Below are 113,377 nucleotides of genomic sequence, written 5' to 3'. Positions count from 1 at the left end.
GCGGGTATGTTTTGCCTCATCTGGAGTCTGTTCAACAACCCGTCCTATGGCGATGCTATTGGTAGGGTACTATAATAACCAGGCGCCAGCCACGCTACCCTCAGACACAGGATTCGGAAATTGAAATGCAATTTTCAAGCGTTACTGTATCTGGCACTTTCTTGCATTTCTGGACTTGTGTTTCGTACTCGCAACACGATGCGTGGCTTTGGGGCAGCCCTTGACGGTCTTGTAAGTGGCAACAGGTAGCTAGGAAGATAGGGTCGGGACCGATTCGGTCCCTCTTCTTAGACCCTGAGACGGAAAAATGTGCTCCGTTTTCTTCTTCACTGAAACGACATCATTTTAAAGAGAAATGTCATGGTTGTTTTCTGAACTGAGTTCCAATAAAGAGTTTTCAATAAACACACAACATAATAACCCCTTAAAACTAAACCACATTTGGTGAGCACGTTTTGAGAAAAAGAACAAAGAAAAAAAAAAAAAAAATCTGATTTTTCAGTATAAGTTTCGAAACAAGCACTTTGGTTTCAAACGCAATTTTTTCGACATTGAAAGTATTCGGCAAGATTTTTTAAACAGATATCAACTTTGTAAAGATTTTTTCAATTTACACTCATGTACCGTGGTCTTTTACAGAGTACTTACATAGCAATCAGTTTCATACTTTTTGCAATAATATATTATACTTTTAATAAAGTGCCTTAAATGTATCGTGATATCTTATTACTTAAACAGAAAGGTACAAACGCCATACGCATCGACAAAGAGGCCGCGGTGTGTGACGTCGAAGCCAGCCATTTTTTTTTGTAAGACGCAGTTCTGTTAGCCTAGACTCGTTACAATCCTACAGTATGTAAGTTACATTTTCAAAAGCAAACCTCAACCTGATGGCCGCAAAATGGCCGCGTTACGCAGAACCATGAAACCGGGATATACAAAAATTATATCAAAACTTTAACATAGTAAACATACTCTTAAACAAATACATTTCGTAAGTAATGTATTTTTACGACAAAAACCGTTGCCTAAATGGAAATTTAAATTAATTTATTTTAAGGTTAGTACAAATCGCTTAAAAAGTCAACAGGGCTTTTCCCGCGCAAAACCGTCGTATATATATAGCCCTAAACAGTCGCACCAATTCAATTGTACAATATACGACTCTAGACTATGTTAATTATGTAAATTCCAGTACAGTCATGGGATGAATGTCTAGCAAAAAGTACAACTTTCCAGTCTTTTTCTTGTTTAGACTTCCCACGCAAGCATGACAAAGACAAGGGAAATAAAGTACTTTCAGTGACATGCACTGCTTTATTTTTTCTCTCCACTAATGCAGCCAGCCAATTTGGCTCACGATCCATTGAATGACACGCACATTATTCTATTAGAATCGCCAGCACTGATCCATTATATTCCGTTCGTTGACGCGGATTGAACCACTATTGTCCCCCGGCATATTGAGCTGATCAACGGTATCTGAATCGCTGGGCTACGGAAGAGCGCTTTTCCGCGGCGAGCCGAGCTCCAAACTAAAAGAAAAGGTTTCCTGTTTAATGGAAGGATAGAGAGAATAAAAGGAGGGGATTATTACAAAATGATGGCGAGAGACGAGAAGAAATGAGGCATTTTAAGCTTATGGAGTATTGGTTCTCGTTGTCTCTTACAGGAAATTGAGGTTGGAGCAAATCAAAATATTGTCGCTGGATAAATAAATGGTTTTCAGGGGAGCGGCCGGCCGTTTCCTATTGAATAGTGGATATTGGGTTAATAATGAGCGTAACGAATGCATAATGACTGGTTTAAATTATGTTTAGTTTGTACAAAATCTGCTGGTTATTAACCCAGATTTGCTCTGAGTGCAATATATTTTAATTTAATCTCCATTGACTGGAATAAATACCCATTAAAAAACACCACATACTTATTTTAAAAAACGCTTGTGACGCGATGACTTAACCAACATGATTCCAGCAATGATACAGAGAATTGTAAAAAACGCTTGTGACGCGATGACTTAACCAACATGATTCCAGCAATGATACAGAGAATTGTAAAAAAACGCTTGTGACGCAATGACTTAACCAACATGATTCCAGCAATGATACAGAGAATTGTAATTCTTATGAAGTTCAATCATTGCTTCTTCGGACCCTGTACTTTTTTTTAAGCCAAGCTTTTCATTCGTTCTTCACTGAATCGAGTAACAGAGTCAAGCTATGGTGGTTCGAGCACTCTTCACCCTGCCCCTTGTTTTTGTCAACATTCAGTTGGTTTCTTCTCCTGCGTCTCTCTGAAATGCTTCCCGCTACTAAAGGGTAGAGAGACACGACCTGTACCCTTGGGTCCTTCAAAAACAAACCGGAATACACAAATTTGGGTTTGTTCTGCGCTGAAAAGCACTATAAACCTCTTGCAGAAAGCATCCGCTCCCACGGGAGGGTGGTAGAGAGCGAGCGGGTCTACAAGAGAAACTTAGGCCGTGTAAAGGTGAATCTTGTCCCCCTGTGACATCCCGTCTATTCCGCTAGTTGATCTGCCAACTTGATGGAGTCGTGTTTTGATTTTGATCAGGCCCAGAGGAAAACCCACACTGTAAAAACCGGAAAATAATGTTTAATCTGACGATTCTGTTTACTCGCAGTTAGAATCAATGCATAGACCTACAACGGAAACCACTTTTTCTCCACGTTAGAGTAGGGAGTGCCTGCTTAGTAAGCAAACAATTCTACAATTATTATTTATTCTGAGCAGTGCTTATCTTGATTCTTACTCAGACAATCGATAATCCCGGAGCCAATAGTACCATTTGGATTCCAGAAACAACAGAATATGAATATGAACACTGAACACACAAACACCATGACAAATCATTATTCTATACTTTAATATAAGAAACACGACGCTTCCCTAAAATGAAAATAACTATACGGGGGTTTGCATTCATAGAGGTGCTACAAAGCCAAATATCATGATAATGAATTGCACAAATCAATAAATTGTGATCCAGTAACCGGACAACAGTATTTATTCTAGTTATTGCGAACTCAGCGGTTTGCTGGGGGATTCGAACCCACAACCTTGTAATTGCAAGTCCTGCAGTCTAACCACTAGACTACTAACCACTAGACTACTCTGGTGTATTTGTTACAGTGGAAAGGACCCATGACTCGATCTCCGGCCTTGCCATGTCCCGCCCACCACCATCTCTTTCTAAACCACGCCCCTACTGCGCTGAGAGCAGTGCTTGCTCAGTATGGTCGAACCCACCTTGAACCCTGTGGGTAAATATTGGTACATACATCACAGTGTATCATTATTTGAAAAACCAACCATCAATTACAAATGAATAAAAAATTAACTTTTCCTTGTAAGCAATCAATTAATTAACCAGTCGATTAATTAAACAATACACCTTTTACATTACATCTGCTTCAATGCATGGCCGACTCAAAGAAGTCCTTCGATATATGAACGGAAGTAATGGGCGAGTCATGTTTTGAATTATGCAACACAGCTTGATGTGCGAAGATGCAACAAACAACTATGTCACGTAAAACTGACAAATTATTCATTCTGGGAGCTGCTGAATTAACGGTCAACTGTCGTCAAGGACCCGACAACTTCAAGCAGATCACTCTCAGCTACTGTATATACCGTCTTCCCATCACATACAGTGGTGCTGGTTTGTTAACAAGTCGAAAGCTCACCTCGGTGAGGGGGCGGAATTTCAGAAAAATACAGGGGGGTGGCACTTTCGAAGCTACGAGGGCACTTCGAAATCACGAGGCACTTTCGAAACTAAGGGGCACTTTTGAAAACTTAGGGTGGGCTAGCAATACTTTCGAAACCACGGGGCACTTCTGAAGTTACATGGGCATCTTTCGAAACCGCAGGGCACTTCTGAAGCTACATGGGCATCTTTCTAAACCACGGGGCACTTCTGAAGTTACATGGGCATCTTTCTAAACCACGGGGCACTTCTGAACTTACATGGGCATCTTTCGAAACCACGGGGCACTTCTGAAGCTACATGGGCATCTTTGGAAACCACGGGGCACTTCTGAAGTTACATGGGCATCTTTCAAAACCACGGGGCACTTCTGAAGTTACATGGGCATCTTTCGAAACCACGGGGCACTTCTGAAGTTACATGGGCATCTTTCTAAACCACGGGGCACTTCTGAAGTTACATGGGCATCTTTCTAAACCACGGGGCACTTCTGAAGTTACATGGGCATCTTTCTAAACCACGGGGCACTTCTGAAGTTACATGGGCATCTTTCGAAACCACGGGGCACTTCTGAAGTTACATGGGCATCTTTCTAAACCACGGGGCACTTTAAGTTACATGGGCATCTTTCTAAACCACGGGGCACTTCTGAAGTTACATGGGCATCTTTCGAAACCACGGGGCACTTCTGAAGTTACATGGGCATCTTTCGAAACCACGGGGCACTTCTGAAGTTACATGGGCATCTTTCGAAACCACGGGGCACTTCTGAAGTTACATGGGCATCTTTCGAAACCACGGGGCACTTCTGAAGTTACATGGGCATCTTTCTAAACCACGGGGCACTTCTGAAGTTACATGGGCATCTTTCTAAACCACGGGGCACTTCTGAAGTTACAAGGGCATCTTTCTAAACCACGGGGCACTTCTGAAGTTACATGGGCATCTTTCTAAACCACGGGGCACTTCTGAAGTTACATGGGCATCTTTCTAAACCACGGGGCACTTCTGAAGTTACATGGGCATCTTTCGAAACTAAGGGGCACCTTTTGACACCACGGGGCAATTAATGTCAAGTTTTACTTACTGAGCTTTTTGAACGAACACAAAGACACATGAAATGTCGGGGGTCATGAACATATTTATTTTGACCAATAAATTAACCAAGGCTTAAGTACAATTTCTGTTTAAATTTCAGCATTCGCATGCCCATGGGGAGGGGGGGGGTCTATTTAATTATTACAAGTGTCAAGTTTCTATCAAGAAATTTAAAGCAACGTGTAGATTTTTACAACCCGTCAATTTCCAGAAATTTTCATGGATACAGATATTTTAACAAATTTACATATAATTTGACCAAGTATCAAGTTTCATTACACATTACCACTTAGCGCTATCAATTTCAGAAAATAAAACCTGAGGTCGACGACTTTTTTTATTTTTATCATTGAGCGAAATCCCGTAATTTGTAACACGATTATTCCACGTTGCTCATAACAGGTCAGCGACCACAGCATCACAAACGATTTGCCGAAGATGGCATTTTGTTTTATAAAAAAAAATTGTTTTATGTTCGTGTGTGTGTAGAGACAATAACTCCTAAGTGAATTACACCTAAACGTTTGTAAATGAAGGAATAGTGATCTCATGTCGAGCTTCTTTTTGTTTTGTTTGAGGAGTTTAGAATCCGTTACCATGGTTACTAATAGTCGATAATGCACAGTGGATTTTGAGATGGTTGAACCTACCATGTTTAGTGATGAGTGAATTCACACGACAACCCGTAGGTGAGTTTCATCCAAAACATGTGTTTCGCATGCAGTACAGGAAATAGCCTAGTGTCATTTTGGGAAGGTTCCAGTGTAAAAGGGGAAATGTTGACCTGACAACTGAGTAGAACATATTATTTAATTCCTATAATACATGGAACACAAATTAGTTTTTTGGTCATGTTTAAAATGTCTATTTGTTTCATAGAATTCTATTTTATATAAACTTCTATGTTGATGTAAATACTATTAAATTTCCGATTAAATTAAAACAGAGAATCATAAGTTTGAAAGGAACTATGGGAATGAAATGTCAACGTGAGCGGTGCAAACTGTGTTGCACTGTGATGTAATTTGCTGGGCTTCGGGAAATAACAATAAAGAGAATTGTTTTATATGTGAATCAACTGTTGACCATCAAATGCTTCCAAACAAAATGTCGCCTATCGTACGTTTCTTTGTTTAATATTAAGCTGCATCACTTCTGAGACAACCTTGCCCAGTTAATGATTTGTACCAAAAAAGAATTGATGGCAAACCAACCAGTGTAAAAGACAACGAGTGCGGTAGTTAAGAGAAGAAAATCAAAACAAAATGTCTTGAGAATATGACGTACCTAATTTGGCCGTTAATGCTCAGTATCGTTTGGTTATGCATTTTGGCGGGAAACTGTCTCACTTTGCGATATTATTTCTATCGACAGAGTTCGGCAGAGATGAGTTGTTGACTCTGACAACAAAACAATTGCAAGCCACTGCACTTTTGCTGGCGTCAATAAAATGCTAAAATGTTGTTACTGGGTCGTATATATTTTTATCACCTTTTTGACGAGATTCTACTGCATATGGATGAATATTGTTATATCATTTTGAAAGTGGACAAAGGAATACACAATACGATACAGTGTAGTAATAATCACATGGTTGGAAAGTTCACAAGCAATTTCAGCATAACCTCTCCAACCTTCTACTGGTAAAGGAGTAGTAATTAAAAACCAATTAATAATTACTAGATCATCCATAAAACAAAAACTAATGTCAAATGGAAAGAGTTTTAATGATGCAAAAACTCGACTGTTGATGGGAACACTGCAGTCCAAAGAGTTTGAATGATGCAAAAACTCGACTGTTGATGGGAACACTGCAGTCCAAAGAGTTTGAATGATGCAAAAACTCGACTGTTGATGGGAACACTGCAGTCCAAAGAGTTTGAATGATGCAAAAACTCGACTGTTGATGGGAACACTGCAGTCCAAAGAGTTTTAATGATGCAAAAACTCGACTGTTGATGGGAACACTGCAGTCCAAAGAGTTTTAATGATGCAAAAACTCGACTGTTGATGGGAACACTGCAGTCCAAAGAGTTTGAATGATGCAAAAACTCGACTGTTGATGGGAACACTGCAGTCCAAAGAGTTTGAATGATGCAAAAACTCGACTGTTGATGGGAACACTGCAGTCCAAAGAGTTTTAATGATGCAAAAACTCGACTGTTGATGGGAACACTGCAGTCCACATTCTTACTAGACCAGTGTGGGGTTGAAATAGTTGACGTATTGTTCCAATAAAAAATCGTATTATAATGGTTAAGACGCGGCCGAAATTTTTAAGCAAAACAAATCTGGCAAGTCTTTATTGCAATTTCTCAGAACGTCCATACATTTTAGCCATTAATCGCATTCTATAGAGTCTCAAGTTACCATGGCATTAACTTCACGTTTGGAAGCTTATTTGACAGCCTTTGTTTTTAGAATAGTTATGACAAAATTAGCATCTGCTAAAGGGAGGGTACACCTAATGTACATTATAATTACCTACTCCAATAATTAATGACCATGACATTTTACTTGGTCAAGAGCACGAGAACAGTTGATAAAAACCACGCCCTTTGAAGTACTTTTCTTGTTTAGATAAAGGGGTCATTTTGGAAAAATTTCCGTATGATGCCACCACTTTTTCATTCGCTATGAAATAATATAGTATCTAATTTACCTCAATGAGATATCCCTTTTTCTTTAAATGCGTGAAAAAAGTGGTGGCACCATACGGAAAGTTATCCCACGTAATAATTACAGATAGTAACTTTTGTGTTAAATTTCTATATTTATTTTGTAATGGTGCCAAGCGTACGCAATAATAGCGATGATAAGTACGTACAACGGTATACACAAGCTCAGACAAAAATGTGCATAAATATTTGTTACGTTAATCCACGATTGTTACGCCGACAACTTAACTAGAAATAATTAAAAAAAACAGTGTAGAGTTTCAGGCAAACATAGTTTGTACAGCTATCAAAATGTAAAGTTGACCAGTTAACCTGCTACCAACAAATATACAGGAAGTACTTCCATCTTATTGAATGCGTTGACCGAACTGAGAGGGAAGCGTGTTAAAACCATTAGCCCAAATGGGTTGTTCTTCTCAACGCTTGACAAGTTCGAAGGAATGTCTTTGACGAGCTAGAATGTTGTATCCATCCCCTTAAGAACAAATGGATAACTTTCCGTATGGCGCCACCACTTTTTCACTCATTTTTACAAAAAGGGATATATCCATCAGGGGAAAAGTTTCCGTATGGCGCCACCACTTTTTCATTCGGTATGAAATAATATAGTATCTAATTTACCTCAATGATATATCCCTTTTTATAACAATGAGTGAAAAAGTGGTGGCGCCATACGGAAAGTTATCCCAATCGGGTAAATTAGATACTATATTATTTTATTTCGAATGAAAAAGTGGTGGCGCCATACGGAAACTTTTCCGAACAAATTGATGGCACAATATTATACAACAAAGGTTCACGGATCAAGAATTTCTCTAAAAATGTCTTACCTTTAATCTTCCAATGAAGTTTCAAGCATCGCTGTTGAGGTAAGCAAATCTAAGGGACGGTGTCAATAAGTTCACCCTGCACCACTCACACACTCATGGGAGGGTGGCTAGTCGCTCCACTGACCGGTCGCTCGAGGCACTATAGTCGCTCGCAACACAACTCTACGGCTCAGTTGTTGGACACGGCTAATCCTGATGCAATCGATTCGCAAATACTGTCTTTGCCCGGCGGTCAGGCCCTAGTTCAATTCCATGATCATCATTACTGCCACCATCAATTTCTACCTGACTGAAAGGCGAGCTGTGATCACTGCCGAAACCACCAGGAACACCGGTGAAACCTAGGGACGGGTGTAGTACGATGGGGGTGCCTACTGCGCGGTGTGTGTGGGGGTGTGTGTGTGTGTGAAGTAACGCACTGAGATCATTTTGTCACATGGGGATGTCATGTGGTGGGTGATCGACCGTCGTGACGTAGTGGTGACATCACTCATTTATACGCGGCTTCGCAGAGTGAGCTTGAGCGAAGCACGCGGGTTAAGTTGGTTGAACACAAACCATCTGATTTCTATAATACTCCGTTTACTAAATAAGTCACAACATTGTTTCCACGTGTAAGAATCCTCTTAATAAAAAAACTCTTTATTTTCGGTTGACGTTTGCTGCGAATCTGTTGAGATATCGAGTGGCCTATTTTAATAGACTTCGCGGCCCGTATAATAATTGCCTTGGTGACCGGTGAGTTGTGATTGATCGAAGGTTAAAGGGCGGGAACGAAAGAAGCAGTTAACTCTTGGGTTTCCAGACAACAAGGGAAACACATCCAGTTCATGAATGTGTGACAACATCATCTCTTTAAAACCGTCTATTGGTGATTTTTGTTTTAAATTGCACTGTATAATATTGGATACACGACTTCATTCATTCCCCCAGCCAATGCACAGCCTGATTGCATTTATAAGAGGATGCAATGTGCAAAAAGCGCCATTTCAAAGCAATTTCCCAATGTCTAACTCTCATAGCTAGATAGATCGATCAAACAGTACCATGTTTTCTTTACAGGTAAATAAAGCCTTCACATGGTGTTTTTCAACCAATAGCTACAAATTATACTCCATACCCCATAACAGTTGTTAACCAAGGAACGAGAACAGCACTGCGACCGATTCTCTGCCAATTTCCTTTAAATTTACGGACGGCAGAATATCTGGAGCACTGGCGATTTTAGAGAAAGGAGACATTGTAACTTGTTTTTCATCAAAAGTTGGAAGTAGACTTCAAGATGCGTATGACGTCATTAAAGAAGGGCGCCCTCGGTCAGAGATCAAAGTGAGGCAGCTCATTTGCCAATCATGTGCGCCGCGCGTACAGATGTGCGTTTTACAAATTTCTATGGTTTTACATTATTTTATCTGGCATTTTACCCATTATGATTGCGGCACAATATCCATTGGTGTCGACCATCGCGCAGCATCAATTACTCTTGTATCTAAGATCGAGGAAGGCTTCCTGGGAGGAAATTTAACGCCAACATCATTAATTGGGAACGAGGTTGGGTTCATTGAGTAGGGACAAAACAAATAACCATTTAACAGTAAAGTGTGTTTCTTCTCAGACAGACAACGGAGTCAATACACCATCATCGAAGGCCGTTCATATCAAATATTTACAGACAAATTTCCATCAACGCTTGCATGTTTTTTCGGTTACATGAAAGTCTCCATTTTGTTTGTTTTTGTCACAGCGTAGCAATCGATTATTACTGGCATGTTCAAAGTCACGTAAAAACACGAAGAAGGTCTGTTATCATTGAACTGCGAATAGAAGCTGAACGGTTGAACTAAAAAATCGATTTGGGGTTAGAGTCGGAAAGGAACGCGATGCTGGATTCAATTTGAATGTTGTAAACAAAATATTCACGGCTTTGGCTCAACGATATCACAAAGTCATCTGATAACACGGAAAGCTAGTCACTTCAAGTCGCAAATCATCGCATAACATCAAACACACAGGCAAAAAGGAACAATCTACTCGGGAATTCATTAACATTTTATATGTTTTGTTTTATTTTCAATAATAAAACAGTTTGTAAATAAAAAATTCCATCAACCAAACGTGAAAGAAAAAAAATAAATTACCTCAAAACACCTTTTTTTAAACCATTTTCTTTACAACGATCTATTGCGAAACATGCTTTTGTTAATAGCACTACTTTGCTCAACATAAAATACAGTATAGGAAGCTCGAACAGGAAGTTCGTTTTTCCCGCCATATTATTTGCAATTTCCCGCCACTTTGCTCAATATTAATTAAGTTCACCATGTAGTAGTAATACACCTCGGTGCAATATTTAGCCACATTAAGTGTCTTCAAGCCACACTTCCGTCTGAGATATTTATGTAAATTTGGCAATAGGAGACTTTCCAACGCTAGGTGGCAGCAGACATACCGGGTAAATTTCCATTGTTTACGTAGTTCTGAACATGCGCATAATTCTGAGAACAAGGAATTAACCCGGTAAGTCTGCTGCCCTCTATCGTCCCAGAAAGTCTCCCATTGTTCAATGACACCGCTGTGACATTTTAACATAGTGACATCTTTTGGTGATTTACAAAGTGTGTTGACCTTTAAGATCTGCGCCACTTCTAGCTAATCGGAGATACCAATGTTTAACAATTTGTTTACCCCAAAAATGGTTGAACGGTGAATAAGCACAATTTTGTTACAATGTAATGAAATTTCAAATTTTGCCCACTGTAAAGAAATTCGAAACTAGAATCAAGGTTGTAGCTTGAAGACCAAGTTCTAGTAGAACATTACAAATTAATTTATGTTCAAATGTCTTGGGGTGTGCGAGGCAAGACACATACATCATCATTGTTTGCTTACAGGAAGTCCAAACACATGATAATCATACAGCAATTAAGAGCATTACAGCAAATTAAAATTGACTTCTGATAAGTGGAAACTTTTTCCCTGAACCTTCCCCACCATAACATATTAACAATAATAATAATATTCTTCCTTCACTAAAACCTGCAGTGAATCACCGACTAATTTATTCAACTATTCCTGTTTTACGGATAAAAAATAGTTTTGGCAAATGCGTTGTTTTAGCTCACACACTAATTTAATAACTACATCAAATTTCCTGCAATTACCACAAAGTACATGCTGCGCGAATATTAGAGCAATTCCCTCCGTCTTAATGAATATCTTACAATTAAATATCATCATCCAGAGATCACCATCAAATAAAGAGACACCTTATTTACATAATGCTTACAAATTCCTGCATGGTACCCAGACTTCCCATATGATACAAACAAACAGTTACACCATAAAACAGACGCAGTTGGTGACCTTGCTCATAATTTAAAACTAAAGAATTATTAATAAGAAAAAGAAGAACAAAACACAAGTCTGAATTGCACACTACCTTACATCATCAACCACAAAATATAAAATTGTCTTTCTAAAATTGAATTAAAAATAATGACCACTTAAAAATTCCACCAACAGAATCGTACACCATATTTCTTGTCTACAGATCCGGATAATCCATCCGTCCAGTATCTGAATCTTAAGTAAGGGTTGTACAAATTACTTGTAAGCTTGTATTAAAATAATCTAAAATATAAGGCAATCTTAAAGATATAAGGCGTTTAAAAATATTAATTCCTATTTTGTTATGTTAGATGTGGCAAATTGTGACAGGCATGGGATTAAGAAACACATCCAATGTGGGCAATAAAAGGAACCAAACCGAAAAAGAAGAATCAAAAAGTTAATAAATTGATCGATATTTGATTTATATTATAAATTACATGATTTTGTTCTTTTCTCTGTTTAAATTCCTTCAAAGGATCCTTGCTGTGTGCGCTTAAAAACACAAACGTGGACTTTTAAATGTAAAGAAAAAACACCAAAGCAAAGGCCAACACACCTAAACAAATATAAAAACTGGGTAAAAAACAGCCATTCCTCAAAACAATTCCGCAAAACATCTCTTCCCGATTACCCAAAGAAAGAGAAAAACCCAATAAAAATATCAGCGCCTAATTACTTCTGTACGGCGTGGTTTGAGGTCATAAGCAATTTGTTCACACTTCAAGCAACCATTTACTCATGGTTAAGAAGCCTTTTACAAAACCGCGGGAAATAACGCTAACAATTTTGGCCTGGTAACCTACATCTAAGCTCGGAAAGAGCCAGTGGAGTGTGTTGATGATTACTTTGAGTAAATAAATGAACTTGCCGCGCAGTCAATTTCTATAGCAACACAAAACATTACGAAGGTGTTTTCGAAACCGCGTCGCTAGACAATCAGGGTTTTGTAAAGTTCGCAATTTTTGTTCGCCTCCATAGAAAGCCCAATTTCACAAACACAATCACAGTAAATGTGACAAAACAACTAAACGGTAAAACTCTCCGCCAACAAATTGATATTAAAGTTCACTGGAAAATACCCCGGCCATTCCGAAGGTACTTTCCTTTTAAAATTTCTATCAAGACCTGCTCAAGAGTAAAATAAATATTATGGCAGTAAATATTTCTCGCTTTGTAACCCTTTATCGCGTATTTTCTAGCGAGTACTGCATGCTGCCCACACCGCAGTAGCTTTAAAAAACACAAGAAAAATAGCCCCGGCTCTAAATCTAAAATAAATTTATCTAATTTCTATGGTTGGAGTTAACACCCACACAAATGTTTACCTAGGTTTTACGGAAATACCAAATGAATTAGATTAAGATGGCACGACAAGAAGGATTTGGGTTTTTGGATTGTCCAAATTTATGATATCTCCGAGAAGATTTCCCAAGTGAATGTTCAATAAATTTGATTTTCTCACGGGTTTCTGATTCTGGGTCAATTTACAGCCTTAACATGTTCCATATTTGCAACAAAAATAGCCCTAATACTAAATACACCAATTTAGGGGAATCTTTTGGTTAAAGGGCAAGTGTGGAAAATGTATGGACTTGTTCTTGGGGAGGGAAAACAGACGGGATGTTTTTATTCTTCTTTTAAAAGAAGATTTAAATAAGATCACAATAAGATCACAACTGAGGGTACTCAAGTCTTTTTGTTTACTCTGTGCCACGTGTCTTGATCCCTTATTAGAGGATACACTATAAAAGGGAATGTCAAAAGGGGACCAGTCTGCTTTTAGCAATAAACCTTGATGTATGTATAACCAAATCAAAATGGCTTCCCGAGGGGTGGGTTGGAATCCATTAGGTGCATTACGTATTTCACACCTAGTGCAACCCATTCTTAACTTGTAAATAAATCCCGAAATGGTGGTTAAAAATGATACTTTGTTCCAGCAATCTCAATTCGCCACACTTAATTAAAGTGAACAATTTCAGATTATGTACCAACCCTTTAACAACCATCCAATATGAACTGTGTACATTCGATCTATCCAATATTGCCGACAGTGAAAAAACATACATTTTGCAAACACATACATCAGTTGTCTGCTTGTATATAAGATGTCTGAATACGTTTAGGCGGGAAAACGATAGCCGTTGGGAAGGGGGGTGGGTGAGCAAAGCTATTGATTGGCCATCTCATCCCTCATCCCATACAGGTAGAATATAATACATCTGATACCTAACCCCACAGTATGAAACCTACAACCCATCGCTTAATAGAAGACCACACTCCATTGACGTCATCAAAACCAATGGGGTACAAAGAGATGTGGCATGCACCATTCAGTGGCGATGTAACTTCATCAGGGCGGTTTTGTTGGGTGTTTTTTTTTTGTCTGCCTATACTTTCTCTTTTCGTTCTTTGGAGGGTATGGTTAAAAGAAAAACCCCGGCGTGTAAACAGCTCCTTCAGAATTGGAAACATTGTTGTAGTTTATCTGCTTCTTTGTCAAGTTTAGATGGAAAGGGGTAAGCCTTAGAAACAGTACAGTCAATCAAACTGTGATATCATTGATTGAGGGGTAATTTGATAAAGCTGGGTCACTCTTTGATTCAGATTGCGTTTCCAAACGAAAGCTTTGGCCGATTTATGGATAGTCGTCGGGTTTCTTTAACTAAAAGGTTTCTAATAAAATAAATTCAGTGGATTCATGAAACATAGCGTTAGTAGATATTTGTGTGTTTACAAAGTATAGAACCCGGCTTTGCATTTCGATAAAATTTGGTTGAACGTGTGGCTTTGAAGAGTTTCTCTAAATATGAAAAAGAAGCAAATACTAGATCTTAGTAAATCACATAAATAACCCTCTATACAAACGAGTGCAAAGTACATGTGGGCCAAACAAAACTTTCCAACAATATTTAGTAATGATTACAAAACTAACCTCAAAACTGTACTTTTCTTGTAATTAAAATAGCATTCTGCAATAACCCATCATGACCTATAAATTGTAAACTACTTTTAAGTTTGTTTCCTTGGGGCCATAACATTTCTATGGCTATATTATACAGGCCTAGTCTATTGAAAAGATGAAGATTTATTAAGTACAAGGGCTGACCTACATGATTAGGCTTGTATACTTTTTTTCCAGAATTTGTAACAACATTAAAGGCTAACACTGAACCCTAAATCAGATTAAAGAAAGTTGAATATCATGCCTGCATTTGTGACCTTATTTTCATTGGAATAATTTAATGTAATACCAAGGAACAATGAAAGTAAAATTGGAGCTCTGGTCGAAATGGATTAAAATTATAACTATATTTAGCCGAGTTTAGCATAGTTTTGCCGAGTTTCAATGCAGACTTTTAGAAAATGTGTTAAGTCTTCAAGAACTTGACAGAACTGTCCAAGGAAAAAAAACTTGTCTAATACTCAAAGTAGAGATACATTTCCGATTACAGTGCATGCTGCCATGGCAACACATTTAAAAGCTGCACTCTTCTTAAGCTTGCCACTGGTGTATGTATTGTTTGTTATCTGTTTTTGAAAAGTCACTTGTGCATAATACTTTAAATAGTCAGAAAATTTTAACAAAATTAATTGTGAACTGCCCCTAGAATAAAATTTAAAAAAACAGAACTTTCGCCTTTTTTTTTCTGTGGATATTTCTAGATATATTTACAAGTATAAAAGTCTAAATTGTGAAAGATATGAACCGTTTGGTTTTCTGCAAATATCTTGGGATCCAAAACAGTACAGGGATTGGGTTTGTTGAATTGTTTATAGATAAATTAATGCTAATCTACATTAATCAAAATGGGCAAAATTACATTAAAACATCTTTAAAATTGATCGCAATTAGCCAGTAATCACACACTTAAAAAAAAATATTTGTAAAATCCTAAGCCTTTAAAATAACATTTGTAGAGGATGCCCCTAAACAGCAACATTTCAATACAGAACCATATTCCACAAGACATAAATACTATCAGCGTTAAAATCTATTTAAAAAATAGTTTGCACTTTTTGTTTGCGTTTTGGTGCTTTTATTCCTTTTTGCATATATCATTTAAAGGCACAAGCCTCAATCTAAAAATAATGATTTCATTCTGTATTTTCACTTTCAGTTTGATAGTCAGGCAACTTGTTAACAATTCTCTTCTCTCTGTGCATATTTTGTCAGGATACTAGACTTCTATATGGAGCAAACACACACAACCTTGAGGGCAGGCTTTACGAACCAGAAGACCGGATGGTTAAATAAGTTACAACTTTTAGAGTGGCATTTCAAATTGAGCAGTCCCTGCACCATGTATCACAACCACTCATAGGTTTTCCTGATCAGGAAACACTCATACCTTCATTGGGGAAAGTGGGTCCAATCGGAATAAAAGTAAACCCCAATCGAGAGAACAGTATACCCCAATCAAGAAAAGCAATACACCCCAATCAAGATGGTTTCTTGATGGCAATGAACCTGTTTTGCCCAAGTCAATCTGTCAATGTGTGTCTGAAGGGCAAGTTTTGTCCTCTTAGATGCAACTGCCCAAAGTGCCCATAGTGGCACCACTAAGCGGACCTCCCTTCAATGAAAACACACTGCATGAGTCACCGTCAACAGCACCCTAAGAGTCTCTCCTGGAATTCGTTTTCTCTATATCAAACCTGAACGCCGGTCTTGCATGCTGGATGGAGACCCAAAGCTCGACTCTCTGCTTCTGTAAGACCAGTGCCTCCCTTAAGGGTTCGCCGAACTGTAAACCAAATTAAAAGCAAGTTAAAACTGATATAAGGAGAACGAACCTTCAACAAAAATAAAAACTGTCTTTAAAACTTCAATGGGCTTGGAATATTCATCTACAAAACAATTTGATTTTTGATAATTTCTGGCATTCCACTTTTCCGTCAGCACACAATTAAAAAAAAACTCTCTGTTGTTTGTAAGCCAATAATGCTCTTTATTCAAAAATAAAAATCTTCAAACACAAACTCTATACATAAGGAATTTGCAATCAATCTTTGTCAACTAGTTCATGACATCGAAAGCAAAACCTTTCATTAATAAACTTTTCATTAATAGAAATTATCAAACACAAAGTCAACTAAGCAGAGACAAGATAATAATATTAATAATAATAATAATAATATTAATAGGTATTTGTAATGGCCAAATCAATTTACTAAACAGATGTTCAAGATCTCGCGAAGCAGAATTCTTATGTTACAGTCTGAATGACGAGTTATCCAACTTTTTTTTTTTTTTTTAGCACTGGGGTTGAACTAAAGATTTTGTGTAATTTTGTATAACTGAATATTTCCTGTAATTCGACCCTTAGTCACCGTGCAATTTTATTTAAAAAGAATAAACCACTAATGAATGAATGCAGCATGATACAAGGGATTGGCTCACGTGATTTGCGGTTTGTTCGTCCTCGTTTCCTTTCTCTAGGTGTGTTTCTTGTCTTTGTATTCTTAGCCGTATTGACAAGAATCTGAAGCATCTCATCTGTCTGTTCGTCTCCAACGTCCTCCATGTTGGCTGTAGTTGCACTGTGACCTGCAGATAGGAAAAGCATCGAAGATTATTAGAGAAATTTAAGATAGAAAAAGCACTTTGGTCTGACCTAGCGCAGGCATTATCAGGAGTTGACCTTAACACTTGCGTGGAGAAAAAGCTACACTTGAAAATGGTTGAAGACTTTCACTTGACCTTAGACTGAGGTAGTGTTACAATCAAAGTGAAAGCTTCCCACACAGGGGGCGATGCTTGTTTGGCTTGTTTACTTGGACACTGAAAAAAAATGTACAAAAGCCCTTTTCATGTATCAGAAAGCACATAATTCGATGCATTAAAGTGTTTTATTCTTGTGTTATTTTCACGCAACTTCAATAAGCCTTTTTGATATGTGGTGGACGCTATAGGAGTGCACTGTTTGCTTTGGGTGTATAAAGAAGAATTTACCATAACCTAATAGTGTCATAGTAGTGTGTTCACCATATCTCAAAAACGATTATGACAGTTGAGCTACACACAATGTTGTATGCACATGTTGGGATACACAAAGTGAGGATACTTTGACAATTATAAGAAGTATACCCTTCCTTTAAACTATCAACAATGTTTGAATGGGCCAGCAAGGGACCCATGGAAGGGATAATTGTGAGGCTACTTTGACAATTATAAGAAGTATACCCTTCCTTTAAACTATCAACAATGTTTGAATGGGCCAGCAAGGGACCCATGGAAGGGAAAACTGACTTAATTCCTGAAGGTGTAATTCTGAACATGTTAGGTGACGGAGGTTGAACACATAGTAATTATCCCATCATCACGCCAGCATTCTGATCACAACCAGGCTCCGGGGCTAACGTTTAATGACAAACATCGTACCATTAACGCTACATCTATCAAACTCAGAAATTATGCAGGGTTTTTTACATACGAGGACTGTGTTAGTAAGTAAACCTCAAACTTGAAGTCAAATCATTCTGATGAATGTTCGTGCAGTTTCTTAACAATATATCCATATATTTTATGAAGTTTACTTTATTGGTTCATACAAGATTCACGCTAACTGCTGTTTTGGGTGTCCTTTTTCCAACGGATACAAAAACAATCACCTAAGGCTGTATTCAAATTGGCCACTACAGCTATGGCTACGACTGTTACTAAGGGCGTTGCTAAGGATGCCCTATATGTCAATGCATGGTGACGCCAGACTCTAGCTGTAGCCCTAGCCAGAGCTGCAGCCGCCAATTCAGCCACAGCCAAACATTCTCAAAGGTTGATTTTTAAAGGCAGCACCGGGCAGCAAAACCAATTTGCCAACATGACTTGCACAAGAAAATCACTGGTTTCTCTTAATTTGCAATGCATTACTACTACAGCTTCATCCTATACATCAGCACAACATGAACCAGTCACTTTACTTTCCTTTGCAGACATGAAATAATAATTGGATAAAATAAGACACAAATTGGAGTTAAAATGGGTCATGATAAAAAGGACTTAGACAGTTCAAAAGCACAAAGCCTGACTGTAATGGACTTACACAGGACATTATTGAATGCAAAGTGTAATTTCTTTTAAAATTGAAAAGACGAGGAAACTATGTCATTTTAGTTGGGTCAGCAGGATTAGTGTGAATTAAATCTGCACATCTCAACATCACCTTCATCTTAAACACAACACAATGCGATTTCTTCATGAACTAGTTCAATGCACTGCAAATAAACCAGTGTCTTTTTTTATCGCTGAAACTGTGATTTCATGGGGATGTACTATACAACCAACCTTAGGGACCAACATGTAAACAAATGTTTATTAACCCAATTTTTGTTTACATACAAATCAAGAGAACTTGAGAATTTGATATTGATCAGATTATTGTGATAACATTCTTCCCTCATGTACACCAACTAGTTCAGTTTATTACATAACAGAAAAAGATCAGTTTAAACCACGCAGCATTGAGTATTAAAAATAAAAATAATAATAGTAATAAATAGTTATTTTATAGTGCATTTTACAATAACCATATCAATGGATTACATTAGTGCCCTGGTCATTGGGCCAATAACATTCCTTTAATCAATGGATTACATTAGTGCCCTGGTCATTGGGCCAATAACATTCCTTTAATCAATAGATTACATTAGTGCCCTGGTCATTGGGCCAATAACATTCCTTTAATAAATAGATTACATTAGTGCCCTGGTCATTGGGCCAATAACATTCCTTTAATCAATGGATTACATTAGTGCCCTGGTCATTGGGCCAATAACATTCCTTTAATCAATAGATTACATTAGTGCCCTGGTCATTGGGCCAATAACATTCCTTTAATAAATAGATTACATTAGTGCCCTGGTCATTGGGCCAATAACATTCCTTTAATCTTTCTCAGCTCCATGGGGAGCAGCCTGGGCTGGTCTGTAACAAAGATATAATAAAAAGTCTTGAAACAAACTTAAAGGAGGCTGGGTGTCATTCAGGGAAGAAAACAGCAAGCAGTATTAATAGAAAAACAGGAGGGTTAGAATTTGACCCAAAGGAGAATTCAATGCAACAAATCTGGCTCTTCAGACTAATAATTTACTTCATTAAAACTGATTATGTTATGTCAAAAATAATAAAACCATTTAGCTGCAGGTTTTCAGTACAACATAATTACATAAATCTTTGTGCAAAATAAAACACCACAATTTATTTTACTAAAACAAACAAGCTGGAATCCATATGAAAACAAAAGGTTATTTCTAAACAGTTGGCATACACCCTCAGAAACTTCCTAGAAAACAAACACAAAATGCAAAATATGGGTTTTCTAACATTTTTAAATTGTTTATCAACACAACCCCCGCCCTGCCCTCCCCCCCCCCCCCCAAAAAAAAAAAATAAATAAATAAAAAATGAATCAACCTGATGCTAAGTGGTTGATTTCAGGCACTTCAATCCGTTCTTAATTCATGCAGTGCTCCTCTAATAAAGAACACTCTGGCCACAGCAAACGCCATGCTAGACTTTATCTTTCTAATACCTGCGTCCGTGTCGTCATTGTCGGTTTGGGATTCCACTCCTAGGTTATCGCTACTGTTTACAACCTCAGAGTCTACTTCTAATCCACCCTGGCGAGCTAACGAAGAAGGAATAATTGGTTGACACTTCATTCCTGAATTACAAATTACTTTGTGAATGGTTAGAATTGTATACAAGTTTGTTTTAGATAATTAGTATAATGCCAAGTAGTAAACCACAAGGGAAACTGACTGGGCAGATTTCAAACAAATTGGGGTTGAACAAAAAGACCTACAGATTGAATAGCCAACGCTCAACCAACGGAGCTATCTAGCTCGTTACTATTTTGGTGGTCTCCCTATTTTGTCAATATCTTTGTTTAGGGTGCTAGTCAGAAGCCATACAACCATATCAGTGATCACACCCAAATTACGATACAACCTGGGCACTTCTGGGAAGCGGCAATTACTTTGTTCATGGCTAATACAATGATTAAGTTACTGAAAGTCTTTGGCTTTACAACCAGGATAAATGAAATGAAAATGACACTCCAAAACAGCTAATTACATTTATCTTGCTCAGCACCTTGTGAAATATGTACAACTGGGTCGGATACTTATAATCTGGGTCGTCCTCCAAGTATATCAAAAATGATCCGTCTGAATCACCCAGGGGAACATCGTCATTTCTACCGACAAGGCATTTTACGGAAACACATTTCTTACTTGAACTATCCGTTTCATTCCCATAGGAACCAGTCTGTCACAAACATTTCATACCTTACATTCCTATTAAGTCAGTGGAACATTTCACAACATTTTGTCTTCTATTTGACAAAAGTGCCCTTGTTGAGCAGCGTTTGAGCAGTGAGGGACACAAATAAGAGCTTTTGAGAGTTGAATTTCAGTTATATCCGATAAAATGACTTGGTTGGCCACAAGTGGATGCCTGATTTCGAATGAGCTATTTGCGAGACAAATTTGTATAATATCTGGTACATTGACTTGCTTGGTCACTACTCTTTACTCAGACTAAATTGTATGGTTTAGGGCAAGCTTTTATAGCTCTGCTTTTGCACCAAAAGTAGCTAAGCATGGTCTGTGAATGGTTTCCAGCTTATTTCTGCTGAGAAGAAAGTTGTTGAATGATATTTTTCTGCTGAACCAGCTCTTAGAAATTGGACCCAGATCAGACAACACACTCATCAAGGGCACATGATGTTTCTTTTTTACCTGTTAACATTTGACGGTGACTGCCGAGAAAAATAAGAGCAATTGGTACAAATCTTTGGCTGTCAGACAAGCCCTTTGTATTAAATAAAACCCACACATTCAAGCAATGGTCAGCCGACCATCGCTTCTGAATGTTACAAAAATAGATTCTTCTTTAAAATAAAATAAGATAAACCCCTGGCGAAACGATTTCACTGCATACTTAGGAATAATTCAAGTTATTTTTGTAGGTACTTTGAAGAATACGTTTTTATCATGTGTGCAAATGATGTAATCTAACATTACTTTAACTTTACTTTAACATTATCAAATAAACACAATTCATCCTATTAGGTTTCCACAATAAATAAAATTTGTACAAAGTTATGCAATAATTGCAAGTTTCCACAATCAGTTGAATTATGATGTCAAACTTTCAAACTTATGAAGACCTTTCAAACTTTGATACTTTACCAGCCTAGATCCATATCCAGGCCAACTCATGTCAAGAAAAAAAAAGATGACAAAATCACAGCTATCCTCTGCCTACTAGCCTTGACCTCAATTAGCAAAATATTTGTCCCAGTCTTATTGTATTTTACCTCAAAATGAAATCTAATCTATCTTTTCACTAAATAGGCGAGGTAAATTGTGAGTTTAGATGCTGTGGCGTTGTCTTGCCAATTTTAGTTTTGGTTTTTAAGTGTCATTCTCCACCTTCTCCCGAATTGAGAGCACATTTCCAAGATGAAAAACCTCCTTGACTTTTTTCTGTATATATCATCTTCTTCTTCTTCTGTAGCATTACCGTCAGCCTTGGATGCCTAGAACCCATCCACATTATCCAATTTATAATCCTCATCTTATCCATTCCTATACAATTCACATCTAGTGTACTATTCACTCAGGGCCTTATTTCATTATCGAGGACAAAATGAGAGAATGGGACAAGAGAAATCAAACAATTCTAACAAATGTAATTGTGTCTGTGAGAGTCCGAGTTTCATTCTAGCGTTTGAAACACTGCGCTGCTCTGTAATGCTGGTCATTCAGCAAAGTCTAACTTCAATTCTGATGGCAGATAGATGTTTTGATTTGAGTAAAGAAAAACACAAATTGCATTCTTTCTCAAAGATTGAAAGACAATATTTGATTGTGACTTGCTCTAATTGGATATAATATGCTCTGATGATGAGATTTCTCCATATTTTGTTGGCGAATAAACAAGATTTGTCCTTTGAGGACTATATTAAATCAAAATATAATCAAGCGAAAAAAATTCTAATAATTATAAAGAAGAAGATAAAAGTCGAGGGTAACTTAACATAATTGCTGTACATCTTCAAATCAATTTCTGCAGACAATGTTGTAAAATATTTTTTTTTAAGAAAAAAACAAACAGACAGAGAACCATAAGCAAAACCTTTCATATTTAACTGATGCAATAAAAACTCTACCTTTACGTTAGTTTTGAATGAAGTTGGAAATTATGCATAGCTCAATCCAATTCATATAATCTATTTTTATATATAATTGTCAACAAATGAATGTACTATTGCTTGAGGGGAAATTCATAACTGCTATTAGAACGGCAGGTAGAGATGGGATTGTGCCAAGCATGCAATCTGGCACACAGTCACAGTCATGAGAAAGATGGCTGTACTCCCATCACAGACTTGTCATCTGAAAGTCTCACAGCTCTTGAACTTTTATCCTCTGCTACAGATGATTAGGGGAGTCCCAGGGCCCGTCCCAGGGCCCGTCATGTTATTCTCCCTCCAAACAAAAACAACCCTACACCTGTGTTTTTTTTTTCAAATGTCCGAGCATCGAAAAATGCATTTACACCTTCCCGCAAAGTAAAACAAGTTGGAAGTTAAGAACCCACAGTTTGGAAAAAATATCTATACTGTAACCCTTTTATGAGGCTCTTCAATTTGTCTTTAATAGAATATTCAAATATTAATGAGGCTGACCTCTGTTTTCTTCTATTTAGAGACATATTCTTGACTGTGTGCCATACTACATACTTGTGTCATCAAGGCATAAGTCCTCAAAATAATTATTTGTCATATCTGCCCCACTGTATTTCTGGTTATTTATTCATATTTTGTAATGAAATTTAAACGTTTTTCCGTGACTGAAAAATCGATGTTGAATCCAAAATACAAGCTGCACTTTGGCTCATCTACAACAAACCTTTCAACTCAAGCATCAGTGTACCTATCCATTATTACCCGTCTTTTATTCTCAATGTAAGCCCACCCACTCCCCCAGGGAGACGTTTTTACAAATACTTAGTCTGTAAATTTACTTTCACATTCAAGCCACAATGCCCAATACAAGAGTTTTTAAACTCTTAAAAGAGCTCTTTTATGAATACATGTGTGTAAACTGATCTCCCGTTCAAAACAAATTCTACTTATATTTATTTCTTTTCACAGGAGAAAAGATACAAGAATTGTTAAAACTAGTCGATGAAAACGCAACAAGGTGAAACATGAACTGAACTGAATGAGTTGTGCTAAAAATGGAAGACGGGAAAACTACTTTCATTTGAAGGCTCTCCAAAACTAGTCAACAGTAGTTTGCTTGGCTTGAAAATAATCTGGGTAGGACAATCTAGGTCTGATGCTTTGTTGATCTAAGGGCAGGGCAGTTTTCTTTATTAAAGGGCATCTCTATGAGGGAATTTTAATTTCTAATTGAAGATTTCAAAGGGCAACAAGGCAATGAATGATCAGGGGCATGGAAGCCCAAAGATTTCAAAGGGCAACAAGGCAATGAATGATCAGGGGCATGGAGGCCCAAAGATTTCAAAGGGCAACAAGGCAATGAATGATCAGGGGCATGGAGGCCCAAAGATTTCAAAGGGCAACAAGGCAATGAATGATCAGGGGCATGGAGGCCCTAGTCTTTATTACCTCTGTGATGTATCTGCCTAGCAATGTGTTACACACGCTTTATTTTACTCATAGAAAAGTTTTGTTTGTGCAACCCACAACACTTGAACTAGGTCATGTTGGTTCTGGTATAGAAAACTGCTTAACAAGTTTACTAAGTGGACAAAAACCAGGGAACCTGTGAAAACAAGCAATGTGCATTACAGAGCAGTTTGGCTGGTAACAAGACGAATCACAGAATACACTGCTTGTTGGTGATTACCAGCTAAACTTAGAGAAGGGTTTTTTGTAAACTTACCCAGAGTTGGTTTCTGTCTGGTGCGAGTTTTCAGAGTTTCACTACCGGGTGCGGTGCCAACGTGATTCTTCAAAAGAGCTTTTAGTTTAGCATCTTCTTCTTTATCTTGACTCAAGGTTAGATTCTAGAAAGAAAAGCAACGAGTCATGAAGACACAAGAATGGCAACCATCTAAATTTGTTTCTCAAAATATTTCAAAGGAAGTGCAACTTATGCAACTTATGTCTAAATCTTTGAAAATTGAATACCAGACTGATGTTACGCACAACCTTTAAACTAAACAATTACTTTTCTCTGTAACCCTCAGCGTGTATGTTTCCTTCAAGATTCTTAAGGAGTTTACGGAAAGGGACGTAGGGAATTCCCAGTTTACATACCTCTGTAATCATCTTCCCTCTTGTCATAGCCCTCTTGCGGTGGTTAGCTTTCTTCTTTTATCTATAGCCCCAACCCTTCCTAAGGAGTTTGGGGAGAGCGACGTAGGGAATTCCCAGTTTACATACCTCTGTAATCATCTTCCCTCTTGTCATAGCCCTCTTACGGTGGTTAGCTTTCTTCTTTTATCTATAGCCCCCACCCTTCCTAAGGAGTTTGGGGAGAGGGACGTAGGGAATTCCCAGTTTACATACCTCTGTAATCATCTTCCCTCTTGTCATAGCCCTCTTACGGTTGTTAGCTTTCTTCTTTTATCTATAGCCCCAACTTCCTAAGGAGTTTGGGGAGAGGGACGTAGGGAATTCCCAGTTTACGTACCTCTGTAATCATCTTCCCTCTTGTCATAGCCCTCTTACGGTGGTTAGCTTTCTTCTTTTATCTATAGCCCCAACCCTTCCTAAGGAGTTTGGGGAGAGGGACGTAGGGAATTCCCAGTTCACATACCTCTGTAATCATCTTCCCTCTTGTCATAGCCCTCTTACGGTGGTTGGCTTTCTTCTTCTCTTGTTCCAGCACGCGCTCCCGTGTCGTACGATACTCCAAGGCAAACTCACTGATTATCTTGCAGAACTCCGTTTTCTTGGTCTCGCGGGCAGACGATGCGGTCATGCCCAGGTAGAGTAGTAGTTGATTGAACCTGTCGAGTGAAGCAGACAGGGTATATATATAAAGGGTTTGAAGCGTCAACATTTGCAGTGCTGTATTTTTGTTGTAGGAACCATTTCAGTTTTGCTGAACATTCAAATAAACTAGTGCAGTGACTTATTTGATTGAAAACCAAGTTGATAATAACAGAGTAATAATAGAGTATTTACAATCTTCCTTTATACATTTCATTGTGCAAGTACAAAAAAACCTATATCACTTGACAATTTTAAGAACCCAAGAACAAAAACATATTGTTTTCTTGTCAAGTAAAAATCAAGTATTGTGGTTATGTCAACATTTTTCAAAAATTTAGTATTACTGGAATTAATGGAAAGAGGTGTATTAAAGAAATTATTAGAATAACATTTTAAATTAATAAGTTAGTAAAAAAGAGAAGAAAACAAAAACCATTCATACCTATTCATTACTCTTCTATGAACTATTTTAAGTACTATGATTCGCTGGGCACAGTCCGATAGAAAGTCTTGCAGTCTGAAAGATAAACACAAAAACCAATAGTTGAACAACAATTAACAGAGAAATCTAAATAGATTAATTTGGTTTTACCCTTAAACCGATAAAGCACTGTACACTAAATCCTTTTCCGAGTTCTGTGAACAAAATCACAGGAATTTAACTTGGGTGGGATTCAAACCCACGCCCCTCGCAATTTTAGAGCAGTGTCTCACCAACTAGACCACCGAGATTGCCCGGTAGCTAGATATAAAATGATTATCACACATTTATGTCAGAGTAAATGCTTTCAAAATTATGTCTGAACCTTTTGCTGAAAACAAGAGTTTTCATATTTAGAATCCTATCTCATTTGTTGATGCTATGGTTCAAACGTTTCTTTGCCAAGGGGACATTTGCACAGTCACCTATTATGTCAATGTAGATGGACTCTTAACTTGTTTATTCTGCTATGGAGGATAGCATGACATCATGTTGTTATAGATCTCAAGTATTATCACTTCAATAAAGTTGATGAATTTTGATATGGCGTCCTGTCGACGATGTTTGTTTTCTCTGAGCCAAACATTATCACAGCGCTGTGATCATGTTTCAGGGGCTACCGTGGTATGTATTGTGTGGGTGTCCATTATCAAAGTAATATTACTAATCATAACATTGGGGGGGAGGGGGAGTGTTCTGCATCTTAAATGCAGTCATCGTGGGGTGTTCAACTCTTTAAGTATGACATGTTTTAGTATAATCAATAACCTACGACTAGGCATAAATGACCTACAACCAGGTATCAATGCCCTATGACCAAGCATTAATGCCCATCTCACGAGGCATTAATGCCCTCCAACTTGGCATCAATGACCTACAGTGTACACATAATGACTGGCATTGAGGTAAATAGTGTTCGTCTATTCCCTCGAGGGACTTTGAGTGACCAGAAGAGAGACCTATTTCCCGAGGCCGAAGGCACTACGACCACATTGTACCTTTTTAAAAAATCTATGACTTCATGATCTTCAATCTAAATTTATCACTTGTTTAATTTTGAATTGTCTCCTTATACTTTTCAGCCCAATTCCATTGTGCTTACTCAAACATTATGTAGTACACCATCCTGTAAAAAGTGTAACTCTTGAAAATGGCAAATATAGTCGCGATGAAGAAAGAATTGTGACAACTTACAATTGCCATTTTTTGTTAAACAAAATGCATTTTGAATACAGGGTGCTTAACTAGTGATAGTCTGCCCATTTAATTGGGTTGTGCTGCATTTGGACCAGTAATGATGTCCAGCAACCAGGTGACAGAAGAAAACTGTGTTCTCTATGTAGCAGATCTCTCAATACACCCTCTGTATGTTTACCGTTACTTAAATAAAACAACCAACGTTTTTTATTTGTCTGTACCTGTTTTTTAGAGGTGAATGGCTGTCATGCTTGCTAATGACTCGTAGGTGTTCCCATGACGACGTACACTGCTCTTCCATCTTCTGTAGGTTCGTCTCCAGAACTTCAAAATCAACCTGTTATAACATTCGATATTAAAGCAATAAGGGAAGGAAGGAAGGGGTGGGCTCTTAACGTAGAGGTCGCAATCCTACAATTGAAGATGCCCCTTAGTTTACTAAATCCAAATTAAAAACTACCTTCATGGACTTCAGCCACATACTTTTTCTCGGAATAACTTATTTAAAGTTGTTTAGTTTAAAACTAAACAACTTGATATGAAGAAAGAAACAAGTTTTTATCCCCCAAAGTTTGAGCTTGAAAATGTTACTGTCAGATATTTCTCTCAGATTATGTATTCCAATTGCAGACAATTAGTCCTGCATGGACATAACCGCTCCGTTTTGTTGGCAGTATCTAAAAAATACTGCCACCTTTTGAAACAAAATGCTAGTTTACTGTATTCATCTACATTTGTATATGATTCGAACAATCGATCGGTTCCAAATACCACAGGTTTACGTTTCCTTTTTAGGATATACTGACAAAGAAAACTGTTCTAGTCTGGTTTTGGTTATCTATTTCTATTCTTACTGAAGACCTTTAAGGCCCTCTTGTTCTCTTCTGCTGTCACCTACCTTTGCACATCTAGAAATTGAAGCAAGTTCTGAGAACAGATCGCTGCTCTCTGGGAACTGTTCAATCACCATTGTGCACAGATGGTAAAGCAGAGACTGTTTGTGGACTGTGTCTTTAATGTCAGGCACTTTGGCCAGATAGTCAATGTGGAACCCTTGGATCTGTTTTGGGAAGGAAGGAGGGTGGGGAGGGAGTGGAGAGAAAGCGGTTGAGAAAGAATTAACATTATAAATAAGACTAGCACTTACAGAGAAATAATATTAAATGCAACTTTGCCAAGGGGTAAAATTTGCATAAAGGACAAAATTTAATATAATAAAAGTAATAATTTGGGAGGCTAAAAAATTATCCTTACTCACAGCTGAGGAGCTGAATTGGGAAGGATGCAGCAGAAGGATGAGGTCGAGCCACAGGCATGCTACATCGCTTTGGCAGCCAGCCACCTCAATCCATGTAGGATCACGGACAGAGATTGATGAGGTCGAGCCACAGGCATGCTACATCGCTTTGGCAGCCAGCCACCTCAATCCATGTAGGATCACGGACAGAGATTGATGAGGTCGAGCCACAGGCATGCTACTTCGCTTTGGCAGCCAGCCACCTCAATCCATGTAGGATCACGGACAGAGATTGATGAGGTCGAGCCACAGGCATGCTACATCGCTTTGGCAGCCAGCCACCTTAATCCATGTAGGATCACGGACAGAGATTGATGAGGTCGAGCCACAGACATGCTACATCGCTTTGACAGCCAGCCACCTCAATCCATGTAGGATCACGGACAGAGATTGATGAGGTCGAGCCACAGGCATGCTACATCGCTTTGGCAGCCAGCCACCTCAATCCATGTAGGATCACGGACAGAGATTGATGAGGTCGAGCCACAGGCATGCTACATCGCTTTGGCAGCCAGCCACCTCAATCCATGTAGGATCACGGACAGAGATTGATGAGGTCGAGCCACAGGCATGCTACATCGCTTTGGCAGCCAGCCACCTCAATCCATGTAGGATCACGGACAGAGATTGATGAGGTCGAGCCACAGGCATGCTACATCGCTTTGGCAGCCAGCCACCTCAATCCATGTAGGATCACGGACAGAGATTGATGAGGTCGAGCCACAGGCATGCTACATCGCTTTGGCAGCCAGCCACCTCAATCCATGTAGGATCACGGACACAGATTGATGAGGTCGAGCCACAGGCATGCTACATCGCTTTGGCAGCCAGCCACCTCAATCCATGTAGGATCACGGACAGAGATTGATGAGGTCGAGCCACAGGCATGCTACATCGCTTTGGCAGCCAGCCACCTCAATCCATGTAGGATCACGGACAGAGATTGATGAGGTCGAGCCGCAGGCATGCTACATCGCTTTGGCAGCCAGCCACCTCAATCCATTTAGGATCACGGACAGAGATTGATGAGGTCGAGCCACAGGCATGCTACATCGCTTTGGCAGCCAGCCACCTCAATCCATGTAGGATCACGGACAGAGATTGATGAGGTCGAGCCACAGGCATGCTACATCGCTTTGGCAGCCAGCCACCTCAATCCATGTAGGATCACGGACAGAGATTGATGAGGTCGAGCCACAGGCATGCTACATCGCTTTGGCAGCCAGCCACCTCAATCCATGTAGGATCACGGACAGAGATTGATGAGGTTGAGCCACAGGCATGCTACATCGCTTTGGCAGCCAGCCACCTCAATCCATGTAGGATCACGGACACAGATTGATGAGGTCGAGCCACAGGCATGCTACATCGCTTTGGCAGCCAGCCACCTCAATCCATGTAGGATCACGGACAGAGATTGAAAAAGGAATAATTTGTCTGCTCAGAGAATGACCCTCATAGCAAAGGAGAGAACCAACGTACAGACTCTGCTTACATATGACCCAAGCCAGGAATCGAACCAGGGCCAGTGGTGACAGGCTAGAGCTGTACACACTAGCCACCCATGGGTAATGAGGTTCATCTGAACCCAAAAATGGAGAGGGGAGTCCCCAAGATGTTGTGGATGATCATTCTGGAGCCATGGAGAGTGGAGAAAAAAAGGCCTTCATGCCCGTTGGTTATGGACGGATAACTGACAATGGCTGAATTAACAGCCATGGTTAGATTCTTCCATTTTGTTTGCATAGCTGCTGCTAGCCATTGACCATAGACTTAGCCATAGTCACTCACTTGAAGCTTTCCATAGGTATTATGACATTTAGTAAAACATTTGGTATTACAAACAGTAAAACTTACCTTTTCAGAATTAACTGTAATCTTCACAAATGTATGTTTCCAAATCAAGCATTCAGATAGTATCCATTTCTTACAATAATCATATGTCATTAATCCCTTGTATACGATAATAATTTCTTAAACCCAAACAGCCTTAATCTGAATAAGATTGAGATAATGCGACTCACCTGAGCACCATTCAAGAAATTTCCAACGGCCAGAAGCATTGATAAGATGTGGCGGAATGTTTCATTCGTCTTCAAATCCTCTATACCTTTCTTCAGTTCAGCCAGGGGCTCTGCTACTTCCTGTAGTACAAATCATGCAAGGGAGTCAAAGTTTATGAACATCAGAGAGTCAGGGAACAATAACTGAGTGAGAGAGTATGGTCAACTATAATTAAACGCCACGTAATCACATTGAATATTTGAAGTGATCTACGTGATCCCCTTACATTGCCATTTCCCATAACAGAGTGTGACCCCTGGCTATACAGCATTATATGGTTGCATTACTTTTGACTGGTGCCCCCTCCCCCCGTAGCAGACCACCAACATAAGGCTAAAATTCATTTCATTTCATGTATTCTGATTGTGAAAAGAAGGACTCTCAGAAAACCAAACTTAATCACTGTACTAGCCAAGAACCCAATAATAATAACTCTTATAAAGTGCATTTTACAATAACCACAATGAAGAGAAGACAATGAAGGAAGTTTCAGTTCTAGATGTGGGAGGAAAACCCCCAATATCCTCTATATTGGCCTCTTGTCTAGTACAGTGATTAAGTTCACTTTTCTTAGAGTCATTGCTTTTCCAATAAGAATAAATGAAATCCCTTCTGCAAGATCAAAGTGGTTACCTCTTCCATAGACTCGTAGTCCATCTTGAAGAGCCAAAGACTGAGTCTAGCTTTCAAGACGGTGATGTTAGAGAGCATGTACAGGAACTGTTCTGCCGAGCCTAGTGGGATGTCTGGATTCAGAATCATGGACTCCTTGATAAGATTAGATTCCTCTTCACTTGGGACCATCGTCAGGAGTTTCTGTAAACAAGAAATAGATTGGTCAGGACTGCAATTTGGGATTAAAGTTCCAATTTACATTTTACTCTAATCAGGACTGCAATTTGGGTTTAAAGTTCCAATTTACATTTTACTCCAATCAGGACTGCAATTTGGGATTAAAGTTCCAATTTACATTTTACTCCAATCAGGACTGCAATTTGGGTTTAAAGTTCCAATTTACATTTTACTCCAATCAGGACTGCAATTTGGGTTTAAAGTTCCAATTTACATTTTACTCCAATCAGGACTGCAATTTGGGTTTAAAGTTCCAATTTACATTTTACTCCAATCAGGACTGCAATTTGGGTTTAAAGTTCCAATTTATATTAACATTTTACTCAAAAAGGTGGTCTTTACCAGAGACACCTACATGTAGATCCCAAGAGTTCAAGTCATAGAGGTATAAGCTTTTTTCAATGTGTTCCTCGATAATAAATATGCAGGAAAACTTGACATAATATTTCTTCCTTGTTTTATTTGACAATGTTTACCTCAATGCCTTCTTTGTTGACTGCTGTTCCATCCATCTTCATAATGGCTTGCTTGATAGTACTTGGATGGGGTAAGGCAGTCAGAGCGATGTTTATGTGGTTGGAGCGTTTAGGGTCCAGCACAGAGATCACATGCTTCTTGCCAGCTTCAAGAATTTTCTGCGGGAAGATTTGTCATTTGCAATCCGAGACAGAGAGAATTAACAGTAAGTATTAAAAAATTATCATTGGAAGATAATTTTTAATTCTTATTTTAATTTAAAAAAAAATAAAGGCACAGGGAGCAAATAGTCAATAAATAGTCATTAAATAGCCATGTAATTCACTCACACTCAATAAACTGTTATCAGCAAGCACATAATTTATAAATCTACTTGATGTGTGCCACATTTCCTCATTAATGTTCTTGTACCATTTCTGTCATTATTCTCCAATGCACCTATATATACATTTGTCTTGAAGTTTTCAAATTCGCTTTCGCCAGAATTTTGTTCAGATGTTTTGTTTTCAATATACTGTTAAATTTAACTTCATTTATTTCCTAAACAGACCTTCTAGATTCTATAAAGCTTGCACTAGAGTTTAATTTTGTTGTACTGATGGTCTTCTAGAATGCACGTACACTTAGGCCCTTTTTGAAACAATGGCTTCTACATAGACTCCGGCTAAGGACCCGGCTTACACTCCATCATTTTTTTTTTAGTGTGCACTTTTGGTATTGGCTTCAAATATACAAATATGCTGGGGCTAAGCCAAAACTGTGGTTTTTGAAAAAGGCCCTAATCCATTTTTCTTAATCAGACATTTTGGAAGTTATTTCATAACATTTACTTAAGTGTCACCATATCTCATCGGTTTAAAATCTTTAGATTTTGTTTGTTTTTTGCTCATGTTTGACAGAGTGGTGCTGTACTAACCTGGTCCTGTGTTGTTTGTCATCAAGATGCAAGGATGAGGAGGTAGAGGCGTGGGGGAGGAAAATGCAGGAACAAGGAGGAGGAGGAGGAGGAAAGAGGAGCAATAAGGAGGAGGAGTAGGGATATAAAAAAGCAGATAATTCAGTGGTTAGATCACATAGCAATCAAGCATCATGCTTTTCATCATTCCCTGCTGGACAAAGCAAAATAAAGTCAATCAACATTCAATTAAATATTGTACGCTTCGTTGGTTTTCAATCCTACGATTAAAATGACAAAGATCTACTTGGATGCTATGTTAAACAAATAATGAATGTTTTTCATTCATTTCAATGGTGAGAACTGTTTTTATTTGTTAAAAGATGAACTGTTCCATTCAACTCGTCACGGCCTCCTTGAAAAGACATTTCATCTTTCAACTTATGAAAGTATTTGCACAATTGCATTCATAAACATTCATTATCTGTATACTAGTTCCACACAATTTGAACTATTGCATTTTGGGGCGGTTCTCCACAAAATAAAAAAACAAACATGCGTTTTGGTTTGAAAATAATTTTCAGTTCCATACATGGGAGGTAGTGCCAACACAAACACAAGCACAACAAATAACAAACAAAGACATAGCAGGAATGCTGTGTTATTTTAGCCTTTCTTTCACACATAAATCATTAAACATAAATTAAGTAGAAGTCAACAGTAGGTTAGCTACTTTACAACCAAATCACAAAGGTTTAAAAATTATTCAGATCAAGATGCCTTCAGGTCAATACATTAAAGAGATGCAAGGCTGCAAGACACTCTTCACTTCTGAAAAAAGAATCTTTGGATTTCTAAACCACAAGAATTCAAACCCTTGGAGGGTGTACAACACCCCCCCCCCCAAAAAAAAAAAATAATAATTTAGTAGAAATGATTCAGTTTGTGTTTGAGGTTTTTACAAGGCTCAAAGGTCCTACGTACAGAAAACGGAACTGTCATTATAGCACCTTTAAACAAAACGCTCAACTCCACAGCAGCACAGCAGTATTCTCCTAATATTCCTATTCTCAACTTCCCCTTGTGACCTCATACAAGGCTCAAAGGTCCTACGTACAGAAAACGGAACTGTCATTATAGCACCTTTAAACAAGACGCTCAACTCCACAGCAGCACAGCAGTATTCTCCTAATATTCCTATTCTCAACTTCCCCTTGTGACCTCATACAAGGCTCAAAGGTCCTACGTACAGAAAACGGAACTGTCATTATAGCACCTTTAAACAAAACGTTCAACTCCACAGCAGCACAGCAGTATTCTCCTAATATTCCTATTCTCAACTTCCCCTTGTGACCTCATACAAGGCTCAAAGGTCATACGTACAGAAAACGGAACTGTCATTATAGCACCTTTAAACAAAACGCTCAACTCCACAGCAGCACAGCAGTATTCTCCTAATATTCCTATTCTCAACTTCCCCTTGTGACCTCATACAAGGCTCAAAGGTCCTACGTACAGAAAACGGAACTGTCATTATAGCACCTTTAAACAAAACGCTCAACTCCACAGCAGCACAGCAGTATTCTCCTAATATTCCTATTCTCAACTTCCCCTTGTGACCTCATACAAGGCTCAAAGGTCCTACGTACAGAAAACGGAACTGTCATTATAGCACCTTTAAACAAAACGCTCAACTCCACAGCAGCACAGCAGTATTCTCCTAATATTCCTATTCTCAACTTCCCCTTGTGACCTCATACAAGGCTCAAAGGTCCTACGTACAGAAAACGGAACTGTCATTATAGCACCTTTAAACAAAACGCTCAACTCCACAGCAGCACAGCAGTATTCTCCTAATATTCCTATTCTCAACTTCCCCTTGTGACCTCATACAAGGCTCAAAGGTCCTACGTACAGAAAACGGAACTGTCATTATAGCACCTTTAAACAAAACGCTCAACTCCACAGCAGCACAGCAGTATTCTCCTAATATTCCTATTCTCAACTTCCCCTTGTGACCTCATACAAGGCTCAAAGGTCCTACGTACAGAAAACGGAACTGTCATTATAGCACCTTTAAACAAAACGCTCAACTCCACAGCAGCACAGCAGTATTCTCCTAATATTCCTATTCTCAACTTCCCCTTGTGACAGCATACAAGGCTCAAAGGTCCTACGTACAGAAAACGGAACTGTCATTATAGCACCTTTAAACAAGACGCTCAACTCCACAGCAGCACAGCAGTATTCTCCTAATATTCCTATTCTCAACTTCCCCTTGTGACCTCATACAAGGCTCAAAGGTCCTACGTACAGAAAACGGAACTGTCATTATAGCACCTTTAAACAAAACGCTCAACTCCACAGCAGCACAGCAGTATTCTCCTAATATTCCTATTCTCAACTTCCCCTTGTGACCGCATACAAGGCTCAAAGGTCCTACGTACAGAAAACGGAACTGTCATTATAGCACCTTTAAACAAAACGCTCAACTCCACAGCAGCACAGCAGTATTCTCCTAATATTCCTATTCTCAACTTCCCCTTGTGACCTCATACAAGGCTCAAAGGTCCTACGTACAGAAAACGGAACTGTCATTATAGCACCTTTAAACAAAACGCTCAACTCCACAGCAGCACAGCAGTATTCTCCTAATATTCCTATTCTCAACTTCCCCTTGTGACCTCATACAAGGCTCAAAGGTCCTACGTACAGAAAACGGAACTGTCATTATAGCACCTTTAAACAAAACGCTCAACTCCACAGCAGCACAGCAGTATTCTCCTAATATTCCTATTCTCAACTTCCCCTTGTGACCGCATACAAGGCTCAAAGGTCCTACGTACAGAAAACGGAACTGTCATTATAGCACCTTTAAACAAAACGCTCAACTCCACAGCAGCACAGCAGTATTCTCCTAATATTCCTATTCTCAACTTCCCCTTGTGACCTCATACAAGGCTCAAAGGTCCTACGTACAGAAAACGGAACTGTCATTATAGCACCTTTAAACAAAACGCTCAACTCCACAGCAGCACAGCAGTATTCTCCTAATATTCCTATTCTCAACTTCCCCTTGTGACCTCATACAAGGCTCAAAGGTCCTACGTACAGAAAACGGAACTGTCATTATAGCACCTTTAAACAAAACGCTCAACTCCACAGCAGCACAGCAGTATTCTCCTAATATTCCTATTCTCAACTTCCCCTTGTGACCTCATACAAGGCTCAAAGGTCCTACGTACAGAAAACGGAACTGTCATTATAGCACCTTTAAACAAAACGCTCAACTCCACAGCAGCACAGCAGTATTCTCCTAATATTCCTATTCTCAACTTCCCCTTGTGACCGCATACAAGGCTCAAAGGTCTCTTGTGCCAATATGATCAAGTTTCCCTTCGCTTACCTTCTGCAGTATTTCTTTGGCCTTGGATTCAAAGAGGTGTTCTAGTTTCCTCTTGTCGATTGTCACATCTCCAAGCACTCCCCATATCGTCTCCTTTGGGTCCTTCTTGCCGTACATGGCTAACCTGTCTAACCGTGTCTCCTTCCAGAATAGCCGAACCGTCTTCTTCTTCTTAGGTGGGTACGTGTTGTACCCATCATTGATTGAGGTACCCGATAGAGGAGGAGGGGGCGGAGGAAGGGTGCCATAATGCCCAGGAGGCATCATGGGTGGGGCAGGTGGAGGCGGGGGCATTCCTCCACCCATTGGCAGAGGAGGTGGAGCAGGTACAACACCTTCTATCTCAGTCAAGGATTTGATCAAGAAGACATTCTGATCATCTTGGTTGGTTAAGTCTGTAAAGTCCCAGTTATGGACACGAAGCTCTCGGTTGTTCTGACGGAGAATCTCTTCCCATTGTGCATCTTCCCGTTCCTCTGCAGTCTCAGGTTTATTCACAGGTACCGCTGGCTGCTTCATTGGGATGTTGACGGACTTCAATCCGTGTTTGGCAAGGCCGATAGCACCAGATTTATCACCCGTTGGCCCTGCAAACTTCTCCTTCTCTCCAGACATTGGACCTGGAGATTGCAACTTCTCCTGAACTGCTTGAACCTTCCCAGGTGTGACTTCAATTTCCTTGGGTGTCTTCGGTGACTCTTTATCTCCATCTTCATCCTTAACAGGGCCGTTTCTTAACTGATCAATCCTGTCTGAGATAGTCTCATTGCTCTGGAGACTCGTAGACACCTTCCGCGTCGGACTGCTCACTGTTGCCTCATCCTGGCTGGTGCGATTAGAGTACATCATGGCAAGCTGGTAGCGTTTGTTATTGGAGAGTCCAGCACTCATCGGAGGCTCATTACCTTTGACCTTATCCTCTTCAGGCTTGGTCGTTGTATCAACAGTCAGCTTCACTGCTTCCTTCTTTTCCTTGGAGAGTTTATCGGAAATGTCTTTGGCTGGCTCGGTCTTTTTGGATGATGGTTCCACATGGTTGGTTTCACTTGAGGGCTTAGGGGTTTTCGCAAATACTTCGTCCCTCTCTGGACTTGCAGTTCTTGAAATCTGAGGTGATATTGCTTCTGCATTAAATCAAAACAACATTGAGAAATCAAAATTTCCATCCAACAACTTCTCAATCAAACAAAGCCACAACTGAAATCATTTAAAATTTGAGCCCTGTCACAACAGACACATTGTACAGGTCGACATTGCTGAGGTCAAATAATGTACGCTTGCATGCAAGTGCAGTGTACAACTCTAAGTCATTTATAGGTCTTCCTTTGACCTCAATGAGGGCGCTGTTTGAGCTTGTTGCGTGATTTCATCAAACAATCTCAAAGAACATGTAACTGTACTTTAACAATCGAGACGTTTAAAATCAAAATAATTTTTATTATAGCAAGAAAAAAGACTTGCAGTTATGTGTGCAGGTAACTATGCCTGATGTTATGAAAAGCTACTAAAACATTAAATTTACCTGAGGAGTCTCCATTACTCATCCCTACGACCTTTGACATCGAGGCTGGTGATGATGAACTTTGACCCTGTTTGTCCTTCTCATCTTGCTCTTCACTGGTAGATGGAGTTGGTTCCCGGATGATGGGTACCGGTCTCTTGATGATATCTTTCCTCTCATCTTTAGCCTTCTCTGCCAGCTCTTTTTCCCGCTGCTCTTTCTCTAGCCGCTCTTTCTCCAGCTGCTCTCGCTCCCTCTGCTCCTGTCTTAGCTTCCTCCTAGCTGCAATGCCACCTGATAGATCTGCAAAGGGAGTATGCTCAGAGTTTAAATGTATGGAAAACAAGTGTAACTGTGAACACTCTATGATGTGGCCATGTTTGGCTCAAATGAAAAATATCTGTTGTCCTAATATGCAGCCTAGTTTACATATGACTGAAATTGTGGCAGTATTTTTTTTCAAAAAGAGAGATTTGGTGAAAATACAATTAATCTCTCAGCTCTTTCAATCAACTCAACATCTCACAGCTCTTTTCAAAATAGCTCTGCAAACTACAAAAATTTATCCTACTCTACCAAAGCATAATGTCTCCTGCTTGTCAGAATGTACATACATGTATACATGTATGATATTGGTTTTTCTTTTCTTTTGTAGAACCACGAGGGCCTTTTATAAAAGGTGGACTGTTCTTTGTGACAGGTCAAATATTTGTCATATGCAAAACAGAAAGCGAAATCAAAGAACATGCTTGTTTAAATTCTTCAAAGTTTCACACACATTACCATACATGTTACTCCAGAGAAGAGAAATCAAAGCGATTGTTAATGTTGATCAATATCATTAAAAGTGGTTAAGGGGAAAGAAACGAATGAATTTAGAAAACTGTTAGGAGAAGACAAAACTTTAATCAGGCTTCATCAATCACGTATTCCTGAGAAAAAAAGGGTTAATCACATAGATTAATGCAAGATGCTTAATTTTCATTTATTTGGACAATTGACATTGATGTTTAACCAGCACTGTATACTCAGTGCTTGTCAAGTCCTGTCGGATTTAAATCAACAGGGTACTTGGGAGGGATTCGAACCCACCCCCAATGCTTCCTAGAGAACTTGCCTTAACTGCTTGATCACCAAGTTGGCCCAGTGAGGACAGACCTAATTGAATGCTGTATTCTGCCACCGTGCAGAATCGAGGGGTAAGCAGTTAAGATATTTGCTCTAGAAGGCTGGAGTTCGAACCCCACCCAAGTAAGTCTTTTCTGCAGGACCCGGAAAGCTCTATGCTAAGCACACTTCAGTGTCAGAATAAAACTAAACATAATATTCTTAAGTCATTTTCTTGTGCTGTGTTCATTCAGGTTTTGTGTCGTTCTTGAATTATGTTAAATTTTGTATAATCTGATTACAAGAAAAATGTTTGATTAATATTCATGCTTTTCCTTCATCAACCAGTCAAAATAGAGACTTTCCTGGAGTCTTAACATCGGCATCAATGACAACAAGCAGACGATGCTATCACCCTCTTTTGGAATTTTTAAGCAAACTTTTGACCTTTTCCAGATTCTACCTTATAAGTTTGTGTGAGCTATGCATCAAACTCCTAAGCACATCGCTATTAGAACAGCAAAATAAGAACAAATCAAATCATAACTAAATCCAATGTGTTGATCAATCCATGCTGGCAGACACCCCCACTCCATCCATGCTGGCCAACACCCCACTCAATGCAGGTTACTCACAATCTGGTGCCATGAGTTCCTGAATATCCTCTGGTTCCGCTTCTTTGCCTGATCAGGATAAAAAGTTATCATGAATGGTTTCATTCCCCTAACCCTAACCTTATAGACCCCCTCCATGATATTACACACACCTTTTTAAACGCAAAGAACAGCTATTGTCCAATCATATGCCTCCTTGACCACAGTGAGGGTGCTTTTTGAGCGTGTGACGTCACATGCAAAGGGTCTATGCTAAAGGAGCACTTGTAGCTGCCCTTTAACAAGAAACGTTTTAGTTGTAGTTACACTTATTAGTTCAAACTCTTTTGTTGCAGAGCATTTTCAACGAGACAGATAAAACATGCACAGCCTAAAGTCTAGCATAACAAACAAACAACAACAAAACACAACAAAAAGACACACAAAAAAACACATCAACAGACCTGCTACAGAGCAAGGAAATAGGGAGCAAAACGTTTAAGCTTACAGGAACAATTATAAGGCTTTGCTATATGCCAATTACCAAAAGTATATCCTAGCTTCAAGTCAAACAGCCTTTTTTCTCTGTACCTACGGTATTATTTGGAGGTGAATGGCTTCAGTGCTTACTGATATCAAAAGTATACATTTACAGGAAGCTTTGCTTGAGTGTACAAGTATGCATATTTATTGACGTCATTCAGCATTCTAGGCTTTGAAGGCAGTGCAGAAATTTGGTGCTAAACTTGTAGTTTATGGTAGCCACGTAATTAGCCCCAGATTATTCATACACCATTAAACTTGCATAACAAATTGGTTCATGCTTAGCAGGCACATTGACTTAAAACTATTGTGCTCTTCTGGGATTCTAACCTTTACTCGGCAATGGTAAAAGTAGCCTGCATCACAGAAGCATAACACACTCATCAAACCTAGCCTGCATCACAGAAGCATAACACACTCATCAAACCTAGCCTGCATCACAGAAGCATAACACACTCATCAAACCTAGCCTGCATCACAGAAGCATAACACACTCATCAAACCTAGCCTGCATCACAGAAGCATAACACACTCATCAAACCTAGCCTGCATCACAGAAGCATAACACACTCATCAAACCTAGCCTGCATCACAGAAGCATAACACACTCATCAAACCTAGCCTGCATCACAGAAGCATAACACACTCATCAAACCTAGCCTAGTTCAACTTAACACACTCATCAAACCTAGCTTAGTTCAACTTAACACACTCATCAAACCTAGCCTAGTTCAACTTAACACACTCATCAAACCTAGCCTAGTTCAACTTAACACACTCATCAAACCTAGCCTAGTTCAACTTAACACACTCATCAAACCTAGCCTAGTTCAACTTAACACACTCATCAAACCTAGCCTAGTTCAACTTTTTAATAAGGTACAGCTCTTTAAATTTATCCACAAACTTCCTAGTCAATGACAGATACAAACTGCAACCACAACACTGAACTAACAGTCTAAAGCTTGCTTTGTAGAATTTCAACAGCCGCCAATTTTTCAGCAACAAATTATTTGCTCTTTTTTGAAACAGCGCAGAGTTGATCTAAGAATGCACAAGTTACCTTCATAATGTTTTCTGTTTATTCTCTGTCTGGGTAGTACCGCTGTAAATGCTATATCAGATTGCATGCAGGATGGTAATGGGGAGTGAGTACCAAGTACAAAAGTACTAAATATTTATAAAAGTACTATTTATAAAAGTACTTAATATGTTTTTAAAACTAAAATAATCTTTGTTTTGAATCGTGTTAAGTTTTATGTACTTTACTTTTTGCTTCCTTATGTTTTTAAAAAAGATTTACTAAAGGAAGTCTGATTTACAATCAAAACAAGGAATGGTCGAAACATGAGGTCATCAAACTTGGTTTGCATTTAAAACCGTAGTTACTTTTGGTTGGTAAGCCCATAAGACCTTATGAATAATTAGTGAGTAACTTAATGTTTTTATGGTGAAAATACTAGCCTAAGTTTATACCAAAATACAACAATTAGATGGAAAATTGAGTGTAAATAGTTGAGTATTGAGAAAATTAAAGGGAATTGTATCTAAACTCATACAAATTAATTAGATTGTTACAGAAATATTAATCAGTAAAATGAACAGTGTTCATTTATAAAAGCTTCAATTTGTTGTTATTGATGGTTTAAAATGGTCTTAAAGATCACAATAGAATATCTTGACACCTTCACCAATGGATCCCGGAATAGTTTGGGGGAAAACTGGTCAGGAAAAAGACTTCTTAAAAAGATCAAACACACTCCAGCAAAAGGTGACCAGAAACATTGTTTTCCTGTTCTTGAAAATAATAGAACAAGAGAAAGAAGAGAAAGAAGAAATAAAGAAGAAAGTGTTTACACTTCACTCTGTACGTTTCAAGTAACATGTTATTTTACACCATTTTAATGAGAGGTTTAGAGAATAGCAATATTTTATTCTTTGTTCATAAGGACTCCATCATTTTGAAAATAAAAAATGAATTTGACCGTAGAGCACACCGATTAACACAAAAACAATGAATTTGTGTTCACATAAATTTCAGAAGGATAAGAATGTGACTGTACAATTTCAGACTAGACTTCCTTTTGTTTGAGTGCGTTATCTTCCTTTTGTTTGAGTGCGTTATCTTCCTTTTGTTTGAGTGCGTTATCTTCCTTTTTGGTAGTATCAATAGAGTGGTTTCCTTATAAAGTAAAGAGGACAAGATTTGATTACAAGGGTTTGGGATTAACTGGATTAATGAATCTTAATCCCAAGATGCCGACAGTCACTTACTCTCCGTGGGGGTTTTATCACCCTTGGACTGACGACGGCGTCTCCGAGAAGAGCTAGAACTGACATCTGGATAAAGAGTCATCATTATTAAGACAAGATAAATTATGAATAAACATTTTAAAATTGGATACTGTACATCAAAGCCTACAAAACCACTCCATGTTATATCAATCAAAAAAATTGATTTGTTAATTGATTGATTGATTGATTGATTTAAAACCATATTGAATGAGGCTAACCCATCAAGCACAGCTGGTGGTTTGTGGTCGTCAAAAAATAAAAATACATCAATAACAAATACTACAACAAACAGAATCCACTATTAGCAACTTTAAAAGCTTACCATCAGTTCTCAAAAGAAAAATAAATCCTTATGCAGAGGACATAAATTTTGCACATACTGACATCTTTAATTATACATAAATTAGTGTGACTTACCAGGTAATTCCTTTGTTTTCAGTAATGCTCAGAACTCCGAACACAATAGAAATTACATGTTCTGATAAATGACACTCTATTAAAAGTTCAAAACTTTGTGTCGACATACCTCCATTTTCAACTGGTGATGACACCTCAGCAGGTCTACTTGTTATGTTTGTTGAAACTGTAAGAAAAATCATAAAAATAGTGTGAACATCAACAACTCTTTCTCTTGTCTCAAAATGTATCCATCATTGATGCTGTGTCAGATTTGATGCCCTCAGTAGCGACTGAATCACGTTAGGGGCCTATTGCAGACAACTGATACAACCAAAGCACCAACAAGGTATTGAACATTTTAAGGCCATGTGCCTCTTGCCTCTTGCTTACATCCCGAGTAGCCTCACAAGCAAAAGTGTACTTTGAAATGATTGAGATGATTTGACATGTTTGACAGCTAATGTGGCCATTCACAATGGACATTATGCATTGTTGTATCGCTCCTCTGATAACAAAAATGGAGAGCAATCTTTTACTTAGCTCACAGTTAACAGTTTTTTTCTGAAATAAAAACTGTGCAAAGGGTCACCCCTTAAGCATGATACATCTGGGTAAAGGCTTGATGAAATCGGTGCCCATTTTGATAAAACCATACTGAATAGTAACTTTAAAGAACAAGAATGATATGCTACCCTTGAACAAAAAGCAAGAATATTTAATTAAGTACAAGGGCTGGTGTAGACTTTTGTTGATAATTTGACTGATGTTTCAGGGCGAACAAACTGTAAATGCAAGAATGTTAACTTTACCTGTTTCCTCAGGAACATCTTCTCTTGTCCTCCTTCGTCGATGAGAAACATCTGTTATATATGAAATATTGAATAAGCAGTTTCAGAGTTAATGCTATCAAAGCATGATACGCAAACATACTTACTGTCAACCAAGAATCAAGATGTGTACATATAGGATTTGAACAAGGAGAGTGCTGAGCTCAATTGTAATCCCTGGAATGCATGACATCTGTCATCTACGGATAACAGAGCCAAGGATAGCAAACAATTTCAGGAAATGCTAAGCTTGAAAAAGTGTCTACACCTCGAGACATTAGTAAAACATCTAATAACTGCAAAGTACAAAGCTTTTGAAACCTCAGAAAACACTTTTTCCGTGTAAAAAAGTGTTAGGTTAAAACAGTGCGAAGTCAAACTACAACAGCGCACTTTATGTTAAAATTTGAACTATTTAATACTAGACTAATCCATCAAGTATACTGCCCAGTTTCAGAGCAATGCCCTAAAGAAAATGTCCTAGCTACGCCCATGCTTACTAACCCTCTTGCAATTCCACTATTTCGATTGTTTTTAGGCGCAGAGTTCTGCCACAAGTAGTACTATAAAATTGGGCAAAGTTAAGCGATAATACATGAGCAAATCAAGTGCTGCCCGTATCAATTGACTGCACGCACTCACTTCTTTGAGTGCATAATCAAGCCTACGATTGGTTGATATGTGGCGAGGGCAGGGCTTGATGGATTAGCCACATGAATCTTACAATACAACAGCTTTTTGAGCGTCTACGCTTCTTGACTTACACTCTGTAGTGGTTAAAGGCGGGGTAATATCAGCTGGTTTGAAGTTCCGTGGTAACGTGGCAGTTTGCTCTGCAGGCAAATTCAATAATACCATACATTGAGTTAAGCATAAACAGCCGTGCAGAAATAAAGAGGAAGGCTAATGGGGACTTTTTGGATGCTTGGTGGCAGCAGACTTACCAGTTAAATCCATTGTGCTCGGTAATGTGCGCATGCTCAGAATGACGTCAACAATGTCAATTTATCTTGTAAGTCTGCTGCCACCTAGAGATCCAAAATCTCCCATTGAAAGCCCCTCCCTATCACTATGCAAGCAAGTTTCTCATACAAGGTTTTCTCACATCTAAATTTCAATTTCAAAAGCAGCTTTTCTTTTAGTAAAAAGTGGAAAATCAGATTAGTAATGAGATTAGTATTAGTAAAGACAGCATTTGAAAACATCATTGAACAAAGCACTGAACTAGTGTGGATATATCGTACTGAAATCAGTGCGAAGAATGCTGTATTTTGAAAAAATTGAAAATTGTGTAAATTTGAAAGTAGACAAGTGTTTTCTTTGTATAACCCTGTCCGGGCTGTTTGCCTGAAAGCATATGGAGCTGCATGAAGCCTCTCATGTGCAAAACAATCATTTATGGTGAAATTGAGATACAACTGTTTTCACTGACATAACAATGTTATACCTCGAACATGTTGTGTCGTAGCTGAGCAGATAGAATCCTGTGTATTGTGTAATGCACGTAAAAAAAAACAGTGCACTTATCATAAAGAAAATATGTTTGCCCCGGTGTTCCTAGTTTGAATGACTGCATGTTGTGCCACAGCACTTTGTAAACCATAACATGGTGCTATATATTAAGGGAAAGTTTCTCATACTTCAAAAAAGTAGCTCCACATTCCTTGCAAATAAATACCAAATGTTGCGTCACTGAGTGACAGATTTGAGCGCCATGTCAAAAGCCACTATTGTTATAATTTTTAGTAAGAGATCAATAATTCCTCTTTTATCCTGATTTTGTTTCCAGGAATACCATCTGTCATTCTAAAGGGATTGATGCTCTCTTTTTTCTCAGTAAGGGTGTTAAACCTTTATTTATAAAGAAGGTTAGCTCAATTATTAGTACACCCAAAACCCAAAGTTATTAAGTACATTGTGTACACCAGAAGAAATACTGTTGAAAAAGAACAAAATATACATTGTGCTGCTATCAAAACTGAATGTTCACAAATGTATTTGTAGGTTAGTTCCTTAAGTCAGTGCCAAAATGCTGCCTTACACCCTGTGCATTCTTGAAGCTACATATACACATCAGAATTTGTAAAAACATTCCCAGATGTACAATCAAACCCATGATTATTACCTCTCTGTCAGAGACATGTTTTACAAAATCAAGGTACAGCAGTTTTGCACTGATGCGATGAATAATTCTGTAGACATCAGGAAGACACAAAGGCATCATCCAAGAGCAGCAAAGTTAATTATGAGTTTTATGTTAGCTATGATGGGGGAAAACGTGGTTTAGTAAATAAGGAGGATGTTGTCGACAAGTCAGGAGAGAGAATGGGAGTGGTTGGCTGGAAAGGAGTTTGTTGTGGTTCAAGAGGTACATTAAGATGGATGAAACGAGGCTGGCTTGGGTAGACAGGTGCAGGATGGGTCAGGTAGGTGGGGATTGAAAAGGGTTTGTATTCTGCGAGGTATGGTTTGGTTCAGGGCAGGGGGAGGGGGTGGTTGGAGGTGGACGGGTTGAGGCCCGAGGAGGATGATGGGACATATGCATGTTGGGTAGAAGGTTTGCAGAGTGGCTGTGAAGAGGGAGATACGGCTTTGAAAGGTAGGAGAGGCTGTAGGGTAGGCTTGACACTCAAGATGGGTGGCTTTTAGGTGTCTAGGGCAAACTTTGTGGATTTACATGAAAGTTGTTAGTTGGTGGCAGCAGCGGGATCACAAACTGATGAAAAACTGCCACTCTCTCGTCAGGATGTTAGTCCGATAGAGATGATCAACAATCAATGAAAAGTGGCACACGGCACAGCAAGAAGATGAAGGAGGCAGAGACTTGGCAGACTCTGGCTGAGGGGGAGTGCAGGGTGGTGGGAGGGGGAGGGAGACAACATGGTGCATCTGGTCTTACTTTCGGCAGCTTCAGCAGCGGCTGCCTCTGCAGCTCTCTGAGCTTCTCTCTCTTTCCGCCGTCTTCTCCTCTCTGTTATGTAATCCGCTTTATGGGGGAAAAAGTTGGGCAACTTTTGAAACAGCGCTACCAAAGTGCCAGAAATATACAAACCCTCTGACTTCTCCCAAGAAGTGATTAATTTTACCATGTGAGAACCTGAAGCAAGTACCCTTACCCATGATTCATGATAAAAGCAAGACAAACAAACCAATAATACCAACTGACAAACAGACAAATGTACCCTCAAAACCAACCAACAAACATTTAAAAAAGCGGCTACCAAAGCGACATGATTCCAAATAGCAGTTACATACATGTACACAGCTATCCTTTGATGACAGGTTATTGTTACAAATGTGATTGGAGAAGCTTCAGCTGGCATTAAAGATGAGGTTCAGCAAGAGGTACCTCTATGAGAGAGGTTTAAGCTACACATTTTCTTGTAAAGCGCATACATATCACAAGAGTAACACTAAGCGGACACCATCATCCTAAAAGAGAACGATTTTTTGTGTATTTGGCCTTTTTCGATAGTAAATACTTTTACAGGCTGTTCCTTCTTCACCTTAGAAAAGGCATATTTGTTTATGTTTGTACCTATATTCCTGGCATGGGTGAACATGCAAAGTACACCTTAATGATTTGAGCTTCGACCGGAAGGGCAACACAAATTAGCAGGATTACATGCCAGTGCTGCCGCATATAATAAAATGTTACTCCACATTTACTCTCACAAGTCTTTGAAGTTAAATAGAAAATGGATAAGAGGATTAACGTTACTCCACACTTACTCTCACTAGGAGATGTCGGTGTGGTGGTATTAGTAGGAGTAGCAGCGGGGGTAGAGACTGAGGGTGACTCGGGGATAGACTCCGGTCTGTGACGGCGCCTCGATGGAGTGGTGTCTTCCTCAGTGGGTTTTACTCTGGACGGACTGTCATCGGTGGACGGCCTGCTTCTACTCCTTGAGGTATAAGTGGTATCGTCTTCGATGGTCGGTTTCCTTCTCGTTGGGGTGGTGGGGATGTCATCTTCCGGTTTCCTTCTTGTTGAGGTGCTGGTGGTGTCGCTACCAGGTCTGGTTCTCAAGAGGGCATCGTAAGCTTCATGGTGGAGTGGTTAGAGGATAATGGTTTAGGGGTTTGTAAAGAGGAGAGGAAAAGTTGGGGATAGTGAGTATGAAAGAGAAATCAATGAGTCTGTTAAAAAACACTGAGAATATTAATATAAGAAATAATGTTGAATTTTGATCATTAGAGGATTAATTATAGGATCATGTTTACTGAGCTGTTTCCAGCATGTGAACAAGCTTGAAGAAACATTAAATGGGAAGGTACATGTATACCCATAAATCATCCCTAAATTGGGATATGCATCCAAGCAAGCAATCGCAACAGTTCAAAGGCATTGGGATATGCATCCAAGCAAGCAATCGCAACAGTTCAAAGGCATTGGGATATGCATCCAAGCAAGCAATCGCAACAGTTCAAAGGCATTGGGATATGCATCCAAGCAAGCAATCGCAACAGTTCAAAGGCATTGGGATATGCATCCAAGCAAGCAATCGCAACAGTTCAAAGGCATTGGGATATGCATCCAAGCAAGCAATCGCAACAGTTCAAAGGCATTGGGATATGCATCCAAGCAAGCAATCGCAACAGTTCAAAGGCATTGGGATATGCATCCAAGCAAGCAATCGCAACAGTTCAAAGGCACTGGCTTTGCCTCATACCTGCCATGCAGTAAATCAGGTAATGAATCAGGTGATCAATTAGGTGATCAATCATGTGATCAATAGGATGATCAATCAGGTGATCAATCATGTGATCAATAGGGTAATGAATTAGGTGATCAATCAGGTGATCATTTGGCTGATCACTCACAGAACATGTGATCAACTGCTTTGAGATCAGAAACTGACTCAACCCTTCCATCCTCCACAAAGCCCTTATTATCCAATCACAAAACTTGCTGAGCTGCTATTTAAAAAGGCAAAAAAAAACTAAAAATCAAACTTAAAAATGGCGGAAAGGTCAACGGGAATGTTGAAACTGCTAATGATTCAAGTATGGTTGATACTCATGCACTGAATGACCAATAAATGTTGTGCAGAATCTCACACTGAGTTGGATGATCACAGTGAGATGAAGGACATGATGCCTCACAGGCAACATCAAATCAATGACTCCTGAAAAACTGATACATGCAAGTCCACTTTTACTTCCGAAATTCAGACTTTGTTGTTGTTGAAACGCTTTGACTTACTCTTCATTTGCTTTGCATTTGCTTGGCTGAAAACCTGCTTAGGAGATGGTACAGCATTGGTTTCAGACTAGTTGATCATTCAATTTCAGTAATAATCATGAAAAACATACCCACAAACAACAAACCAGTCTACAAGTGAATCTTTGTGTGATTGATTTCTATTTCAGAACCAGGCATTTCTTGTCCAAACTCAAAGCTGGGTTTATTTGTTCATCAAATAGATGAGAGCTTCCGAATAACACCTACAAATAGTAAGCCCAACCAGGCCTGTATATTTGGTTTACAAGGCCTGTATATTGGGTTTGCGGTAACACCATGTGTACATCTACTTGCTGGGTAGATTATGCTCTTTTTAGAACTTGTCTCGCTTTAATATATTCTACTGCCCCGGAGTGGTTTTTCAGAATTTTGAAGACTTCTCAGTTCAAAAAAACAATAAAAGTATTACATGTACATAAGTTCATTAGTTTTTGAAAGTCGAGTGCATTTTTAGAGGAAGCTGCATTTAATAATTCTCCGAGTGATTGGTCCTAGACCAAACTTTAAATGAGCGTTTCAACTTTTCTGTTACAATTAGACTGTAGCCAATGATGTGCCATCTCCTCCATGGATATATTTACATGCAGCGTATAACGGGAAAACTGGGCCAGTCATTTTTTGAGGAAACCTCAATGAGAGAAACTTCAATTTGTACTTGATTATTTCAAGGGGCACCAAGGCAATGACCAGAGGCCTTGGGCAATTGCCTCCATAAAGTATCAGGTCTGTACAGCTATATAATATATACTGCTGATTTATGTTTTCATTATTGGTTTTTGCTGAGAACTACAAGATCCGACAGAAATATTTTCTGAGGGTCAAATTTGCTGAATTCATTAGTTTTTTTAAACATGACTTAGATTATTACAAAACATTTTTAAACCAATTTTATTAAAAGATGTGTGTAAATTCCATAGAGTTATATATAAGAACTAGAGGGCGCACTGGTGATGCTTCTTGCACAAACACGACAGGACCGCAAGGAGACAGGTGCGCGCCATTCTGTACGTGCGTTGAATATTAACACACACGTTTGTGTTTATTGTTTTGTCAACTTACAAAATGGCCGCATAAACACACGCTGAGCGATGCCTGTTTTGTCAACTTAGAAAATGGTCGCCTGCTCGCATGCCGGGTCGCGATATAGGCCAGTGCACCCTCTAGTTCTTATATATATCTCTATGGTAAATCCACAGGTGAATGAAATGAATTCAAATTGATATTGCTAGTATTCTGAAAGGTTAGAAATGGTACAAAAACCTTATGCACATGACGTCATTTGAGTTAGGGCGCCCTCGGCTAGAGGTTAACAGAAGGATGCTCATTGGCCCATCCTGTGCACCGCACATACAAAGAGGCGCAATTCTAATGTTGCATCATTGCTTTACCTCTAAGATGGCAGACTGATGACGTCAATGCATAGGTCTGTTACAAATATATACTGACAAACTAAGACATATTTTCATTGACTTCTTTAAAAATTACGGCACCTTCTTTCTTTGGATCCTTGTAATTCTTAGAGTATTTCTGTTGATCTTAAAATTTCAAAGTGCGCTCTTTATTCAAAGCTTGCTCCTTTGCTTTTTCAAACACAACATTTTGCTGCTGATGGGTTTTTTCCCTCTTCTTTTTTAAACCGCTTTGATTAAAACTTTTGCAATAACTCATTCCACACAGTTCCTCTAGCCACTGGACATAGGTCAACTATGCTCAAATGTTGACCTCATACCTAAATGACCTATGACTTGACCTTATATTGTGACCTCTGTCTTCAATTATACACACTTGGAACATGACTTGTATCCCTGGCCTGACCTGTATCATTGGCTGCCTTCATACAACTGATTCGGCAAAACATTTGCTTAACGAGTTTCTACAAAGAAGCAGGAAACCAGTCACAAATAGTACAAATAACATTGTTATTTTGTGCAAAGGTGTTCTTTGTGCTTAAACAGCTCCAAGAAATTGACCCCAGGGCACAAAAAGGTAGCTAAGCACAACAAAACTATGCTTACAAGAATAAGGTTACCAGCCAAAATACCATGTCACATGTACAATCTATGACTGGTATCCTGCTTATTTTTGCCCAGCAGAAACACGTAAAGCGTCATTGTCTGCTTAAGCAGCTCTATGAAGTTTGGCCCAGGTGTAACCTTGTTCACAGATTTCATCACACAAGAAGTACATTCATAAAGCCAGATGTCATAACATTGAGGTCTTGCTCCAGTGGCTAGCCATTTTATAAACAACAACAATAAACAACAACAACTCTGCTTTCCACAACGAGAAAGCAACAGCTTAAATGAGCAATGAAATGAAGTGCTCGGCTAAAATGGCAACTACAAAAACAAAACAGTGCGCTTGAAAAACTCTGAAGTTGTGTCAGCCACACCAGATGGCCAACACTACCTTACCACTGGCCCCATATCTTGAGGAATACCGGTCAATCCAGCGTGGGGTATATGATGAATCACCTTAATGGTAAATTATCAAGCAGGGTATTTTGTTAGACGTTTGCCACAAAACTCTTGGACAATTTGCAAAGCATAACTCTATTTTGAAACTGGATGAACTTGGAGGATGCTGTTAACAAACCAAATGGCTCTTAAATGAGCCAGTCAACCTCCAGTGAATACGTTTCAAAATGGCGTACCCAACACACAACTAAATAAACATTCATATTATGTCCATCCTGACAATCCCCCAACCCAAATCCATAACGACAACTAATTTCACAATTCCCAAAGTTGAAGAAGTTCAGAGGTTAGCACACTTTTAAATGCAACTAGACAAGTGGGACAAAAATAGTCGCCCCTGAAATTGAAAAGTCAATTTGTTAACAACACACAGAGTCAAAAAGTGTTTTACATTATTGGTTTCTCAAAATAAAAACATGTTCCAACATAAAGCATGCTACACAGCAGACATTTTCTTATCAATCAATATACAGGCCAGGAGTTGAACATCTCAGAAAAGAAACGATGTTCACAGGCCAGGAGTTGAACATCTCAGAAAAGAAACAGTGTTCAAAGGCCAGGAGTTGAACATCTCAGAAAAAAAAAATGTTCACAGGCCAGGAGTTGAACATCTCAGAAAAGAAACAGTGTTCAAAGGAATTCTCTTCTACATACGGCATGTTGCTGTGCAGTTCTGAATCCATCAAAATCATACAAAACTAGAGGGCCTTGAGAAGGGTTAATCATGCTGGATTGTTGTGTTATCTCAAAGGGATTAAATATTAAATATTCTCAAAACAGTCAGCGATACCTGAAAGTGTTAGAAACAAATAATGGATGCTGTGTTAGATTCTTGCTTTTTCATAAACGAAGGGCATATCGGAGTCACTTCGGTAGTGGCTATGGCTGAAAAGTCCCTTTTCTTCAATGTTGTCATTGAAGCCATTGGCAGTAGACATAGTCAAAGTCTTTGAATCAGACACATACCAAGCTGGAGTCCCTCACAGACAACTTCATTCTCTTGTGATGTGTTGTGAGTAGTAGTCTGGGGATCAGACTAAGCTAATACATGAAGGGCATACTCCAGTATGGGAATTAAAAACAACATCACCCAAAACAGTACAGTCTTACATAAATGCTATTCTAAGTTGTCTGCCACACCTCTAATAATGTGTGTTAGAAAGATTACACAATCATACCATAGAATTCTAACAGAACAAAAAAGTTAATGAATGTGAAATGATGACAGTCAACATCTCCACAAAACATTAATGTGATCAAGTTTGTAACAATTTTCTCCAAACCACATGCCAAGATGCAAAAGCAGAAGCAACCAACTCTTGCCACTTACTTGGAGTGTAAGGAGACGAGATTGAAGGTGTTGAAGACGGCAGATAGGAGGAAGGTTTATAAGAAGAGGAGGATGTTGGGGAAATGTAAGAGGAATCTCTACCAGGGTAGGATTTGTAAGATGTTTGAGTTGGGGATTCTGTCAACGATTTAGAGGTGTCGACAGATGAACGGCGAGTCCTTTCAGATGATGAAGAAGTTGAGGGTTTAGATTCCGGTTTTGAGGTCTTAGACTCTGGAGGTTTGGAGGGTTCTTTGACGGGTTCTTTGGGAATGATCTCATTGATGATGGAGGGTGTGTAGTAGGAGAGGGCAGAGGGTTTGCAAGATTGGGTTGGAGCGGTGGCGTCTCCACTGATGGAGTCACCACCAGCGAGAAGACGAAGAAGATCGTCATCCGCAGCTAGAGAAAGATACCAAAGGAATGATTGTCAAGAAAAACTCGGAAGAAAACCTGTAATCATTAATTTTAACTCTGCAACAAGCAAACCAGCCAAGTTCTCAAAGAGCACAGTTAGGTTAATATTTGCTGAGGGTTTTTTGGGTCTCAAAAGTAACTCTGTTTCAGTTTGTCTGACAATGTTTTTAAAAAAATGAGGGAGGGAATAAAGCAGCAATAAAGTCTTTAAAACGTTACTTCCTGACAGTTGGTTTCTTTTTTTGCCCTGGTTTTAGGTAACTTTGGAGCAGGTAAACAGCTTCTATTACTCATTGGTTGATTCAAACATCTCCAGAAAAACCAAAGTTTAATAAATTAGTAGTGTTAAGTGGAATTCACAGTTGAAGTAATATCTAAGGGTTCTTGAGAATTGCAGCAGGACTCCAACTGGCCAGGAACAACAGGTATGCCTCACTCAAACTGCCAATCATTAAATCACTCCTAAACTGGTTATAAATATTCAGGGTGCCTTTTGCGTGGTTTAACAGCTGGAACAGGATTCAAGGGTTTGTTTGTTTGTTTGCTTGTTTGTTTGTTTGTTTGTTTGTTTGTTTGTTTGTTTGTTTGTTTGTTTTGGGGTTGCGGAGGGAAAGTTATTTGCAAAAAAAAGACGCAAAACAGTTCAGCAAAGGGTCAAGGAAAAGCTGGCAACCAATCAAAAAAGCTGGCAACCAATCCAAAAAGTAGTTGTTACTGTCACAAAATATCAGAGGTTCTTACACCCAATAAACAAGTTAAAGGAAAGGTTGCTAGGAATAATTATGAGTAGAGATGCAAGTTTCTAGGCCAAGATTCATTTAAAAGTTTGGAAATGAACAACATTTTCAGATGAGTGTGTTTGGGAATATTACATGCTCTTAACAAAAAATGTAATGAGAATTTTGACTTTATGTGAACTTTTAGGAAATAGTTTGAAAGACTTTGAGGAATGGGCTGATGGGAGCATTGGTGGCATAACAAAACTATCATTTATTAAGGTATGTTCAAAAAGAGGTTAAGGGAGTTCACATGCTATCAAGCTATTTCAGATGTTGAGTTTCATTGGGAATAACTGTTTTATTTTTATTTATTAGATGACAAAATGACCATTCTCTATACAATGGCTAAATAGTAAATCTACTTTTAGATTGTCTGCATACAAAAAAACTACAATGTTTTTCCGTCGAGATGGAATCACAGAAAGACAAGAATGCAAAGAGGGAAGTTATAATCAGGAAGCTGCAGTCAAACATGGCTGGTAGTCTGCAGGTAGAGGGGAACCAGCTGGCCATTCTCTCATGCCAAGCAAACCTTGTCACAATCCTCACATTTAAGAATCTCCTCCACGGACTGTTCTCGTTTGAGAGGACGGAACATCGCTATTTTGGCGAGGGAAGTCGGAGACCCGCTCTCTTCACTACTCATTCCCCTTTTAAGAAGTCCGGGACCCTTCTTCTTCAGCAGGTCTTTAAAAAGGTCATTGTCGAACAAAAGGGATTGAGGATAAAATCAAAATGACGCAATGTGTTTGAGATGAGACTAACAAAAAGAAACCTTGAAGAAAACATTAAATGAAATTAAATTGATTATTCAAAGGTTATTTCAGAACTTGTCACACCCGTCTCATCATTTTTGAAATCATAACAGAAACACAAAGCCTTGATAAACAGACAAAAGATAGTAGTTACTTTATGTTTACCCAAATTTACATTAAGGTAGACACACCCATAAACACATATAATGAAACGCTCCCTGTTACCATGGTTACTTGACAAAAGTGTGATGAGGTGTTTTATCTTAAGTTTACCTCGGATGAGATTGACTAGTGTGAAATTCACTGACTAGTGGTCATAGTTTGTCAAAGACTAATGTCTGGAGAAATATATAGAATGACAAAACAAATACTCAAAAACAAGTTAAATAACTTTGCTAAATATGAAGGCTGCTTCTGGCACGTTGTGTACATTTTGTCTCTGAAACAAATAAACATTAAGTGGTGGTAAAAGATTTTACTCATTTGCAGTCAGTGGCACAGAATTGAACTCTAATTTCATAATAGTCTAGGCCACCCAAAAACATTTTGGCGGGGCAAACAGAAACGGAATGAGGTTAGTTCATGTTAGTTTGACTTACTGGGTTGGCGTGCAGGGCTAGTATCCTGACGTATAGGGCTGGTAACCTGGCGTGTAGGGACATTGTTTGGCTCTGACGAGCGTGCACTTTCTTCAGTACCTAGGAAGTAATATGCAAGGTGACGCATACAGTGGGGGTGGGGGCAGGAGTGACACATACAGTGGGGATAGCAGTGACACGGAATACAGTGGGGAACACAGAGTAACGCAGGGACACATTGTAGAAGATACAGTGAGAGGCAGAAGAACAGAGGATTGTGTACGAAAAGAAACGCACATACATGTAGAACAGATTCCAGACAGTTTGCACAGGGGGAGAAACAACAAAAGTAGCACAAAACCAAACAAAAACAGACAATAGAGATGAAATTAAAATAAGTTGAAAAGGAAAAATAGAAGAAAAATAGAAATAGAAATGCGTTAGTTTGATTGTAACAATTACGTTCAAGTCACTCCAACATTCCTGTTTGATATGAAACAAAGGTTTAGAAAGACGCTATTACCGCAATCATGTTAGTAAGCACGCCAAACCAATGTTGGGGGTTCTGGGAGGGTTTATGTATTTTAACCCTAGCTCTGAAAGTTACAGACAGGAAAGAAGGGGGATGTGGTGACAGAAAAACCACAGCACAAAATACTTTTTTTTTATTAAGAAAAAGGTAAAATAACCTGCAAATTATTGCACTGTCAATGCATGATTGCGAGCAGAGGACACACTTTTGTTTTTTAAAACTGAAGTAAAAAATAGAAGAGCAGGGCTGCAATAGCCACTGGATAAATGGACCACAGGCTTAAGTCCAGTAATTTGGGTATCAGACTAAACACTGCATTCTGAACAAGTCCTGGGGCCGATTCCATAGCGCTGCGAAACAGTTCAAATCTTGTTGTAAACTATAGCAGAAAAATTTGCTTCTGAAAGCGTAAGCCTATTTCACAGGTTAGAATATTTTCACCATGGATTTGCATTGTTGGAAATCACGAAATCGGCCGTGAAGCAGCTCTATCAAATTGGCCCCTGCAATCCAATGCTTTTTTCCAAACAAACACTTTTGAAAATAAAATAATGTATTCTGAAGGTTTCAACGCAAAACCTTCTGAAAGTTCAGTAAATAACATTATGTAACACCATCATGCAGCTGCCACATTTGACATGTTCCCAGTGTACAATGGCGTTAATGAATTCCAATTCTCAATACACCAGACTATTTTTTCCCTGAAGTCTCAATTTGGTTTAGAATGATTGAAATTGAGAAAACCAAGATGGCTACCAATTAAAAAGCATGCAACTAAAGAGGTGTCCAAGTAAGTGGCTATGACTGGATCAACACTTTCAGCAACAGCCAGAGCCGTATCCACAATCGCCATTTTGGACTTGGTCTAAGCATGAGAGAAATGTCCTACATAACAAGTTGAGTTCCATTTAAAGTGTGGGGGGAAAATGTCAAAGCATTTGTACGACAAATGTGCCTCTGAATTGAGTTTCAGACTTCATTAAAGCATTCAGGAGACAGTGCCATGAGACAGCACCTTTGATTTTGTGGGGGAAATCATGCTCTTTTTCATGAAAGATCAACCAAGTTTTGACAGTACAGGTAGTAAATTCAAGGTAGAATTTCCTGAAAGCAAACTTATGAATAGAATGAAGTTTGATAGAACAACATTTTCATGAATGTCAAGTTCTACATGTATAATAATTTGTTTATGATTCACTCCATGCAGCCGATAGTCTTTAGAGGATGGAGTATCAACTCTGCCTAATAAAGTGCATTGTGCATTGTTAGCGAGGTGCAGCCAATCAGCGGAAGGAAACTTTGTCACGTGACTACTCACTGCCTTCTGGTTGGTCAGATTTGGGCTTGCCAAACACATCATCATCCATTGACGTGTCAAAGACTTTTGAAGGATGGGAAAGAGGGAATGGTTTTTTTTAAATAGAATAAATAAACAAAACACTTCAACAAGGTCATTCAAAGCTGTCAATATAAATCATCTGCTCAAAAATAGTGAAATAAGATGCAGCTTTTTAAATCTGAGAACAAAGCATTTCTGAAAATCGGTAGAAAATGCTTCTCAACGAAATCCAAAACTTGAGGATACAAATCGCTTTAAAAAACTTCAAACACAAAGCAAAGACAGTGACTTTCTTTTAAAAATAGCGCAATAAACATTTCACTCTACTCTGCAAACTGCAAACACTTTCTTAAGTACATGGTTAAAAAAATTAACAATTCACGTCAAACCCTGTGCTGCACAGGACTGACTGCTAAAATAGAACCTAGTGAACACAATTCCATGGACCTGCTTACTACATAAATATTCCCTCAGGAAATCTGTGCCTTACATATTGGCACAATAACATAAGAAGGGGGCAGAGGGCTGAAGCAGAGAAGGGGAAGGGAGAAGGGAGGCGAGGCTAAAAAAGGACAGTGGCAGGGGGGATGGGGGAACATGGCTGAAGGGGAACAGGTCAAAGGGGGTGAAGCAGAGAAGGTGAAGGGAGAAGGGAGGCGAGGCTGAAAAAAGGACAGTGGCAGGGGTGATGGGGTGGGAATGGATTTCCAAATAAAACTGATCAACTAACATTTTATGATTAAAATATTAGAAGATGCCACTTTCTCCCAGCCTGAATGGAAAGTGGCGACTTACAGTAACTGTAAAATAAAAATATATTTCTAGAATCTAGGGAAATGTCTTCAGTACAGTGGCTATTCCAGAAAAGCACACCATGCAAGAGAACTGCACATCACTCCAACGCATGCCACAGTGAATCCAGGATACCTTCATAATGTTCAGCTCAACTTACGTGTCATCTCAAGCTTTTTATGATCACTCTTATCATTATAATGCTTTATCCTAATTTGTTGCAATCTGATTGGCTGACACAAGTTGTTACAGTTATACTGATTGGCTGAATGATTTTGAATTTTTTGTTTCAATGAATACGACAGAATTGACTTCCTCAATCCAAATACTCCAATCAGATCTTCTGTTATATACCATACATTTGCTGCCATCACAGTTACTCGATATGATTGGTGGAAAGTAAATGAATTGAATATTAATGAGTAAGGAATGATTATCCTGGATCCAGCTGCTCTTTGCTGATGTGACTTACTCCCGCTGGGTTTAACGTCGTTTTCTCCAGGTGTCACTGAACTGGCTTCTGACTGGGTGGATTTCTTAGGCCTGTCAACTAAGTATTTATCATCAAATTATGACACATCGGAAGGTTGCTCTTAATAACAACACAACTAAAACTACTCAGGTGTCTATTAAGACATGGTATTTTCTGGTTAGTAATCAAACATAGCTATATTGTATATACAGCCCTTCTATAATAATCAGATATGCAACTTGGTAACTGCTAGATGAGAGAACTCTATGGTACACAATATTGCGCAGCCATTTTCATTTGTCTACACCTCAAAAAGAGAATACAAAAAGATAAATTCTTCTTAGAAGTTGCACGACTGATATCTCCATGTTTATCACACAGTAAACATTGTGTCACCACGGGACTATGCCAGCATGCATTGGGAAACCTTGGTAATACAATAACCTTGGTAATACAATAACTGCACCCTTACATGTAGAGCCAAGTAGAAATTTACTGTGCAGAAATAAACTCAGCAGCTAAATAAATAAAGTGTGAGTCCCTGTTGAGGATGGCTAGAAAGACAAATTACTACTACTCTAAAAGTGAAATGTCTAATCCCTCCCTCCCAATCCCAAACAAGCTCATTAAGTTGTAGAAAAAAAAATACAACGGTAAAACTGGTCTGTCAAACAACGCTTACACTGAAAATTTATTTTGTTTTACTTAAAAGCATTTTAAGGAACTATGTCAAATCATCTTCAAAGGGTCTGGTCTTGCTAAAGATGAGGACATCAGATCTGAGAGGAACTTATTTATCATGCAGAACACTGCAAACAGCGAGGGGGGAAATAACCTCTTCTGGAAGTTCAATTAAAGAAAAAAGATTGAGTGCGAAAAAAAGGATTGATAACTTGCTCAAGTGTGCGGTTGAATAATTAAAAAATATCGAATAAGAGATAACTACTTGTCTTTTATAAGTGAAACTATTCAACATTATATGAACATAGATTTTTTTTGTTTTTTTTTACAAACGTTTCACTAGGTTTTATGAAAGGAGTTTTTTCAAAAGTAACGGGTTTATTTGCCAACTTTTTCATCAAACAAAACAAGATATGAAATTGGTTCTTCCATTGAGTTATTTTACCCCCTCTGGGTATGATATTATAGTCTTCATGGATGCAGTACTTACAGTGTCGTAAGGATTGATTCCCCAGTGGGATCTGAATAGGCTTTGGATTGGCCCGGCTGAGCCATTCTGATATTAAAAATAATTGTACAATAAAAACAAGTCAATAACACCCGATCCCAACTTCATATAGAGCTGCCCTAGCACTTTGAAATTAAATAATGAATTTGCTTACCAGACTAAGGTTACCAGTCAGTTGTCATGACACAACATGTCACGGGTTTCCTGCTCATTTTTGATGAGCAGAAAATAGTTACAAAACATTTTCTGGCTAAGCAGCTCTATAATGACTTGTAAACAAATATCAAACAACTTACAAAAAGGGACTAGGATGCTTTACTTGGTAGCATTATTTACAAAAGACCTTTGTTATCAGACATGTATTTAAGATTCTAGGTGAGGCTTAGACTGGTGCTCTTGAAATGGACTTTGATGTTCACCATGCCTAGCCGCAGGAGGCTAGACATTAATTATGTGGGTAAAGAATCTTGTGATATATATCACTACTTGTTTTATCATGTCCTTAAAAAATTATGTGTTTGAAAATCAGAAGTTAAGTTCCTGACCTTTGCAATATTTAAGATTCGAGATGAGGCTTAGACTGGTGCTCTTGACATGGACTTTGATGTTCACCATGCCTAGCAACAGGAGGCTAGACATCAATTGTGTGGTTAAAGAATCTTCTGATTATATCACTACTTGTTTCACAATGACCTTTGCAACTTATGTGGGGGTTTTTAAGTTGAAAGAAAATCTTAAGATAAGTTCTATTATTGACAAAGTTCTAATAAAAATAACGCTTTTTCCAAACTTTATATTCCCCCTTTTTTTTGCATAACAAACTGAAAACCATTTTTATCCATTGGGAATATAATTATTGTATATCAGTATACGAAGGTTCCGGTAATGGTAGTGGGGTGATGAGTTACAGGTCTGGTTTATTTCTATGACTTATTTTAACTTACTGCTAGCTGCATCATCACCATAAAGCAGTGCAGATGGCGTGAAAGTCTCTGGAATATCAAAGAAATTAAAGTATGTTCTGAATGTGCCCGAGTTTTACAGCATGCTCAAACGCACACTGAATAGCACAGTATGTTACCCCATCCAACCCTTCCCCAATCCCCATGCATCACAGCAATTAAACCTTGAGGCCTTTCCACACTACAGAAAATCTCTGTTGAACTTCAGTTCCATCCCTGTTTTTTGGACTGACCTTTTCACGCAACAACATTTCAACGCGGTTTTAAGAGTCTTTATATTTCAAACATCAAGCATCAAATATCAAGAAAGACTGTAAGGGGAACTAACTGTGTGATCTTGAATTAATTTTGGGTTGAAAAAAAAAAATCATCACATTGCTCTTGAAACAGTCTGATCAAAATGTCAATCAGTTTGTAAAATTCTTGATTCTTAAAAAATTCAAGAGTTGATCAAAACAAAATTATTTTCCCCATTTGTGAAAACAAAATATGTGAATTGTTGATTCACTCAAACTAGGAGAGAGAGTAATTGCAGACAAGAACTTCTGAAACTGCGATCCACATCTTAGAAGGTATATTGAAACGATGGCATTTGCACTGTATGGAAACAAAACTCCAATGCCTTGATCAAGGCTACATAGAATCCAAGGAACTTTTGGAAAACAGTGTCCTCAGTGTTAGAGAAGTAGACTAAAGAGTAGGAGTTCTTATATTTTGAGAAAATTACAGGATATTTATATTTGTGAGGCAGACTTTAAAAAAAGTGCTTACTTTGTGATCTGTACAAAGCATGCATCTTAAAGCTATCACACCATGCATCATGTACTCACTGTATGGAGAAAACCCTTTATCATTGCTTAACGATGGCCAAGAACCTAGTAAAGTCAAATATACAGGACAATCAAACTAATGCAAAAGGGATACGACACGCTTTACATTAAAAATTGACAGAGTTATATATATTTTGCAACAGAGATTAAACAAAGCCAGGGTGTGTTTCGTTCAGACATTACACAATGGAAATAAGCTTGAATTACTATGACTTGATCTACGATTGCTATGATTTTAGCTTGAATATTATGGATTTGGTTACAGTGCCCCAAAACCATTCACTCTCAGCGACATTAATCTTATCAGAGTCCCATAAATCCCTGCCCACAGGTGCCCTTTGCCTCAGAAAACTACGCTGCCCTTCCAGCCTCATTAATAGATTCAGTACAGTACCCCTAAACAACCCATCCAACACAAATTATCAGAGTTCAGACATTTGGGCATTGATTTACACGACATAGTGTAATATTTCTGCTGGACTTGGGGCAGTGTCTAGTCGGGACTTCTTCCTCAATGTGATATCTACATCTAAGAAGTCGGGGTGCACACCATTCCTAGAGTCATGTTGTACTTACTGCCAGATGGCTTTTCACTATCTCCTTTCTTGCTTGAAACTTTAAAAAGAAGATCAAAAAGTAGGAGGGAAAATTAAAATTTCTCAAAAGTCATCAAATGTCTTATTTTGTGTGAAGATAAATGTTGTTTGTTAACATTGAGATTTATTTTTCTTTGTATTTTTTGTTTCATAATTTATTGGTCTTTGTTCTCCTGACAATCAGCGCACAATGTTTCAAATTGTCGAAACTCTACTTAATGTATACTTTGACCTCAGTTCTTCTCTGGACCTGCAGTTTTCCCTACAAAGAGATGTTGTCCACATAGTTATGTAATACCTACTACTAAGCTACTCAATAATACTGCCTACACTTTCTTTTCTTCAAGATATTTATCAGAACAAATAGAACAAAGACAGTTCTCTCAAAAAAAACTTTCACATTTTTCCTGATCACAGCAAATACTCCACAATGCCAATTGTATTTCAAAATACCAATCTAAACGGGATAAATTCAGCTGGTAGAAATGTAAACAAGGTATAAAAGAAACTACTGAAACACTAAAAACAGCTTAAGGTTAATAATTAAAAAACAATATGGAATCAACCTTAAAACTTTATGCAAACCTCTTGTTCGAGCATGTTTACACTGTGAATAAAACAACGAACAGTCAACAGTTTTTTAAGTTTAACAACTTCAAATAATGAAAATTGTTCAATACCACTCAGCCAAAACTGTCTGTACACTTAGGTTAAGCATAATAAAAACGACACATTTCTAAACTTGTCAATCTTTTGTCAGCATTAATAACAATGGTGTCAGCTAACAATGACATCAAAGATGACCTCAAGCTCATGCCGCGTTTTTTATATTCAACAGAATCTCATAATTAACTTGTATCTCTTTGTTTCATGACATAACAAAACAACTGAAGATACAAACAAAAAAGAGCATACAACACTCCGAAAAATGTAAATAAACTGAACATGTCCAACAATGGTGCTCATGCACTATTTAAACTGTCAACTTTGACCTGAAAAACAAAGAGTTGCAACATTATAAGACAGAACATTACTAAGTCATGCTGAATGGTAAACCATGCAGGGTACCACTGAAACATCCAATCACATGACGAAATGTTGCCATGCCAATAAAGAAGTTGAGTTCTACTCACAAGGTCTAACTGGAGGATCATGGTACGTATTCCTTATCACAAATTTAGGTTTGTCGTTGTCCTTTCTCCAATTGGGCGACTGGACATCCTGGTTGGTATCGTCCATCGAGGCGACTCTAAATCTTGGTTGGAATGTCTGAGAGGCGTTTTGATTTCTGTTGCCCTCTTCCTCCTCATCAGGAGTTGCAGGGATGCCTTGAGACAACATGGCAAGGACATCGTCTTCCTTATTGACCTCAGGCCGTTTCCTCCCTCCCCGCCCAAGATCTGTCTTCCCTTCCTTGGACTCATTTTGAGGGATGTGACGTTGACTTGACGCTTTCTCTGGCTCAGGGATGACAGGAGAAAAACCCTGACTCAGCAACGACAACACATCTTCATCGTCTTCTTCCTGTTTCCTCTTTGATGAAGCATCTTTCTTGGACTTCTCAATTATCTTCTTGTCCTCTTGCTTCTTTGCCACAAGGGGTGGCTTCAAACCCTTACCAACCTTAGCTATTACATCCCCATCATCTTGTTTGAAACTTTTCACTTGTCTCATGTATTTATCTAATTTTGTTGACAGATTGTCACCTTTGACTTCATTTAGATTGATCTTGGGTACTCTGCTCTCTTCACCATTCTGGACCTCTTTAGGAGCCCTGTCCATCACTGACTTCTTAGACGTACTGCTCTCCTCACTTGGAAGCCCACCACTAAGGAGAGCCATCAACTCATTCTCATCATCTTTCTTGTGATTCATTTTTGTTTTCTGTCCCCTATCTAATTTCTGCTTTGTTTTCTGGACAGGTTCTGGTTGTTGCAGGTTTTTAAGGCCATCAGTCTTAACGAAGGTGGTCTTGGCAAGTCTGTTGGTGTTTGATATGTCATCGTCATACCCAGGCTTAGCTGGAGAATCGTAGAATGTTTGCACGAAGCTTGCGTCCGTTATCCCGTCCAGAGAGCCAATCTCAGAAACCCCTTCCTCTGTGTCTGAACCGAGAGAGGATTCATCATCATCATCACGGTCTTCTGGGCCTGGAAGACCCTGACTGAGCAGCGCCATAAGGTCATCATCATCACGGTCTTCTGGGCCTGGAAGACCCTGACTGAGCAGCGCCATAAGGTCATCATCATCCTCATCAGATGGTTTTACCTTCTTAGTAGGGCCTGGAGTTGTTGTGTTTGGAAGCTGAGCAAACTTAAAATTTAAGTTTCCTTTGACGGTGGATGGAGTCTTTGTGACCGAGGCGACCTTACTGGCGTTTTCATCATTTGCCAAGACTTTTGGTTGTTGTTCATCTTCACCTGTATAAGTGCCATCGAGTGAAGATGAGCATCTAGTGTCATCCTCCTCACTAAGCCAAGAAACCTCATCTTGATCTTGACCCTGATGTTTTTGGAAATCATCTGGAGGGGCGAGGCCGACACTGAGGAGCATCATAATATCATCCTCATCTTCTTCTTCTTGCCTCTTATTCCGACTCCCATTGTCTCTTCTCTTGATGGAATTTTCACCGTCATTTGACTTCAAAGATGTCATAGACACCTCTGAGGATGAGACAATGTTGGGATGAGCAGGCTTGACACTTGAGACTTCATCCTCCGTGATGCCCTGTGGAGTGTGGTTATCGGCGTCTTCCTCCGGTAGAGTCAGGTATCCTTCTGAGTCAGACACGATCATGGACTCACGGTCCGCATCTCCGCCATCAGTCGTCACGGAGACCGTGTCATACCCAGCCAATGAGGACATGGAGGAGGATGGATGGATGGGCGTGGCAGTTGTACCAGTTTCCGAGGAGGCATAAGTGTAAGGATCGTACCTTAAACCCCCTCTCCTAAGTCGCTCAATGGCCTCCTCACTCACTGCATCCTCCAACTCTTCTTTAATGTCTTCCAAGTTTCCTTCCGTTAACCGGTTTCTCACCTCTTCCTGTTCATTATCCACTTTCTGTTCCTTGGACGCTGCAACTTTGCCTGCGGCTGGAAGCTTCATGGTAAAAGTCTGCTCTTCATCCTCTGTCTTCACCTCTGAACCTTTCCTTCTATCATGTGAACTTTGACCCTTGACTTGAGCCAAACCTTTAAGGAAGTAAATAGGGAGAAGGTTGGGCAGGTAAGCATGGCAAAATGAGAGCATGCCTTGGAAGATAAATAATAAAGGAAAGTAGTTTTGAAAAAGATTAGTCAAGCCTGGGACCTTATTATGCAGACGGGGAAGAACCTTGTTTCTATTAATAGTAATTTCGTTTAAAAATTTGAAGGAAATTAGAAAACAAAGTATAGGTAAATCTTGAAGAAATCTGTAATGACATTATGAAGCCCATGCCTTGGAAGAAAATAATAAAGAAAAGTAGTTTTCAAAAAGATTAGTCAAGCCTGGGACCTACTTATACAGATGGGGAAGAGCCTTGTTTCTATTAATAGTCATCTCAAATCTTGATTTAAAAATTGAAAGAAATTTATCAGACAACCTTCAAGAAATCTTGTAATAGCATTATGATGCCCATTCAGAGATGGGTGTTCGTATTGGTTGTATGTATTTGAAGTAGTCGAGGGCAGGATTCTGATGTCTGATTCTGATTTAGTGACGTCAGCATGCGTTGTCTGTTATTTCCCATCATGCAATACACATCCTCCTACCTCCCGCTTGATCTAAACCCTCCGAGGGCACTTTCTGTTTGTCGTTTCCGCTGCTGAACTTTGACATGAGGGACGCGAAGCCACTTCCTTTTTTGGGAGGATTCTTTGGTTGTGCTGGTTCTTCATCCGGCGTGTTTCCTTTGACGTAAATAGATTTTGTGTTTTTATTTTTTAGAATGATGTGCAAGAAGAAATGTGGATAAAATCATTTAAATTCATCATCAATAAGAACACAAATAAAATGGAACAATATGCACAGTAGCTTTGTCAGGAAAAAAGGTCAATTCACAACAAAAGGTCATATTAAGGATACGACCCTGTGCCAAGGTCAATTGGCAATAACATCAGGTCATTGTGAAGAATTTCATGCTGAAAATAGTATATAAAATGCATCAAAATGTATTAATTTTATGTGCAACAATTTCAAATGTGAAAACCCAGTACTTCTGCTTGTCAAGATGTATTAATTTTATGTGCAACAATTTCCAATGTGAAAACCCAGTACTTCTGCTTGTCAAGATGTATTACTTAAAATAAAATACATTATGCATATTCAGGTCTGTGTACATGTCACAACTCCCTTGAAAAATATCCAACCTGTTTATTGATATTTATTCTTCATAAGAAAATAAACAAGGCTGCAAAACAAGAAATTAGGAATCCATTAGTGCTTTATCTGATTGAAAAAAACAAAAGTAGAAACTGTACACACTGTATACAAATTGTAAGACGGCTTGCTTACTTAGCTTCGCCGAGACGGGCCGCAGTTTTGCTTTTAATGATATTTCTTCTTGATTTGCCTTCCCCGCCTGGGACACCCATCCCTCAACAGTAGGAGCATCTTCAACCTCTTTCTCCTGCCTCATCTCTCGGCGTCTTCTCCGCCTCTCAGCTAAGACCTGCTGTAGTTCCCCGGCACCCTGGCTGCTCTCTGGCTTGTCTTGAAGTTACAGGGGGAAAGGAGTTCGGAAGAAGCGTCAGAGCACAGTAAAGGATGCTCAAAATGCTGCCAAGGTAACATGCGGTTAGGACGCCTTGAATTACTATCACACACCTAAATGTACGCTGTCTCTGCTAAATCCATCCAGAGCTTACTTCACAAGTCATGCAGGGTATCATTCTCCGCACAAAAATTTGAATCCGAGTTTTTTTGTTTTTTCAATCTTGTTAATAGGATTGGAAGGGTCAGGGTTCAAGGGTCATGCTAGCATCATCGAGGGTAGGTATGTGTCATCATTCTGTAATCCACCTGAGTTATGATTCGCTGGAGCTAACGGATAAGTTATAAGCCACACCATGATCTCTACATGCTTATGCTAAAACCAAATTTAGCTGCAACTGAATGATATGCCAGGCCAAGCTGAAACAAGGTTCTCCTCATTTTTAGGAATATTATATTCCAAGGCTGTGTGATCGAACTGGTTACAAATCACAAGATTCTAACCCATTTCATTCTTTGAAGACAAACATTTCCGTAAATTTTCATAGAACACTATTCATTTCCAAGTCAACAAATCCAGAGCATTTGTTAGCATCTGTCACACGGACATCCAATCAAAGATTCAAAATCTTGTTCACCCTGTCGTAATTTTTCGTTCTTTTAAAATTGTTCACAACAAAATTGTCTCCTTTCCGTCAGTATTCATAGAAATCTATCCACTTCCACAATGGCAAATCTAAAGCAACTGTTTGCCTGGCAGTAAGCTCCATCGATCACACCAGCATCCTGTCAAAGATTCATCATCTTATTCGCACAGTTTACATGTATATCCTTCAAGACCTTCCATGTCATTGTTCACCAAATCTGGCAAGGGGAGATGTCAGGCCACCCTGGTCGACCTGTCAGAATCTTAAAGATGGATGAGTTGTTCTTAAGCCTTTGCATCCTCAGCTCTATACCTTACGAGATTAACAAGCGCTGGGACTAAACCTTTTCTAAAAATGGCAGTGATTAAAAATGTCTAATCCCAATACGTTGGCGCATTGCAAACGCCCCGACCAACATCCACTTAAGAAAGCCTGGAGAATGTCATCCGATGAAATACACCGTAGTGATGACTTAACTCCGTGCCAGTCAATGTTTATCCAGTGCAGCTATCAACACACTGTGACTCAAACCACCATCACAACATTGCAAGACACCCCCTGTCCTTTCTTTTCTTCTCTCCGATAGCAAGTTGAACCTCATGAATTGAAATCAACGCATTTTTTTAATGGAAGGGAGCGAGATTCTGGATCAGCACCATCTGCTCTGATGTTTACTTAGTCTGTGACATTTCAGAGGTGTTAAATGTGACGGAGCGGTAGCGTAAGGCAATATGACTTGCCGATTGTTCTGAAGACCCGTCCAGTGTTAAGACAGACGCAGCGAGGAAAATGATATTTCACGCATGGCGGGAGAAATACAGAATCCTGCATTCGCTCTTGTCACATCGAACATGTTGGAAACACCAAGTGGAATTAAAACTCTATAATGGGAAATTGAGAAACACTGGCACAGAGTGAATTAATCTGGGAGCAACAATCTTGTATTCGCTTTGAAAATCAAAGAAACTGACAGCTTGGTTGGGTTTATTTATAAAGCTCAACTTCTATACAATGATGGTTAGAAGTGCAATTTCATGAAGCAATAATTAATCTGAAATGCTATTATCGCTAAGAAATCCTCAATCATATCAACAGCATCTTTAAAAGTAAACATCAACACAATGCATCATCCAAACGAAAATAACTCTCTTTCGAATAAGGTTTTCAGGCGTTTTGGAAAGAAAAAAACCTAGACGATTGAGAGTGTTGACTCTTCCAAATTAATTGTCAACGACCCCCTTTAAAAATGACAGCGGCTTCTTTGGACTGTCCCCATTTCAATCTTCAATCCTTCAGAATGGAAGTGTGACTATATTAGGCGAGATTGTTCAACTCTGTCTAAAAGAGAGCACAGAAAGAAATCACAAGAAAGATAGGAAGTATATTATAAAGCAGACGGCCGAAGTGTTGAGATCATCACTTGGTTGCTAGACAACCATCGTCTGTCTTTGTGAGATGTTACCGGGTGGTCTAGATATGTTAATCGATCCAGACGATTTTCCTCCTCTGATGCAGAATTATTAATAACATACTTTGAGACACTCAATTTTAAAGGCAGGGTATACTTTTAGTTAGTTGTCTAAGAGCGGTTTCCTCACTCGGTGTATTCCACATATGCATAAAATAAAACACCTGTGAAAAGTTGGACTCTATTGGTCATCAAAGTTGCAAAAGATTATTGAAAGAAAAGATATTTGTAAAATTAGGTGCTTGCAGATGCCTTAAACTTTGGTAGTGAAAATTACCTCTTCCTCTTAAACTCTACTACTTTAAAGGGAGACCTCTACTACTTCAAAGGGAGCCAATTCTCACAATGTTTGATACTATCTACAGCTCAATTGCTCCTCACAAAATAAAGATTTTACTGTCATTAAAAGTGTATTCTCTGCCTTTAAAGGATGCTCTTCACAACGATGACAGTGGGGTTGAAATATGACTGTATTAATTTTTCAAAGCTAAAGTAACTGGGATGAAGTGCCAAACGTCAGAAGGTGATAGCAGTAAGCGCTGACTACACCAGTATATTCACAATGGAACAATGAGATCTTCATGTGGAAAATGTGAATGGAATAAAGTGAGCAGAACCAATATTAAATCATACAAAAGGGTTAAGTCTGTATTAGAAAATCCTAAACACATCCATAGGAAGAAAACAAAATCACAAACATCCACAAAAATCCCTCAGCTCTTAAAAAGATCTCCACACCTCTCCATCATAAAGCCAACTTAATCTTCCTGAGAAATATGATATAAAAGTTTACATCTTTAAACAGAAACAAGCACCCAGCATCTCATCACCAACATTTTAAAGAGATGAACATCAAGCTTCCATCAAGTTTATACTGTTGCAACTGATGCCTAGCTCATTTCTTGCTCAGCAAACAAATTTGCCTCGCTCATTTTCATCTAAACAGCTTTATAAAACTGGACCCTGCTCACTTCCAACTTGGCAAATAAAATGTGTTTTTAAAAACAATATTTCCAGCCGCTGTGATATACATCTATATTCAATAGGTCAATTAAAATATAAGTGTTGCTTTCAATAAACTTTAGAGGGAAATTGGAATTTTCAGAAGCCATGAACCCTGGTTGGCCTGGTCTGGATTCGGGATGTCATCTTGAACAGCTCACATGATATCAATATCTCTAATTGAAATGCCCTTTCCCCCCCCCCCCCAAGGGTAAATATACCTTGATCCTTCATCATGAGCCTGAATTCCAGGCAAGTACATGTCATGGTTACAACAATACAATCTTCTTTCCGGCTAGAGCGATATTCCATAAAGCTGCCTTGCTGATATTAACTCTTTAAGCTCATGACCAATATACATGTATACATGAAATGAAAGTTTAATAAGACTATCAAAGTCACCAAAAAAAAACATGCAGCCATAAGACCACCCAAGCGAAAGGTTTTTAAAATAAATAAAAAATATATCCAATAAACACATCCTAATGCTTGCATTATTGGCACATCACTGCATCACTGCATCTCTTATGAGCTTGCACTCTACAGAGCTGTAGCTCTATGGAACATGGTCAACATGTAGAGAATTAATTGTTAAAATGCAATGAGGATCGCCTGTAAATGAAGAAGAAATGATTTATAACATTCAAGCAAGCCGCACACGCAGGGGGGAATGTTAAATCAGGCAGAGAAGTAGGGAAGGCATCGGTTGTTTCTTTGAGGGTGCTGTGCAAGCTTTAGATTCTTCCAGGATAAGTTGAGGAAAACTGATGGAAATGGTGCTTCCAAAATTTCTTATGGAAATGACTGGAAACTTGCGAAAACATGTGGGAAACTTTTAAAACCTTGAGTGTGGGACAATATTGATCAATCGATCAAACCTTCCAATATTGTTTTTATTGGCATTTGTCATTTAAAGAAGGGAAAATGTATAGAAACTCTCTTAAAGGTTCAAATAATTTTTTTTTAAGGAACCAGTGTTCCAACTGAAACTTTTCAATGATTTTCCATTAGCTTTGACACACTTTTTGTTATCAGGGTAGGTTCTGCACGTAAAATAATCTAGAATGTTAGCACGCCTTTTTGCGTACTTATGGATAGCAGCACTATGATATTGGGCCCAGGTGTTCCAATTGGAGGCAGAACTTTCTGATCAGTTTAGGAACGAATTGTATTTTCCAACATTAAAAATCCCTGTAGAGGAGACCTGTTACTATGGGTACCATGATAAGCAGAAAAGAAAGAGGGGAGATTTAGCGCTCATTGGGTAAAGCAGCCATAGGGGGGGGGGGGTTTAGCCATGCCTCAACTCACTGGCTGGTACTGGCCTTAACTCGTTGGGTTGGGGTATTGCCTTTGCGATTATATCCCCCGGTGCTGATGCCTGACGTATTCTTCCTCGCCTCCATGGGATTTTGGCTACGTAGGAAAAAGGTCATTATTGGTTTTTATTTTGTTAACGATTATTTGCAGCTAAAGTCAACCAATATGGGTAAAAAAAGGGAAACCATTTTTTTGATTTTACATGTTGTTTCGTCAGAGCCAACTTTTCTGATTGTCAACACTGCAAAACAGGAAACAAATAAACTTTACACAAAGTTATGTGACAGGCCCTTCCCCAAAAAGAAAAAAACAAAACAATACCCCTTACCTCAATTCAAGAAGTATTTCTGAAATAAAACTTACAAGATTTAACGTAAAATGAATTCCATTAAGTCACAGTACATTTTCAGAACTTAAACACAGAGAATTTAAGAAGTGCATTGCTGGTACGGTCCTTGACTCCTCACACAAAATCATGAAGAAAAAAAAAACAAAACTTACTACTGCTGTTTTCTGAGGCGCTAAAATCAGTGGTTCCAGCCGACGTATCCTCCCTGCTAGATCCGTCTCTATCTGGAACCCTTAACCTTGCCTTCCTCTCTTCCAACTGCTCCTTAACGGTCATTTCAGAGGAGAGAGACGAGTTGTCGATGGAAACTCTTGGGCGACTCCTCCTGGACCGGTAAAGATAAATAAGGAACCATCTCAGCTCCTTGGGGAGTATACAGCCTGTGCTGCCAAAGCCCACAAACCTTAACAAACCACAAGAACCATCTCTACCCTCAAAGGTACCCATTCACCAAACCACCCACCCTTATTTTGAAAAACATTTGATGACATACCTATTATCCCGTCTCCTGTTGGAATCATGGACCCTATCTGCATCCTGAGGAGTCAGTTCCTTCCCAAGATCCAATGATCTCCTTAACTCCCTCCGATCTCCTCCATACTCAGCCGTCGGCTTCAAGGATCTCCGTAGACTCTTTCGATCGGCCGTCTCGGCACTACGACGGTGTTTCCTGAGATTATGTTTGCGTTCTACGGGAATATCAATGTCACCATCCTCTTTCTTCAGGGAGTACTGGATGCACAGGAGGAAGAAAGACATTTTTTTATAGCAGGGTCCATTTAAGGGTTCTGTTATCCAGACTTTTAACAATCCAGTGACTGAGTGTTAGGGGTTGATCTTACAAAGCACTAAGATTGATCTTAAGATGAGTTGCCAGTATTGCCATTGTGATGTGTGTTGTGATATTACACTTTGCTTAGTAATAAATAGTGGTTTGCAGTTAACATCAATTTTATTTTTTTGAGAAATCGGGCCCTGGCTCACCAAACTCAAATGCTTGTGTTACCAGAACTGAAGAGTGTGGGTTCAGTTCCGAGCCATTGACCATAATCACTTTATTAATAGAAGAGATTTTCCTCCATGTTTCTGGCTTGGTTTGCAGCATCACCTTGCCAACCAATACAAGGATAATTAACCCTTATCCTTCCAAGTCTTTCTATATCCTCTTTGCTAGAATGAAGGATTCAAAAGGACTAAATATTCTTATCAATGGGTCAGTCATTCCAATCTTCGTCCAAATAATTGTGGTCTAGTGTCTTGCTTAAGGACACAAGTGTATTGACCTGGACTCGAACCAACACTCTACTGATCAGAAACACCACAGCTTGAGTTCGGTGCTTTTATCCACTCGGAGGCCACCACACGTAATAGTCCTAAGGTCTAATGGAGATATTCTTGAACTTATTAGAGCCCAAGGATCAATCTATAAATCATCATTAGCCATTCCAGTGCAAACTGCTTCTCCATACTAACATCCTAATAAGAATCACTAAGAGAAATATCTGGACTTGTACACCCCTAATGAAATGTCACAAGACCTTTCAAAGTAAGTGCATCTTAAGTCTTCACCAACGTCTCATGGATCCTGCTGGTTAAGGACATTGCCACTAATGGGTTTACCTCAAGTTACAACTCTATTTGCTATCCTAGAAGCTCCTCTTATAAACACAGCAGGGTTGGATGTACTGAAAGCTTGACAAATTGATTTGAAGCAGTGGCGCAATGTGCTTTCACCAGTCCTTCATTTAAAGAAATACAATGACAACTATAAACGGCCCTCCTTAAAGAGATTATATACTTTAGATAAGAGTGTTGTCTATCCATTTTTTAAATCACGATTTCAAACTTCTCTTATAAACACAACACGGCAGCAGGGTTGGATGTACTGAAAGCTTGACAAATTGATTTGAAGCAGTGGTACGTTGTGCTTTCACCAGTCCATCATTTAAAGAAATCAAACTAGAACTAAAAACTGCCCTTCTTTAAAGGAAGTGTATGTTGTCTACCCATTTTTAATATCATGTTTTCTCTTATAAACACAGCATGACAGCACGATTGTATGTACTGAAAGCTTGACCAATTGACTTGAAGCAGTGGCGCATCGTTAGAAAATGATGGTCCTTGGATAATTGCTGCTTGCGTGTACTTTTCTATCAATTCCAGACTGGAATTTGTAATATTTGTCCATTAATATTACTAACCCTGTACTCTATCTTTAATGTGAGCATAATCTGTATTTAACTACATACACATTTATAGAAAGGATTAGATGGAAAACAGGCTAGACAAAATTCAGGGCTTTATTTTTCAGCAGGCTGAAATAAGACAGCTGAAATTGCTCATTCCTGAAAATGTGACATGATTTAATGCGCAGTTATAAACACCACTAGACATCACTGACTCATAGTGTTATCCAGAGGGGTGTCTGAGTATCTTTTGGACACATTGTTTAAAGTTTACACTCCCTGTTTTTTCCTGTCATTTAATGTGTTGTAAGTGAACAATTTAGACACCCATTTTTTTGAATTGGCAGCAAATTTTGACACTTTCTACTAAATCCAGGCTAAAACCCTTTCTGACTAATCATTCAATCCAACAGAGAAATGGATGAACCTGCTCGTGTTGCCCGTTTCTTTTTTTGGGTTTATCAGACAAGAATGACTCATTCTGTCTACTTAAAAACTAGCACAAGGCCCGAGAGAGATTGGGTTCTAAATATAAACCATATGGTTCGTTTATCTACTGGAAAATCAGCATGCTGTCGTAAATTTTTGTATTATTATTGTTTAAAGTGGTAATTATTAATTTTTAAATCTTTTTATTTTGAAAGTTCATATTGCTTTTGACCTGTGTGATGCAGGTTTGATATTTGTTCAAATACTTGTTCGTGTGGTTGTGTTGTCATGTAGCATTGAGAAGACTCTGCTTTGGTCAGATCATTTTTTTTAAATAAATTTGTGTATTTACCCTTTCTTTCTTTCTTTTTGTAAGAGGAATTTGAAACTTAGGAAATTGCAGGAGAGGGAAAAGTTGCATTTTTTTTTTTTTTTTTGGGGGGGGGGTCTTTTAAGGAGAGTAGCTTTGTGCAGGACTAGAGCTAGGATAAAAAGATGGGATACGATCAAAATAATTCCCCAGTATGTCATTTCTTTTGTTGCTCTATATTTTTCCTAAAATAAAGACAATGGACACTATTGGTAATTGTCAAAGACCAGTCTTCTCACTTGGTGTACCTCAACATATGCATAAAATTATAAACCTGTGAAAATTTGAGCTCAATTGGTCGTCAAAATTGCGAGATAATAATGGAAGAAAAAACACCCTTGTCACACAAAGTTTTGTGCTTTCAGATGCTTGATTTCGGGACCTCAAAATCTAATTCTGAGGTCTTGAAATCAAATTCGTGGAAAATTACTTCTTTCTCGAAAACTACATTATTTCAGAGGGAGCCGTTTCTCACAATGTTTTATACTATCAACCTCTCCCCATTACTTGTTACAAAGTAAGTTTTTAATGCTAACAATTATTTTGCGTAATTACCAAGAGTGTCCACTGCCTTTAAATACATTTAAATACAATGAATTTGGCTGTGTAAGTATGGTAGTTGGATGTTTAACTTAATGTCTGGTGGCTAGACTCCTACCTCATACAACTTGAACTGTTCCACCAGATCTAAATCAGTCCCCTTGCCACTCATCAACTGCTTGGTAGTCTCCTCGATTCCTTCTTGTTCCAGGGAGTCTGTGATGTCATAGAAGGTATCCTGATCAGGTATTGCATTCAAGGTCTGACAAACAAATAGGAAACCAATAATTATTCATCGAGGATTTGAAAAACCCTTTTATCTTGGAACTTCTCAATCATTATACTAGCCAAGAAAACAGAACAAGTCTCAGTATCAGATGTGGCAGGTTAACCCCTGAGAATTATTCCAGGGAAAACCCATGCAGTCAGGAAGTGACTCCATCATGAATGGAACCAGGGTCTTAGAGGTGGAAGGCAAGGAAAGATACCACTACTGACAGTCAGGAAGAGACTGAAAACCCAATCCACATAGTGACTCCATCATGAATGGAACCAGGGTCTTAGAGGTGGAAGGCAAGGAAAGATACCACTACTGACAGTCAGGAAGAGACTGAAAACCCAATCCACATAGTGACTCCATCATGAATGGAACCAGGGTCTTAGAGGTGGAAGGCGAGGAAAGATACCACTACTGACAGTCAGGAAGAGACTGAAAACCCAATCCACATAGTGACTCCATCATGAATGGAACCAGGGTCTTAGAGGTGGAAGGCGAGGAAAGATACCACTACGCCAACCCAACCACCCACTGTGGCTTTAAAATGTAGGACCATGGATGGAACGTACTCCAATGTACTGCAATCTACGGAAAATGACTTACCTTATTAATAAGGGACATGGTGTAGACCAAGATTTCAGAATCTAGAATGTCTTACCTTATTAATAAGGGACATGGTGTAGACCAAAATTTCAGAATCTTGTCCCTCATCCTTCAAGAGATTCATCACATTGCTCCATGTTTGCTTCCCTGAAAAATAATAATATTACAAATAATATATGTACCAATTTGCCTGCCGATGCTATAGTCCAAAGGAACTGGTTTTAGGAATGCTGAAAGGCCCAATGAACAGTGTAACCGTGTAAGGTGCTTTGCTACGATCACTAAAAGTGACTAATTACAATGCCCGTTGTTCACTATCCTCTGGCAAGGAGATATAACTTTCTGATCACAGTCCTGCAGCCGATTTCAAGTAACGCTAGGATTAATCCTAACTCGAGTAACTCGTCCTACCCTAACTTAGGACCTGTTCAATGCGTCCTACGTATTTGGATACGGAACTGAACCCGTCCTAAGTCCTAAGATTAATCCTAAGTTAAGAAGAGTTTGGTGAAATCGACAGAGAGTAGGGGTTAAAACTAGATTATCCTCATATGGGATTTCAGGCATTACATAGTGAGGTATCAATGTATATTTGGTTTGCCATAACACCATGTGTACATCTACTTGCTCGGTAAATTATGTTCTTATAAGAACTTGTCTTGCTTTATATATATATTACTACAGCGGAGTAGATTTTTTGGAATTTGGGAGACTTTTCAGTTCCAAAAAGAACCATCCTACTTATTAACTACTACCCAGCTGGAACGCAAGGAAGCAGTCGGGACTACTACTTTAGCTAAGGTGGATCGAGGGGATTTCTCTGCCGAGGAGTGAGTTCTTAATTGGGCGCAACTAGCTTGCTCTAGTCATGGTCAGGAGACTTTATTAAGACTGTGTTGATAAGTTACCTTGTTCTTTATCGACTACACACGTTGCCTGATACAGAACTGTAGCATTTGATTCTGAGTATTCAACAAAGACTAGGAGCAGTTTCAACGAGGTTTTCACCACCAGCCGATACTGCAACAAACCAAAGTAAAACAGAGTTATGAAATTAGAAAACATATCACTAAAAATGCATTCAGCTATGATCTGCAAAACTGCACTGAATTTGATAAATGTTAAATTGTGCATTAAGGATAAAGAGTATATTCTGTTTAACCCTGACGGCAATCTGGATTAAGCACTGTAAACATGGTATACTCAGTACTTTCCTGAGTTCAGTGGGGGGTAAAACCCACAGGCAAATCACTCGGGTGGGATTCAAACCCCCTGACACATTGCTAAAGCAGATAGATGTCTTACCACTTGACCTACGAGCTTTCCCGGTGGATAGAGGCATATCGGTGTAAATTAGGTAACACATTTGTTACTAACTAAGAGGTTGTTTTAAAGGTATCATACAGGATTGGTAAAAACATCATTGTTTGACAAGTCTAAAAGCTTGTACTGATGATGAAGTTCATACTAGAACCTACTTTTGGATTGCTGCTTCATGTCTTGTGTGTGTGGCACGGGGCAGAGCAAGAGCAGGGTTTGTCTTTAACTGTTTCAGTGACTAGCCAGCATGACCAGTTCATGCTAGTTCATACTAGAACCTACATTTGGATTGCTGCTTCATGTCTTGTGTGTGTGGCACGGGGCAGAGCAAGAGCAGGGTTTGTCTTTAACTGTTTCAGTGACTAGCCAGCATGACCAGTTCATGCTATTTCATACTAGAACCTACATTTGGATTGCTGCTTCATGTCTTGTGTGTGTGGCATGGGGCAGAGCAAGAGCAGGGTTTGTCTTTAACTGTTTCAGTGACTAGCCAGCATAACCAGTTCATGCTAGTTCATACTAGAACCTACATTTGGATTGCTGCTTCATGTCTTGTGTGTGTGGCATGGGGCAGAGCAAGAGCAGGGTTTGTCTTTAACTGTTTCAGTGACTAGCCAGCATGACCAGTTCATGCTAGTTCATACTAGAACCTACATTTGGATTGCTGCTTCATGTCTTGTGTGTGTGGCACGGGGCAGAGCAAGAGCAGGGTTTGTCTTTAACTGTTTCAGTGACTAGCCAGCATGACCAGTTCATGCTAGTTCATACTAGAACCTACTTTTGGATTGCTGCTTCATGTCTTGTGTGTGTGGCATGGGGCAGAGCAAGAGCAGGGTTTGTCTTTAACTGTTTCAGTGACTAGCCAGCATGACCAGTTCATGCTAGTTCATACTAGAACCTACTTTTGGATTGCTGCTTCATGTCTTGTGTGTGTGGCATGGGGCAGAGCAAGAGCAGGGTTTGTCTTTAACTGTTTCAGTGACTAGCCAGCATGACCAGTTCATGCTAGTTCATACTAGAACCTACATTTGGATTGCTGCTTCATGTCTTGTGTGTGTGGCACGGGGCAGAGCAAGAGCAGGGTTTGTCTTTAACTGTTTCAGTGACTAGCCAGCATGACCAGTTCATGCTAGTTCATACAAGAACCTACATTTGGATTGCTGCTTCATGTCTTGTGTGTGTGGCATGGGGCAGAGCAAGAGCAGGGTTTGTCTTTAACTGTTTCAGTGACTAGCCAGCATGACCAGTTCATGCTAGTTCATACTAGAACCTACATTTGGATTGCTGCTTCATGTCTTGTGTGTGTGGCACGGGGCAGAGCAAGAGCAGGGTTTGTCTTTAACTGTTTCAGTGACTAGCCAGCATGACCAGTTCATGCTAGTTCATACTAGAACCTACATTTGGATTGCTGCTTCATGTCTTGTGTGTGTGGCACGGTGCAGAGCAAGAGCAGGGTTTGTCTTTAACTGTTTCAGTGACTAGCCAGCATGACCAGTTCATGCTAGTTCATACTAGAACCTACATTTGGATTGCTGCTTCATGTCTTGTGTGTGTGGCACGGGGCAGAGCAAGAGCAGGGTTTGTCTTCAACTGTTTCAGTGACTAGCCAGCATGACCAGTTCATGCTATTTCATACTAGAACCTACATTTGGATTGCTGCTTCATGTCTTGTGTGTGTGGCACGGTGCAGAGCAAGAGCAGGGTTTGTCTTTAACTGTTTCAGTGACTAGCCAGCATGACCAGTTCATGCTAGTTCATACTAGAACCTACATTTGGATTGCTGCTTCATGTCTTGTGTGTGTGGCACGGGGCAGAGCAAGAGCAGGGTTTGTCTTTAACTGTTTCAGTGACTAGCCAGCATGACCAGTTCATGCTATTTCATACTAGAACCTACATTTGGATTGCTGCTTCATGTCTTGTGTGTGTGGCACGGTGCAGAGCAAGAGCAGGGTTTGTCTTTAACTGTTTCAGTGACTAGCCAGCATGACCAGTTCATGCTATTTCATACTAGAACCTACTTTTGGATTGCTGCTTCATGTCTTGTGTGTGTGGCACGGTGCAGAGCAAGAGCAGGGTTTGTCTTTAACTGTTTCAGTGACTAGCCAGCATGACCAGTTCATGCTAGTTCATACTAGAACCTACATTTGGATTGCTGCTTCATGTCTTGTGTGTGTGGCACGGGGCAGAGCAAGAGCAGGGTTTGTCTTTAACTGTTTCAGTGACTAGCCAGCATGACCAGTTCATGCTAGTTCATACTAGAACCTACATTTGGATTGCTGCTTCATGTCTTGTGTGTGTGGCACGGGGCAGAGCAAGAGCAGGGTTTGTCTTTAACTGTTTCAGTGACTAGCCAGCATGACCAGTTCATGCTATTTCATACTAGAACCTACATTTGGATTGCTGCTTCATGTCTTGTGTGTGTGGCACGGTGCAGAGCAAGAGCAGGGTTTGTCTTTAACTGTTTCAGTGACTAGCCAGCATGACCAGTTCATGCTAGTTCATACTAGAACCTACATTTGGATTGCTGCTTCATGTCTTGTGTGTGTGGCACGGGGCAGAGCAAGAGCAGGGTTTGTCTTTAACTGTTTCAGTGACTAGCCAGCATGACCAGTTCATGCTAGTTCATACTAGAACCTACTTTTGGATTGCTGCTTCATGTCTTGTGTGTGTGGCACGGTGCAGAGCAAGAGCAGGGTTTGTCTTTAACTGTTTCAGTGACTAGCCAGCATGACCAGTTCATGCTAGTTCATACTAGAACCTACTTTTGGATTGCTGCTTCATGTCTTGTGTGTGTGGCACGGGGCAGAGCAAGAGCAGGGTTTGTCTTTAACTGTTTCAGTGACTAGCCAGCATGACCAGTTCATGCTAGTTCATACTAGAACCTACATTTGGATTGCTGCTTCATGTCTTGTGTGTGTGGCATGGGGCAGAGCAAGAGCAGGGTTTGTCTTTAACTGTTTCAGTGACTAGCCAGCATGACCAGTTCATGCTAGTTCATACAAGAACCTACATTTGGATTGCTGCTTCATGTCTTGTGTGTGTGGCACGGGGCAGAGCAAGAGCAGGGTTTGTCTTTAACTGTTTCAGTGACTAGCCAGCATGACCAGTTCATGCTAGTTCATACTAGAACCTACATTTGGATTGCTGCTTCATGTCTTGTGTGTGTGGCACGGGGCAGAGCAAGAGCAGGGTTTGTCTTTAACTGTTTCAGTGACTAGCCAGCATGACCAGTTCATGCTAGTTCATACTAGAACCTACATTTGGATTGCTGCTTCATGTCTTGTGTGTGTGGCACGGGGCAGAGCAAGAGCAGGGTTTGTCTTTAACTGTTTCAGTGACTAGCCAGCATGACCAGTTCATGCTATTTCATACTAGAACCTACTTTTGGATTGCTGCTTCATGTCTTGTGTGTGTGGCACGGGGCAGAGCAAGAGCAGGGTTTGTCTTTAACTGTTTCAGTGACTAGCCAGCATGACCAGTTCATGCTAGTTCATACAAGAACCTACATTTGGATTGCTGCTTCATGTCTTGTGTGTGTGGCACGGGGCAGAGCAAGAGCAGGGTTTGTCTTTAACTGTTTCAGTGACTAGCCAGCATGACCAGTTCATGCTAGTTCATACTAGAACCTACATTTGGATTGCTGCTTCATGTCTTGTGTGTGTGGCACGGTGCAGAGCAAGAGCAGGGTTTGTCTTTAACTGTTTCAGTGACTAGCCAGCATGACCAGTTCATGCTAGTTCATACAAGAACCTACATTTGGATTGCTGCTTCATGTCTTGTGTGTGTGGCACGGGGCAGAGCAAGAGCAGGGTTTGTCTTTAACTGTTTCAGTGACTAGCCAGCATGACCAGTTCATGCTAGTTCATACTAGAACCTACATTTGGATTGCTGCTTCATGTCTTGTGTGTGTGGCACGGTGCAGAGCAAGAGCAGGGTTTGTCTTTAACTGTTTCAGTGACTAGCCAGCATGACCAGATACTACTTGTTACATGTCACTAGTTCCCAGCTTTTTACTTGCCAATACTACATGTACTTCTCAAAAATTAGGGATGCTTTTCAAAATTTAACTAGCCAGCTGGAATTTTGACTGGTCCTCAGGCGTCTTAATTGGCATTGGCAAGTGGATCACTACCCACATGGGAGTATTGATGGACATTTTGATATAGCGGGTCCGTGCTTATTGGATCGGTCTGGGACCAAGACTTAAGTTATGTACCTTTGATGATAACAATGAATAGAGCCATTGTACGGTGTCAGTGTGTTCAATAACTCCATTCATTCCATCCACATACAGCATGATCTGACCAAGAGCTGGCAAACAAAACAAAAACAGAATTCAAGACATTAGTAAAGAATTGGTAAGTGCAACAACAAAGTAAGATTTGAAGAAACTTTCAATGGTGGGAGTATAATTAGGTGAGGTTTGTGGTAGCACCTTGAAGACGATCAGAGCATACTGATCGAAACGCAAGTTGTCAACCACCGATTCTTTTCAGAACCAACACTACTCCAAAGAGATTTATAAGTTGCTACGGCAAACATCACCTAATTATAAGAACAAAAATGAAAACTCACTGATTTTAAAGGTGCCAAACTGCCACAGAAATATTTCCTTCTGAAATACTGGTAAAGGTATTTAAGCACATGTTGGCCCCCGCCCTCCCCCCCCCATTGTTTCTTCATTGTGAATTCTTTAGAGGTTTTTCTTTTTAGTTGAGTAGGAGGGGTGTACGAGAAGGAAATAGTGTGTCATTTGGAGGGTGGGAGGGGGCTCCCTCTGCCACATATTGAGCATAGCATAATTTGAAATCCGCTAAATCATTATTACTTGTTTCTACTGACACAATCCAAAGAAACATAAAATGCTATGTACATGTATTTTTAAGAAAACGTGAACTTCAAATTTGGTGACATTTCCACAGGTTGGTTATAGGAAAGTTTGTCAAAACGAGAGGATGGGAGCTAATTGCTCCTCGCAACAACAAAAACAATGAAGTACTTTTTAAGAGTTTAAGATGCAACGGCGTCAAAACAAAAAAAGGAAGGGTGTGGTGACAAGTGTTTACCTCTCTATCCAGGAGGTCAGTCAAAAATACTCTAAAAGTTTCAAGAATAAGTAAGAAACTGTTCATAACCTATTAAATACCCTGTGGTTATTATTTTTTATCTTCATGATTTTTTTTAAATTTTATTTAGAGACACATGGCCAAGAGTGGGATGGTCCTCACCTCTGAGGATGTAATTCTGGTAGTTCTGGTCAGCATCTGTTCCCACCTTAATAAGACACGCCAGTCCATCAGCACTGACAAACTCATGTACCAAGTCTTTGTCATCCTATAGTAAGGAGAGAAAGGAGATAAGCGCAGATAATTAATCATTACTATTGAGAAATTACAACTTAAACTGCAAAGAGTCTTTCTCGAAGGCTAAAAAAAGTTACTTAAGGAAACTTATCAGAGTAGCTTTTAAAGCATAAATTCCTTTTAATAGCTGTCGGAATTGCATCCGCACTTTGAACAAGCAAAGCTTTTTTCATTTTCAAGGACACTGTTGTTGCCCCATTTTTTCTGCCAGTGGCTGTTAAATGCGCAGTGGTACCTTGTAATTCCTTATAAAGTGCTATATTAATGGGTCTAATAAATCATAAAAACTTCAAAACCTGTCTTAAACAATTTGTCTTTGCTCAAGCTCATTGATTACCTTATTGGTGGATACATGCGCTATGTAAGACTCATTATTATTATTTTGTAGACATTTACAGACTCCTGACTCTCTAGATCATTTCAATTGTATATTTGAAGGTTTGATCAAGTCTTTCATCTTTTTGATGTTATACCACCTCTTTCCAGAAAACCTGTACGCTATTGGGGTTTTCTGGGATGCTGAGAAAAGCCACCATTCTTTGTTAAGTTTTTGACTTGAGTTTTTGACTTGAGTTTTTGACTTAAGTTTTTGACTTGAGTTTTTGACTTGAGTGTTTGACTGGTGCAAACTGTCAATGCAGCCTACTCTTCCTCTGTTACTCAACGCAATCCTACACAAACACAGCATTTCCTTGTGCTCTATTTGTTACATTATGCCCCGGTCCATGTAAGAGCCACAGTAAGCCACAAGGCTATCGCTAATATCCTCTTCAAATTTACAGCGTCTCACGAGACAAACATAAGACAGGTTGTTGCCGTTGTTTTTCTTCTTAGCTCCCTTAACTTTTCAACATCATCTCCCAATAAAACGACGTAACAACTCCAGATCACCTAGACAATTCAGTTAATGCAATGCTACCTTTGTCATTGCAAACCCTTCTTTTTAAAAAACACCTTTAAAAAAAATACTTTTTCAAAACTAATTGAACCCGTCCTGATCCAGTTCATTTCACAGGGCTTACAATTTACCATAGGACCAGAGGCTAGAGATTTTAGTATTAGGCCAGTAAGCTCATGACTGTACAATTCGCCAGTCCTGTATTTTGTTTAAATTCTAATTATGTTCAGTATTGAAGAATACTTACTCATAAAACAAATGAGATAAATATTCTCTTAGTGCTTCTTCAAATTAAAACAATTTAAATGTAAAATGGTGTAGGTATTTTTTCTCTTCTTCACCCATTTCAATTCTGGTCTTGTCAAAGTACATTATCACTCCGGGTCCCCCCTCATATTTCTTACAGGGGTGAGAGGCACTGTTGATAAACAGGTCTAAAGTAAAGACCCAAATTCAAAGGTAAGTTAGGATCCCTTGGAGAGCTAAAATTCAAGGAGCATTTGGGAACAGTAATAAAGAGGTGTAGATAAAGAGAATGCCCTCTCTATATCATGCCCTCTATATATCAAAAAAACCCAGATACTTATTTGAACACCATTCAGACACAAAGAGGTCTGAAATCAGGTGAAAGTCTTTTAAGACTTAAAAGTCTCTCATCCCTATGTCTTGACCATCCTCCTCCATCTTGACCCGCCTCATTAGCCATGATGACGTTAACAACACAGAGCCCCGCTGTCTCCATTCATCTCTGTCTATACCACCATGGTCCTCATGTTGATGGAGGAGAAACACAAACACCACACATGATGAAGTTCAGTTTAATGGGAGAAACCTACAGCAATGATAGACCCAAACGTTTCCCATCGATTCAAAGGTCACGGAAACCAAAAAGGTCAGGAGGTATTTTTGTCCGCTATTTCAATTTAACTGACTTTGAGGAGAATTTCAATTGGTAATGCAGTAAACTTGACCTTTCAAATCAAATGTTTGACTTGACTGGTGTTAAAGACAGTCATCGCAACATTTAGGGGCACATAAAGAGGAAATTGCCTTTAGTGGCAAACATAACAGTGTTGTGAGTTCCCTGTGGAATTGTGAGTTCCCTGTGGAACTAACAACAAAATGGAGGAAAGAAGAAATCAGTATCAGCTGAGAATTTGAGACAGTGATCGTCTCAAGGTGTCAACATATAAACATGTTTATTGCTCCTACAGTAGAACCAACAGTAGCAAACAAACTAGGGGAAATTACTAGAAAATCCAGCATGCAGTCAGGTCTTTGAGAGGGCAATTTAATTTCCTTCTTTATAAAAGGCACTTCCATTGGACAATTGCAAAGTCTAGGGGAAACTTCTGAGCGGCACCAAGGCCAAAGAGCAACAGAGGTCCCCCATGCCATGGCATTGATGTGATCCAGGCCTACATTTTAAATTGCACAATGAAAAAGACAGACTAAGTTATTTTGAGGAGGGACGACTCTCAGGGCATCCGTAAACATATTTAAACTTTGTCTGATCCCTCTTAGGTTAAAAGAGAATCCAGTAAAAGATACACCCACAATAAATGTCTGTGGCTCCTTCGATTTCCTTGAATCGACACGTCTCCCCAATGGCTCCAGAATTTTCCATTGACAACAACGACGACATACTGCTGTGTTAGATTCATTGTGGACTCATGTCTCAGCTGTGATTAGACTCATATCATGCTGATGAAATCAAACTCACCCCAGGGTAATGGAATTTCAATATTTAGCGGAGTGGCAGCAAGACTTTCTGAAGATAATAACGTCCTGATTATCTACATTGTATCAATATAATTTGCACTTGATCAAAAGTAAGATTTTATTTTTGTAAAGCTAATTTCTTGTAGTTTTAAAAAGCAGCTCCTCCATTATGCGGCAGATAAATGTCTCAGTTTGGTATCATTATTATTAATAAGCAGGACACTCCTTTTCAGAACTAAGTACTCTCCCGATGTCACTTTCTTGCAAGGCTCTGGAAAAGTCTCTTAAGTTGAGATGGTAAAAAATACAGGGGAAAGAGAATGAAGATATAAAGAGAACCACAAGGTATGAAAAATAACAAAATTTACATATTAAGGACAGATTAAAGTGAAAGCGAAAATAAAAATTTCTTTTCAAAAGAAAGTTATACGTACCTGAAATATTTGCTTCAAGGAAAACAGGGCCCTCCTAAGCTCCCTTCCAGTTGAGTTGAGCAACTTTTCTGTAAAAGGGAAAAAAGAGAAAAACAATTGTAAACCGGTTTCAACATTCAGAACATTTTATGAAACTTCAACACTGGAAATATCTGTTTACTGCATTCTTGATAGTTGACATACATACATACAATAAATGTTTGTAAAGCGCCTTTACATTAAGATCAAAGCGCTGAACACACTATCGTCCTTCAGATGGGAAATAAACTAGTGGGTCCGGAGTTGTATAATGCACATAAAAGAACTTAGTGCACTAATCGTAAAGAAAATGGGTTTGCCCTGGTGTTCCTGGTCTGATCGGGTGCATAATGTGCCACAGCATCTTATAAAGCATTACATGGTGATATGTAAAAGGAGTATAGTTCGCCCCGGTGTTCCTGGTTTGATTGGGTGCATAATGTGCCACAGCATCTTATAAAGCATTACATGGTGATATGTAAAAGGAGTATAGTTCGCCCCGGTGTTCCTGGTTTGATTGGGTGCATAATGTGCCACAGCATCTTATAAAGCATTACATGGTGATATGTAAAAGGAGTATAGTTCGCCCCGGTGTTCCTGGTTTGATTGGGTGCATAATGTGCCACAGCATCTTATAAAGCATTACATGGTGATATGTAAAAGGAGTATAGTTCGCCCCGGTGTTCCTGGTTTGATTGGGTGCATAATGTGCCACAGCATCTTATAAAGCATTACATGGTGATATGTAAAAGGAGTATAGTTCGCCCCGGTGTTCCTGGTTTGATTGGGTGCATAATGTGCCACAGCATCTTATAAAGCATTACATGGTGATATGTAAAAGGAGTATAGTTCGCCCCGGTGTTCCTGGTTTGATTGGGTGCATAATGTGCCATAGCATCTTATAAAGCATTACATGGTGAAATAAAGCTCTGCATACACTGTCCATGTAACTTGCAGGGAAAAAAGTTTTCTTTTTTCCCCCCATTTTCTGGCTGTTTGACTTTGCACACTACTGAATGCTAAATTATAAGTACATGTTCAGCAATTGATTACTTTTGAGTAGTAACAACTGATAAATTGGCCCCAAAAATAAAAGGGAAATTGTTAGCTCCCACCAAATGTTCAACATGTTTTGGTTAAATAACCTATATGTAGGTATATATTTGGTTTGTGGTAGAAAAATGTTTACTTGGGGGTAAGAGAACTTTTGAGAACTTGTCATGCTATAATCTACAAGTAAGACAAGTTCTCAAAAGAACATACTCTACCTATCAAGTACACAATGGGAGACTTTCTGGGACGATAGAGGGCAGCAGACTTACCGGGTAAATCCATTGTTCTCAGAATTATGCGCATGTTCAGAACTACGTAAACAATGGAAATTTACCCGGTATGTCTGCTGCCACCTAGCGTTGGAAAGTCTCCTATTGCTGTTACCTCAAATCCACTATCAGTAATACCTCACCATGCAATACCTCAAATCCACTATCAGTAATACCTCACCATGCAATACCTCAAATCAACTATCAGTAATACCTCACCATGCACTACCTCAAATCAACTATCAGTAATACCTCACCATGCAATACCTCAAATCAACTATCAGTAATGCCTCACCATGCAATACCTCAAATCAACTATCAGTAATACCTCACCATGCAATACCTCAAATCCCACTTACATAACCTACAGTGTAAAGAATAAATACAAAGCGTAGACTTGATCTATTGCAACTACTTGTACAAACAAATAGCGATGGTAAAGTTGAGGTTTTTTAAATTTTTTATAAATACACTACTGAGCTGTTTTCACCCTTGAACAGTCTCACAGACATACCCCCCCCCTCCCACCCCACCCCTCCCACCCCAATCAATCAACGGATAAAAACATGACCAGCCCATATTTCGGTACCTGTTAGCTCCTTGATTTTGTCTTTCCTGACGTCCGTGCACGCATAAACTTTACTCCGTCGATTTACATTCTTTCTACTCCAAAACCGAGTCAGCTCCGAATCAGAGCTCATGATTATAAATCACTACTTTATTCCTCCTTACACAATCCAACAAGAAACATCACAATATTCCACTAGTCCATCTCCAGACAGATTCTTCATGTAAAGAGTCTAGACGACATGAATTCTAGACGGCTATTCCAACTAAGCATTAATAGTAACAAATCCAAGAAAGCTGCGTATTCACGTATACAGCATCCATGTCCAAATATATACAGAACCGCACGAAATCCAGCGGGTAATTCTCACACAAGTCTCCAATATGTACATTCATAAATCACTGGCGATGACAACAACAAATATCCGTACACATTCTAGCTCCATAGGTAGACTGACTAGCCCACCTCAGCTACTTCTTACCAGACATTTTGCCTTGGCTGTTTTGACTTGATGACTAAGTTTTAACTAATGTAAGATGCTGTTTAAGCCTAACTGCATCTGCGGTAATGAACACCACGGAGGTACTGACAATGACAGGCTTCCTTATTACTACATATCCTCCATCATATAGGTTTCCGATGGCATCCGTTGTACAGTCATACTCTCAAAGTTTTACCAAGTAATACCTGCCCTCCAAAACAAAAGAAACAGACGCAACATACAAATCCAGCCGCTGAGTACAAAGCCTAGGTATTTAAAACTGTTGCACTTTCAGCTGTCCCAGACACGGGGGTGAGTTCTAATTACGACCCCCGTAAAAATGTTACATCCTTTACTAAGCCAGGGCAGTGGGCTATACCATGGGTGCTAAAAGGGGTGTTCATCAAAAAAAGTTTCTGAAATTTCATTTCTTGGCTATTAATAGCCGAGGTCAACAAGCTCATACACGTTCAATTCAATTTGTGAATGTCTTAAGCTTGTTTTAGCAAGATTTATAACTTGCTCTTCTCAAGTTAGAGGGAGGCATTACAGGGTGTCAAAGACACCCTGTGGATTGACTTATGATGTACATTCTTAAAAAAATATTTCATAAAACCATTCTCCCTCTGGTACAGGAACAGCTGTAAAGAAACTACATCATATCTTTGAGACTTGTATGTTACTCTTTACAGTTGGTGAAAACATGTATGTATTTTGGTACAAGTACGTAATGAATTAAGATCGGTAAAAGAAAAACGTCATGTTTGCCAACGTCACTAATGTCAATCTGGAAAATACATATTTGCTCCATGAAACAGAAATTAATTTTGTTTTTGGTTTTTATATAGATATATATAAAGCTCCCACACATTCCTTTAGATGATAGATGACGTAGTAATTCCTTATGTCTTAAGACAAATAATACTCAACTCACTCTGGCAAAATCTTAAACTTCTTGGCACTTTCCATATTGCGTGTAACAGCATGGAGAGGTTGAACATTATTTGAGATATTTTTATGCCTCCATTTTAGAGCATTTTCTCAAGATAGTGATGGAAGAATGAACATTCTGAATTGATGTTCGGAAGATTATTTTCACAATAAATACACAGACACAGTGTTTGGATTCCAACACAATTTCTAAGATAGTAAAAGTTGTTGTTTCTTGCCCAGCCCTTCTCACAAGGTTTTATGATATAATGTTTAACATTCTATTAGGTCTTCAAACTATTCTTCAATCAGGGGACAGCCATCTTGTTTTTCCCATTTAACCCATCTAATCAAACTGAGGCTGGAGGTGCAAATAGTATGGTGCCTTCTTGGTATGACAAGGGTTTGTTCACACACACACACACACACACACGCACACAGGGGACAAGACAAAGATGGTGGAAGCATCCCTTGTACAGTGTAAGCCCAAACAACTGAGGAACAAACTAATTTAGTCACAATGTAGGAGCCTGCACTTTAGAATAAAGTTACCAGCCAAACTACCATGTCATGTGTACAAATTGGACTGGTATCTTGCTCATTTTCAGCTAAGCAGAACATTGCTTAGCAATTTTACCTGTTTAAGCAGCTCTATGATATTGTGTGTGGTTAGGAGCCAGTGTGTCAAAATGCCAGATGAGTTTGATGACGAAGCAGAATTCCTAGGATGTCAAACACAGACAGTCACTAGCATCTGGTCTACAACTCATCCCACATGCAGATTCTTCGTAAGGCCATGCACAAATAAATAGTTGGGTCTGCATTTGACTTATTTCCCCAACCATTAGGTTTTTATTATTTTTTTTATTATATCCTAAATAGGTTTAAATCTCTGAAAATAATTAAATTCAAACCACACTGAGCCGACACTTTTGATTTCACCTAAGATAGCTGCAGTCAAAAGTGTCATCTCAAAAGTAAAAAAAAAAAAAAAAAATTAAATACAGAAGAGAACTTAGCACTTGAAGAACTCAAAGGTGACTTTGCTACGATGTCAAATTTTCAAAGTTGGGAGTTCATTAGATACACCATGGATTAACACCTTGATTATCATGGATTAAAAACAAAACATGGCTAAAAACACCCAGAGTAGGAAACTGTTTAGTCTCGCCAGTGAACTTTAACATAAATCCTACAGTTTTGTTTCTATCGATGCATATAGCTTTTCAGAACCAAACCTCATCCTGACAGCAAAATATTTAAAAGAGGAAGAGACGATATGGTCAATTGTAAAAATACATATTTTTATGACACATGATCTGTAATGTGGTGATTTTCTAGAATCCTGCAAAAGCAAATACAACAAAACACAAACAAGTTTTTGTCATTATCTGGCCTAATGTAACTACCAGATTAAGACTTTCTGGAGGAGTATGATGAGAGATGAGGATAGGAGGGATGTAAAGATGTAGAAGACTATGAGATGGTTTTATCATTAGGTCACCTTTAAGACATGGGATGATGTGACGATTAATAACAGCTGGGTATTGGGTTGTTACAATCTATACTAGGGATTCTGTTCAGTCCAGAGGAGCGAGTAACCTTTGTTATCCAAGATGGCTGACATCCTTCTAGAACATCAATTTGTAGAAATGCATTTTTGCTAAAGTCCTAAACTTCAGTATATTTGATGGAGTAAATGTTCTGGTATATGTATGGCTCTACAGCATACAGTAAGTATTACAGAAGCAGAACAAAAACCAGTGCTTAGTGTACGCTTATTTCACAGGTCAGCAAGGAGTTTCGGCTTAGGTTTCTGCTTGTGTTCAGCTTATACAGATTTTTATCAGTCAATATTTAAACATTGAAATTTGGGATGGATAACCCTAATTTCGAAGAAAAAACATATATCAAATTCAAACATTGATAAAACTGAACGGCCTCTAAATGACCAAAGCCCAATTTCATTGAGCTGCTTAAGCACAACAAATATGCTTACAAGATTAGGTTTACCAGCCAAAAAAAAAAAACACTCAGCATACAGCTTGTGACTGTCATACTACATGTACTTATAATAATGTGCTGGTTAAGCAGCTCTATGACATTGGTGTTTAGGATCTGAAGTTGTAATGCTCTTTATCAGCTATACCACCCTCCTCCAATAATCCCCACAAAGCATTACACCTCCTCACAGTTCTAGACTGGTACCCTACCCCTCACAGTTCTAGACTGGTACCCTATCTTTATACGCAAGGATAGGTCCCTGCTATTCAGATCCAGTGATTCCATTGGATACAATGATATCATTGGATACTTGCAGTGACATGAGCTTTCCATAGATGCCCAAACAGTACACTGCTGTCACGTCTGCAATAGAATTTGATTGCGTATCTCAATGTGAAATTAATGTAGGTCAAAGGTGCATGTACACGCCGGCTGGAGGCCGGTCTCTGGCGTTATTCACATCCTCGAAGTGTGACTTCAGATGTTCAGGCTAACACAATTCATGCTGTATAAAAACTATCAACAGAGGGCTCACTTCCATTTGATGGTTCAGGAAACAAAAATATTTGACCCAATTACAGGTTAAAGGCCTGAGGGTAATATATACTAAAGCTACTGAACATGTGTGAGGCATGTAGTTGCATTCCTATGGGACTGCTGCCTATTATAACCTTACAGTGTTATGAAATGAAGGCATTTAGAATGTACAGGTGTTATGTATTATATGTAATCAGTTCATTTATAATACTGTAAGCTTCAGTTCTTTCCTGGGTTCCGTGAACAAAATTCACAGGCATATTATTTAGGTGGGATTGGAACCCTGACCTTTGCCATTTTAGAGCAGATATCTTACCATGGAGGGTCTATTCTACCTCCATGGTCTTACCAACTAGACCTCTAGTTTGCCAAGGAGCTCACTCAGTCATAAGAGTCAAAAGAAAATAGTGAAAAATCCCATTTTGTGATGTCTCTGTTTTCAAACCGTGCATTGGATCAAAACTGGGTTTTTTCCCACTCATTTCTCAAAACTATTTTAGGCAAAATACTTCAAGGGAAGTTTTCCTGCCATGGCATAGTGCGAATCTTTGAACATTAATATTTTCAATGGGCAATTTAAAAGTTCATGGGTAGGATGAGCATGAACAGTTTACATGAACTTCGTCTTAAAGGGCCACTTCATGTTTCTTAAAGAATGACTCATCATTCAATCCGGGAAGCCTTCTATCTATAGATTTTTAAATATTTCCCCATAGACAGGATGTCAATGTAAAAACACTGGGCCTAATTTCATCACGGCTGATTGGATCAAAACATTACTAAACAAATTTCCATACTTAATAAAATTAGAGGAGTTCAACAATAATTTGTATCTGCTGAGCGATGTTGCAAAATATGCTTTTGTGCCCCTGATTTGTACTGTTCACATACAGAATATGTATGTATTTATTTTTTTTATTTTCTTTCTTTAATTAACCCCGCCGAAACTTTTCAGTGAGAACACTGATTTCCAAAGGTGCCAAGCAATTAAACATCCATTAAATAATTTGTTATTAAAATATTTGTTGATTAATTATTTATTGGCATTAAAAATTGGCTGAAGATGGAGGCAGAGGACATTTGAGTGTGATGGGGAGTCTGTTGAATGAATTAACACCTCCAACCATTTCGTTAAAAAAGAGGCACGGTCAATGAACAAAAAACAGAAACAAAAAACAGCACCCACGGTCGTTGACAAAGTGGAAACTACTTATATGTGGAGATTTTATAGACTGATGTATGTGGTTAGGATCCACAAAATGACCAGGAGTCATCTTTTAGAGGGCAAGGCCATTTTCATTTTGCAAAAGGAAGTTCAATTGGAAAGTCTTAATCCATGAGTAACTTTTGAAGGCAGGCAGTTACTTAATTCTAGTCAGGCACAAATTTGTATCTTACCTACTGTACATGCCCACTCTGTTTTTTTTTTTTTTTTGAGCCAGAAATCCTTCCAGGAAACAGTCAAGCTAACATGGTAAAGGTTGTTGTATTTCTCACAACCTTCGAATACAGATGATGTAGACTCCATGACAAAACTAAGTAAATAGGTTTAAGTTGTTGGATTAGTGAACCCTTAAAGGACAAAGAGAAGGATATTGTTCGACCAATGAGTTTGAGGAAGAGTTGTTGAGATTTACGATTCATGGGATCAGATGTGTCACAGTTGCTACAGTTATGTTTGCTTTGTATGTAGAGCTTGGCCGCACAGTGTACACAGTCACTGTTGATGACTTGTATTTAAGATTCTCCTAACACCTGACACCACAGCTGGAACATGGAGCACAATAATCTCGCTAGAGGAAAAGCGGGATTAAGCTTTCATGTATTGCAAGACGGAAGAACATGTTTGATATAAGTAGGTTCAAGCACTGCCTACAGACCTTGCTTTGTTGATACCTCCATGGTTGAAAGGAAAGTGTTACATGAAACTGCAATTATTGTCATGAATTTTTTGTTAAGGCAAGGCCACAAGCACCAAAATGATGATTGTGATGAGTATTTTACGTCACAGTAGTTGTACCTCCATGTCAGACTAAAGATGACTAAGATTTGAAGAGCTTCAGTCAAGACTTGAACTTTGTTCCTTAAATTTCTTGAAAGTTAAAGGGGTATATTCAGTTCAGGCTACCTCCATGGTTCAGGAGACCTCTATGAAATAAAACCAGGCCAGAAATAAACTGATTCTAAAGTTGTTTTTGTTAGGGCAAGGTCATTTCTAAGAGAGAGTTGACCATTTCTATTGAAACAGTCAAAGGAATACCATGACAAAATTGCCAGGGGCATGGCCGTATAAATGGCCCATTTGCCCCCTTCAAGTACCAAGCCTGAATGTGAAGACTATTTTTACAGACTGTCAACAAATGAGATCTGTGGTGCTCCCATACACACACACAACCCCCCCCCCCAAACATTGATATAATAGTATCAACAATCAGCCAATATAATAAATTGAGTTTATAGAGTAAACAAACAAAATAGATTTGTAAACACTATCTTCTTGGTATAATCTTGCCCTAAGGCTTGTAAGCACTCTGATGTAAACATAGGATAATAATATATATGAGATACAACAATAATAATAGTTTTACCGGATGTCTTTACTAACATGTCAACCAACTTATTAAGAATGTTCTCAAGGTGCTTGAACAGAAACACAAACAGAAACACATGTACAGGTGAAAATTTTGAATTATGAGACCCATTTATGAAGCACATTATAAGGATATACAAGCAAAGTGCTGCGGGGCATTCATCAGCCACTGTGAAACACCGGGGCAAACCCCTTCTCTTACAAAGTCTCAGAGATATGAGAGTGTAACTGGGTTCTTCTGCCTGCATTTCACAACAACCCATTACCCAAACGACCTACAGCATCTCATCCGCAGAACCAACTACTGTGAGTTGCAGTAGTTCTGAAAAGAACAAGTGTGCCCTGACAGTTGTCAACCACCAGTTCAGAAAAGGACCACGACAACTCCTAGAAAGATTTGCAGTATGTTCATTACATTGTATGTCTCTGCAAAACTCACTATCTATATTGGGAATACAATCTAGATTGCATTTCAAGTTCTACATGTACATGTACTTATGCGCTAATTACATGTACCTGTACAAATGCAAAGTGTTATCTAGCATACATAATACCATATTTATCATGATCGTTAAAGCATTAATGAATTGAGCAATGGATTCTTGGAATGTACACATACCTACAGAGTAAACAACTACATGTAAACAAACAACAACATTGATGATTCATATCATGGAAATGCAAATGATAAATGAAGGAATTTCCCATCATGTCAAAGAAGTAAACAAAGAAGAAAAAAGTGTTGTTTGCTAATTTATTTTAAAGGTATTCGGTCTAGTCAATGTAGTAATGATTTATTAGCAAAGTTTTCAAGAAAGATACAAGGAAACTAAAAGTCCTGTTTGAACGTTTCAGCTGTATAAAGTGTTTACTTGTTGAAAAAAAAAACTTTTGCAGTTATTTCATTAGAATAGAATTCATCCACTTTTAGCGAGTTGGCAGCGGGTAGGCCAACTAACTGCATCTCTAGCCGCAGCATTCAGAATTTAACATACAACAAACCTCAGAAATCTGAGAAACAGTACACTGAGGAAAATCATTTCTCAAAATATTTTGTACTATAACAGCTACAGTGGTTCTCACCGAATAAGTCTTTAAGGTAAATAATTTTTCATAATTGCACTGGAAATATCTCTAGACATATTACATAAAACTATCTATTTATCTGTAACGTTTGCGATGAATATAAATAATTATAATAGCAATGAAACTTTAAAAGTACAGGTTGGAATATTTTGGAAAAGCATCTATTGTATTCTTGAGAATGCAAATCCAATTCTTTCATTTCATGAATGTTTATAGTGTGGTTCATCCAGGTACAGGGTCACACTTTTATTTAATTTTCAAGGATGTGGTTTTTCTCTTGTCACGAGCAACAAATAGCTGCCATATGATGTTTGCCTTGAATACCCCTTTTATACCTGGACGTGTAAACATGCAGTAAGATCTTGTATTATGTGTACTTCAAAATGTAGCATACAATGTACACACATTAAAGTTCTTTTCACACACTTTGCAGGGAAACTGAAAGAGTTTATTTGCGAACATAAATTTGATGTTTTTGTCCAACTTGCTTTGTAACTTTATTATAAGACTGACTCTATTATTTGGGTTTTTACCCTTCGTGTGTTTGAAGCACTAGGCCTACCAAGTTTGGCATATAAAAAACACAGGCTTCTGGGGTGAGATTCGAACCCCAGCACAGAATTATTTGGCATGCATGATTATGAAATTCTACCCTGATGTTCCAACCGCTTAACAGCAAAGCACTCCCAAATCTGAGAGGTTAGACTTTCCATTCCAGTTTTATGAAGTAGGTAGAGCTACTGCAAACAAAACTCCCAGGCAACCCAGCTGGGATTCGCTTGTTTTCATTAGCCACTTCCAGTTACAGGATTCAAACTGCCCTATCATCACTGAGAGTGCATGGTGGTCAAAAAAATTAAACATCCGCTCTTGAAATTGAGGATTGTGGGTTCAAAACCCTACAGAGTATCCTATGATAAAATTTGTCCAGCAGAACTCAGAAAACAGCGAGTATATACAGTGCATATATATCAAAGATTGAGGCAAAGGGTCAACAAACAAAATAATATTCTTAAGCCCTGATTTGTACAAAGCCACAATCATTGGTACACAGATCAATATTGAGTAACTCTTTGCACATCTTGTACTTGACAAACTCAAACACTTTTGATTCATCATTGACACAACAATTATTAATTGATTGAGATAACTGCCACATCATTAGCTTTCAAACTGTTGTTTATAAAATAGACATGGACAAATGTTAATTGATTGAGATAACTGCCACATCATTAGCTTTCAAACTGTTGTTTATAAAATAAACATGGACAATTGTTAATTGATTGAGATAACTGCCACATCATTAGCTTTCAAACTGTTGTTTATAAAATAGACATGGACAATTGTTAATTGATTGAGATAACTGCCACATCATTAGCTTCCAAACTGTTGTTTATAAAATAGACATGGACAAATGTGTAACCATGTCGGATTGTAAACATGTTAACTATTCTCCTCTCTTATTTCCATTTTGTAAACATCATTTCCTGGTCTGGGTACACGAACAATCAGGGTGTCCATGTTATTTTGAAATCCTAATTGCCTATGCATGCACATTGGTCTCACACCAAAAATTCCCAACAGTTCAGAAAGACCATGTCGGCAATGAAACAGAACTAAAACAACAATTCACAACGAAACCTTGTATTCTACATTTAGCTAGAAAACCCCCATCGCTTCATTACCAAAACCAAACAGCATCTCCTTCACGGTAACAAGGTCCCACCAACCCTCCCAACAATGACAAGTATGAGCAAGGCAGGAATCACTCTCCCAGAACCTAAAAGAAAGAACAAAAGTCCACCCCGAACAAATTCCAAAGGAAATCAAATCTGTTCCTGCATTGACCAGGAATAGATTTACCTAACCAATCATGATGAGGGAGAAATAAAATACTACCTCCTCAAGAGCTGATGCCTTGAAGATGAAGTAATTGGATACAATCTTGTGAATTGGGGGGGGGGGGGGTGTCCGTGAGTTTGTTGTCAAACCTCTTTGAGGGTGTTGTTCTGTTGGGTACAAGCAAATTGACCCAGGGTATATTTATAGGGATGGGTTGCGTAGCTTGCTAACTGGTCACCTTGCAGTGGATTGTGTGTAGGTGGGGAGAAGAATCTCAGGGCAATGACCTTTAAACAAGACATCAGGAAGAGAAAATATGTAGATGTGGAGTTGTTATGATGGTGGTCTTCTATATCCTAGTATATGAGAAACGTCTCTCAGATTGAAATGCTTTTGAAAGCCCTCGAAAAAAGTTTCCCAAAATGTTCTACATTATCAAGAACTGTCGTGCTGCAAGTAAGTTTTTATGGTCATTAATTTTTTTAGTAATTGGCAAAGCCTTTAAACTTTTGAATATAAAAGATGGACAAAGAAGATGGAAAAAGAAGATGGAAAAATAAGCTGTGCCCTCTTCACATTTTCATGAATTGATCCATAAAAAAAGCAATGTTGCACAGCATACTCCCTTAACAGTGCTCTGCAGACAAAATGCAAGTTAAAATACATGAGGACCAGTACAAAATCTCTGCAAGTGGTCCGACTGGCTATTTCATTGTTGAAAAGCATCCGTAGTTCATTTGGAACACTCACTAGTGAAAAGCTAACAGTCTTAGCTCCATGAACATGTCACTGGTCCTGCTCACTACTCACTAAAAAGGGAAAGGCAAACCATGCTGCACTGTCCCTTTAAACATTCCTACATGGTTCACATACAGTCCTACAAAACTACAATAAATCCCCTATGAACGAATAATTACAACAGTGAACTTGAAAATCTGTGTAGTCAGAGCGGAATTAACTTCACACATCCGTTACAACTTGACCTATCTCATTCAACATGTTTGCTGTTTAGTAACAAGTATTCTAAACATTAGAAATGTACACTTGTTATGTCGTTGTTTGTACATTTTACAAAGTTCTTGTTTCAAAGGTGTTTGGGAAATTGTAGATTTCCTACTGATTGAAAGTACTTCGAGACGGATGAATACAGAATGCTCTCAGAGTAACGAGGCATCGTTGTCTTTACACATTTAAAACATGTGGGAAATCATTCAAATGCTCTCTTAAAAAACCAAGAAAACAAGTCCAATTCCAAAGTTGACTTCAAAATTCGTCAACACATCTTACAAGATATTGTAAACAAACAAGAAGAGAACATTTAACACTTTTACTAATATGATTCTTTCCATTCACACTATTCAGTGGCATTTAACTAGGGAAGTGTTCACATGGTATGCTTTGTAATATACTCTGCACTTCTTGAAAAGATCAAGCAGAATGTTTAGATTGAAATCCGAGCCTGACGGTGGCACGCCAGCCAGCGTAGGCTGTACACAGAGATTCCTGACAAAATAATTGCCAATGTTATTAACCCGAGCAACGTAGTACGTATGAATCATAACAGATCCCTCCTTTAGGTTTCTGTTGTTATGGTACCACTGGTGAGAGGCAAATGAATCATTGATTGATCAAAAGAGTAAACTAGGACTACAGTGGTAGAAACCCTAACCCTCCAAAATCCTCCAATTATCCTGAAATGCTAAAATGCTATGCTGAAATGAAGGATTTAGAAAGACTGGGGACTGTAGGGCCAAATAAAAATTGATTTAAATGTATCACTAGGTCATGCATTTCAATGGTATCAAAATTCCAAACAATTTTGTGTACAGTGACATAAATACTTGCAGAAGTTATTAGAGAATCATGGTCACCTGTTTCACAAAAAGGCCTTGGGAGTCAGGGCTTTTGTGTACTGTTATAGGGTAAATGTGTATTTAAATTTCGTACATTTACTGGTAAAATCTGTGTACATTTATACTTCACAATGTTTTCACTCCTACCCAAGGACGACTTTTGAGATGCTCCTTAATAATAAATAATAAAATCAAAATCAAATGTTTATCTTTTTAATGTAGAAGGACATCTTGAAGGGATACTCAATCCTGAAATGAGGACAAACCAAGACAAATCAAACCTGCACTTCAAGATACATGGAAGTGGAATTTCATCTTGAGAGGGCAAGGCCATTTGTATTTTTAAAAAGGCACATCTATTGAAAACTCTTTGAAAGTCATTGGGAAACTTTTGAAAGGACACCAAGGACAAGACCAGGGGCCAAAGAGGTCATGACCTCTGTTCCCTCCATGTCATTCTGGACCTGAGATGACATGTATCAACCTTCTGATCTCACTGGTCGGCCCAGCATTTACTAAACCCTTGATATTTCCTCATAGAATCTCGCCTTTAACTTGAAGGAGTTATACATGTAGGAGGAATCCCAGCGAGCCTTGCTGTGGTTGGTTTGTGTATCTAGACCATCCAGTAAGACTCCTCTAGGAGCCATGGTTCAATGAGATGATATGTATGGAATCTTAACCCTATAGGGCTGGCATTCGTTGATGAACTAACAACGTACTAATCATGCGGTCATGTTATATCAAATTGCAATTCACGAGTTGTACTAAAATAAACTTGGAACTACTAACTAACGTTGTGTAGAGACAAGAGACTTTCCAAAAGACAAATTAATTTGGTAATTCTAAGAAGTTATTATTTTCAGTCTGTAACCTCAGCATTAATTGGCAAATAGCATTGAAGATTCCACAAACCAGAGTTGATTTTTTTAATTGCCGGACCTAAATATTAGGTCCAATATGAGAATATACAAGCTTTAAAATGTGAGATAAAGCCCTTTCTGTTACTGGCACTTTCAGTGCATAGAAGCTCCTTCTGCCACAGTTTGATTTGATTGATCCAACACACTACCAACAACAAGAATCATCACAACTTTATCTGACCCGCAGATGAATTTAATCTAATCAGAATATTAAATAATGTCATCATTGTAATGTTTTATGAGCCCCTTTATAAATAAATACAAAATTACTGGCGATAAAAAGTACCAGCAGATATCCTTCAAGATACTTGTACTGAAGTCAGTGAACCAGTATGCATGCCCCAAAGGCAACTACTTTTTACCTTACCACAGCAGTAGGTCATTGCTGCATTATGTTTGTATGTATGGATGGAGGAAACATATAGACCAAAGCACAATATGACAGCACTCAGTTGTTACGAGCTATCTAAGTAGAAATATTTTTGACTGGTTCATCAATGCACCAATATGTGTTGAAGTAAGCTTGGGTCTACCAAACAACCATAGAGCAAGAACAGAGTGCAATGTCCTTGCTATGTGCTCTAAGGGTCTACCAAACAACCATAGAGCAAGAACAGAGTGCAATGTCCTTGCTATGTGCTCTAAGGGTGTACCTTGCCCCAAAATGGTCCCCTACGTTTTATAATAATAAATAATAACAAATGGATTTATATAGCGCCAAATTAACAAAGGATGAAAGGCACTTAAGTAGACAATAAAGACCAAAATGATTGTGACTTTAACATACACTCTCTTTTCCTCTTGTACAGGAGGTACTTCCCTAAAATCCTCTACAGGATTCTTGAAATTCCCATTACATAGAATAGGAGTGGGGGATTACGCCATGCATGCCATGCCATGCCACACCATGCCACCAAATGAGCTTGGGACTACGGTCTCCTTCCCTAAAATCCTCTACAGGATTCTTGAGATTCCCATTACATAGAATAGGAGAGGGGGATTACGCCATGCATGCCATGCCATGCCACACCATGCCACCAAATGAGCTTGGGACTAAGGTCTCCTTCCCTGAAATCCTCTACAGAATTCTTGAGATTCCCATTACATAGAATAGGAGAGGGGGATTACGCCATGCATGCCATGCCACACCATGCCACCAAATGAGCTTGGGACTACGGTCTCCTTCCCTGAAATCCTCTACAGGATTCTTGAGATTCCCATTACATAGAATAGGAGAGGGGGATTACGCCATGCATGCCATGCCATGCCACACCATGCCACCAAATGAGCTTAGGACTACGGTCTCCTTCCCTGAAATCCTCTACAGGATTCTTGAGATTCCCATTACATAGAATAGGAGAGGGGGATACGCCATGCATGCCATGCCATGCCACACCATGCCACCAAATGAGCTTGGGACTACGGTCTCCTTCCCTGAAATCCTCTACAGGATTCTTGAGATTCCCATTACATAGAATAGGAGAGGGGGATTACGCCATGCATGCCATGCCATGCCACACCATGCCACCAAATGAGCTTAGGACTACGGTCTCCTTCCCTGAAATCCTCTACAGGATTCTTGAGATTCCCATTACATAGAATAGGAGTGGGGGATTACGCCATGCATGCCATGCCATGCCACACCATGCCACCAAATGAGCTTGGGACTACGGTCTCCTTCCCTGAAATCCTCTACAGGATTCTTGAGATTCCCATTACATAGAATAGGAGAGGGGGATTACGCCATGCATGCCATGCCATGCCACACCATGCCACCAAATGAGCTTGGGACTACGGTCTCCTTCCCTGAAATCCTCTACAGGATTCTTGAGATTCCCATTACATAGAATAGGAGAGGGGGATTACGCCATGCATGCCATGCCATGCCACACCATGCCACCAAATGAGCTTGGGACTACGGTCTCCTTCCCTGAAATCCTCTACAGGATTCTTGAGATTCCCATTACATAGAATAGGAGAGGGGGATTACGCCATGCATGCCATGCCACACCATGCCACCAAATGAGCTTGGGACTACGGTCTCCTTCCCTGAAATCCTCTACAGGATTCTTGAGATTCCCATTACATAGAATAGGAGAGGGGGATTACGCCATGCATGCCATGCCATGCCACACCATGCCACCAAATGAGCTTGGGACTAAGGTCTCCTTCCCTGAAATCCTCTACAGAATTCTTGAGATTCCCATTACATAGAATAGGAGAGGGGGATTACGCCATGCATGCCATGCCACACCATGCCACCAAATGAGCTTGGGACTACGGTTTCCTTCCCTGAAATCCTCTACAGGATTCTTGAGATTCCCATTACATAGAATAGGAGAGGGGGATTACGCCGTGCATGCCATGCCACACCATGCCACTAAATGAGTTTGGGACTACAGTCTATGTGAAAGCTTCTCACCAGTCAGGCAGATGAGTGCATAAATGCATGATGCCTGACGATGATTATGATGATTTATTATGGCATTGATAAATTGAAATACATTTCCCATTAAACTGTCAATGCAGATTGCCTGGTGTTAATGTCTTGTATTAGTTATTGATTAATGATCCACGCGACTCATGTTCAAATATTGAGACTTGGTCGTTAAGTTTTTATTTGCATACAGTACTTTGAAAGAGTACATTGACTTGAAAGTGACCCAAATGTTGGATGGCCTTGTAGATGATACAAAAAGACTGCAGAAAAGATAAACGTCAATTTAAAAACATCCAACAAAAAAACAGCCTTATGACATATAACAAATTGGGTTCTTTGAAGGGTTCAACTGTGAAGATAATATGCACGACTTGTAAGCCCAGTTGGAGGTGGTGACATCACATCCCACATTTCTCTAAATTCATTCATCTCTCACCTATAACTTTACAATCTCAATGGATATTTATCTCTGGAAAACAATGGATCACTTTTGCTCAGGCCACCATTCAACTTTGACTTTATTGGCCCAATTTCAATAAAGCAGTTTGTGTTTTAACACAAAACCCAACTTAGAACATTTTTTGCTATTAATATTAATTAAACAGTGCCGGTCGTAACATTTTAAGCTTCATGGCATTTTGGCCGGTTCCCTGTTTCTGCTTAGCAAGATATTCCATGCTTAGCAACAAAAATTGCTAACAAGCTTCATGAAATAGGGCCATTAAAGTATGTTTAGGCATCGGTAACAAACATGTGAAGGGTCTCTGGAAAGTGTAACCATATAGTGCTTTGAAGTATAAGACTCAGTGTACAATGCGATTACAACCACTCCGTTTAGGTCAACCTGTTGGTCAGTACTGCCTGTAATATCCTGTTTTTCAACTTTGGCTTAATTAATATCATGGAGTTATGATAATATCTACCCAAGGCAACAAATCGGTCAAAGGTCACAAAGTGAAAGTGTAACAAGATATCACCTCTAAGTTATTTCTATTTCCATAATAATAATGTGATTACGCCCACCCCAGTTTGGTCATCCTGTTGGGGGTTTGAGGAACCAGTAATATCCTGACCAGGTAATGTAATTGTTACCTTACAATACTTCCCCTTCGGTCTGGTAACAATAGTCTGTAGGTACACAGGGACACCTGGAGGCGCGCTACCTGGAGGCGCGCTACCTGGAGGGTGTACAAGGACACTACAAGACCAAAGGACCAGACCAGGAAATGGATAAAATAGAGAGTGGGTTCAACTTCAGATATTCAATAACTCAAGTACACGTACGTACATTGTGTATGTAACTAGAGATGAAATTGGATAAATGTAGTCATTCCCTTTAAAAGTAGCAAGCCCAGACCTGAGTTCCTCTTTAATTTAACACCCAGAACCTCCCAGAGGTATTTACTTTACACTATCTGTGCATTACAAAAAAGACAATACTAAAGTTGGACACAATGTGGAGTCATTCTTTCTCTCTTTGGTGACTGATTTATTTCTTGCAAGAAGGTTTAAAGTTTTTGAGAAAATCTTGTAAATCAGGAAAAATCCTGAGAAATTCTAATTGTAATTTCTAATATTTATTAGAATTTCTTGCTCAAATTTACTATGACTTTTGTACAGTTTGCGCGTCCTTAAATACATGTTTTATATATATTTTTCTCTATGCACCTTAACAATTAGATTGAGTGACAAAAAAATGATGGAAAAAAAAATGTTTTGAAACATTTTCACTAGCCACACTTGTTGCACCTTTTGTTTCTCAATATGTACCTCAAGATGCTTCGAGTTTGTTGTAATTTTCTGTTTAGTACAGTTTAGTCCAGACGAATGAATCACACTGGAAATTATTTAATTGAATTGATTGTTCCACAGATGTTAGGAAATCATTAACACGCTCTCTCTGGATACTAAACAGTTAAATATAATGCCAATCGCATATGTTGGTAATAACTCACTTTCTTAACCCAATAACTACAAGAAACTGAATCTCTAGCACTCAATGATGTCTCCAGATGTTAAATAACTTTAAAAGAAAATAAATACAGCTCTACAGAAAACTGGAATTCAACAACGATGTCTCCAGATGTTTAATCACATTGAAATTTTCTTAGAAAATAAATATAGTTCTTTTAAAGATTGATGCTATGGGGGAGAAAGCAAAACACTTACATGCACGTGGGGTTTTGGGCCATTTACAAATATTTGGAAGATTGAAAAATGAGCAGAAGATGCTGTTTGTTGTTTTGTGTTTGCCGATCTGCACGCTGGTGTTAAACGATGAGTCATTCGTATTAAATGCAATCTGCACTCCACACTATATCAGAAACACGAGATTCACAACGCCTGCCACATAGGATAATAAACCCATCGTTTCACTGAAGGGTTACAGGGCAAGAATTTCATCTTTGACGGGGGAAATATGTTTTACATTTTTCAAGAAGCATTCCATTAGAAACCTAGAAGGCTACAGAGAATAATATGTTCAAGGGACACGACTGCATAAGAGCAGAGACCTGCAGGGCCCCATTTCAGATTAGCTGCTTCTTAGCAGAAAAAAGAGCTATGGACTGTGTCCAATTTCATAAAGCAGACAATTCTGCTTTGCAAATTTCTTTGCTTAGGAAGAAATGAGTTGGATACCAGTCACAGGGCTCACAGCAATGGTAAATGTACTGTGTACTTTGGCTGGTGGTAGCAGTCCCATGAAATTGGGCACAATAGACCTGTAGTACCATGGATCTAACATTGAGGGCAAAACAATTTTGGTTTAATACCCAAAAGACTTTTCCCAGCCAACTGTGATTTATCTGTACCTTGCAACCAGTGGTACTGCCTAGCTTTGCCAAACTTTTATCCTACAAAACTGGCCTAAAGTTTCAACTATTTAAACAAAAAATGGAATATATACATGCAGCTATTAACACACATAAGTTTTAACAGTTCCACGTCTACACCATGCATCAGAACTGACAGACGAAAGAGGCGACTACTATATTGTAGCAACATCGGAATGACAATAAACCATTTTGTGTCCAGTTAAACAAACACTCCAGAGAAGTGAGCCACATTGTATGCATTGGGCACAAGGGCAACAAGTATCCAGATAAAACAAATTGAATTAAAGGTGTACCTGTATGTAATAATAGTGGCTTCTTATAATGTAGGCCTACAAAATATGAACTTTGGCTGATAAGGTTCCTATAAAACATACATAATCTGACAGCTTACTTGTTGATGTTCATTATGAACCATGAAATAAACAGGTATGTTGGGATGTATGAGTCCCATTTATATGACACCTTGTTAGGGCTGCAAGGTGATACAGTGCAAGCTGCAGCCAACCAATGACCTTGACAGAAAAGTTGAGATATGGGGAGTCCCATCCTGATTGAAAGAAAGATTGAAATCATTTTGGATAAGTGTAAAAGCTGATAGACCACTCCAGTGAAATGGCAAAGCTAGATGTTATTCTTCCAAAAACCAAGGATAGTAGGCCTACTATAAAAACACTTTCCACCCCATTCTACACCATTCTAATTCCATAAACACATAGGCCATATTGAATACATTAAATGGTCAAATGTGGTGAAGAAGATGACCAATGGTTATGGTATTTATGGTTTTAACCAAACAAACAAGGAAAATAATGGGTTTGTCATCTGTCGAAGTTCCAAATAGCATAGGATCTATTTGACAGAGCTGCATAATGCTTGTAACGTTCCCTCCATCTTCAATGAATGCTGATTTTCAGTGTATTAAAAAGGGGACTAGGCTATTTTATCCTTCAAGCATCCACTTGATCGTGTTAATTGAAAAAGAAAACTAGAAAAGAAAAATAAACAGAACACCATAAAGAATTATCTCCTAATGTGCTTCTGCCCATAATTTGGTCTGTTTTGAATTGAAACAACGTTGGCCTTGTTTGGTGCCCCTTCAAAGGTATCCTACAGACTTTACAGATTTTTCCAAAGGAAAAGTGCCCTTTGTTTGCAAAATGAAAATTCTTCTGGACAGAAAATATTGTGTAACAATTTCACACTCATCTCATAATGTGACATATGAGTCTGGATGGTAAACTTATTCAGGTAAGCATAATGTTATTGGACTTGGCTACTTTTTTGCCTCAGCAGCTCTATGAAATTGGACTCTGGTCAGTTTTTAGTTATGTGTCCCAAGTATTCATACTTGCTGGGCTGCAGAACCAATACCAATGGTATTTGTGCCACTTGGTGCTACAAAATTCCAATGTACAGTATGTATGCTGTATCAAGTTACACAAGCCATACAATGTGTGAAAACAGAACATAAAAGCCAGGGTGAAGTGTGTGTTGATTTCCATACAAATGAAAACATTCAAATCATCAGAAAATGGACAGGGTGCTTGCCTTTGTAACAATAAGTCAATCCCATAGAATACTTGATCAAACTTACGACTGTGTGATTACACAATGCGGGGGAGACATTCTATATAAATTTACTCAGTGACTCAATTTTTATTGTAATTTATTATTTAGGAAAAGTAAACAGGCAAAACGTTGAATAAACCCTGCATGATTTTCAACTGTTATTGCATATATACAGAACTTTTTTTGACCTGTCATGCCTGAGCTAGTCCTTGGTCCTTGGGGTTGTTGTTTTAACTTGTATTTGGCCAGTGGAACACAACCATTAAGACAGAACAATGCCATTTTTCAGCAAGATCGATACTCAAACAATTTTCCATTATTATTAATATACATGTATAACTAGTTTGTTGCTAAAATCACTGAAGTCACCAAAAACAAAGAAAGAATAGAGGGTGTTTACTGAAAGAACTTAAGTCTGCCTTGTAAAGCCCTCCAACAAAGTCGCAAAAGTGCTTCCCTGTCACACCCAGCAAAAGTGACTTGATGTCTCGCTTCCAGATTTGGGGACAGAGCACAGCTGGATGTTATTTTGGGATGTTTTGTTGGTGTTTTAGGTTAAATCGCAGAACCAGCACAGCATGTTCAGAGTCTCACTTAAAATTCCATAGTCAGTTGAAGAGTAAGTGGGCTGTATCACTGTCTGGAATCAACGTTATGACTCAGTCCTGTTATATCATCAACTTCTGTACCACCATTCTGTCTTGAAGTTAAGAAAGCAACAATTTTCTACAAACTAAACTTGTCACAAATATATTATTTGTGTTAGATTGTTTATAATTCCAATTTTGTTTAAGCAAATTATGCAAGTTGGCCCCAAACAGGGCTAAAAAGCCAGTCTTAGTAAGAGGCTATGAAGAATATGAGATGAAATAACTCATGGGAGCTGGAGGCAGGAATTGATTTTCCTCTTAAACAAGTCTAGATTGTAGGATGGAGGGAAACATGCACCAGGCAAGGAGTTCCAAAGAGGTGCAGCATGGTAAACAAGCTGGGAAATGGTTCTGTGTTCATCCATACTATAATGTACATCCACGACATCTTAACAGTTTGAGTGTAAGTAAATTCATTCCATAACAATGTTTGATGGTTGCAACAATGTATTTCCAGAAAAGTCCTCTATAAATCTGATGAAACACAAGGCCTACAATGTTTGATGGTTGCAACAATGTATTTCCAGAAAAGTCCTCTATAAATCTGATGAAACACAAGGCCTACAATGTTTGATGGTTGCAACAATGTATTTCCAGAAAAGTCCTCTATAAATCTGATGAAACACAAGGCCTACAATGTAGGCAATACATTGAATCAGAATAAATTCGTTGCCTGTAGTGTTTGTTCCTAACATTATACACATCTCCATGAAAACCTCCAAGGAAAATGAGTTGTAACATAACCTGGGAAATTTAAAATGTATTTCAAAGGGCACCATGGCAATGACTAAGGGGCATGGAGGCAATGCCCAAGGGGCGTGGAGTCAATTTGCTATGAAGCTTACATTGGGAGTAATTTCTTTTCTATATATATGCAAAGATTAGAAACCTTTTTGATTTTGTTTGTTTTGGGGGGAATCTTGTCTGGACTGTGAGTTTAACACAATTTGAACCTGCATGCTTGGCTGGTTACTCAGTGTACTTTGCAGACACAATGGAATGGGGAAAAAAGAGGGTCTGTTCAGGTAAAGGCCATGTACAAAGTAAATTATGTGGTTGGTGTGCATACCTCAGCAACAAACACAACTATTCCCCTTTTTTCTTCTCATACTTTTTATTTGTTTATTTTAATTTATTTTGTCTAGTTTCACTTGGGTAGCCTCATCAATTACCAAAGAACTGTTCTCACACAGATTGACACCTAAGCTAGCCAAGTATCAAATATTACAATGGGCTTTGGAAACATCAAGCAAGAATTATACACAGATTGACACCTAAGCTAGCCAAGTATCAAATATTACAATGGGCTTTGGAAACATCAAGCAAGAATTATACACAGATTGACACCTAAGCTAGCCAAGTATCAAATATTACAATGGGCTTTGGAAACATCAAGCAAGAATTATACACAGATTGACACCTAAGCTAGCCAAGTATCAAATATTACAATGGGCTTTGGAAACATCAAGCAAGAATTATACACAGATTGACACCTAAGCTAGCCAAGTATCCAATATTACAATGGGCTTTGGAAACATCAAGCAAGAATTAGTCAGGTGAAAGGAAGACAACCATTTTATTTTTATTCTTGGCCTCAGAGGGGGAAACCTCTGGAAACTTTCACTCACTGAAAAGCATTGACCCATGAAATGACATTGAGTTTAAGCTCCATTGAATTATTGCTTAAATCCTTTGATTGATCACAGATAGGTTTGCAAAACTTACTTCTGGGGTAAAGTTCACGACGGCTAAAAAAAGATTTTTTTAAAGCATGCCAAGAAACTTCAGTCTCTGATATTAAAACCATAGATGGCTAAGATTGCTATGTAGGGCTTTTGAAACCAAATACGATACATTCCATGAAAGCTGCATTTCAACTCAGCAAACTTTGGCCAAACTTCCCAAATTTAGGTTCAGAATTCCCCCACAGTTTTGAAAAAGACTGATGGAGGACCCTGGTTCATTATGTCATCTCACTTGCTTCCCACTTCAGGTAGTCGTCTTCCTTCAAACCAGAAACCCATAGATGGATCAATCTGGAAACCGATATCCACAAGAGCTTGATTTGGTGAAAAGGGAAAAAGGGAAAAATTAAAAATGTTTCTTTGCTTACCGATACAAGCGTGTACCCTGACTGACAGCTGAGACCGAAGGATGACTGAATGTTTGCGTCTGGTGGAAAGTTAAAATACATTAAACAAAATTACTTGGAATCAAAGTTGATGAACAAACATTGGCACCTCAGGTACCAAAAGGGAAACTGACTGGGTAAAAAGCTTACTGGGTAAATTTCTTTAAATAACTTTTAAAAAGAAAATGAAATAACTAGTGCCCTCTTCAAGATGAAATTCTAGGCCTAGGACCATCACTTTCAGACTGATGTGTGAGGTTTGGTTCCGATAAGTGCAAAAAGGCCTTCTCAATAGTTTTAGGATCAGTAAATAGCTTACTGTTGTATTTCATAATATAAATGGATGGGAGTAGGAGTACGGAAGGCTAGATGCTTAACAGGCAGTACTAGTGGGCCATCCCATCCTGGGCCATCTGCATACTGACTGGCTAGACTTTCATTATCTTTTTTATCAATCAACTTCATTTCCTGTCTGTGGCTATAAACCCAATGTTGTCAAATTGGTGTGAAGTTATTTATAAGTTGGCTGGTTTATTTTTCCAAAACATTTTAATCAACTTAGGAAAGTCCACACAGGCAGGCTGGTGTCATTTGAAAAGTTGAAGAGTACAATGTATTAATTACTGGAAAATTGGTTGCATCTTACCCAGAAAAATAGAACTTTTTTCATCCTTTTGTATTTTGTACTTTTCGTTTAAAAATGTTAAGGTTTCAGGTAGACATTGCTTTAAATCCTTCTTCTTTTGACAAACAATCATCAGAAAAAGTTAACCTTAGGGTTTTGCCTAAATCAGGGCTGGAATTTAGGCTCTTTACATCATGAAGAAAGTTGGTAAAGCTGTTTATTTCTATAAAAACATAATGGAAAAGTAAATCTTTGGGCTTACATTAGAAACCTATCCAAGAACTGAAGATTTGCTTATTTATGTACACCCACAATTTACAGCCAGCTGTCCAGGAATTCCTCTGAGATCAAAGTGGCAGTAAAGTTTCACTCACTGTGTATCAACTTCTATCCCAGGCATTGTGTGACAACTTGGATTTGATGTAATAAATACTTTTATGACATTCCTTAGAGAAAGATCGTGGGCATGGTTTATTTCTACTGAAAATGTTGGGGGGGGGGCTGTAAGTTTAAATTAGCTGACAATGCAGTTAATGCAATGGTAGGGATGGCCATGGACTGTGGGGTATTGGACTGGATTTTGAAATAAATATCACTGTGACACAATTCGACATGTTGTTTTAAAAACAACCGAACCATGTAGCCTGATTCAAGCGTGTGCAATGTACATGGGAAGAGGAGGTCTGCAGTACATTGTACAATGCCCCCATTTGTTTTATTTTAAATGAAGAATATTGCGAGTTAATAGTCTTTTAAAGTCTCAATACAACCTCCCCAGGGAAGTGCATTGAACTTGCTCCAGACCTAGTTACACCAAATTGGCTTCATCATAAGCCAACAAACTGTGCATTTTCAGGGATTTTTTTCTTTCACAATCAAAGAGTTCCTTTATTTCTGATACTCTTGGATATAACTTTCAACGAACACCATCCAATTATAAGTGTATGGTAGCACTTAGTTTGGAATATTGGGCCTGCTATGCACAAACAAATAAAAGAATAAAACTTATTTTAAAAGAATCAGACAGTTTACACTTCTGAAGCTAATTCAATCATAAAACAAATAAAAACACAACATACTCTTTGTTGAATCCTTCAAAATCATCTTTCTGTTCATCTATGGAAGACTCTATATCCAAGTAATATCCATTATGAGAAAGCTGGAGGGTACAGTCTTCAAGCTGCAAGTAGAAAACAATAACTTATTAACATTGTTAACCTGACACGTCTGAGTGACTTTTCAAGTTTAAAGGCAGTGGACACTCTTGGTAATTACTCAAAATAATTATTAGCATAAAACCTTACTTGGTAACAAGTAATGGAGAAAGGTTGATAGTAAAACATTGTGAGAAATGGCTCCCTCTGAAGTGTTCATAGTTTTTCAAGAAACAAGTAATTTTCCACAAATTTGATTTTGAGACCTCAGATTTAGAATTTGGGTGGGTGTTTCTTTCATTATTATCTCGCAACTTCAACAATCAATTGAGCTCAAAGTTGCACAGGTTGGCTTATTTGTGCATAATGTTGAGTTACACCAAGTGAGTCTTTGTCAACTGGTCTTTGACAACTACCAAATAGTGTCCAGAGTCTTTAGATCTGCGATTTACCCAAAAGCTTATAAAATTAAAATTATTTAGATGGTGTAGGGCCTCGGGTATATAAGACTAAGAGGAAACCTACAGTACTGAAGTGGGCTAGATTAGATTGGTGCCTCACAACAAGTAAAAAAAAAAAAAAAGACAAAATCATGACAACTGTTAACTGGGACACTTTAAACTTTACACGTTTAAAAAAACTTAACTGGTGTCTTTGACCACCGAGAAGTTATTAGCGATTCATAACAAGTTGTTTTGTTTTGCCATTTTAGGGGATATTTTTGTGGCCAGCTGTTGTGAAAACCTAAGCATATTCCTGTATACAATGAAGAGATGTTCGCAAGGGACTAATATATTACCACAGATTTTGTTTAAGGAATAGACCACCCCAATACTGGGTCTACCTGACCATACCTTCACGTTCCTCCATCCCACAATACCATGGTCAACTCAAAACAACACATAAATTTCCCCCCAAAAATGCATATTCCCAGTGCTTTCTATGTGAGAACCATTATTAGAAAAGGAACAGTTTCCGTGTCACGCTTCAACTTTTTTCATTTGATGAAATAATAATTTACCTCAATGAGATATCAACTTTTGTAAAAAATTAGTGAAAAAGTGGTGGCAGAATACGGAAAGTTATCTTCATGACAATGACAATGTGTCGTTGTGCTTGTGACTGTTGGCCTACTGTTGGTATCACTCGGTGCAATAATCAGTTGTGTCAAACCATGGTCAAACTGTCATCTCGTGAACACAATTTACACAATACAGAAACATCAGTTCACCCACACCACACAACTGTGACAAAATCGTATTGTTATGACAAAATAATCAAAATCAATCACCTAAATTTACTGAGTGACAAATAAGTAGCATTAATGACAACACATAACAAGGGTTAAGGGGGGACTTATATACTAATATCTGACGTCACCCATGACATCAGGCGTCATAATCATTAAAATACAGCAAATTCACCTAGTCAACTCGAAGGTAATGCAATGTTTTTGGACAGTACACGTACGTCACCGTCCAGTGTATAGTGAACAGAATCGAAAAGCAAATCAAGGGGGGGGTCAACCTACTTTGTGTGGTGCTTTCAGGAATTTGCAGACAGCAGGCAACTGGTCGATCAGCGGAAGATACTCATTAAATGTGAAAGAAGGGGGCCTGGTTGGCTCAGGGAACACCGTGCTGGCAAAGGGGTCTGTATCGTCCAAATATTGGACCCTACACGTAAACGCCATCTTACTTCCATCCAAGATCTAAACTCTACTGACGATCGATCCGTTTATTGCCCCATACATTGCGTGCATAACAAAGTTTTCCCCATGTGTATTGTGTACATTCGGTCGCAGGGTCACCGACTAGACTGAAACTGGTACCCGACTAGACAGCCATTGTTTGTGGGACAGCCCCACTTGTTCGATGACCAACAAGGCATACGAAATTCAGTTTATTGGAGACAAACAACAGTTTGTTAATTTAGAGGAAATTTGTATCGATTTATATCGTGTTTTTTTTGCTCGTTTTTTCCTGTTTTGCAGCCCCCCCCCCATAATTTGTTTTTTTGTTTTTAAACAAGTTCATAAAACTCAATGCCATATTTAAGTTGTCAGTTAATAGCACTGGGGGAATGGAGAGTAAGCCATTCATAACAAGAAGGCCATATGTTACATTATGTGAAAATATTTCTAATTTTCCACTTTTCCTTGTTATTTTTTACTATAAAACTAGCATGCAAGACACCCGCCTCCGGGTGAAATGATCCCTTCACTATCGAAACTGGTCACCTCAAACAACGCCC

The 113,377-nt window shown here is 38.8% G+C and overlaps 1 protein-coding gene across 14 annotated transcripts; it reads right to left on the bottom strand.

Moving 5' to 3' along the window:
- Window positions 1–12,976: 12,976 nt before the first annotated feature.
- Window positions 12,977–112,827, bottom strand: LOC117289706 (FH1/FH2 domain-containing protein 3-like). 14 transcript variants are annotated; one of them, XM_033770945.1, is made up of 43 exons: window positions 112,656–112,827; window positions 111,050–111,150; window positions 109,328–109,386; window positions 85,565–85,632; window positions 82,376–82,481; window positions 81,364–81,458; window positions 76,736–76,847; window positions 75,883–75,974; window positions 75,066–75,209; window positions 71,916–72,154; window positions 71,575–71,747; window positions 71,065–71,169; window positions 66,439–66,636; window positions 65,697–65,834; window positions 63,075–65,135; window positions 61,922–61,960; window positions 61,346–61,390; window positions 60,498–60,545; window positions 59,536–59,601; window positions 58,365–58,442; window positions 55,251–55,349; window positions 47,381–47,692; window positions 46,548–46,634; window positions 44,413–44,481; window positions 43,631–43,681; window positions 42,949–43,005; window positions 42,402–42,467; window positions 41,191–41,241; window positions 39,627–39,674; window positions 37,906–38,187; window positions 36,384–37,507; window positions 32,999–33,004; window positions 32,082–32,240; window positions 31,387–31,569; window positions 30,714–30,833; window positions 28,291–28,452; window positions 27,614–27,729; window positions 26,157–26,231; window positions 25,536–25,728; window positions 24,657–24,780; window positions 20,267–20,362; window positions 17,137–17,283; window positions 12,977–16,480 (listed from the first exon to the last, which is right to left on the bottom strand). In XM_033770945.1, the coding sequence occupies exons 1-43, from the start codon at window positions 112,815–112,817 to the stop codon at window positions 16,386–16,388; spliced, it is 7,851 nt and encodes a 2,616-aa protein (XP_033626836.1). In that variant the 5' UTR covers window positions 112,818–112,827; the 3' UTR covers window positions 12,977–16,385. The 14 variants fall into 14 exon arrangements, with proteins under 14 accessions (XP_033626836.1, XP_033626843.1, XP_033626837.1 ...); XM_033770952.1 differs by lacking the exon at window positions 20,267–20,362; XM_033770946.1 differs by lacking the exon at window positions 32,999–33,004.
- Between the last annotated feature and the right edge of the window lie 550 nt (window positions 112,828–113,377).

Source organism: Asterias rubens, chromosome 4 (assembly GCF_902459465.1).
Source record: "Asterias rubens chromosome 4, eAstRub1.3, whole genome shotgun sequence".
In the NCBI taxonomy this organism is placed as follows: domain Eukaryota; kingdom Metazoa; phylum Echinodermata; class Asteroidea; order Forcipulatida; family Asteriidae; genus Asterias; species Asterias rubens.
Note: the sequence above shows the minus strand (reverse complement) of the source record. Positions and strands in the feature narration are given on the sequence as shown.

Bases quoted from the DNA above. Each gene is read 5' to 3' on its own strand.
- LOC117289706 (XM_033770945.1), bottom strand. From the start codon at position 112,817: ATGGCGTTTACGTGTAGGGTCCAATATTTGGACGATACAGACCCCTTT. The intron at 44,482-46,547 runs GTAAGACCAGAT...ATTTGCCTGCAG, and splicing joins CGCTGCTGAAGCTGCCGAAA to AGCAAACTGCCACGTTACCA. The intron at 24,781-25,535 runs GTATGTGAACTG...TTTTCTTTCTAG, and splicing joins GAGGGAAGATGATTACAGAG to AATCTAACCTTGAGTCAAGA.